This window comes from Lytechinus pictus, chromosome 1, assembly GCF_037042905.1.
Source record: "Lytechinus pictus isolate F3 Inbred chromosome 1, Lp3.0, whole genome shotgun sequence".
NCBI classification, from domain to species: Eukaryota; Metazoa; Echinodermata; class Echinoidea; order Temnopleuroida; family Toxopneustidae; genus Lytechinus; species Lytechinus pictus.
In genome coordinates, this window is record NC_087245.1 from 4,721,585 (window position 1) to 4,865,763 (window position 144,179).

The 144,179-nt window shown below is 34.9% G+C and overlaps 7 protein-coding genes across 10 annotated transcripts in view; 3 read left to right on the top strand and 4 right to left on the bottom strand.

Annotated features, from left to right (window-relative positions):
* LOC129283568 (uncharacterized) overlaps positions 1-3,439 on the bottom strand; it is a 5,670-nt gene extending 2,231 nt beyond the window's left edge. The window contains exons 1-4 of the mRNA XM_064109103.1: positions 3,297-3,439; positions 2,010-2,093; positions 711-794; positions 314-460 (exon numbers count right to left, since the gene is read on the bottom strand). Of these exons, the coding sequence (XP_063965173.1) occupies positions 314-460; positions 711-794; positions 2,010-2,093; positions 3,297-3,398 (417 nt within the window). The 5' untranslated portion in view covers positions 3,399-3,439. The remainder of the gene's footprint in view (positions 1-313; positions 461-710; positions 795-2,009; positions 2,094-3,296) is intronic.
* Positions 3,440-4,473: 1,034 nt separating this feature from the next.
* LOC129256169 (dnaJ homolog subfamily C member 27-like) lies at positions 4,474-15,436 on the bottom strand. Its single transcript, XM_054894437.2, has 7 exons — positions 15,126-15,436; positions 12,086-12,168; positions 10,975-11,044; positions 10,349-10,513; positions 9,620-9,742; positions 8,600-8,760; positions 4,474-8,061 (listed from the first exon to the last, which is right to left on the bottom strand). Exons 1-7 carry the CDS (start codon positions 15,195-15,197, stop codon positions 7,932-7,934), a joined length of 804 nt encoding a protein of 267 aa, XP_054750412.1. The 5' UTR covers positions 15,198-15,436; the 3' UTR covers positions 4,474-7,931.
* Positions 15,437-25,085: 9,649 nt separating this feature from the next.
* Positions 25,086-44,422, top strand: LOC129256182 (uncharacterized). Of its 2 annotated transcripts, none has more exons than XM_054894446.2 (5): positions 25,086-25,284; positions 34,430-35,866; positions 36,347-36,445; positions 38,472-39,059; positions 42,058-44,422. In XM_054894446.2, exons 2-5 carry the CDS (start codon positions 34,475-34,477, stop codon positions 42,436-42,438), a joined length of 2,460 nt encoding a protein of 819 aa, XP_054750421.2. In that variant the 5' UTR covers positions 25,086-25,284; positions 34,430-34,474; the 3' UTR covers positions 42,439-44,422. The 2 variants fall into 2 exon arrangements, with proteins under 2 accessions (XP_054750421.2, XP_063965379.1); XM_064109309.1 differs by lacking the exon at positions 25,086-25,284 and adding an exon at positions 32,424-32,514 and having other exon boundaries at positions 42,058-43,532.
* Positions 44,423-54,856: 10,434 nt separating this feature from the next.
* LOC129256193 (lysosomal proton-coupled steroid conjugate and bile acid symporter SLC46A3-like) lies at positions 54,857-63,532 on the top strand. 2 transcript variants are annotated; one of them, XR_010295691.1, is made up of 7 exons: positions 54,874-55,539; positions 56,743-57,621; positions 58,158-58,412; positions 58,956-59,039; positions 61,231-61,387; positions 61,833-62,028; positions 62,145-63,532. XR_010295691.1 is itself a non-coding variant. In XM_054894454.2 (6 exons), the coding sequence occupies exons 2-6, from the start codon at positions 56,745-56,747 to the stop codon at positions 61,885-61,887; spliced, it is 1,428 nt and encodes a 475-aa protein (XP_054750429.2). In that variant the 5' UTR covers positions 54,857-55,539; positions 56,743-56,744; the 3' UTR covers positions 61,888-63,532. The 2 variants fall into 2 exon arrangements, 1 of the variants encoding a protein (XP_054750429.2); XM_054894454.2 differs by having other exon boundaries at positions 54,857-55,539; positions 61,833-63,532.
* A 10,474-nt stretch (positions 63,533-74,006) lies between these two features.
* On the bottom strand, positions 74,007-80,440 carry LOC129256204 (large ribosomal subunit protein uL5). Its single transcript, XM_054894575.2, has 4 exons — positions 78,904-80,440; positions 77,307-77,413; positions 76,569-76,811; positions 74,007-74,222 (listed from the first exon to the last, which is right to left on the bottom strand). Exons 1-4 carry the CDS (start codon positions 79,025-79,027, stop codon positions 74,193-74,195), a joined length of 504 nt encoding a protein of 167 aa, XP_054750550.2. The 5' UTR covers positions 79,028-80,440; the 3' UTR covers positions 74,007-74,192.
* A 3,368-nt stretch (positions 80,441-83,808) lies between these two features.
* On the top strand, positions 83,809-103,758 carry LOC129256216 (dynein regulatory complex protein 1-like). The gene is made up of 17 exons (XM_064109602.1): positions 83,809-84,037; positions 89,026-89,116; positions 89,648-89,760; positions 90,774-90,957; positions 91,400-91,537; positions 92,011-92,220; positions 92,833-92,972; positions 93,662-93,796; positions 94,503-94,652; positions 95,322-95,580; positions 96,244-96,333; positions 97,072-97,173; positions 98,362-98,424; positions 98,744-98,916; positions 99,468-99,524; positions 101,868-101,963; positions 102,477-103,758. The coding sequence occupies exons 1-17, from the start codon at positions 83,922-83,924 to the stop codon at positions 102,637-102,639; spliced, it is 2,280 nt and encodes a 759-aa protein (XP_063965672.1). The 5' UTR covers positions 83,809-83,921; the 3' UTR covers positions 102,640-103,758.
* A 172-nt stretch (positions 103,759-103,930) lies between these two features.
* Positions 103,931-142,897, bottom strand: LOC129256226 (E3 ubiquitin-protein ligase RNF19A-like). 2 transcript variants are annotated; one of them, XM_054894481.2, is made up of 10 exons: positions 142,389-142,897; positions 132,548-133,653; positions 131,663-131,853; positions 129,956-130,100; positions 120,427-120,589; positions 112,702-112,810; positions 112,153-112,314; positions 111,017-111,233; positions 110,455-110,546; positions 103,931-109,724 (listed from the first exon to the last, which is right to left on the bottom strand). In XM_054894481.2, exons 2-10 carry the CDS (start codon positions 133,102-133,104, stop codon positions 108,994-108,996), a joined length of 2,367 nt encoding a protein of 788 aa, XP_054750456.2. In that variant the 5' UTR covers positions 133,105-133,653; positions 142,389-142,897; the 3' UTR covers positions 103,931-108,993. The 2 variants fall into 2 exon arrangements, with proteins under 2 accessions (XP_054750456.2, XP_054750461.2); XM_054894486.2 differs by having other exon boundaries at positions 142,554-142,857.
* Positions 142,898-144,179: the final 1,282 nt, after the last annotated feature.

A 144,179-nucleotide genomic window follows, 5' to 3' on the forward strand; every position in this document is an offset into this window, starting at 1 on the left:
AGTAAGTTGATATTGAAAGATGTAGACATCAGTAATGAAAACCCCTTTCATAAGAAAACTACAATAAGAAGCTCCCATAAAAGGAGGCAATTTATATGAGAATTATCCAATGTAGTGAGAAAAAAATTCAAAGTGAATATGCTGTTGAATATTAAAAAAAATTGCAATGCATCTTCAACAGCACTAAAATAATTCCATGAACCAATTCTGGATTTAATGCCTGTGTTTTCATTTATACTTTTACTGTTACCAATAATATTTATAAACTTGATAATCTATACATTTGTTATCATTTTTTATCATTGTGTCTTACCGGGACAGGAGACTTTGGTTTTTCCACTGGTTCAAATGGTCTTACAGGAAAAAAGTAGGAGAGTTTGGCTGCACACTCTTCACAGGTTGCCACAGCACTAGGGTGAGGTCTTCTGGCAAAGCGCACTCTAAATTTTCTAGCTTCATTCTGTTACAGTAAAAGATAGATCATTTGAGTAATTATCCTTAACCTTGTTTAAAGTTTTGAAGAAATTAACTTGTGAATAAGAATTTACCCAAAAGGACCATTTATCAAAATTTTACAGAAGTAAATACTTGTGTTTTTTATTCTACTTTCTTTATGATTAAACAGAGTGGATTTATTAACACTTTTTCCAGTAGGATTCAAATTTAAGAACTGAAACTCATCTAAAAACAGGATGGGTAAAACTTCTCACCTTAACTTTGATGACAAACAATAAACTATCTCCTCTCACAAATCCTCGCATTGTACTCCTCATATCACGTAGAAAGTAATTCTCCTGTATGGAAACAAAATAAACTATTGTAATATAATATCTCAAAAACTAAAATCATAATTCCACAGAAACTACTTTTAAAAGTCTAAATATAATACTAAATATCTCAACATTTTATTATCCTCCAGGTTAATGAGTACTCTGAAAAATTTCTCTGAGCAAATTCTAAACTTTCAAACAAGATGAAATTTGTTGTTTTATGTTCAACTTTGAGGCAGATTGAATACCACAGTGATTCATTCATATACTGTAGAAATCATAACGTATGAGTATTTATAATGTAAAAATATGTTGAGATCATATTATTTCTTTAATCATAAAGAAAGTAGAATGAAAATTGTACAATAATAATAACAATAATAATAATGATAATAATAACAATAATGCTGGTATTTATATAGCACTCTTATTCACCTTGCTAGGTGCTCAAGGTAAGTTAAGCATAATCAATAGGTGGGAAAAGTGGAGCATTTAGGTAATACAAGAATTTGAGAGTATTGAAATAATAGTAGAAAGGTGATACAATTATTATAGAGTAGAATTTTCAAGGATATAGATCTAGACCCCTAACAAAAATTACAATATATACATATATCTCCATATTTACAGAATGAGATGTTAATAATAGGTTTATGACACACTAAAAGTATTTGCATTTATGGGAACTATTCTGTGTGTGATGTGCAAGTATATATTTATAGATGTTTAATAGTAAATTGAATAGAATTACAAGGGAGACTGTTGCTCCATTTTGGGGGTAAATTGCCAATTAAGTCTATTGCCAACTTGTCCACTCATCAAATGCTCTACCTTCATTTAGTCTAATGCCATTCTGTCCATCAACATTTCATCTAAAAGCCATTTGGTCCAATAATCACTTTGTCTTATCACCAGTTCAACTTTGACCACTTCGTCTCATAACCAGTTGGTCTAATACACATGCTTTTTTCATTAATTATGCCCAAGTCCAATTACACAAAATGGTATAAAGACTACATGGTTATTTGACCAACTGTTTATTAGACAAGATAGTGAGTGGATGAAATGGCAATTAGACCCTGAAGACAGTGGATGAACTGATGGCAGACCAATTGATAGCAGACGAGTTGGTAATTGGATGGATTGGCATTAATCAATTGAAAAAGAAAATTGGTCTCCCTTTTCTCGTTACCTTTAAAAAGAATATTTGTCAGATAGGGTTACAAAGTTTCTACTTACTAAGATCACATCATCATTTGTGAGAAGTAAATGGTCTATGCTGATACATAGTTTTAAGCCTTCTTTGGGACCTGGAGCTACGTACTGCAAAAGAGACAGATAATTTACATGTAATAGAGGATCATGGCAGGAGACTTCCATCAAAATCTGGATGGCCAAGAACCCTGTAAATACCTACCGGTAATTTATTTGCACTGTAATGTTGATAAGAACATGAAAAAGGCTAAACATTTTGTTAGTTAATGCAAGTTTATATAGTATTAAGAAGAATTAACTCTTGAAAGTAGTCTTCTGCACCAAATACTTCAGTCTGTGTCGTAAATTGGATTTGTGGTACAAAAACAAATTACTGATCTCTTTCTTCTCATTTAAGAATTGAAAAATGTACATTTAGTCGCATGTAGCACAAACAAAATGTACATTTTTGCACACACTGTGAGGGACCAATACCCTATAGGCTTCATATATTTCCTTTAGTAAAATCAAGGTTAATTTTACTTGATCCTCATTTTGTTACAAGATTGCACCAAATCGAAGGTGATGTTAATTACTGTTTTATGATTGTTTTCAAAACTTCAATCATTCATAGACCTTTATATTTTGGAAAAAATGTAATAATGCAGACTTAGTGGAACTGGAAGAATGGCTTCGATCCATGATGATGGATAAAGTAAGATGTACTCATCCAGTGGAACAAAACAGAGACTGAAGCTTTCACTTTCAGTCTTGACTTTGTTAGGGGAGGCTTGTCTTTGTTAAACAAATAAAAATGCAAACATAAGTTTGGACTAGATTGTAACAATTCCAAGGTAACAATTTACGTATCGACAATGCATTGGACTTACATTTGTGAACCTACATGACCTATTCATCCTTATCAATATCATCATAAGATGTGAACTTATCATCAGCATTATAGCTACACAGTGTTCGGCCCACGCCGGGCATGCCACTGCTTCCGTCTATCACTAATTTCGAATGAAAAGTGTTTCAAAACCAACTCCTTGCAAAAAGGAACTGCACTTGGGTTCTTTTCCATCTTTAATATTGTTTTATTTGCATAATTTACAACCTCCACTTGCTCAATCCCCGCGCTTGTCTGTCTGTCTTTCTGCCCAATGCCAGGCCAGGGCCAGCGGGCAGCCAGCATTGCAGCGCTGACGATCGGCTCGAGCCGGTCGTCTTGCTTAGCATCAGACACAGGTGTGGCTGCTGGCTTGAGTTGAGTCGACAGCGGTCTCCAAAATAAAGTATCTCGTCTACCGGTATATTTAATAATGAATTTACCTTCCATTTCTGTTCATTCCTTGAAACTGATGTCACGCTGGCTTTTGAATCTTCTAACGCCAGAAATCTAGCATAACGTAATATTTCCCAAGTCACCGACATTTCGTTTACAATTTGGTCTATGGACCGCTATGGACGTGTGTGTGGTGGTGGTGGTGGGGGGGGGGGGGGGGGGGGGGTCACTTCCCCCAATTCCAATGAAGAGTGGTCATCTGCAAGAATTGTCCTGTAAAAAGCACCCTGAACAAGGATGAAGGACGGGCCACTAGGGCACCACAAATACACATTTTCCATCAATAGTTGGTCCCTCGGTTGGTGCAAATTGCATACATATACTCTGAATACTAGGCCTATGGTTTTTTAAATTTTATTTAGGGAGCTTATTTGACACTATTTTTGTTCAGAGCCTACCCCAGAAAAACTTATTCCATTTTTTTTCTGGCTGATGCTGTCCACTCTTCAATGAAAGCGATTTCCCCATCTCCACTTTGACTGATATCAACTAAAGAATAATTCTTGTTTAGTCTGATGCCCAGATGGTCTTATTTCCACTTGTCTATTTAACCTTTTAACACTTTGTTAAAGGACAATTTGATTAATAATTAATCATATCACATAGACTTAAGTGATACGAGACAAAACGTTATGAAATGGACATAGTCTGGATATTAGACATTGGTAAATATGCTAAATGATAAATTTGTTAAATAGCAATTAGAATCGATAGTAGATTAATTAGGATTAGCCCATGTGGGAAGACCAAACAGATAGGAGACCAAATGGAAATTCACCATGGTAAATAACTTTCAATTAATTACTCCATAGATTTTGCACAACAGCATAGGAAATACATGAGGGCAATTTCGCCCCCATGACAGCCCAAATCGTCCCTAAAATTCCTTACAAAAATGCATGCTTGGGGCAAATATTCTATCTACCTAAGATCAGTCACAAATAATGTTCAAGATTACTTGGAGAATCTATATTCTAACTATGGCAGAATAATTAAATTTGCTTTTACTGCATAATTGCTTATTTCCCCTAAAAAGTTACCCATAAAATGGAAGAACTAGCAAAAAAAATCTGCAATCGCCCAAATGTGGAAAAAAAGGATAGCCCTAAATTATAACTATTATTTCATCCCCTGTTGCACAAGGATATTAAAAGACAACATAAATTATGGTTATTTGTTTAAATACATGTACCTTTATTCTAATTTATCTATAAACATATATCAGTACATGTAAGTAATAATAATACTTGGTTCATTTATAGCGCATCACACATAGCAGATTGCATGTCCATACACGCTAAAAGTATATTAAAAGTATAAATTAAGAAAAAATTGCTAGGAGACATGAAACGGACATGTACATACAATTCATTATTGGACACTGAGTTTACTGGAAAAAATTATTTAAGTGTTGAAATGAATAAGTATATCTTAAAAGAGAAACTTTGAACTTATCTAAGTTACTTTGGTATCTCATGGAATCAGGAAGTGCATTCCACAAAGTAGCAGAGGCGTGTGAAAAAGAATGTTCACCGTATGACTTAGTTGAGATGAAAGGCACAATGAACAATGCTTTTGAGCTTGATCTGAAAGTATGGGAAGGACGGTATTATGAAAATAATTATGTTAAATATGAAGAGACAATATTGTAAATGCATATTCATAATTCATTCAGGAGACAACAAATTCTACAGTAGAAAATTCAATTACAAAAATGCTACTTGATAAAATATTTTACTAAATACTATCAATATGTTACATGGATACCGTTCCAAGAAAAGGAATAAATAAATATGAATACAATTATTGTTAAAAATGGATTTAAACACACAATTTTTTTTAAGGGTAGGGAGCATTGATCCACTATATTGGTCTACACATATATGACCACAGGTTTTCAAGTGTCAACTAAACAAGATTAATTCATTTGTCAATCATATACTATTTCTCCTTTAACAGTTTTAATTTCCATCTGTTATATTCTATCAACTACTTTGTTACAAAACATTGTTGTAATAAAATTAAATAGCATATCATGTAGGTTCCTGATTATGCCGCTTATGATAATATTCCTATTAAAGAGAAAGAACCAAATATCACAGCACAGGACAACAAAAATAAATTTGATATATTAAGATGCATTCCTGAATTTAATGCAGTATGAAATACAACCTCCAGCAAGTCTTGAATGGCTTTGCATGTGGAAATAATTTTTTGGGTAAAATCTCAATATTTTAAAGCCAGCCTCTAACATTGAGATATAAAAAATATCACTTGAAATTGATAAAATTCACTTTACAAATTAAAACATCATGCTTTGATAAAAAAAACCCAAGAGGCGTTTTACTAATCAATGCATACATCACACTATTGCAAAATATACATAAAATTATTATTTACACATTGCATACTAAAATCAAATCAAAGCACCGTGAGCCTTGTCTCACAAAACTTTATATAAATAATATGAATGATTAATGTTAAAAGCTTCTGATCTCGATAGATTTGATTGGTGGAGAGTAGATTGGTCATAGAGAAGAAGTTGTTTCTAGTTTAATGAAGCATAGGCTGTCTCTTTATTTCTTCTCAGCTGCTTCACAGGACGGCATGTTATCACATCAATAGGGCATTGGTAACAAGGACGGAATGCTTTGAAATCTATCACAAGTCAAGTTCAACAGTACAGTCACATACATTTCAATTTTCAAAATTATAATTTAACAAGTATCTTCTATGACAATGGATTTATGGATTATCAGGATTGAATAGTACTTTATGCAAAACAGCATCCAAATAATAAAAAGTGTTCCAGACAGAATTCTTCAGTAAATGCCTACATTCAAGGTATTAAAATAAATAAATTATATCAAAATACAGTAGGAATGAAAAGGGGAGATTGTGTGTTTGTGCAAGAGGGAGAGAGAGAGGGAGGTGGGAAACCTTGAAGCAAACATGTCAAGGTTTCAATAAATCCTGATTGAAAATAATATAGTATGTAATTTCTTAAAGTTATAATTATTTGGTAGTATATGGACACTTCGATTTGGATGAATTGATGGTACCATTTTGATGAGGTGCCAAGCTACATGTACTGCCCAACATCTTGATGATGAAAGTTATTTTCCTCCAAAGCTTTGATCAATGACACATAATCATGTTCTGTGCATTCTCTTTTTATGCTTAGAAAAAAAAAAGATGGAGGGTGCCCTTCTCCCTCTCTCTTGATTTTCTGTGTGTCATCGTCAGACAAAATGAATTCAAAATGTTCTCAAATTCATCAAACCGTTGGCCTTTCTTTGCTCATATAAGAAAAATAGAGTGTACCCCCCCTAAACCCCACTGCTTACTAATACCATGGGTCCATGCTAACACACACAAGGCATTCTATAAGTTTAAAAATTGTGCATCACATTACTTAAAATGAACAAAATATAAAACATCCTTCCTTAGACAAAACTTTCCTGACATGTTTTTTTTCCTAAGCAGATGTACCTTCAATCCTAAAAAATAGTACAGATTTAAAAGCTTGTAGTCATAGCGAGCCTTGTCGGAGCAAATGATAAACCATCCCTTCAGGAAACCCAGGAACACATCATCCACAGAGCAGATTTTCTACTGCTGCTAAGACCATTCATTATAAAAACAATAGAATACTAGTATTCAAATACTTAAAGAACAGGGCCCTACAAAATATCATTGCATGTTGAAAAGACAAAGCCCTACAATCCAAAATGTAAAATTATTATGTCTTACATACAAAATTTGAAAGAAAACAAAAATTACTTGAGACCAGAAAGAATACCGGTAGATTGGACTCCAACTCCCACCCCACACCTTGTCTAAGACACAAGAGCCTGATATCCTAATTGTCAAAATGCCTAGAGTATCATATCTTTTATAATCCTGACCTCCAATGAATAATCTTGTTGAAAACTAGTACATAACATTGAAATTCAAGAATTCATAAGGTCAACCCTCTGCCAACAAAAAGAACATAATTTTTCTTTAATTCACTTTCTACTTTCTTTGTGCATCAATTTCTTTAGATCTATTATTATTCATCTCATTTTTATTCTCATGGCTATTTTCCTCTTAAGATTTCAAAGAGATGTTTTGATCAGGAAAATATTGAATACTGCAAAAGGGAGTGCCCAAAGTCATACAGTATGTTCAAGCTTGTTTTCCAGTTGAAGTCACTTCCAAATAATCCATATTCCACAAGCTTTCTTAATAATTAAGTCCAAAAAAAAGTGTAGATAAATGTGCTGGTGACAAGTTTTCGCTTCGGGAAGATCTTTGATTTGTGAATTGTTCTGGAACCTTCAGTGCCCAAGACACTGACGAAGTTTAAGGATGAAGTTTCTCAAGCTGTTAGCTTCAACTTTAGGTTGAAAATGACTTCAAGGCCATCCAAAGGCCCACACTATTTCATAATACTCATCAATGTTCCATATGAGAGTGTGCACATCACATATTCACAAAACATTGTTGTCACATAAATAGTTTCCTCAAGTCAAAGTGTAAGTTTCCCAGTAAAGCTTGCTCCAATATTATTACCCTGATTACACCATGTTCATGAAAACCGCAATAAGTAATCTGAGTCTTTTTTGGTTAAATGATGACTATCTGTGTTTGAGAAGATCTGTTCTGGCAGCTACTAGGATCTTGAAAGCTTCCTCACTTCCTGGTGCTACATTCTTATCAGGGTGAAGCAGTATAGCCAATCTCCTGTAAGCTCTGTTCACATCATCCCTGAAATAAATAAATATATTTATTAATAGGTGAACCAATTTGTATCAGGGCATTAATGAAGTATTAATAGCTTACCACAAGTATTCAACCATCAATATATAATGTGGAATTTTATATTACGACACACACTGTGTAAAAGGAATAGTTGGTTTGATGTTATTGTCTCTCTCCCTGTCATCTGTGATGAGCATATATTCCATTTTATAAAATCAAGCAAAACTTTGAAATGACACAATTTTCTTGTTTTACTCTTTATTTTCATAAGGGGAAGTCTGCCCCTACATTAAAGTTGATTTGAATAAATCAAGGTCAAATCAAACAAGTTCAATGATGTAAATTTTACCATAAATTGGATGTAGAATAAACAATGACATTTTAAAGTTTTGCTGAATTTGTCAAAACAGTTATGTTTCAATATATTTTCAGCATTATGCTTGTTTTGATTTTTCACTTTTTATTCAAACCTACTTTACGTTGGGGTGGACTTGACCTCGCCAATTTTTTTGATAAATAATCAACAGTCAATTATAGTTCTTACTTTGATGCATTATGGGGCAATCCCAGCCTCTCAAAATTATTTTTGCTTGTCTTCAGCCTCTGTATTGCCTCAACTTGCTCTTTGGTGTAACCTAAAGTGGTCGTGATACGTTCTGCTCGACCTCCATTCTCAAATGCTGTCAGAAGCCCCTGGTATAGAGCCTAGTATAGCAAGCACAAAACATATTCTCAATAATGTCACTAAACAACTGTTATATTATTATACACAGAAGCCTTATTTGACCCATTTTCTTTCATCAAGTTAATTTTTTTTGCATTTTGCTTTTCTTCTGTGTGCTGCATTCCTCCAATAATAGGGGATTTCTGTGCAAACATTGTTACAAATTACAATATTGACTTCAGTACAATTATTCACTTGGGTAAGACTAAAATATTGTGATCAACGCGTGCAATCAATTATCATGCTTTAGCAATATTATGATGTAGCAATGATTCTTTTAAATTTAATTATAGAGTCAACTTAAAAAAAATTCTCTGCCTACTTCTTAATTTTTGTGATTGCAAGGTGAATGCCAAGTACGACATACTACTCAAGAGCAGCAAAAATCAATACTGAGTAAGGGGTAATAGACTAAAACAAACACTTGTGACTATTTCCCTGTAACATGTATTAATTAGACAGAGAATAAACTGTTTCTCTGAATATATTCATCTGAACTCAAAAGCAGTAAATTAATCAATTAATCTTTAAATGTAGAGTAATAAAAAAGCTACAATTAAATCTAACTGATTTTAAATAAACGAAGCTAACTACTTCTGTAAGATCACAACAAATAAAGAGCATCAAATCCGCTTTTGGGATTTAGTAATTTTATATTCCTTTTAAAAAATCTATCTATATATCTAAATACTGTATTGTATGTATGAAGGAAATAAAGCAAACTTGAAAAAATAAATGAACTTAGCTTTTCATAGCTATGAAGATTTTTTTTAAGATAAAAATATCAGAATGCGGAAATATAAAAATCCAACAAATCTAGTAAATATTGAGACAACTTACGGTGAACATCTCTGAGACTCCATCCCCTGTGAGTGCTGATGTCTCAAAGTAACGGAAACCCTTACTGTCTGCCCATAGTCTTCCTTCGGTCTCATCAACAACACGTTGCATACTCTTATCAGTCTGCCAAAAAAGAAAACAAGAATATAATATTCATCCTCCAGCTGACTTAATATAAAGCCAACAATCTAGACATCCCAGCATTTGTCATCATCTTGACCATCCTCTATACGGTCCACTGTCTACAAAATGAACAAATTTCATGACTTTCCATAACTTTTTTTTGCTCTAGAAAACTCCCAGACATGTTTAGTATGAGCATTAATTATCATTAATGTGAATGGGTACCCGATAAGATTAATCTCTTGACTGAACTCAGTGCCAAGGATGTAGTCAAGGCTGGTAATTCCAATTCACGATGCCGCTTAAGAAAACCTTCTCCAATAGACCTTGTACATGTGACTCAGGCCAAGGCCGGCAAAATCTGGCCTTATCCCTATAAGTGAGTGTAGGTAAATGTCTGGGTTATAATAGTTGCACTTTGTATCATCTTGCAAAAAGCAATACATAAATCCAGCTTTTTCTAATACTAATATTAACTCAAATAAAACAAAATTGAAATGAAAAGAATTTCTGTTTCTGATATTTTATTAGGTCGTGTCCATTTATCTTTCAGAGCACAATTGTTGGTTAAATGTTTTGGGGCCAGAAGGGTTAAGAAATAAATACCTTGTTTGCACAGACACAGAAGACAACCCTTTCCATCTCAGTCAAGTCAGCCATCTCTCTCTTCATCTCAGCCAGCCAGGAATCTAAAGCTTCAAAACTTGACCTGGATGCAACATCATAAACCAGTAGAGCACCCTGTGTGTCCTTATAAAACTCATTTCTAACCTAATAAAGATGAAAACATCAAATATCTGAGCTAATGCATTAACACATATTATTTTGTCACTTATAAAAAAATACAAAAGATTTAATTACCCAAGAACGATTGTTGGAGACTTGGGGTCATTCATAAATTACTATATCATTATTTGAAGCACTTATTGGTAATTGATCCATATCCACATAGTGAATTATTCAAGATTTGAATCTTTCCTTTCACTTACCCCCCCCCCCCCAAACTACATTCCCTATTCCAAGCAATGAATTGATCTCTCTCCCTCTCTACCCACCCTCTCTATTCGGTTCAATTTTGTGTGTGCAAGGGTGTGTGTGCATGGGTGTGTGTGTGTGTGCATCTCTCTTTCTCTCTTTTGGATGTCATTGACATCCACAGTATTCCTGTAGAGTGGTATTAAAGAGAAGAGGACATGGAAATTGGAAAGAATGATGTTGACTGACCAACATACCTCGTAAAATATAGGATGTCCAGCCATGTCAAAGATATTCACTTTCAGATCTCTCTCTTTTACAGTCACTCTGAGTGGAAAAATTTAAAGTGAGTTGAAAGATTACACAAATCATATATAGTTAAGTCTAACCTTAAAGCCTCTTTCAGATATGGCAAGTCAAAGCTCAGCAACAAGGCTCAATGGGATATCTACAGTACAGAGGTCTCAGTACTACATTGTAAATATTGACACAATGTACAGACTTGAAGTTAATATTTGTTGATTTTATATTGCAATAATTACATTTAAATTCACTCATGATCTCATCTGAATATCATTATTTATTCAATTCCAATAAAAATACAAATACTATATAATTCTTTCAGAACTTTTGAAAACTTGAGCAAATTAACAATTCAAAATATAAGATTCCAATAAGTATGATACAAAACAGTACAAGATACAAGAAAAATAAAAGGAAAGAGAAATTGGGCAGTCATAAAAACCAAAATAAGATTGTCATGACAACCATCCTTGATAAACAAATTATATTGCATCAGAATCAAATCCATAGTAGTAGGTTGAGTATATACATGTATATAGTTAAGGTAATGGGCAAATAATAGTTATATTACAAGTGTATTTAGCTAAATAACTTTACAAATGAGTGAAGTGATTCATTGAATCATATGAATAGGCTTGAAACCATAGGTGGCGGAAGCAGGGGGGGATGGGGGGGGGGTCCTGTCCCCCTAAATTTGGGGTGGGGGGATGGTTCCCCCCTAAATTTTTTGTTGATAACCTTGTTTTTTTTTTTGCTTGTCAACAAATTTTGTGAATCCTAGCCATGTTATGCAACTCCATGTATTCCATATCAACCATTTTTATTTATTGGGATAAGAATGTACATCACATGATTATAACTTTCCATTTTATCATAAAACAAATTTATGATTATAAAATGGACAATCATCAAATGATATTATCATGATACCAGTGCAATTATGAGTTTCCCAAATCAATACTTTTCTCATATTGATTGAAGTAATATTACATATTGTACCTTTGTTACTTTGAACTGAAAATAAGGGTTAACATTTTTTATTGTTAGAAATCAAGGCCTACTCACTTTGTGACACCGTAATCAATTCCAATAGTGGCCAAGTACTTGCTCACAAACCTTTTCTCACAGTATCTTTTGATGATGCAACTCTGGTCACATAAAGAATGAAACAGGTAGATAATTAATAAGACATACTATTAAATTTGTGGGTACTCAATTAAAACAATTCAGTTCAACATGAGATAGCCCTTTTTTATAGTGTGTGCACTGCGCATTGTAACCAGTAGCAAAAGGCACTATATAAAATGACTACCGTATTGAATTGGATCATCTAAACAAAACTCTGAAGCAAGACAACGTGTATATGGAATGCTTTATACAGATTACAAACATGTATTTTAATTCAATTCAATTCATTTATTCTTTTCCATTAAAAAACATCAAAATATGTACAGTTGAAACACACATGTTATACAAAAAAACAAATCTTAACATAAGCATAGTTAATTAATATTGTAAGTGATAGAAATCAGCTTTTAAAAAGCTTGTAAATGGCAGGAGTCCAAAAGTTAACAAAATACAAATATAATAATGATAATAATAATATTAGATGGCGCATGTATTTGAATTCAACGTCTTGCCCCCCTGTCCCCACCCTGCCCCCTGTCCCACTCCCCCCCCCCTTACCCCATCTCTCTCTCTCAAGTAGAATTCAAAATTAATATAGGCTAAAATTGAAATGAAATCAATATGATAACAAATAAACTAAGATTTTTTTTAAATTATGCATCATACAGATTCTCCACACAGAATGCAAATGGACATCTTTCCTTGAGCTGAAAAAAATTGATTTTTCTTCATGATGTAGTTCATGCAACAAGGCAAGTTACATGTAGTTTACATTTTTAATAAAGGTCTATATTAGGTGATATGCCTTGGGTAGTGTCACCTGCATTATGCAAGTCAATGTAGCAGGAGTGTTCAACTTTGTGATAATGAAATATCACACATTTTTTCTTTCTGATTACCCTTTGAATACCTGCCATAATCAATAGGGGACCCGAGCCATTTACTAGCCTCAGTGCCTGTATACATGTATGCTCAAAAAGTGAACTTTAAACTGTAGATTTAATCTTAAGTTTAGTGAAAACATTAATTCAACTTAACTTTGCTTGATTGGTGTGAGTGACTTTTGTGTGAATTACACACAGATTTCCTATGATTATCATTGCCAGCATTCAGTGTATATCTTGACTGTCTTCAATTGCATAAATTTTCATTTGGCTATGCCTAATACCAAAGGATATAGTAGACAAATTATTTTGGGATTCTTTAAAAAAACTTCTGACAAAATCTAAGGTGAAATTAGTTTACTAGCTTTGCCAGATCGGCTGGTGCGAAACTACATTAACACCAATTAGCACTCTTAACTTGTCATTGACACTAGAACTTCAAATCCTATACAGTACATCAGCGTGGAATCTTGTACTAGCACAATCAGCTACGCTTGGGCACCAATTTTCTCTGTATTTACCTGCATACGTATGTCATCGATGATCGAGTAAAAGGTCATTGTGTTAGACAGCGTGGGAATTGCAAGCAAGTGATCCTAAGTTCTGGTAAGAATTTTTTTTTTTTTTTCCATTTCTGATTCATATACTTTTTTTTTATTTTAAAAATATAATCACGGAGTCCTCAAGATTTAGCCCATGGCCCTGGGAAGCGGGGGTGCTGAAGCACTGGGGGTGCTACGTGTATAGTCAGCACCCCCTGGACTGGTCCTGGAATTCTGGTAGGTGTGGAAAATGACCAACATTTTGTGTTGAAACCCCCCCCCCCCTTTTTTTTTTGCTTGTCAAATTTACTTTGGACAGTCATCAGAACCTACACTTAAAAATTCGTGGCAAGGCCAAGATAGTCCCCAGTCCAGGGCCCAGCTGATCTAGGATTCGAGCCTATTCGATTAACACATCATAATAATAATATACTGATTTAAATAGCACAGAAAAAATGTGCATATATTCTACTGCGCTGCAATTAAGAGCTTGTGAACCAATCTAGAAAAAGGGGAAAAGGAAATTTACATGTATGGGAATTATTTAGATAGGTTTTTAGTCTAAGTTTGAACATTTCTACTGATGGACAGGATCTTATTACATATGACAAACCATTCCATAACTTTGGGGCTGCACAGGCAAAAGCACTATCTCCCAAAGTTATCTTTGTATTTTGAGTGAAGGAGCAAATTATCATGAGAACTGTGCAGGTTATAGTGTGTATGCATGTGAACTTTTCTTTGTAACTAAAAAAGATCAGAAATATAGCTGGGCCTGGGAGCTTGGCCATTTAGTGTCTTGTATACGATTAACAAAATCTTGAAAGATATTCGTTGGCAAACTGGAAGCCAGTGGTGCATATCTTTTAAGACAGGGTCATCCTTGAAAATCCTGGGGCCGATTGCACGAAAGGGTCTTTGCAAGGACAGTCTTTTGTGTCGCCCATTTTTTATGATGCGCCATGTGAAACGCATTTCAAATAAATTATCTGCAAACATATTTTACTCGTCCGTTAAAATAAACAAAATATTTGTTTATAAAATGATGTGATATCTCATGAAATTGTATAAAATTTGATTTAAAAGCAAGCTTACGAATTGTATTTGTTTATCATAAATTTCAGAAACACTCCGCTTATAGCGCATCATAAAAGATGGGCGACACGAAAGACGGTCCTTGGAAAGACCCTTTCGTGCAATCGGCCCTAGGTTGACTACAAAGTACATGTACAAATCACTTAATCAGCCGTGCACACACACACTCCTAGTACCATTCTGTACTCGCTGATTTGAGACGAGGGAAGCCCATAAGATACAGCAAAGTCCTGTTACAATTAATATAAACGAGCTATTAAAAGCTGAAAAATGTGAAAACCTTGATTTACTCGAAATCAACTTTTAGTGCAAGAGTTTTCAAATGCCAATGATGACAGCGACAGATCTGCCTTGGTGGTTTGTTTTTGTGACAGCCTATTCCCCCCACACGGATCGTTATGGGTGGGACACAATGACAATGATTGTTGTTATACCGGTACATACATTGCTACAAACCTTTCCTGTTTCTGCGTTCCCCATGCTGATGATTTTTACTCTAATGGCGCGTTTAGAACCCTTCTTTTCCATGTCAGCGAAAGCAGTTGTCCTCTTTCTTTGTAAAAGAAAAATCAATCAGATCATGGAACACCTATATAGTTGAAGTAGGCCTAGTCTACATTTACTTTCTCCATCAAATCGCACGAACTGACGTTTTGGCGTCTCATATTGCCATTGGCGATAAATTGCGAGCGTTTCAAGATGACGATCGAGACATGTACCAGTACCACTCCACTCCACTCTCGACTCTCGACCACGGTTCTGGCAGTGGCGTAACAGGCGGGGGGGGGGGGGGGGCAGGGGGGGGGGCAAACTGCCCCCTGGCGGATTTCACCGGGAAAATTAAAAAACGGGAAAAGGAAAAAAGGGAGGGAGAAAGAAAGGGAAAGGGGAAGGAAAGGGGAAAAGGAAAGGGAAAAGGGAAAAAGAAAACGAAGCAATTTTTTTTTAGGAAGGAATTAATTAAGCGGGAAAAGGAACGAAAGAAGAACATTTGAGAAAGGACAAATAATTCCGAAATAGGCCTATGTAATGCAATAGCATGATGGGAAATAAATCAAAAGATGACAAAGTGGCAAATAATAGCGCGAAACGAAGGTATAATGGAATTAGTCAAAAGCTCAATTGGAAAACATTAAAGAAATGGGACAAGAAAAAAAAACTTATTAACACGACCGGGCTGCCGAGGATTAAAGGTAAGGAGCGGAAAGAAAGATGGACAGTGTACAACATTGTGCTATAAGCTTGCTAAAATTTATGCAAATAAGCTACCGGGGCTTTCTCCCAGACCCCACGCAGTAGGGGCTCTTCATCTATAACATTCAAACGGCTCTATAACGCCCCCCCCCCTGTAGGGGCTTCCTACATTAAGCCTTATGTTCAATCACTGGCATATAGGCGCGGGGGGGTCTTGGTTCCACACCCAAGAGGAAATAATAATAGGAGACAACGTATAATGTGTTGCTGAATATAATGGAAAAAAATTATCACATAATTAGAATTTAATTTCAATAGGCACTTTTTTTGCAGCTCGCTTTGCTCGCTGGCGACTTGTTACAAATTTTTCCACATTGCTTTGTTTTGCCCCCTCAAAATATTTGGTTCATTACGCAACTGGGTTGAATAAATGTGTTGTGTAAAAGCTATATTCTGTAATACAGAATCCGTGTTGATGGGTGGGGGGATGACTGAAATATTTTGGCATTTTTTTTGCAATCATGTTTTTAGATATGCAAGGAATTGTCATTGATATGTCCACAGTGGCGTACCGTGGGTGACGGCATTGGGGGGGGGGGCACCAGCAAAATTTTTGAATCACTGAGTGAGTGCGCTAGTGAGCGCGCGAAGAGCGCTCAGTTGCCAGTTATACTGACCTAATAGAGACATTTTAAGGACAGTGGGTGATTTCAAGTCCGGTGTTGGCCTTGGTGTTGGTGTTAGTGTTGAAATTTGGATTGCTTCCCCTAGCTCCAAAACTAATTCAGGTTTTGTAAAACTTGTCCAGATCACATGATTGACATCTCAACAACTAGTGAATGACTTTTCGGGACCATCTTGATGTTATTTTTGGTGTTATAATCGTGTAAAAATTGACCTAACACCAACACCAAAAGGTCAACACTGAACTTGAAATCACCCAATGTCATTAAACGGATATGTATCTCTCTGATCAAATAATGCGAGCGCGAAGCACGAGCTGATTTTTTTTATATTCACACCTAAAAAGGGACATTATAGTCAAATTTGTGTAATCATGATAGGTACCTGTCTCGCTAAACAATGCGAGCGCGAAGCGCGAGCTGAGAATTTAGATAATTCAGACCTGGAGTGGGGCATTCTAAGGTTTCTTTGTAGGAATTAACTATAGGACCATACGTATTTCATTAACCAAATGATGCGAGCGCGAAGCGCGAGCTGAAAATTTTTGATATTCAGATCAGAAGAAGGGACATTTTAAGGACTGATTTTAGGAATTCATGAAGAGCAGACATATCTCACCAATCCACTAATGCGAACGTAATCACGGACAGGAAATTTTTCATATATACGAAGACCTTAACATGGGGCAATCACTTTTTGAGTCATGAAAAAGAAGCATATGTCACTACATAAAACAATGATAACTCAAGTGCTAGGAAATATATTTGGTTTATATTGAATTGAAAACGGGATGTTTTAGTACAACATGATTATATATCTCGTTAAGCAGACAATGCGAGCACCAGGAACAATAAAGACGTAGGCTCTGGGCAAATTATGTTTCATAAAGTTATGATAAAAATGTTTCTTATGTAATGTAACATAGCATAATTATAATATAATATAACATTATAATGAATAATATTTTCTTCTTTACCACTACGTTTCTCTTCCTTTCTCCCTCTTTTCTCTTTTTCCCCCTTTCCCCGTTTTTTTTTGGTCAGCCGATGGGGGGGGGGTGATGTGCCCCCCGTAATTACGCCACTGTATGTCCATATGGCAAATACCCCTCCAATATTATTTTTTTTACCCCACGATGGTTTAATGGTTTTTAGAGATTACATTCAAATTTTTTTGACATTCCATCTTATTCCCTTCCCAAAGACCCCAACATTGATAAATTGGAAGAAACGGGGGTTTATCTTTAATGTTATAATAAGGACATAAGTATTTCGTTTGGAAATGGTGAACTGGCTCTTTATTTGCATTTTATGATTCAATCGTTGTTTCATTTGTTAAGCGGTATTTTAGGAAGAATTTTCACTAATAAAACAATTATCTCTTGTGAATTTTTTTTCTTTTCTTTCGTAAAAAGTGGGGGGGGGGGATGTTTGTACAGGCCATCCACCCTCCTCGAAAAGTGGGGGGGGGGGATATATCCCCCCCATCCCCCCGGGATTTATGCCAGTGGCTGAAATCATTGAAAATACATTGAATCGATCTGGCCTATCAAATTTCTGGCTTCATCAATGCAGTGGATTGAGTGTAAGAATTGTCATGAATACGTCAATCGAGGACGACATTTATTGCCAGGACTGGAATACAGCTGTTTTTTGAAAAAATTACAGAATATTTAAAAGTAACCATGAATATGAGAGTATATATAAGAAAGACGCTATTACACTTTCTAAATTCAGATGTAGATCACATGCACTGTTACCAAAGGTTGTTTTGATGCTAACATCCCTCATTCTGAAATGCAGTGTACACTTTGCCTTTCTTCGATCTGACTTAGGAGACGAATATTTTTTTTATAAAGACAGAATGTTATTGCTAACACAGAGTATACGCCGTGCATTGAAGTGTTTTAGTCATGTAAAAGCTTTTTGATATATACTAAAAAACTGGGCGTCCTTTAAAAAGAGTAGCTAAATTTGCTCACCTCATTATGGTGGAATTTAGTCACAAACCAAAGAAAGATGATTGTACTCTTAGTTCATGTGGTAGATCTACTTCTACTTCTACATGTAGTTCAGTTCGTACCCGAAGTGGTATGTTAGTGAAACGACCAGTTCGTTTTCTTGTGCACTTGTAAATAGATTGTAGAGCATGCAAGATAATATTGGGAACCAAGTATGTATAATATGACATGGCTCTAAATACCTTTAATTTGACATCACTTTAAAGTCGAAGAGTAAAACTTACCACATAATTTTATTTCGCTTTAAAATTAGAAATTAATCAATTGTACAAAAACTTGTTACCTCCACTGAAAACAAACACTTTCAATTTACGACATATAATGCAAAACAAAAAATTCAGAACAGTGCACTCTGACAAGGTTATTAAATAAGTACCATGGTAAATAGATTTCCAATTTGTGTAATGAATGTGCAATATTGTGTTATTTATATTTTTGTATCAATTTTAACTCCATTTTTAACAGCACATATGTAATTTTAATTTGTTTATTAATTGTTAATCTTAATAATTTTGATTATTTTTATATATTGGCATTATGTAAACATGTACAATTCAGTTTGTGACTGCTAATCATGTTTTGCAATAAACCTGAATTGAATTGAATAATGTGTTATATTATATTGATATGAAGTTATGACTGTTTGCAAACATTTATATGCATACATTGTTTTGGCAGCTCGAGCTAAAGCCGGGGTAATAATAATGATAATAACATCGCGCCTCGGAATAGAATATTTCTAGATAGATGGCGCTATATAAATGCCTATTATTATTATTATTATTATTATTCTATAGTTTGTTATATGTTGTTTATATGTTTAACTCAAGAGAAGGGTCGATAGAGTGAATAAGATCTAATTTTAACTTTAAACTAAAGCGTGAATCTATCTTTAATATACTGCATGCCAAAGTGTTAAATTTGGCCTAATTTTGCATTCTAAATTGTAAACCGCGCGGTAGCTCCACTCCCGCGTTCTGACAAGAACTATTCAGGCGTTCCCCTCGACAAGCGTTTGCTATAGGGACCTATACCAGTATACGCCTTCTCAAGTTCTCATGACCGATCTTATTTATAAACTCAACTTGTAGGACTGTATATCTAATACTCTAATATCATTGATGACAAAAATTTATTTCGTATGACTATATGTTTACAAGAAATTAAGATATTTTTAAAATAAAAGAAAATGTTTATATGAAATAACAAGTATGCGAAATGAAACACATTTCTACATTGGCTTTATTTCAGAGCCGTTTAAATCCGCTAAATCACCAGAGTGTGGAATAAAATTCATCAATGAATTATTTTAGATATGGTTATAATTTTGATCATAAACCAATTTAAAAAATTATACTGGAGTGGAAAGGGGAGAGGTCATATCCAGGCATCTTTGTGGATTGAGCGGGGGAAATTGGGATCATGTAGGCCTATATACCTGCATATACTTCAAGTTAAATGTATATAGATCAATGTTGGTAATAAAACATTTAGTACAGCAATATTTGCCAAATCTTTTCGATGTTATATCTATTTTTAATAGGAAACTGCACTAAATAAGGCAACAATCCAAATATTATTTAAAATGTGAATGAGATTTTGTAAAAAAAAAAATTAAATGCTGCATCATCTCTGAATATGATCTTAATGATTACTCATAATTTTTATTCTCTGCAATATTTTCCTTTTCATTTGCACCATTGTCCTATTCTGACACGTGTTTTAAATTCATATTGTGGCCTGCATTCACCTTATTTCCGATAATCATAATCCAACATTTTGCCATTCTCATCTCTACTCTAACCAGTGAGTAAATGAGTTTTCGATAAAACAAATATTATTTGTTGAATCCTCATTCACTCGTCCTGATATAAGTACTTTATTTATTTTTCTTCTGAAATTTCACTTTGTTATTGATAAGTGACTCTATATTTTCCTCTAATATGCCCATTATTTTAAAGGTCTGAAGCAACTTTAGCAAGGCTCACTCACTACACTCGCTCGCCGCAAGTTGTCCCTCCCATATACTTACATATACCCCTTGAACGTTTTGGGACACCGTTCAGTCTCTCCAAACTACTGAAAATTTGCTTGCTCGCTTCGCTCGTTCGTATACATTGAAATGCACGGGCAGCCTAAATGTAATCTAATACTTTATGACAACAAAATAATTACAACTGCTCAGTGTAAAAATGGCAGAGGTAAAATTGCAGAGGTAAAAATGGCAAAGGTAAAAATGGCAGAGGTAAAAATGGCAGAGGTAAAAATGGCAAAGGTAAAAATGACAGAGGTATAAATGACAGTGGTAATAATGGCAGAGGTAAAAATGACAGAGGTATAAATGGTCAGTCTTAAACCCCCATGCCAAAAAATAAAAAATCCCCTCCATGCATACAGTACATTAAATAAGAAAGGTTCTGAGAAGAAAATTGGAATTATAATGTTTGACTAATGGAAAAGGTAACATTTTAAAATGATACTGTAGATCTTCTGCACCAAATTGATAACAAGCTTGAGCTCGTATTTCTTATTTTTCTGGACTTACATGCACGACCGTCTCATGTCAAATCGCTCTTCTAATATTCAAATTTGAAGCACACTTTTGGATCCCAAGTATTATACTTCATTCATTACAGGGGAAATTCACACTAACATAAAGTTTATCGTAGAAACAGCAGAAAATAATTAAAATGATATTGGTGGGGGTTTAGGGGATCCATCAAAGATTTAAAAAGCTATTAGAATGTTACATTTTAACGGTGATGTCATTTCCGAGCAGTTTTTCCCACATATGGTGTGATAAAAATATAAATGAAATGTCATTTTCTTAAAAAAAAAAGAAAATGGTTTTTATTGTACCTTAAGTATATCAACATACAAATTATTTCACATCCGCTCCTGAAAGAATTTTTTTGGCAATCATGAACCACTGATTAAAAAATTGAAAAGTATATATTTTGGTGCATAAAATACGGGGCAGCTGCTAGTATATGACATCACAGATCAAAAACTCAAACTTCTAATAACTTTCTTAATCTTTGATGGACTTTCCGCAAACCACCAATATATTTTTCTGCTAATTTTACAGTAAACCATTTGTCAGGGTGAATTTCCACTTAAAAATAGGTCGATAGAATGGTACCTAAGAAACACCTATAAATTTGAACCCCTGATTCGCTACACATTTCAAATTCACGCGGTAACGGCCGTTACCATAGAAACTAGTTTAGGAACCTGACATCCACTTGGACTAGGTGCAATGATGTATTGCTCTGAAAAAGTGAACACTAGTTGCTATTATTATAAATCATTTACATTAAACTACATGCGTATCATATCAATATCTATTCGGATCCATTATGATGTTGAAATATAAAAATTACTTTTATTACAGAGCGTTTTGTTATTTTTCGGTTATCCAAGTTATGCAAGTGGTTCAAAGAAATCCCGAACTTGTCTATTTCAGTGTGTTAATGGTAACGCACATTGGTGTTTACATTAAAATGTGTTGGGTATGTATGGGATGAAGTGCTGTTCTACTATACGATCTGGCCAAGATAAATCCTTTCATCAATCACTAATTGAAATCATTTTGGCATGAAAATGTTTGAGTTTAATCATATCAACGATAAAGTATAGACCTAAAATGATGACAAAAAATCCATATAATATCAAATCAGTTCATAATACTCATTTCGTCGAAAGGAGTCCATTCAAGTTCAATAATTATGACTGATATTAACCGAAAAGGCTCTGTCTTCAATGTTGATGTAGCATGCCATGATCTTTATCTCTGTCATTTATGCCTCTGCCATTTTTACCTCTGCCATTTTTACCTCTGCCATTTTTACCTCTGCCATTCTTACCCGGCACCAATTACAACAGCAAACACACACACAAAATGTGATTCAGTAGATGATACTACTTAGACTACTATGGCCTAGGATACTACTGCTCTTACACTTCTACTACTATACTACTACTACTACTATTACTATAATATTACTACATGTTAATTTGCCAGAATGGGAAAACTCCACTTTTCGGAAAGTGGGGATGGAATGTATAATCACACCACCCCACACACACACATACCCTTACACATACACACATTTCAAGGCAGATACGATATTTTTTAAACCATCAAATTATTAATACTATACGGCTAATGCGTGGATTCATTTTTAAATGCGGTAAAAGTGCTTAAATTTGCCAAATTTCGCATTCTAAAATTGCAAAATTTCTCGCGCGGTCGCTCTGCTCCCGCGCTCTAATCTATACAAGGTTTTTGTCATGACAAATCCCCATGCTGCAAGCAAACCTTGATACACTGGCGTGAATGTGGGGGGGGGGGGGCATATTATTATCCTTGCATCTTTGTGGAAGCGGGGGATAATTTGTAACAAAAATATAGGCATACACTATACTTCAAGTTCAGTGTACTGATGACATTATCCCGTTAATGAAACATCAGAGGCAAGTTATCACGGCAATATTTTCCAGACACTTTACAATTTCATCCGTTTATAAAGCAGAATTCAAATCACATTAATTCCATAAAAAATCTAATAAATATTTCAAATATGAATTTTGTTCGAAATTTTGAACGTTGCATCTCCCAATATAATCTTAAAGATCATTCAAAATCTTTCCTTCTGCAATACTTTCCTTTTAATTTGCATTATGTGCTATTTCCAAGTTTTTTGGAAGTTTATATTTTGTCCTGTGATGGCTTTTAATCATTTCATGTACCCTTATTCCCGATGAAATGATCCCATTTATTTTCATTCTTATCTTTAACCAGTGAGCAAATGAGTTTTCATCGAAAAAAATATGGAATGTTTCATACATATTTGCTCTTTGTTTTCGTTTTCCTTTTCTTCTTCTGTTTGATTTTTGATATTCCGACCCAAAGCTTGACATTCTAAGCACTTTTTCTACCCATGCATGAACAGGATCGTAATCTAATTTAACAATGCGAGTGCGAAGATGAAATTTTGATAATCTGACCTAAAATCCCTAAACTTTAGACATTCTAAGCACTTCTGGTAATCATGAGCATGATGGGCATCTAATTACACGTGAAAACATGAGTTTGGCGCCCCCATGTGAAACATGAATTTGGCGCCCCCGCCCCAAGTGAAACATGAAGTTTGGCGCCCCCAGGTCAAACATCAAATTGGCGCCTCAAAGGTCGAATATGATTTTGGCGCCCCCAGGTCGAACATCAATTTGGCCTCCCCAAGGTCGAACATCAATTTGGCGCCTCCATCAGGTCAAACATCAAATTGGCGCCCCAAATGTCGAATATAAATTTAGTAGTGGTAATAGTAATAGTAGCAGTTTTAGGAAACTGTCTTTTCACTCGATAGTTTATGCGGTCGACATATGGTCATGGAATAGGGTGTTTCCTTCTGAAAAAGATATATAGCCTATTGCGACAGAGATCTGTACATTTCTGTAAACAGGATTTCTTGACAATGGATAAAGGGTGAAGTGGTGGAGTGGAAGTAACAATCAATTCAAACTAATAATATTGCAAAATCAAACATGGTTTCCAATTTTCTGTGAATCTATTTGATACCGATGACGTACATTCCGATCTCATATATCCACCCCATAAGCAATTCCAACTTCTTCCATGTTTAGGCCTGTATATATTATGCAGGGTTTGAATGGTTTGCAAGTGCCAGTCTCTATAGGATTTCGAAAGACTATTGTTATGATATACAGTTAGACTAAACAGTCCTGAATTGTAAAAAAGTAGAGATTGATCTAACGCAAACCATTTCCTGCTTATTGTGTGTAGGCCTAAGGAAATTAATTTTGTTCGACTTCATGCAAATCAAGCCATAGGGTACATCATTTTCATTCAACCCTACTTCAATGAAAATTAAATACTCCAGCTATTATTAACCTGCAAAAACTCCGGTGTTGATTTAACACCAGCCCGGAATCTATTATATGTCCACACCAGAGAAGTATTGAAACAACACCAGTTTGGAATCAAACCGATGCTGTGTTAATACTAACTGGTGTTGTATAAACACTTATCTGGTGTAAGACCAAAGCGAAACTGTGGACATATATAGATTCCGGGCTGGTGTTAAATCAAAACCAGAGTTTTTTTGCAGTGTACCTTCTTGACGATTAAATACATGTTTGCTCATAAAATGGTTATAAAAGCCAGTTAATTTCTGCCCCCCCCCCCGAAACTCATAGGCGTATATATAGAGTTGAATGAATGCTTTGCCTATTCTATTCGATAAATTAATAGCTCTATGGTTAAACGCCTTGGGAGTTGAATCATGCATGGATGTGCAATTATCAACAGCATGTTACAGGTTGGGCAAACGCGGACAGAGTATTATGACCTTGCAATCGGGACTTCCCTCTAGACGAGTATTTGCATTTCTTATAGGGGGCATTTGTTCTAAAAATAGACTTATTGCGTCATCCCGGATTTCCCCCTTTCACTCTTGTTTGGAATCTTGCTGAGTGCACGGCCGGTGTATCGTATACGTATGCAGGACCAGTACCGACCAGTACCTTACGTACCGTACGTTCGTGTGCGTGTACAAGATCATAAGATGTCTGGATGACCCGATCAATGATATTTTGTGTGGTTTTGACCGCTGATATTTACTCCTTTTTCGTGGAAATCGTGAGTGACTTTGCCATAAGAAGCTGCACAATCTTTTCAAGGTCGCATTTGCTGTGAGTATAAGAGTCAACCATTAATTAATGGGATTTATAACCTAGCGTACCGTATTCCATCATCAAGGCAGTGCAGTGTCTGAGTGTGATGTAAGACAGTGATGTTTGTGAGTGCATGGGCATGAGAGTTCCACTTCAACACACTTTGGAGTCCAAGGCTAGCTGACGAGTGACGACACGTCCTGTCTACCATTAATGTGTATTAATGTATTGCTTGCCTTGGTGATATCCCGGGGGGGGGGGGGGGTGGGGTCACTCTCCACATATACTGCTACCCACCGGTGTCCGACAGAAATGCACCCTAAATGGTGTAACTAGTATTAAAGGGATGGTCTAGCCCACTCACACTAATACGAGGTTAGTAATAGTATATTAATTATTAGACAGGAATAACCGTCGTTTCTGGGGATTTATTCAACAATTTCTGACATTTTACTGTAATCCCCATTTACCGACGGTAGGGTGTATGTGTGGGCTCGCATGTGTTCTCATTCCCTCCCTTTTGTCAATTCACAGTCCAAAGTTTGATGTAATTTTACACATCGAATTTACAATCTAAGGATGTATAACCAACAAACTTTTAAAACTTGATATTCCATTATCAAAATACTTTAAACGATATAGATGAAAAGGCATGAAAATTATACTTTACCGATGTTTAATTGGGTTGAACACGATAAAAATGGTCAAAATGGCAGCCAAACTATGAAATATTTACAAACGAACTGAGAGGGCGTCAACAATCACGAATGTGATATCGATATTGCTTTCGATATTATACGATCTGCTCCTTATACGATACGATACACTACACGAAGATAAACGATACTAGTTATAATCGCGATATATCGAGACATTAAAAACTTAATAACGATAATGACGTCATTCAAGATGGCAACTTGCAAGAAAAACCGTCAGGTCAGGTGAAAATGTCTTAGATGACAGATTTCTCAATCATCCAGAGGATTTTTTTCAATAACTCCGGCCCAAGGTATGCAATTACTTAAGTTATTTATATTTCCCTGATAATAGAAACCATGAAATTTTTTAATTTGCTTAAAAAACAGTTTTAAATCGCGATCTATAAAACGCTACTTCACTATACGTTGGCTGTAGGTACGGGCCCCCATCCTCTTCAGTCTATGTATTGGTCAGTGAGCCAACGCAGTTCAGCGGAACAACCAAAATACAGAGACTGAAGCTCTTGGTCTAATTAATTATATACTATTACTAACCTCGTGAGTCGTACAAGGCACTTGTTCACTGCAACCACCCACTTGTTCACTGCAACCACCCTGCCTGTGGCCTGTGGGGAATCTACAGGTTGGACTATGGCATGCCAATGCTGTACAAAGCACACACTTTAAAAAATGATTAAAAATAAAATATCACTTTAATGACCAAAATTACTAATTTCCGTACCGTTGCAATTTATTTTCTTTAGTAACTTGGGAATAATTTTTGTATTCATTAGAGCGCTCAAAAACTTTTTGGGCATATTTTTGTGTACGCCCTCTATTGGTGGAAAATAATATGGCAAGAAAATTTTCATTTTTTTATCCCTATTTTTAATTAAGAAAAAAATAATTTAAAGAATCAAATTTACTTAAGGGCCAAGTTGTATGACATATAGGTCTAATGGAAACTGTCAGCGTAAAAAAATCAAGCATTTGTCCCAAAGAAAAAGAGAAAATTAGCCAAACATTGCCATCCTTATTTTGCCACACATGGAGATATAACTGAGAACAAGGTTATATCATAGGTGACCCGACAATTGCTACGCCGACATCTGCTCCGCCGACAATTGCTACGCAAAATAAGACAGTTGCTCCGCCGACAATTGCTCCGGACAATTGCTCCGCCGACAGTTGCTCCGTCGACACTTGCTCCGCCGATATGTGCTCCGTCGACACTTGCTCCGCCGATATTTGCTCCGCCGATATTTGCTCCGCCGACATGTGCTCCGCCGACATCTGCTCCGCCGAAAATTGCTCCGCCGACATCTGCTCCAATTATACGACAATTGCTCCGCCGATATTTGCTCCGCCGAAAATTGCTCCGATTATACGACAATTGCTTCGCGACAATTGCTCCACCGATATTTGCTCCGCCGACATCTACTCCGATTATACGACAATTACATGAACATCTTATTTCTCCAAGTTGGTCTATGTTAAATGATAAGAAATTCATCCTGATACAAATTGTTTTGTCGTTGTTTTGTTCTTGTTATTCGTTAATGTTTTATTTATTTTATTCTCCCCCTATCATCACAGCTTTCTGCTTAAAAAACAAAACAAATTGTTCTCCCTGCCGCTGCCACTTGACAAATTGTAACGGAGAAGGGGAATGACACACTCCCCATTGAAATTGTGAATCTGGATTTTTGTTCATATATTATTATCATTGGTTTCACTCCGGTCTTGAGCGGGGAGAGAATTTTTTTTTTGGGGGGGGGGTGCTGGACACAATATCTCTTCTGCTTTCCAGCAACTTATACTCCATACATTCGCGCGGGCTCTCTCTCTCTCTCGTTTTGTTCTTTCACGTTGTTTATTTTTATTGGTGACCGCTTGATTTATTGTATATTTATCAGTATTATAATTATTAATATTTGTATCAATAATTTTTATTTACGTCTTCGGCCTTATCTACCCTTGCACTTTTTTCCCTTCAATTTGTTTCAAACGAAAGTATGATCATCACTGGCGTACAGATAGGGGAGGGGCGTGCTAGGGGTCACAGATCCCCCCCCCATTCTCCCTACCAATGAAAAAAAAAGAATAAAGGAAAGGAAACTAAATGTCATCCTTGTCTGGCCCCCTCCATTTTTTTTTGTTGGCTCATTACGCTACTGGTGAGTTGCTATAAGACGAGGCTTCGGTTGTATTTTTTTCTATTCTGTGCAATAGCAACAATATAAATATATTTTAATAAATAAATATATGTATGTATCTCTCTCATAACGTATAAACAAATAATGTTGTTTCTAAAAGACAATAATACATATATATATATACCAGTAATAATATAGTTACATATTCACGAAACCCAATAACGCATCGCACTGAATTTGTAATGCGAGCACGAAATGTTATTAACCTGGAAAGGGGACATTTATACGCATTTTTTTTATTGTAAACATAAAGCATACATATTGAATTTCACCTGGAGCAAATAACTCCACTTCGGAGCATATTTCGCCAGAGCGATTTTGACGCTAAGAATTTTTTTTTGTCCCGTCATAATAATTACATGAACACGCGTATTTTTTTTTTTCATTTTAATCACCAGGCGCGAAATAAAACTTAAACAAATGCCCCCCAAGGAATAAGAATTAAGAATATCTATCCCTCCTTTGTGCTTATCCCTTTTTTCTATTTCTTTCTATGTTATGTATCAGGGGCCGCGGAACCGGGGGCTGGGGGCTTCAGCCCCCCCCCTCCCCCCTTTTTTTCCAAAACCGTGTACAAAAACGTAAAAATGACCATATGATTGTGATTTTTAGCATGGCCAGCCCCCACTTTGAAAACAGTTCCGCGGCCCCTGTGTATGTCATGTAATATATCAAATTTACTTTGCAATATATATATTATAATATACACATTTGTAAATTGACGTCTTCATCCTGTGCTACAATTGTTATGCGCATGAAAGTACTAATTAATTTAAATGTCGCAATATCGGAGCAATTTACGGCGGAGCAGATGTCGGCGGAGCAAGCATTGACGGAGCAGATATCGGCGGAGCAATTGTCGCGATGCAATTTTCGGCGGAGCAGATGTCGGCGAAGCAATTATCGGCGGAGCAGATGTCGGTGGAGCAAATATCGGCGGAGCAATTGTCGTATAATCGGAGCAGATGTCGGCGGAGCAATTATCGGCGGAGCAATTGTCGGCGGAGCAATTTTCGGCGGAGCAGATGTCGGCGGAGCAGATGTCGGCGGAGCAAATATCGGCGGAGCAAATATCGGCGGAGCAAGTGTCGACGGAGCACATATCGGCGGAGCAAGTGTCGACGGAGCAAATGTCGGCGGAGCAATTGTCATGGAACCATATCATAACCTTGTTCATTGAATGAGTGGTACAAGGGACCGTGTTTGAACCTGGATTTCGAAGTAGTCGGCAAACATCGCTTCATTGCTGAAATAATATTTGCCGAAACTCCTTCTCGCTACGCACCGGGGCTCTTTCTGGTAAGTAGCAATACATAAGAAAATTATACATATGATTTGGAAATAATTTCATTACAAAAAGAGCAAATTTCGCTTACCTTGGCCTAGCAAGTGACTTCGTTTGTCTTTTCTACGGAAACACAAGGAAGCCTGTTGGTGGTGCTAATAAATTTCACAACCTTGATTCAGCTCCTCGGTAATTTTATAACTGTGTCTAAATTCTTTGAATGCGCAATTCTTATGATTAATTTACTAATTATGGGCACCAATAAATGAAATACCTTCAAAAACATAATTCAAGATTACTATTGGCGATGATAGCAATTAATTTAAAACGATGACTAATAACAAAATTGAAAAAAATACACATGCCTGGAACGAAACCAGCAGTACAAGCTTTAACGAACGTCAATAATACGGTATACCAAAGTCTATACAATGAAAAGATTGGACACTTCACGGACTTCGCGTAATGCCTTGCGTCGATTTGCGTGTAAAATAGTGTAGGTGCCTAGTCTTTCCCTTGTCGTGTATTTGATATGAATATAAATCGCGCGCCCTCTTTAGGCGAAAATTGATATCCACGCTGACCAATTTTTATCTCCGTGAAATCTTCACTAAACATCAAGAAAATATACATATTTTTAAAAAGAAAATTCAAGGAGAAGTCACGGAAGGATCTAAATGATTCGGTAAGTGTCATAGCAGAATGTGAAATTCCAGATGATGTGTGATATTTTATGTGGACAAAAGCCCAGTATATTTTGGATGTGTCGTGTGTGTCGCGTGCATATGACTGATATTCCTTCGCACGCGAGACGATATGAACCCATGGGTGGGTCTAGCCCACTCACAGGTATTGCGAGGTTAGTAGTATACTAGGTCTACTAGTATACTAGTCTACTACTGTATACTGGGTCTAGCCAGGAGGCTCTTAGAGAGTAGTAACTTATGCTTACTCTCCACAGAGCCAGGGATTCTATTGCATTCATCTACAGTACACGGACCGCCAAAAAACCTCAAACTCTCGCCCCTGAGATTTCTACTTTCCTTAAAAGATCTAGCCGTAAATCATGTACATGGGATAAAGCTTAATTTCCGACATTTCTACGATATTTATTTCATTTTTAAACAAGAATTCATTAAAAAACGAGAAAAATGTTATGAAAAGACGAGGAAAACTTGCCACCGTGTTTACGTCGCCATCTTAGTTTCATTGTTAAATCGCACGGTTTGCGTGCTGTCGCCAAGCGAAAGACAATGAAATCAAGATGGTGACGTAAACATGGTGGCAAGTTTTCCCCGTCTTTTCATATAATTTTTCTCGTTTTTTAATTGAATTCTTGTTTAAATATGAAATCAATATCGTAGAAATGTCGGAAATGAAGTTGTATCCCATGTACATGATGTATAGGGCTAGATCTTTTAGAAGGAAAGTAGAAATCTCGGGGGCGAAAGTTTGAGGTTTTTTGGCAGTACGTGTACATGAATGCAATAGAATCCCTGGCTCTGTGGAAAGTAAGCATATGTTATTATAAAATGATTTTTACTCTAAGAGCCTCCTGGCTAGGATGGTCCGGGCAGAAAATATTAGAGGGCATTATCCTGGTTTAAGTCGCCACTCCATTCACTGCCGTTTATTTCGTCAGCGGTGGTGACTTCTTTCCTCTCCCATTGACTTTGTACACAAGGAGCGCACACACACGAAAAGAGAGGTGACTTATTTCAGGATAAGGCCAAATAGAGTAAAATTCTCAGAGCAAAATGCTGAAAATTTTATCAAAATCGGACAACAAATACAAAGTTATTGAATTTTAAAGTTTATCAATATTTTGTGAAACCAGTTATATGCACATCGTCATCGTCATTAATATTCATTAGGTGGGCTGATGATGTTGATATCACATCCCCACTTTCCTTTTTCGCATGTTGTTATTACATGAAATCATAATTGTTTCATTTTTTCATACATGTGTACAAAAATGACGTGTCTCCATTATGATGAAATAAGTTGGGGCAATAAATAACTAATGCACTTAATCAGTTGTCAATCAAATTTTTTTAGTTCATGGTAGAAAAAGTTTGAGTAAACCTAATTTCATATTATAAAAAACATAAGAACAAGTGGGAATATGACATCATCAGCCCACCTAATGAATATTCATAAAGACATGCCTAGAACTGTTTCACCGGAATAATGCAAATCTTTAAAATTCAATAACTTTGTTATTTGTTATCCGATTTTGATCAAATTTTCAGCATTTTGCTTTTCAAATTTTACCCTATTTATTGAGATATAAATATCTCCAGATTGGACCATCCCTTTAACTAAGTTTGCAACCCTAAAAATGGCGTAACCCATGACTGAGAAAAGCCACCCTAAGTGGCGTGAACAGGGAAATCCCCTAATTTGATACCCTAAGTAAGAAAATATTTGCAATCAATTGCAAATATTTGGTTGGAATTGTAGGCTACAATTGATAGATCGATTTTAGCTGTAGCAAATCAGATTACACTCATTGTTTCAAGAAGCAGATTAGCAATCAAATGCAAACTTGCAATTTATTTGAAGACTCATGATTGATTTGTAGACCCAAAACGGTGATTTGAAGCCGGTTCGCAGTTCCCCACACGTATTAATTCACTGCCGAATCCAAAATGGCTGACACAAATTTTGCATGACCCGCACACAATTTGCGTTCGCCATTTTGGATTCGGCAGTGAATTAATACGTGTGGAGAATTGCAAACCGGCTTCAAATCACTGATTTTGAGACATTTACAAGAACGGGCAAGGAGTGAGTCTGTGTCCGATGGTAAGTTTAGTCACTGTAGAGTACGCTTAATGTCTTTTTTACATGAGGTGTTGCCTTTTTTACCCAAAAGTGGCACAATTTGTCACTGGTTTTTGGGAGCGAGTATTTATTGCCCGATGATTCGGGTAGGTGTAGCGGTAGTGAAGTGTAGTGGAGCCTATGTGAACCATCGCCTGAGGTAGCCCCGGCCCAGCCAGCCATGCCAGGTGGAGTGGGATGCTCATAGTGTGCGGGGTGGTTGGTAAGTGCTGCAATTAAAAGTTCGTGCCCAGCTGCCAAACCTTGTGAATAATCAATTTTCTTGTTTTTATTGTTTTTATTATTTTTATTGTTCACTATTGTCAGGTCTTATTTGAACAGGATAAATGCTTAAAGGGGAATCCAGCCTTTGTCATAAAATGTTGTGTTGGAAAGGAGAAAAATAATTTATTAAAAAGAATGGTGAAAGTTTGAAAGAAATCGGACAAGCAGTAAGAAAGTTACCAATGTATGCCTGGATGCTTTAATATTGAGATCCCTAAGACTATGTACAGTACATTTCTTATTGGCAACTGGGTCAGTAAATTAGGACAAGGGGCAAGGACAACTTTCCCATATGCCATGTACTTGGATTTGTGATTTTCTCCTACTGTACATGTAAGTACCGGTACCTATTCCCCTGGGGCAGTAATCTAAATATAACCCAGGCAGTACCTGGTATATTGTTTTGTCCTCAAGAAAGAAAGATATAATTTGAAGTAAAACTTGCGAAAAAATGACATTTTAGCCATTTTATGTATTGGAGTATACATGGAAGAGTATTTGCCTTACATCACTATATCATCAGATTGGCGTCAAATTTGAAGTCTCCATGGGTTTAGTGATTACCAATATTTCAAACTTTTGAAAATTCATAACTCTCTTGTTGTTTGTCCTATTTTTCAAACTTTCACCTATCAACTTGTCTGATTTGTCTTTTTCCTCTGAAACAGGTTTTTATTTGGGTTGGATTCCCCTTTAATTGAAAATGATATAAGTTATTAAACATAAAATTTAATATTGATACTACATGTAATGATCAAAGGTGGGAATCAAAACTTGCCAATACAACACTGGGACAGCGAAAAGCTCTGTCCTGGCGTCTTAAATCGCTCCATTACAGGCAATTGGTCTAAAGGCTTCATAGTTTATACCTCTGCTGTATTGAAATTCTATAGACCTACCTCAACATCTCTATATATTTTTTCATATCTGTGGTAGGATTCTTGCCAAATTGAGGATTGCTGGGCATATTTGCTAATAAATATAACTTATTTGTCAGTTTATAATTTTATGATTATTTAATTGAAATGTTTGTCAATGTTGATGTCACTGGACGAAATGAATAACAGAATATTTACATAGGTTTATTTTTAAGGAAAAAAAAGAGGAACCCCTTCCCTATATTATCTCAATTCCAAAGCAGTGTATCAATTGGTCTTTTAATGTTCTGTAATTTTCATTCACAATTTTATACGTTTATGTTGTGTTTAATCTAAATTCTTTATATGTAATGCACTTTGTACCTTTCCAACAAAAGCGCTATAGAAATTCTAATATTATTTTATCATTATTTTTCTCTTTTCTTCTCATGACTTGAGCATTATTGTTGAGCAAAATAAAAAAGAATACCGTCCAAAATTATACTAAGCTCCAAATAATTATTTGTTTGTCTCCTTTGCTGCTTAAAGTCATTAAAAAGAGCATCGCTTCTTGAAATTGGTTGTTGCACACACCGAAGCCCATACTACAGTAAGCTGCAAAATCTTTGCTTACAATGTAGAATGTAAAACTCTCTGCTCACAGCATGCTCTCAATGGCAGCAGTACATATATTTGCCTACTCCATAGAGTTACATTACAGAGACCACCATTTTCACCCGTTTTCTCAAACTATTCATAGTTCCAAACCCCTTATATTTTTTTCATTTTGCCTTCACAAGATAACATACCTTCCAGTTTTTAGGTCAAGTGCCCCACCATCCTCCCCTTACATGTAGGCCATTGTATGAGGCTAGCTGTAGAATTGATAGTTAAAAGATGTTAGTTGGTACATGGTATGTAGTAAATATTGAGTCATCACTAATTCATCACACTGCTATAATTGTGTGTAATTTTCTTTCCAATATTGTCTTTTAGAGACACCAGATCCTACAATGCACTGGCTTCACCTGAGGTTAGAAGATGTCTCAAAATAACCCTGCCCTTAGTCAGCACAACACTTTGGCTTCAAAAATTTCAAGATTTGAAGGAAAGAGACCAGCACTAGAGATGGTTTCTCAGGACAAACAGTTTCAGAGTTTGCAATCTAATGAGGGTAAGAACATGGAGTGTCAGTATCAGGGAAAAGCAAAGTTGGTTGCAGAAGAACAAGCGGAGGAGGGAGAAATGAGCATGGGAGAAATGAGCACCAGAGGTTCTTTGCTCTCTCAAGATGTAAGAGCTGATGGATGGTGCCAAGAAAGAGATGTTGGATCTTTAAGGGGTGACCTTGGACTTAAATGTCACGGTGATGCAGATGTCAGCATGAGTGGCAGCTTGCGATCTGATAATTCTGGTAGAAATGTGGGGACTGCTGCCATTTGCAAGCAAAGATGCAAAGAAGAAGAGGTCCAAAAGAAACTCAAAGACATACATATAGTTGGTGAAAAGGTTACTAGGGAAGAAGATCATAATCAAGATGATCTGAATAAAGAAAGACATTGTGAAAGTGTTAAAGGTACAGACACTCAAAATCTATCTGTAACGAGTGGACAGAAACTGGATAAAGCAGTTCTACCTGGTGAAAAAACAAGAATAGGAGATGCTAGAGGAGAAAAGGGAGGAGGAGAAGCAGCGGGAAAGAGGCAAGGAGGACATTCTAAACAGGAACTGGAAGCCTCATTGTTCCCAATAAGATCAAGTGACAATGGTAAACAAACATTCTATCAAGATTCTAACAAACAATCATTGGACAGTTCCCACAACTTGCATTCGTCTCATAGCGAACCCAGCATGACTACATCCCAGTCTTCTCCGACATCCTCCTCCAAATACTCTCGTAGTCAATCCCTCCAGGTCAGCCGCAGAAACGACCATTATGACATACTGCTGATCTACACCAAAGAAGATGAACGCACCTGTGCAATCCCTTTCAGAGAATATGCTGCCAGTAAAGACTGGAAGGTTACCTCCACAGCTGAGCTTCCTATCGGTCCCCTGTCACTTAAAAACTTTCGCAAAGCCATGGAGTGTTGCTCTTACGTTGTGCTGTTAATATCCTCGCATTTCATCTCGGACAGGGCCTGTGAACGACACTACAATATTGCCATCCAGTATGGAGATAAACACCAAGAGTTCACTGATTGTGTTCTTCCAATCCTCTTTGATAGTGCTGAACTTCCTCCTGAATTAGATGCTATTCAGCATGTCACATGGGATCATCCTTACTTTGACAATGTCATGACAAAGTCAATCGATGTTGAGAAGCGCCTTGAGCGAGAGTTACAGGAAGCTGCAGCAGTTACATGCACATCATTAACCCATAGCAGAGCTATCTCAGTAGATGCCAGCTTACCTACCACAAGTTCCGTTCAGGTATGTGTATGTATGGAGGATTGTGTATTAACTTTGAAATGCATGATATGGGCCATGTGGAAGGTAGGGGGCCAATAAAGTCATAAATTCATGGATAAACATCACTGAGAAAAAGTATTGTTTATTTTCAGTGATATTTCTGTTTATCTGTAGGGGAAGAAAGTGAGGTCAACTTATAGAAATAAATTTAGGAATACACGTGTATGGATAAGATACTGATGTACATGCAGTGAAGGAAGTTTGAGGTCTTAATATTACAAGTGACAAGGATTACCAGAAAGGGGGGAATGTTGTAAAAAGTAAAAAAAAACAATCGTAATAACAGTGAAAATATTTGTTAATTGGTTTCTAATCTATAGGTTGAATGTAAGTGATTTAAAGTAACTCTACCTTGCAATTCCTATCTGACCTAAAGTACATGTAGCTCTGATCAATTGAATCTTGAAGAAGTTAATTAATATGTACATGTATGTATTACAGTACCAGATGGCCTCAACCCCACCAACCCTTCACACAGTTCCAGCAAAAATACCAGTTCATAAGACTGAGTCACCTCAAGGAAATACAGCTGCTCAACAGGTAGAATATATTACATAATTCAGATATTATACAATTATGGTACTATGATGATGAAAGTATAAATGATAGGACTACTTGTATTACTTCTTTGATCTGATATCTTTCCAATTTGTTGTTAAAAATGAACATGCGAAGCCTCGTGCATTAGGCTTGAGATTCCTGCATTTATAGGCTCTTGCTCATCCTGCTAATTATTTTTTGTAGTGGTTATTTGTTTGCTTTAGAAGTCATGGTGATAACCATTTCTTCAAACTGCCTTTGCATTTGACCACTGACCTCTTTACTTGTCAAGTTTATTAGAAAATCCATTATATTAATTTTGAATTTATTGATCTTTGGCTCCCCGACTTTGCTTGCTCCCAAATTTTTGAAGATGCTGGACTGTATCCAAAATACAAATATTTAGCTCTTGAGCCATCACACCCTATCATTCAAGTCCACCCTGGGCGGGTGACTGAAGCCTGCGTTGTGTGTTAATTAAGGTGTTAATGTGTCCCTCCCTGTCCATAGATGCAGGCTATGTTAGTGGAAAACACTCGAATATGATGTTAAATGGAGGCCCCGTGTAGAGGAGAGTCACCACCTTTGCATGTTATTGAGCCCACATCACTATTTGTGTAAGAATAGGGGGAAACACTGGTTTAGTGGTCCACCTGCACTCCCCCACTCAGTTGTATCGGGAGGAGAGACCTGCGGGTCATAGTGATTCAGTTTGTTTTTCACCTCCCTGGTACAGGTGACGCCAAACAAATATTAATGATAATAAAAATAATTACCTGGGAACTGTATCATTTCATCAATTTCAAGCATTGCTATTCTTTAAACTTGACTTAGATCTCCGTCAATATTTAAAAGATATTGAGCTCACTATTCTTGATCAAATTCATGCTAGAATATGTTCTGACACAGTTCTAATTAATAACTACTTAATACCCAGTTTGAAAACTTTTAGTTCCCTCTAATAACACAAATACGGTGGATGTGACAAGAGAATATGCACCTACATGTAGTCTGCTTATAATAGTAATGATAATATGAAGATTTCAATTTCATAAGATACTAATTCCAATGCTGATGAAAAGTTTTTTTTGTATAAAACCATAGCTTCTACTCTTTGAATCATACTTTTAACTTAAGAGCTAATTTAAGTTCTAATAAAAATGTTTTCTGTAGATGCCTATGGAATTAATAGAAAATAAAAACATTAAAAAAATGTTTTCACAAAAAATTAGTTTGGTGCAGTACCTTCTAGAACCAAACTTTCCTACATGTATGTACTCACTCAATGAATGTATGAAGTATTTAGAATATGCATGTGACACTTCTTAATCTTTAATATTTGCTCTGCTGTTTTTCTGCCTGTTTTTCTGACCTCCCTCTCTTATCCTTCTTTTTCATGTGCCATTATAAAGGAAAATTAAACCTTTGGAACAAGATAGCTTTGTATTGCAAAAACGGGAAAATCAAAGCAACAGATCAACAAAAGTGCGAGAAAATTTGAATAAATAATAAGAAAGTTATGAGCATTTGAAGTTTAGATCATTATTGTAATGTAGATCCCCCTATTGGCAATGAGACAAAGATGTGTGACGTCACATGTGAACAACTTTCTCATTACTTTTGTATATATTTCACTTAAGCTGCCTCTTTTCTCACATCTATCAGTAGATCATGTATTCTTTCTATAGGAGGGCATGATATAAAGATTTTCAAAGAAAACATTATGGATAAAGAGCTTGTATCACCATAGGAAAGAGCAAAAAGAGACATTTTGGGGGTATTTTATAGTCCATAAAGGGAAAGTTGTTCACATGTGACATCACACATCTTTGCTGCAATGCCAATGGGAGGAGCTCCATAGCATTAGTGATCACAATATTCTCACTATTTGTCCCATTTTTCTCAAACTTTCTTTGATCTTATTCTTTGATTTTTTCCACACAAGCCCACTTGTTCTAAAGGTTTGATTCCCCCTTTAATATCATTTATGTACTGAATATAAAAAGATGATTGTTTATTTAAACAGAGAGTAAAAGAACAAGAAGCATGTTTGATGCCCACTGATGTTGAATCACCGATCTTACCACCCATTCCTGATAACACAACATCCAATGTGGTTGCCAAGCAGAGACTGAAGCCAGGAGATGCAGCAGCCACTGGAGGTCAGGCACAACTAGCTGCAACAGATACCAGCCAGCACACTATAATCCCTTGTCCTGGATACTCCACTCATAGGCTTGATCATAGCAGCATGCCACAACATCAATCTCTTACCACCATACCCTGCCAGCCACAATCAACATTCCAGCAACCAGTGAATGCAGCAGAAAGGCAGTATCAACCATTACAGCATCCTGGACCGGATGCTAGTATATCTCAGGGGGGTTGTGATGCAGTGGCACAAGTCAGCTCTCAGATCCTGCAACCCCAACCACCACATCAACCACTTACCAATCTACTTCCTGCAGCATACCAACCACAATCAACCTATCACCAACACGTTCCTGTTCAACATCCTCATTTTCCTGAGTCAGATGGATCTCCACATTCAGTCACATCACCATCTCCAGTTGTCCAATCTCAACTGCATCGTACAATCTCCCATCCTTCACAGGTAATTAAACTCAGATACCTGAGCTCCCATTCGATATTCATTCTGAATGAAGTGTATAAAGAATTGATATTATGACATTCTATATCAAAGTAGAGTCATGTGCAAGGCCCTATCTCAATGAGTATGTAAAGCGTGGGGCACACTAAACGATCTATTGTGATCAAATTTGGAGAAAAAAAATCACAGTTGGACAGATAACAACATGCTAATACATTCAATATAGAAATGTAACAAATACCTTCATAGAGTGTTCATTGGTTTGCTATTCTACATGTAGTCACCTGGTCTATGCAATTTCTGCATCTTGCTATGTAAGGCATGCTTACACTATATCTTGCTTTGAAATCTGCCTATCATAATGAAAGAAATGAAAGGCCATTTGACAAAATTTGCCCCTGAGGTAACTATGAACTGGTATATTCTTAACAAATTTTCAAGCGTCCCTGTCGGAAGAAAAGCAAACTATTCAATTTCAAATGGTAGCGACTCATGATTGGCTGCAAGTTGAAGCTGATTTATTTGTTAACTGATTTCTTCTTACCAAGACCTAAGATGAAAAGCAAAGTGGGAATCTGATTTTAGTATTTCTAGCATTATGCCAAAGTTCAAATAAAATAAGTTTACTTCAAACTTTCATGAAGATGCAAAATGTGAATTTATGACCGTGTAGTGTGCAACAGGCTCATTTTTTAAAAACGAAATTTTGTCTTTGAGGATTGATCTATGGCATGATACTGTACATTTAGCATGGATGGGATCTTGCACTTTTTCAATTCATTATGTCAGTCTAGTGACACATTTATTCTAAATTGCTATTATGCAGTGATGTAATGAGGAAAAAAAATTGAGGGGGCCAGACATTGTGTATTAAGCAATAGTTCTAAAAAAATACTGCAAGGGAGCAAAACAAGTGAGCAAAAATTTCTACCTTTTTTTACACAAATCTGACTTTGTGATCAATTTGACATGATATTGAGAAAATGAAATCATATTTTGCCCATTTTCCTTTTCTTTCTGTGTTTTCTACTTTTGTTGGTCGTGAAATTATTGGGGGTCCATGGCCCCCAGCTCCCCATCTGTATGCTAGTGCTATTAAAATACTATGTTCAGTTGTGTAAAGACTCATTTTTGTCTCACCTGCATAGCAGAGTGAGACTATAGGCGCCGCTTTTCCGACGGCGGCGGCGACGGCGACGGCGGCGGCGGCGTCAACACCAAATCTTAACCTGAGGTTAAGTTTTTGAAATGACAGCATAGCTTAGAAAGTATATGGACCTAGTTCATGAAACTTGGCCATAAGGTTAATCAAGTATTACTGAACATCCTGCCTGAGTTTCATGTCACATGACCAAGGTCAAAGGTCATTTAGGGTCAATGAACTTAGACCATGTTGGGGGAATCAACATCAAAATCTTAACCTAAGGTTAAGTTTTTGAAATGTCATCATAACTTAGAAAATATATGGACCTAGTTCATGAAACTTATACATAAGGTTAATCAAGTATCACTGAACATCCTGCATGAGTTTCACATCACATGACCAAGGTCAAAGGTCATTTAGGGTCAATGAACTTTGGCCGAATTGGGGGTATCTGTTGAATTACCATCATAACTTTGAAAGTTTATGGATCTGATTCATGAAACTTGGACATAATAGTAATCAAGTATTACTGAACATCCTGTGGAAGTTTCAGGTCACATGATCAAGGTCAAAGGTCATTTAGGGTCAATGAACTTTGGCCAAATTGGGGTATTTGTTGAATTACAGCCATAAATTTGAAAGTGTGTTGGTCTAGTTCATAAAACTTGGACATAATAGTAATCAAGTATCACTGAACATCCTGTGCGAGTTTCAGGTCACATGATTAAGGTCAAAGGTCATGTAAGGTCAAAGAACTTTGGCCACGTTGGGGGTATTTGTTGAATTGCCATCATATCTCTATAAGTGTATTGGTCTAGTTCATAAAACGTGGAAATAAGAGTAACCAAGTATCACTGAACATCTTGTGCGAGTTATAGTAGTTTTCAAAATCAGCACTGCTGCTATATTGAATCGCGTGATGCAGGTGAGACGGCCAGAGGCATTCCACTTGTTGTGATATTGAGTCAGACCTGTATTAATTCAAATTCTGCAAACAACTTTTAAGGAATAATGTTTCTATGCAATCCAAAGATAGTCAGGTATTATTAATTTACAATGTCATACATCTTTTTTTTAATTGATTAGGTCGAGATAGGTATAGATATCCTCACAATGATGTCCATTAATCATTAATGATATGGATCTGTAAACAGTCATATCATTGAGCAATAGATCGTAGACGGTAACTTTTACATTAGTGTATTAATGTATACAGTTCAATTGCACACATTTATATTTCCTCATTTTCCTTTGACATGGCTACTTCAAACCTAGCTTGTATGATCTACCTGTGCATGCTATTTAAATCAGATGGTTATGTATTGGATTTAAACAGGGGCCCCCATCAACTACCACTTGTCTTGATAATAACAAATAACCAATTTGAAATTTACATGGTCTTACTGATATCATTTTTAACTTATTCATTTTCTGATTTCTTTAATACTAACTATTCTGTTTATTTTTCCTCTCTTTTACCTTATGTTATTACCAAGTTTGATTTCCCTTTAATCATCATAGAGAGCTGACAAAGTAATTTGCATCAAAAATATATTTACTAAATGATTATAAAGAAAAACAAAGTTTTATGTTGTGTAGTGAAAAATATTATTTTGGTAATGATTCAAGTTATTTGAACATAAATTGCTTAATAAGTGAATTGAGCATTTTCATATGGTGGGCTGAGTGAGTAATGTACCCATGCAATTTTTATATCGGCTTCTCTCAGCATTTAGAGCGTAGTCATTTTCAAACCCTTAATAAATTTATAAAAATTATGTTTAGCAAAATTTTGTGCTTTACCAAAGGCCAGTCATTTAGATGGTTCTCTACTCATTTTACTTCTTAACTTTGTAGGATTATGCCAACATGACAGGTGAAGAGATATTGCGTTCACTGATCCCGGAGTTAAAACCTGGACAAGCCGCTACCCATATGCTCTCATCGACTCGATTTGGTAAGATATGTGAGCTCCTGGATGACACCGATGTCCGGGGAAATGACTGGAGATTCCTGGCCGAGATCCTGGATGTGAACTCCTCTCAAATGAGTTTATTGGAGAAGAACCAGAGAGGGAAAACAAGGTTTCTTTTGGAGGTTTTCTTCTTGAAAAATGGGATGGAGGGGAAATTAAAGGCACTGGAGGAGCTGTCGAGAATTCTGAAACTGATCGAGAGGCATGATGCTGCTGAACATGTAGATATGGAAATCAAAGTTACCAAGTGTAGAGGAAGGTAATGATTCTTAACCATTTGTAGAACAAATAACCCCCCCCCCCCCCTTCTCGTGAGCAGCTAAAATTCGTACCCGGTAAACCTTGGATAGGTTTTTAACTTGGGACGTCTGTGCCTGAGCACTGCTTTTATGTGATTGTGAAGAGGGAGGTATTTGTAATTTATCTTAAAAATGAAATATGTTCAATATTAACAAGACTGTTAAATTGTCTAGAGTGTGTGTACAGAGTGATTCTGTACCTCCTGGGCATCCTTTCATTTTAGCATATAGTGAGTGTTGTTCACTGACTTATCAGCTTTCAGCCAATTATACAAGGATTTTGGTATAATATATCAGTTTGACAAGTGAAATTCCATGACGAATCCCTTCATAATATACTCCCAAATATAGATTTCCTAAGTGAGATATTGAGACAATAGGAAATGTAGTTGAATATCTCAGACTGTACATAATGTAAGAAGGAATGATTTTAAAGTTCTCATGATACTTTTGTTTTAATAATACAAAAAAGCCAACCTGGTGTTTTGAAATTAATTCATGTCTACTTAATTTTTCTGGAAAGATGAAAAGGCGAAAACCATCTATGATTTATGAATTTCTTTTATATGGAATTGCAAACTGTTTTGAGGAGTCCCACTACTTCCATATGTTCCATGACAGCAAAATACACTGATAATGTGCCACAAAGTATGTCAATGCAATTCAACTATTGTGATTGTTGAGATATTGATAGAGAAAGGGTGATCAGTCTTGCATGACACACGTAATAAAAATGATTGATGGTTGCAGAAAAGATATTTAGTATAACTTAATTAGGTGATCTGTCAATCAACAGATCAACTTTTAATTTCATACAAATTTTCTTTTTTATTTCTTTCTTTCTTTCTTTCTTTCTTTATTATTTAATTTTATTTTTCGGCCCTTTTCTTGTTACCATAAAATCTCAAAATCTGCATCATCAATTTTCTTCAAAATATCATCAATAATGGGGACTTATCATGTCATCTGTATGAAACCAGTTCAAGGTCAATAGGTCATCATGACGTCATCTAGACACCATTTTGTAAATTCACATTATCAATCATATCTTCATTATCAATTATAAAAAATTAACAATATTTACATCACATTAACTTCAGGTCAAGGGTCAACTGTCCATGCCATCATAGGTCATGTAAAGGCCACGACGTGCACGTACACGCGCGTCAAAATTTTAAAATGCTCAAAATCACTCTTTGACCAAAGTAGAGTATGAATCAGGTCATTTTAAGCATTTCAAAACATTTCGCGCGCGCACGGTTACGCGCGCGTTCTCACGCGTAACGGCACCATACAACATGGGATTGCCATTTTTTTTCATATCAATGCATTGATAATATAATTCTGAGTAATTTGATACCTTGATCTACCTTCTACGACAAGTAATAACTGAATAAGCCTCCATCAAAGTTTACAGCACGTGTGCGCGTGCGCACTAAGCATAGACAATATATGTGCAAAAACATGCCTATACAAAATTCATTATATAGCTCTTCAGGAAGTCCGTTGACCAACAATTTTTTTTCATATTCGAATAGAGTATGGATGGGAGATGTGATTTCATGCCTTATTTGACCCTTAATTTCATCATGACGTCATGAAAATTGCGTCGGAACTCAAAATTTCCACTTTGCTACTTATGACGTCATCATAGTTATGCAAATTAGACTCTAACTCCGTAAAACATTGGTCAATTTTCGCTCAGTTTTTTATATGTTGTAGCTGAGGACATACTCTTTCTAATGTAATGGCTAGATTTACATTTAAAGGAATGGATCATCCTAAAAAATGGCAAGTTATAGATGCATGGCTTTTTTTCGACCATTTTGTGTGCAATCTCTATGGGAAATGACTTTTTCTCAAAACTGGATTTTACATTCCTCTATTTCGCGAGCCACATCTCCATTTTCTTTTGTCGGTTTTCTCTGAGCTTGGAGTATGTTGTAGCTGAGATTCTAAGCTATTGCAAGTGTGGTCTCCATTTTCCGATCAGATGCCGGGATCATGCCCGTATTTCTCTTGCAAAATTGGATTTGAGATCCCCTTAATTTGCTTACATGTATGTGTAAAGTCTATGGGGAAACAGTGCAGCTCAATTCTCGCTACCCCAAATAGCGATTTCGCTGAGATCCGGGAAAAATCCCTGTAACGCGCATTGCATTATGGGATAGCTTTTCGGTATTACAACTTCCTGTTCGGAAGTCCAATGCACTGTTTTGCCATTCAGATCACAGTGCCGTCATCCACAACAACACAACGTCGCTTTCGCTCGGAAAGTTCGTGATCACAACCCTCTCTTTCACGATACAGTTTAACGGCCTTTTCTGCTTAAGTCATTAATTCTGCCCGACGCTTTCCATTGCACGGTATTCCTCTGTCAGTTAAGATTTTTTTAAGTTCCGAGACTGATTTTTTATCCATTTTGTGGTCTACAAAAAATTCAACGGAATGAATGCTGTAGTGTATATATTTATCGTCTAGTCGAATACGATCGTGATGTCAGGCCGGTCGCTAAATGCAAAATTTTAAGATATTCATTTTTGTTTTATTTTTTTATAACCAAATAAAAACATGAATAAAAATTATTTTCACGTGAAATATATCTTTATTTATAATTCAAATGGAATCAAAACTGACCAAATTAAATAAAAAGTATTACAATCTGTACATATTACGCTGATTGGCATTGATTTCAGCGTGGTGGAAAACTCAGTATCGCGAACCTCGCGCGAGCATGACTCTGAACCGGAAGTGGTGATGACGACCCGACGGAGTGAAAATTATCTCGTCTCGCGCATTATGAGATTTTTGTTCCTATTTGGGGTAGCGAGAATTGGTAAGGCATCAGACTTGCGTCCTTAGGGTCCACGGTTCAAACCCAAGGCTGAACATGAGATTTTTTTCTTTTTTGTTTCTTTTCAACATTTTCGCAAATGATGCTTTACGACCATTTTAAGGTACAGGGTGTATATAAGTTAAAATAGTGCACAATAAAAGAGATTAAAATCCCTTTTAATAGGTCTGTAACATGTACCATGTGTATCACCTACACCTATTTCATATAACTTCTCAATTTTCCTCTGTTCAAGAGTATTCAACATGTTCTTTTCGTAATAAAAGTTCAGTTAACATCATGATGATCATATTGATCTCAATAAACATGGTGATTGTATTCGTGATCATGAAATCAGAGACAGATCACCTAATTCGTCCTCATGACAAATTAAAATTCTAGTTTTCTTTCATTTTTTATGTCTTCATAATAATATGAACTATCACATCATTATTGTACAGTGCTCAGCAATTTAATGAAATACGTGTATCGGACCTTGACAGGATAGAGTATATTGGCTGGAAATCCCTTTTAAAATCGATAGTATTAGTTATTAGCCTATTTTATTTGAGACAAAGTGACCACATTTTGGGGATTGGTTCAGTTAATAGCAGAGCTATAAAATCAAACATGAGAGCAAGGGAAAATCATTTTTCTTTTCTTTTATTACATCAGAAGTATTGGTGTATTTTGTTCAAAATTTTAAAAGTTTTTTTTATAAGAAAACAAATAACCTGTGATCAGATTGGCTGTTAAAATCTTTTTATTGAAGTGACATTTCTTGATAAACTCAATATTTATTTTCTGTCTATTTCAGGTACTGTACATGTATTTTAGCTTTGAAAATAATATATACATACATGTATGCTGTTTTCAATTTAAAGAATAATAGCTAGTGTATAATAATGCTAGTGTTTTGGTGTGATATGATTCTAAACTTCAAGGTTCAAAGTCCAGATTCCAGAGACTAATCCACTTATGACTCATAGTTCTTCATTGATGAGTAAATAATGCATTGGAGAGTATTGATTTTGTTTGTGTGTATGATCTAATCAGAGAAAGAAAGATCCTGCCCTACCTACAATGTAAAAGGGGTTGATACTGAAATTCATGTGATGCAATCAGGGGCCGCAGAAATGGGGGGGGGGGGGTTGGGTGGGCTTCATCCCCCCACTTTTTTCCAAAACCATGTACAAAATCATAAAAATGACTATTTTCCTGTGATTTTTTGCGTGGTCAGCCAAACTACTGTTGGCTCTGCTCCCCCCCCCCCCACTCTCAAAACTGTTTCGCAGCCCCTGGCAATGACAGTGGTATCATTCAGATGACAATCATACTGTATATGGTGTGTTGGTTCTAACCCTCGCCTTTCAATCAGAGAGTTGTCGGTTCGAATCCTACTTCACGCATTAATTTCCAAAATAGCAAGAAAGTTATTCACATTGGCTTTTTAACATGTCCTACATGCAGGTGAGGTGAATGGGTGTCCCATAGGGGTTGTCGTTCTTAGTTAATCCATAACACCCTAGGGATTTGTAACTTGAATGCTATAGCACCTATATGACAGCTCAACTACAGATATATATATGAAGAGATGGACATTCATCGATTAAATGAATTCACGATACAGGTGTCTGCGATTGTCTGAATATCATTCTCTTCATGTTAATATCTACTTTGATTCTATGATCGTCACCGTGAATAAGGTCTGAAGCAGTTATATTCACAAATTGCATGCGCAGAAGATCATAAATCACTGAAATCATGGAAAATTGATGTTCAATTCTTGTTAACCTTTGGTCATCTTAGTTCTACGTGATTTATTTGTGAAAATTTCTGCATATTTTAATAGAGAGACAATTTTGTGATTGATTGTTTGCCATTCATACATGTACTAGTACATGTATGCATATTCTGAAACAGTACCAGCCAACAAAAATCAAGAACAGGGAAACCATTGCTTTGTATGTCATCAGATATGCCTAGGTAGTCAGGGTAGTTGCTATTGTCACAACACCTGTATGTTCTTATTAAGATGCACATAACCAGGTGACGGTGACCATCATTGCATCAAAGAAATGCTTGCGTTAATCGGCCATCTCTTCATAGGTCCATGATGATACTAAGTACTATATGCAGTAGAATATTTATGCAGCCCTGAGCAATATGAATGGACCTATTCTTATCGTGTACTTATACTTTATACTTCAATCATGATTGCAGTTGTCACATGATTTTCATTGTTGCTGCGTTTTACTTTAATCCACTTACCAGTACAGTAGATGTACATGTATATGACTTGATGATGGTCATGTATATTCTAACCTACTGTATACAATAACCTTTACCTTTTTCTGTAGAAGATTGTAGAACCAACTTTGTGAAAGTTTTAATATGAAAGAGATAAATAGGAGAAAGGTAAAAGAATTTAAATTTTGAATAGCAATCAGCAATATTATTAAGTATTGATTTATATGTTCATGATGTTTTATGATGTTTAACATAGAATCTTCAGTTTTATCTAGTAAACAAAAATTATTATTGTGTTCGATATTGTGCGAGAAATATACACCAAGTAATAGATTTGTGTACATTATCTTCAAGTACTAAATAATAATGATAAATATGTGAGAAAGTTTACTTATACTAGATCCTAGTTAGAAGCGTATTGAAAAGTTAAGTCTATTATTAACTCGATTAATATGTTGCATGAAATAGTTCAAGAAACCTATGAGCACTGTTTTATTTTGCTATAAATGCAAATGTGAATAGTGCAGCTTTTATACTGTGCTTGATACACCACCTTAAATTTTGTTGACTGGTCTCATGTATTAACATTTTCAAGTACAGTAATAAATCCCACCGGGTACCCAATACCATTGGCGGCAGAAGCCAACAAATTTAGGGGGGAGGTCGACCTGAAATTTTGGGATGGACACAGGTAAAAAGGGACCACCAAAACTTTTTGACAAGCAAAAAAAAAAAGGTTATCAACCAAAATTTTAGGGGGGGGGACCACAAAATTTTTAGGGGGGTCTACCTGAATTTAGAGGGGGACGCAGGAAACAAAATTGACAAGCAAAAAAAAAAAAAACTAGGGGGGATCGTCCCCCCACCTCAAATTTAGGGGGGAACAGGTCCCTCCCATCCTCCGCTTCTGCCGCCTATGCCCAATACTACCCATTCACCTCGTCTGGGTTAATGTAGGACAATATAGAGAAATTTCTTGCTAAAGGAAATCAATGCCTGGAGTTTCAAACCCACAACTATCTGCTTGAAAGACAAGAGTAAAAAACACTCCACCATGGTAAGCTCAGCTTTATCCTTTGTAAAAATGTGTTAAACACCTTGATATATACAAAGTGTATTTTTTCTGAAAGATAAAAAGACAAGGAAGGAATACAAATGCCACTAAAATGTTTCATTATTATTTTCATTGTCGTACTACTTAAATGATCTATTTTTATTAATGTGTGCTATGTTTTCCCGACATGTAAAACCACAGGATTTTTTCTGCTATTTATGAAATGGGAACTTTCTTTTCCCCAGTGTTATTTCCTTGTATAATATTTTTTTGTTACTTTATAGTATGCTACATGTATATATTGAATTCTAGAGTGCCTTGAACATACACATGTAAATACAAACAGACTGACAGCTCACTCTGGAAAGAGGAAAAACTACAAATACAAAATGGAGATATATATAAAACATTTTCTCACAAATTGTATTTGCAAGGAAATTTACATGACATTGGTATTTGTCAGACTTATTTTGTGTAGCAGTTAATTGATATTTACATTGTTTGAGTGCATCATTTGCATGCATACAAATTTTTCTCATTCAATTTTTATATAGTTTGGATCAGTTACAGGCCTTGATGTTGGTAAAGAGCATGGTATTTGTATGGCAGGGTTAGCTTGGCCAGCCCTACTTGTTAGGTGAATTTAATGCATTCCTTGTCTAATGAATCATTATCATAGATTGGATGATTTTAAAGATCTTTGTTTAAAACTTGTGTTTCAATTGATGTTTCTTTATCAATAATGTGATTGTTATCCTTTTTGCAACACACACTTTGTACATGTATTTAAATATCTGTCTGCTGATCCTGCACTGAAACTTTCCGTTGTCTTCTTTCATCATGGAGGAATAGGATTCTCTAACGTAGCCAATGCAAGTGTTAATTAATTGAAATCAAACTAGTGCTATCCCATTTAGGGCTCTCAAGCCTTTGTATGTGGATGCCTGTGGGTTGTGTAGGGAATGGATGCCCTGGACTGACTGCACAGAATGTTAGCGCTAACAATGTGCTCTTAAACAGAGGCTCTGTTACAACCAGAAATGTGGCAGCGATGTCTCATGTTACAACATTGCATTACTTATTCATTGAACTTGAAGTGAATGTTTTGACTTCACTATCTGAAAAATGTGACTGGGCTTACTGTTAGCGCTCTGTTAGGCTGACGACGTTTCTGTGCGGCCGGCACTGGTTGTTATTTTATGGGGGCACAGAAGTTTAGTTTGATTAATAAGCAAAGAAGAAAGTATATAAAGAACTTGAAAGGAAGCGGTACATTTTCAGCGCTTGAAATGGGAATGATGGAATTGATTTGAATGGAATATTTAAATATTAAACTTTAGTGTTAAAGATTATACTTTGCAGACTTATGGTCAAATATGAGGTTACTCCTCTTTAACTGTTAATTTGATTAGGTTTGATTTGTTTGTCTGGTTGTACATGTATATTGCCATTGCTGATACATAAATTTTACCCCAAAAAATTCTTTGTGTCTGTAAAGTGATGCTGATTTTTTAAAGAGACATGTCTAATAATGTATTAGGTACTGTGCAGTAGGACTTAGTTATGAATAAAAAACTATGTCCATAAAATACTTTTGTTCACTATGTAATTTACTCTTAACATAGCATTTTTCAACACTGATGAGTTTTCAAAGCAGCTGATATATTTGATTTTTAGGTTCCAAGATTAAAAGGTTGTCCTGGTTTATGAGATGGGTGAATGTTTGATATTACTGTTCAAAGAACACTATGATAAGATGTATCAAATATAACCAAGTGTATTGGCTATCAGATGAAGTAATGAAACTGAATATATTACAGAGTACACTATTTTTGTACATAATATGTAAGTTATTTAGCATTTTCAAAATACATGTAGGCACATATTTGAAAATCTTGAAGAAAGTGCTCTTTTAATGAATTGAGATAAAGGAATATTAATTCTTATGTACGATAGTGTTTTTATGAATGAAATTTTCATCTCTTCAAGAGATAAACATTGATTTGTGTATATCATCTCATTTATGTTTTATGCATACATGGGCATTTTCACGGTAACTTACGTTACACGGCACAATTTTACACACATTTTATTGTGTTTATCTCTAAAACAACAAATGATGGGAGTTTGCTTTTGATAGAGTTCATAAAGTGAACCTTGCTGTATACTCTGATACTAAGTTTTTCACTGTAACCACATTTTTTACGCATCAGCAAGCAAAAATGTGTCGGTAACTGACGTTACGCAAAAAGGTCATGCAATTTCAGGGTGTTCAGTAAAATTAAAATATGTCATGTCCCTGAGTAGATAATTTGAATATATAAATATAGGTCTTCGTTACTAGTTAAGATGTGTCAAAATATTGAATAATTTGTTTTTATCTTTTGGGGGCTATGATAATTTTTCCATGACCATGCTGGTAACTGACATTACGGTAACTGACTTTACACTTAATTTGCCATAGAGATAACACATGGAAGTCAAATATGTGGAATCATTGCATTGTATCTTCTATGCAGGGCTTCACATGAAAGTGAGCTTGATGTGGAAGTATACCTGAGTTTCTAGGAACATTTCAATAAAAAAAAATTCTTTTTCTGAATTCCTTTTCTGTGATTTGAACATTTTATTATTACTTGTTGGTAACTGACATTACATATAAACATTTACCAGTGCTATATGAATTTCAAAGGCATAATTTTCTTGGTAATTATATGCATTAAAGGCTTTTTAAAATCATAACAGTTTCATAATACTTCACATTTTGAATTATCAATAGATAAGAAATGTATGTTTTACTTACTGGGGGGCGGGGGGGGGGGGGTCATAGCAGCTACATGTGTTCCTATAGTAATTTAATATTGTATTGACTGTACACATGGATTCATCTGACTATACACCCATTTTTCCTTCTCCAACCTCCCCCTCCCCTCAAAAAAGGCAAAATGAATAAGGGTCTCCTCCCAAAGTCTACCCCTCCCCCGAATCTCATGCAGCCATGCAGTTTTATTGATTTCTATTCTGGTCAGTGCAAGCAATGCTTGTTCATAATCTGTCGGATTTCTTTTTTTTTCCATAATTTGTTTAATCATTCTCTTTGCTAATTTCTTTTTAAAGCTGTCAACAAAAAATAAACTCCAGCTTCTAAACTGAAACTGAACTATTTGTAAATTAGAAAAAGACACAGTTTTAGTAGATCCATGCAACATTGATCAGAACTGTCATATTTCACTTTTCATCTATACTTGTAAACCCAAAACAAAAATTGTATCACACTACTAACAGACCTGTATAAAAACCTGGAATTTACTTTTAGCCCAGCAATGCTAAAAAGAATCCTATAAACTAAAAAAGGGGCACTGGAAACCCCCATTCATCGCATTGTTAAGCTTATCAAATGTTGCAGATTTAGGCAATAGGATGGGAAAGGCACCCCCTCCCCCCCCCCGAAAACCAAAAAAAAATTGTCTGATACAAACAATTAGGTACTTGGTATTCCATGTACATATGCAAAACAATTTCATACTGTAGTAATTTTTTTTGCTCGATGGGAATGCAACTTCCTTCATAATTTTATATAGTATTAATTCCTTGTGAACTATACCTTTTAATAGTCAATAGCAAGCTCCTTCTGTTGTGATTCAACTAAGTGAGAGACTTAAATAACAAGTATACAATATTTCTTCACCGTAAAATTGACCACATTTGCATTTCATTATTGGTAACCAACGTTTTATCATGGTTACTGACATTACATCTTGGTAACTGACATTACATTTTCCACTTGGTAACTGACGTTACACATATTTGATGGTACCCATGGCTTGATTGTTAATTGATTATCTTTAATTTTGGTGTAGAAGGGAGGGGTGTTACCTTAGGAGGAAATCTACCAAGTTTCATATAATATATCCTCTTTTCTGGGAAATGAGGAAAAAAGTTCATGTTTTTGGTAACTGACGTTACATACCCTATCACATACTTCATCAAAAAAAAATTATCAGAAAAATGAATTAATGGCGTTTCTTTCTATTGGATTTTATAAAGTGTTATAATAGCAAGCTAAATCACATGGGAAAACATGATCAAACCTGTTCTTTAAAAATCTGTCAAAACAAAATATGTATCAGTATACCATTTTTAACACTAATTTGTATCCATACTTTGGAGGCCATTTTGAAAATAAAAAATGGCTGCCAGAGTCGAAAAAAAATTGTCCCAGAAACTTCAGGTCTTGTTTTATCAAAAAACATAAAGCATTTGACATGAATATCAGTTTGATTTTGTTTTGCCTCTGTGTCCATCCGTGGTGAAAATGCCCACATGTAATTTAGTAGATAGGTGGTCAAACCCTTATTGCACAATAAGTCTAAAGGAGGATGTGTATGCTTACAAGAAACTGTTTTGCACCAAGTGCACTTTGTGACATGAAAATAAGACTTTGGGCCGAATGCATTAAAGCATTTCAGTAGCCTTGTGCTTGTATGCGTAATTACTGGTTAAAAAAAAAGAGTTTTTGTAAGCCAAGGTTAAATTATCCATAAACCTTTGATTGTAATTGTTCCAATGTGATTTCCATTGTTGAAACCAAAAGGCAAAGAAAAGTGAAGTTAAGTGAAGCATTAGCAGCAGTGTTGCAATTAAGTCAATGACAGGTTTCAGTTCTGAATGGCACATGCTAGCTCTACCTTTTTCTATTCTCAACCAGTTTCAAACATCCTTTTTGTTCAGGTAAAAACATGTGCTATAAACTTTTCTTGGAAAAAGTGAGTGTCAAAAGCCAAATATCTTCTCAAATTTGTCACTCATGTATATCTGCAGAAATGATTTTGAAATAGCTTGTTGATGGTTTGAAATGCCACAATCAAAACTAAGAAATAATTCAAGCTTGCATGACCTTCCTTGAAGTAAATCATTGGCAAATGCAAGATTTGTTCTCACCATCCCAATGAAATGGTAGGTTTTCTCTAAAAAAAGATTGAAATAGATTGCGTTCAGGGACCAATCCAAAGTTGGAATGAAGTTTTAGAATTCAATCTTATTCGATTAAAACGTTGGAATTAGGTTTTAGAGTTCAATCTTATTCGATTAAAACTAGTGATCCAATTTTGGATTGGTCCCTGATCACAATCTATTTGACTTTCAATCTACGGAATTCAAAGAGTTCAACCAATTATCTATATAGTCTTTGGGCACAATTTTCTGCTAGTCATGTGAATCAATCAATCAATTTAAATTATTTTCATGCTATATCGGCCCAACGAGTCTCTAATATTTTTGTATACTGGTACTTGTATCTGGCCTTATAGAGGTACATGTACATATAATTATTGCACATGGTACTTTTCATGTTTGATTTTACTAATTTCTTTTATAAAATGAAATAATGTCATAATTCTCTTTGTTTCTTCTGGTTTATTAAAAAAAATATGTATATGACATCATATTCTGCAATAAATCAACTTCTTTGTGAACAAAATGAAGTTATCAATAGTTTTCATTTTGTTGTGTAATGATGTATTTTGATTGGAGATAATATTCTGATATTAAGAGAAAATGAGTTACATACAAAGACTTGTATGTATTGTAGTGAGGGGGGTAGAAGAGAAAGAGAAAGGGGAGAGAGAGATAAAGGAGAGAGAGAGAGAAAGAAACAAACAGAAGAGAAAAGGAGATAACGAACAAAGTGAAAGAGTATATTATATACATGTAGAGGAGAAAAAAAGAGTGGGAACCGCACAATAGTTCGGAATGAAAGGTCCATTGCAAAATATCTAGTGTATTTTGGGCTTTATAATCTAATTTCCTACACTCGTGTGGGAATCTATATATTTTATTCATACGGGAATTATTATTTTTTTTGGGGGGATGGGGGGGGGGGGGCAATATTACACTCTTTCATTCCGCTCTATCATATTCAATACCCAAGTACATACATCTTGTTTACACTTCGGTACTATGGATGCGGGGAATGTATCTCATCTATGTATGCAATGGTAAATATTGCCCGGATATATTGTGAGGATGGAGTCGAGTACAATATTTATAAAGAACGAAATAAAAGTGTTTTGTTAAAAAGAAAAACCCACAGTAGTCTTATAAGGTACTTGACAAGAAAAAAAAAGAATAGATCTCTCGTTCATAAACGGATGTTCATTCGGAAGCAAGAAAACAAGGATATATTCTATTCAGGGATGTACTTCCTGGTTTATTGAATAAATAGAAATATACTTGTTTACCCGTACAACCAATACTAGTATCCTTGAGTCCAGTGGATAGTATACGGGAAGGAGGTGGGTGGCGCGTTGGGTGGAATGAAGATTTCAAATGGATTCATTTTGTTGTCAACTCGACATAATTATATCCAGATTAAGTTCATTTCAGTATGACATCAGTCGGATTAGGATGTAAACGAGAGTGTGTATTAATACATGCCAGTGATGTCATGTCACGGAAACTGGTTCGAAATATTACTTGTGAGTGATCTTGTATAAACAAGTGTGGTTTGGTTCAGAGGATCCTCTGAATAAAAATGTAGATATACATTAGCATTATTTTTTCAACATGTAGTGTTCAATTCACTAAGGAAATTAGAATCCAAACCTATATTTTCCTTTTCCATACCGTCTCCCAGAGTGTATAGGTAGGCCTACTTTTTTCTATGCAATATAATCCTTATTCTTTGAGAATAAAGAGCAGTCACATGCTATTGCATAACACTGTAAATATACTTGAAATGTAAAGAAAAGAAAGTCTGCACTATCGATTCTTCACTTGCGTCTGTTTAAGAAGAAACCGTTTGTGTACGGTCTGGTGTACGCCGGAGAGCTCGGATATCAACATCTTACATCCATGTCAACTTAGGACGAACTTATATGAGGAGTTATCACTTATGTTCCTCCCTGGGTTTATAAAGGAAAAGAAATCGGTAAGCATTAGGCCATTTCTGTCTTCATATGTATTTTAGCTTCTTTTTATTTCATTACACAATAATGATTACCATGCAACTTCAGAGAAGAAGTAGGCCTACACGGGAACTTGATGTGCCGCTTGTGTGGGACGATTGTTGATATTTGGGTTCCAGAGGTCAAATTAAAGGTAAAACATGCCCTGGTAAAACCGAACAATCTGAACTTCCTGTAGAGAGCACACAAGTGCAAAGGTGGACAAACTTTGTAATTGTTATCATATGAACTGCTTATGTCGGGGGGGGGGGGTACAGAGATTATGAGTTTGTTTTGTTGCCATATCATCATTAATTGTATTTAACTATCTGAAAAATAAAAATGCATTTTTATACATCATGGGGCAAGGGGAATGTACGTCTGAAAAAGAGGTATCCTAAGGATGATTAATTCTAAAGGGGAATAGTTCGATTCCCCTCAAGATTTTGACAAATCTTTAATGGCTTTCATTGTCCTGCAATATTGAGACTGTTCCATTGTAGAATTTATGATCCAGGGCCGAATTATGTGATTACATGTGATGCGAAATTGCGGCTTTATAATCTGGTGTATAGAAAAAAACACATAAACGGCCTCTCACAGGAATGTATTTTTTGAAGAAAAAAATCTTAATGCCTAACGATTCGAACGGCCTAAAATTTACCTCGACATGCTCTAGATGAAATGTTATGAATTAAAAAAAAATTCTTCCTATCATACTTAATTTCCCCGTAGCTGAGAGTAGAGATAGTGCTAGAATATTGAATGGAAAAGACTTTCTGAAGGATAAATGGAAACTAGTAAAAGTGATTTTTTTCTGCTTTTCTTCAGTTATTTTGTTCATTATATACATATGTATATATATACATGTATATACATATATATATATATGAAATATCAGTGGTGGGTCAGGGGGGAGAGCCATAATCAAAATTTGTAATGTAAATATACCGTTTTTTACTCAAGATTGCCCCCCCCCCCTCCATTTGAAAGTGAGGACATTTTTGTCTGTCAAATTTTCCGCGGACGAAATGACCTTCAATTTTAGGTGAAAACCTTAAATTACATACATATTGCCATTTGGTATATTAGTATCGATGCTTTGAATATTGTTGAGATCGAGACCTATGATGTACGATCCTCCTTCTCCACACTAATTACATTTATATATATTTTCTTCGTTTTAGAAATGACTATCCTGGATATAATCAGCAGTGGCTTCAGGAAATGTGGTCTTCAGTTGGTCCTGTTCTTGTACATTGCTGGGATGACCTTACAGTTTCCTATATGGCAGAATATGATCATCCACCGTCTGTGCCTGGAACGATATGGGGTAGAAGTCTGTGACAACCTCTCTAAGAATCCTCAAGCAGAATCTGAAGTTCAAATGGTATCATCACGTCTTCTTACCATACAATCAATCTTCACTGATATCCCTGGTGCCATCGCTGCTTTGTTGTTGGGATCACTCAGTGACAAGATTGGTAGGAAGCGAGTCCTGCTCTTCCCATGTTGCGGTTCTCTTCTCTTGAGTCTCGTCCTACTTCTTCAGTCAATAATACCAGTTGTGTACTTACCCTTGGTCATCCTCAGCTGCTTGATTTTTGGTGTCAGCGGTGGGATCCAGACCTTCATGACTACCGCTGTGAACATCATCACAGACACCACCCCTGTAGAGAAGCGAGCTGTGCGTATAAGTCGCACCATGCCCTTCTTTGGTCTTGGGATGGTCGTCGGTATGCTTTGCTCGGGGATCCTTCCTCAATTTCTATCAATCACTCAAGTTTACCTTCTTTACACTGCTTCCCAGTTCATTGTCGTTGCTGTCGTTCTTCTTTTCTTTGACGAAACCCTTCCGAAAGTTGAAGATGAGTCGAGCAATGGGGATATCAAGGAAAACAAAGGCAATAAAAACAGCTATCTGGGTATTGTTGGTTTGATCAAACTCATATGGAGTAGTGTAACAGTAGGAATCAATGTTCTTACCTCAAGAGAGAATCGCCCCTACCGAACTGCTCTCATAGTGTTGTTGGTTGCGGGGATGATTGCTAACGCATCAGCAATGAGTGAGTATAATGACTTACCGGATAATCTATAGCTATATTTAGAAAGTCAAAATCATAAAAGAAGGTATATTGCTTGATAAAAATTAAAATTTTCTTTGTAAAAGGGAGGGGGGGGGGGGGAATTGATCCAAGCGTTGTACTCTATGTCTTTCAATTAAAATTCAGTGTGTTTATAATATTTAAAAAAACAGTGAAGAGTTAAGTTAAATCACAAACATTTCAACAATGGATATGCATATACAGAATAAAATAAGTCATGATTTACCATAAACATAGCGCTTATAAGTTATATAGGCCTATAGCATTATACATATTCGTGTATTTTAAGACGGTGGTAACAGACTGTTGCCGGGGACTGTTGTAAGAGACTGGTTTATCATAGTTAGAATTATGTTTTCTTTTTACTGCAAATGAATTCTAACAGATGATGTGCTATCTTGTTAGGTCGATGAACTAAATTTTATACATTTTCATGAGTTTTGCAATACATTTAGGCCTATTAAAACACTGAAATTGTATTCTCTTCATTAATGCAGTTGAATTCAATTTGATTCTCCTCTATACCAAACGAGCGCCTTTCCTGTGGTCACCCAAGGTATACGGTATATTTTCTGCCTTCAAAAGCCTTATGGGCATCATCGGCCAGGCCGTAGGTACCGGGATGGTACTAGGTCTCCTTGGCGAACGTTCTCTCAAGAATGATTTCAAGCTATTGCAGTTGGGCTCTATATCCGCCATCTTGGTAACTCTCTTTACAGCATATGCTTCGTCTACAAAGTTTATGATGTTCGGTAAGTGGCTTTTACTTCCATTGAATTGTTTGCATGTGAGGTAGCATGAATGATTAGGGTCTATGAAACTAAATTCAATACATCTCTGAAATATGAGAGTCCTGGTAATGAAGCAGTTTTGCCAACTGAGATATCTTACCCTATACAAGATAAACCAGCAAGCAGATATTATAATTAAAATGTATAAGAATTAAATCAAGAATGAAATATTAATGAAGAACTTTGTAGGCCCTAAGCTCGTTTTTCATATTTTCAAAGCCCTGTTAACTGTATGATGCTATACCATGTATACTGAGATTTCATATAACAAAGAATCAATTAATTAATCTATCAGTCAATCGATGAACAGATTGATCAATCAATGAATTAATTATTTCTCAATCAATCAATCGATCAGTTAACTAATCAGATGTTTGTGACGTATACCTTTTCTGTGAAGAATCACATAAAATTACATTAATCATATTCTCTTTTTATAATTACTAGCTGTATCAACGTCATAGGAGAGAAACACTTAGTCATGTCACTGTTTTTTTCTTATAGCTGCCCTATTTGTACTAATTGGTGCACCTTCAAGATCAGCCAATGGTTCAATCGTCTCTCGTATTGTTAGCCCTAGTCAGAAAGGTAAGATAATTGAACAGCAAAGATGGTAATGTAAGATGGTTATTTTGTCATTTATCTTATTTTGTTCATTTCCTTTAACTTGTGTTTTCTTCAGCTGATGTTTTACATTTCTGTTCCGTCTAGACTTGAGTTCATTTACATTTCTTTTCAGCATTGCCCTTGCAGTCTGAACTTGGGTTATTTGAGTATGATCACATTCATTTTTCATTCATCCTTCTCCACATTGGATTATTTTCCTCTGACTCTCTTTGGTCATCTTCATTCCCTCTTTATTCAGGTGTTCCACTCATTCCATCCCTCACCTGACTCCTTAGTTTCTAATGCCATTATCACCCAGACATCTTTTATCACCTTCATCTTATTCCTCATTGGTTTATATTATGAATTGGATTTCTACATTTTAGTAGGGCTCTCCTATTTTCTTTAATTTCATTGGTTTGATTTTAGTTAATTTAAAGAGTGTTATGTTTCTATAGCTACAAATTTGATGTGGGCCAGAAAGGCCTATGGTATGAGAAGAGAAGTGATTTTTAATAAACACACAAACACAGACACGACACCAGATTTCTTCGACTTCAGTTTAATTTCTTTGCGTCTCCTAGTTTCACTTCATTCCCCTTTGGATGATTCGATGATTTGAGTTTACTACTTTAGAACTTCATTTATTTTCTACCCTTAAATGAACTTGTGATTTTCAACCGTACAATAAGATAATTGAACATCAAAGAATGTTTATCAATTATTTGGTCCTTTGTTGATCCGTCTTCTCATTCTAACATCGCCAACCATTTTGAAAATTGCACTGCTGTTTCACAAAAGTTACCGTTGCGAGTTCAGTAATCGGTGGAAGATTCCTAAGAGGAATCATTGTAACGACATCTGGTTAAAAATTGTATGCCAAAGAAATTCAGAAAACTTAATCTATAAAAGAAAAGACATAGGCCTATCCACGTTTTAGATTTTGATTCAAGATTGGATCAACATAATTTTATATATATATTTTTTTTAATTGGTTTTGGGGCTCAACTTCCTTTGTTCTTTATTCCAACGCCACTACCATTATCACCTTCACCATCGCTACTATCATTATCACCACCACCAGCAGCACTATATCACCATCATCAACTCACCAACATAACCCCAAAACCTCTGTTATCATCACAACCATATCACTTCACAGGTCATAGCCAATATCATCATTTTCAAAATTATCACCATCATAATTACCATCAACAATTACCACATCTGACACATCATCATTACAATATAATGACCACACCAATATAATCAACAGCTTGAGAAAATAAAAAGAAACTGATTTTAAATAGTGATCAGAATGAAACAATATATTAGGATCAAACCAAAAACTTAGAATACTATACATTTTGTGTCTTACTTTTCTTTTTATACAGAACTTCAAAAACTTGATACTTGGTTTAAAGCAAACAAATTGAAATTAAATGCAGAAAAAAACTTCCTGTATGTTATTTCGTCCTAAAAACAAAAATTTATTATCATTATTTATTATTATATATTTTTTTTTATAAGAATAAGTATCAACCAACAAATAATATCGATTGTAAATTCTACAATTTTTTAAGGAGTTAAAATTGACAACAAACTGACATGGAAAGAGCATGTATCTTATGTATCATGTCAAATATCTAAAGCTATTGGTGCAATGAATATAATAAAGAAAATTGTTCCTTTTTATATTCCTCTAAAACTGTATAATAATAGCATGATCTTGCCATATCTGAACTGCTGTAATATAGTATGGGGAGGATGTGCAAAGGCCTATTTAAATAAAATTTTAATTCTTACAAAACGAGCAATACGAATTATGTTCAATTTACATCCTTTCTCACACACTGCTCCTGTCTTTAAAAAATATAGTATATATCAAATTTTTGATATACATAAGCATCAGATTGCCATCTTTTGTTTTCTTACTCCAAAAATATACTTTCGAAGTTTTCAGAAAAATGTTTTGTATATAATAAAAATGTTTGTAAATATGCGACCCGTCAATCAAATCTTTTTCATTTACCAACGCTAAATTATAATTTCTCAAGAACTACAATTTCTTATGCAGGACCTAAGTTATGGAACAAGTTAATCAGTAGATGAAAATAGTCTTTATTTATCATCACTACCATAACTAAGGTATGTTCTCTTCTACATTTTGAAGGTGCCTTCATGTCCATGGGATCTTTCTTAAACACGCTGACCACTCCCATACTAGGTGGTATCTATAATGGTATCTATGCATCATCAGTCGAGACACGCCCTGGTCTTGTTTTTATATGTATGGCTGTTATTCATGCATTCGCATTCCTTATTGTCAGGTTAGTGTCATTTATACATTCATAATGCAATCTCTCTCTCTCGGTCTTTTTCAATTGCTTTGATACATCAGTCCTAGAATACTCATTTTGTTTGTATTCATTCTACCTTTTTCATTTGTATTGCTTCAAAGACAATGACTGCATATTTCTAATGATTTCAAAATTGTTCGACCACATCTTAGGCTATGATAATCATAACTCATATACACTGAATCGTATGAATAATGATTTTTTTTAATATCATGGTTAGCAACTCATATTTACATATGTACCTTTTCATATTTTTATTTTTTCACTTTCTTTATTTTTCTTCTTCTACTTTTTCTTATTTTATTCTTTTTACGCCTTCTTTTCCTTTCACTTTATCATAATGATAATATTCCTGACTCAGTATCTATAATAAAATGAACAATCATATTTATTGTCCTATTTGTATTTCTTACAGGTATGTCATTGCAAATGTACCAGATTCCGAATCTACCAGCGAGAAAACTGATTAACCGCTATAGTTGCATCACAGTATACCTTTTGACTGATGACAAAATAACAAGGTGAAAATAAATTGTGAAAATAGTATACATAGATCCTGAATCTTGGTTTATCAATCAAATTAATTCAAGAAAATTTTTCGAACAAAGTGTGTAATGGTCAAGTGACCTATAGAATAGTGCTGGAAATTAAACAATCATATTTATTGTCCTATTTGTATTTCTTACAGGTATGTAATTTCAAATATACCAGATTCCGAATCTACCAGCGAATGGTCAAGTGACCTATAGAATAGTGCTCGAGTATAAACTTTTTAATTAGAACACAGCTTGTCCTCATAATCCAGACCCACTAGCTCCAATCCCACAATAATTCGCCAGTCAGGATTCTATGTATAAGTCTTAATTGACAAAAATATTAATTTCGTCTCCATGAATAAAAATTCAGGAAATTATTTTATCTGTCAAATACTGTCAAACTTTGAAAGATGTATCACTGGAAATCTTTTATTTTAACTATAAAAATTTGAAAATTCAACACTCAAATAAAGGTTTGATATTGATAAGTAGTTGTATAATGAATATACTTCATAACTTCATTCGAGTATTTTGTTTCTAAAATTGACATTATTATGGACCTGCAGACTTATTAATGTTCTTTATAGTTTGTGGTTTTATGGATTTATCAAAATATCAACATATCGCAACCCAATAAGGAGGAGTTGCTTTGGATTTACAAAATATAACAATTCAATGATAAAACGATTGCAGAGTTAGAAAGTATATAATGTAATATTTACAAATAAAAAGATGAATGCATTCGCTAACCTGACAGATATAGGAAAAGAGATAAAAGTAGGGAAAAGGGAAATGATAATCTACATGATCTATAAGTGAAACTTTATTGGCAGAAATATTATTATGTTAATCGTATTTCAATGACATTGAGTCAATAAGTAATGCCTTCATGAAACGGTGCACTGTATAACTTGGTACTTATTATTAGACTGGATTTGCATTCCTTTTAACGGTAAAGATAGATATTATAGATGGAATTTTTTTTAAATTATAGATTAGCTTTGGTTAGACCTGGCTAGATTTTCATTCGCATTATCAGACTCGTAAATGTGTATATAATAATAGAGCAATAAACCATCTACACTCCTTTGAATTTATTTGAGTTTGGGAGTCGTTTTATATTGTAGATATTTGTAGTGTTGTAAACAGGTAAAGAATCTTGAATGATACATTCTTCATATTTATGTAGGCTTATTTTGAAGAGAAAGATCCGTCAAACTGAGTCATTAAATCATAATAATAAAACCCACAGAACATTGTTTGGTGAAAAGCATTTTTATTTAAATTTCACCTCATTCAAACTTGTTCTCAAACTCTATATTAGAGACGAAAATCGATATCAGTCGACGTGGTCGTGACTGGGTCATTGCTGATTGCCACAAGTGTTTGTTAAACAATAACACTATCCACTGATTGACTAGTATTATACATTTCTTTCTACCTCCATGGTTTTATTGACATCGTGTGCAAAAAAAAACATATAAATACTAAGATTATCTTTGTATGATCGCGAGCCAGTATATTAATTCGTTTTTTCTGCAAATTACGTAGAAATAAAAAATGAAACGGGCATATTAAATGGACCTTCACCAGGGCCTGTTTAATCGGCCTATGTCTCATTTTATTGATATCTTCACATTCATATTGAAGATTCGAATTTATACACCTATGTTTTCTACTCACACGCTCATGTCTATATGTATTTTATAAACAGACTCCGAATCTTGTAAATCACATCATTATTGTGCAAAATACAAAATTTCGTATGATGATAATTGAAGCGAACACGGCGTACAGTGCCCTTTAAATGAAGCACCTTACTGAAAAGTTAACGATTGATCACAATACTGGCTTTTACGATTTGATTGCAAAACTATCAGTACAATCAATCGGAATATCTAGTTGTCCGATCAATTTTATATGAAACGGGATCACAGAAAATACTTTTTAAACTATATAAAGATATTTCAGATGTAACTCTGCATGATTGGAAATGATTTTAATCGTTTGGAACGTTTTTTTTTAATTAAAACTAATTTGAAAATCAAACCAATCGAAAAAAATAATCATTTTAATTTTGTGACGGACATTACTGATCACGTCAATATGAAAGACGTGCTTCACAATTTCCCTTCTATTCTCGGATAGTGCACGATTGCTCATAATTAAATATATATGATCATGAGACACAAAGAGGGTTTGCTTTCATAATATTTTATCACAAAATCTACATCTTTCAGATAGAAGAAAGTAAAATTGCCTATGATTATGTGTGCTAAATACACTTATCGATAATTATATATACCCAGTTGTGTGTCCGGACAATCAATTTTAGTCATTTGGAAAAATTTACAAGCGAAATTTCATCAATTTTAAACTGTTAGGAAATATTATCGAGAAAAAAATAGAAGATGATTACAACTATTGAATTCATATTTTTAGTGTAATCCAAAGACAAAAAAGAAGGCTTCAAAAATATAAAGTGTCCGGACACCCGACCCCCCATCCTACATCATAAGATGACACAGAAACATAATACCATCGGTGCATAGTTATCATGAACATATTTAAGTGCGTTGGAGACGTTTGTTGATTTTCATAAGTTACATGAGCAAAAATTTGTCAAACGGAATGCTCTCCTCATACCAATAAAAAACTATAGGTGGGCAAACTTCAAATTGGTTAGGCCAAAGTCATCTTCGTTACGAAAATGAAATTTATTTTAAAGCCATATTAATGATGGCGTATATAGATAGGGATTGAGTGATACGTTGATTGGTAAAACAATCACCTCCAACCAGGCGTAGATCGACCTCAACCGTCTGGACGAGGATACCAAGAATGATAATGGGCATCCAGCAGCAGTAGTCGGTGCATCTTCACTGCCATCCTGACCTCATTGATGGTTGGTAACGGCCAACTTCAGCGTGGACGAATCGAACCTTGATAAAGATAACAACGTAGGCGACCAGGATGGCGAAGAAACTGAAAAGGTTGATGCCAAGGCATAGCGCAATGGAGAATTTCGAGGTGGATTCTGTCCAGGCTGCAGATGTGATGAAGAATGATTATGCCGTATTATTGGCTTGTGGTTCGGGAATCCTCCTCTTGACGGAAATTGGTAGATTTTCTGATGAAAGGGAGACCGACGCAGACATCACTGAGACCATAAGAGTCTGGGTTGAGGTTGTTCCGCATCACAACTACTGCGCTTAGCCATGTTAGCAGTGCGGATACTATCCAGATGACTGCAATTTATTGCAACTAGGGTTGACACGACGCCAAAACGCTTCGTCGAGAATGGGAACACAATACTGATGAAACGGTCTACGCTAATGAGAGTCAGCAGAAACTGCAGAAGTCTCGCTGCTGAGGACAGATGAACCCTGCGATGTGACATGTGGCATTGGACATCTCCTCAGCACGACCCTCCCAGCAGAAGTAAGATTCACCACTGTAGATGTCCCTCGAGATGTCCATCACTGCGAGAATATCACCATGTAGGCACCCCAGGCACCCATTAACAGATCAGCAATGGCCAGAACGGTGATGATCATGGACTGTTCCTTGCATGAATACATCAAATACTTTTAGTCTAAGTACAATTATTTGACCACTAATCAGAAATAGAACCATGAATAATTTGATCCTCTATACACCAATGCACTTGAAATAGGTTTTGCCCTGACGTCGCATAAAAATTGGTGGCATGCGCCTGTAATCCAAGCTACGTGGGGAAGTTATACAAATTGATATAGAAGTTCGAGGTCCGAACCCTGGTCACGACATTCGGATGTCCGTGACGTTAAAGGTCGATCTAAACGTAAATAATCATAATGTGATTGATAGTGAATGATACACCTCTGAGAAACTCAACTACACACATATACTGAAAAGACCCAGGTCGTATATCTGTGATTGTGTTTTTGTCCAGGTCTCTATGGAAAATACGGTTAAATTATCAATTCAAATTCACCTTTTATACCGTGTGCTTGATTGTTTGTATAAGTTTCTAAATGTTCCATTCAGATATTCTCATGTATTTACATGAGATGCGGCTAGATCTGTACAGATCCCAGAATATAAACAAATTCACTTTCGAGAAATTGTTGTAATACATTTTCCAAAATCATAATTTACATCAAATGTTCTTGTCTGGATATAATCGAGTCTCAATTACTCTTAAATTTTGTCGCAATATCTTCTTTTCTCTTTAGGAGAAACAAATTAAGATTAGATGAGCAATGGAGTAAGTGAGATATTTAATTATGCATGTAAAATCGTTACGTTCTTCAGAAATAATTCGTCGAACAAAATACTTGAGATATTATGATAGAGATATTAGAATATTAACGAAAATTGTACTTTTGTGAACTTGTATTACGTTTGAACCATCATAATAAACATCAAAATTATCAGGCCGATCACTTCTCAGTATTCGTGAATTAATTTGGCCGTATTCAAAAAAACAAATTTAACTCGAATTTGCAATCATATCTATGATAGATATACTTATACAAATAAAAACGTAAATTTCTTTAAAATTTGTGCGTCGAATAAACTATTTCAGCTTTCTAGAGGCCCCAGAATATAAAGAAAAAGTGTATTGATTTAATACATTTTTTAACATCATTATTTGCATGAAAATTATCTAAAATATTTATCCAATCAAATGTTACTCATTCTTTAAATTTGCCGTAATACCTTGTTTAAAAAGAAAACAAATGAAAATCGAATTATCAATGATGTATGTGAAACGTTTAATTACAAAAGTAAAACAAATAAAATAAAGAAATCATTCGTCGAATAAAACAATTTAGCTCCATCATATAGACCCCAATTGCACTAAAATTATCTGGCCGTTCGATTAATATTTTGAACGTTCGAGGCTTGTGCCAATTTTGATGAAAATGTATACCCCGATGACTCTATTGTAGTTATGAATCGATATCTAAATTACATACACTACTTTCTAACACAAACAAAAATTATGAAACAATAAAAGATTTAAAAAGATGAAACTACATGAAAAATAGACTGGTTAGACTAGACCCTAGAAACAACCCTCCTCGAAATGATTTATTCCATTGATTTCCAAGAATCAGTGAAGTGAATGAATAGATGATAAATACAAATTATTTCACTCTTTTTATCGCTGCTTCTTTCTGGCAAATGGCGCGCTTGTACAAGATTAAATATTCATAAATGCTTTTCTATAAAATTAATGATAAAAATCAACAAAAGATTGGCATTATCTGAACTGGCTTAAGCAATAAGCGTTGGACAAGGGTATACATTTAGAACATATTTAAAAACACTCTAAAAAGTGAAATATTAAATCAACTTTTGAAATGTTGTAGGAATACAACCTTTTCTAAATGATGTGAACTCAAACACTTAATTGTTGGTTTTAGCTTTATGCAAGATTGGATGAAATATTTGGAAAATGTTGACACTCCTCCAACAATAACATTTATTTATTGAGAGTGAATGTAGCAATTCGTTATGATTGGGTCATAGCATTTAATGCCCATTAATGATTTAAGTTCTACATCTATATTAACATTACTGAATACGATATAAAAATGCAGCGAACTAAACTAAAGAGTGTTTTTTTTTCTCGGTTTGCTAACAAAAGTATATACAACGTGGAATAGATTTCGAAACGTGCCCATTTCTCGAACGGTCAGTTTATTTTTGGAGAGAGCTCTGTAGATAGAGAAAGAGAATCAAGAAAATTTGTCGGTCATGCAGTTATACTAGCAACGTATATATAGTTTCAATTTGGTTTTGGAGATGATAGCTTTATTTATCTAATTCAATATCAGATCAATTTCCATAATCATTAAGTAAGAAAGTTGCATTGTTCACAGCATTGGATGATGAAGTAATGTATATCAACAGTGCATATCGTGGCTTGTCTGATAAAACCTCTCAAAATTTAAATATTTTGATGACAGCTCAGAATAAGATTTTAGAGTTATAACATTGGTATAGTAACCTTCCTTTGCCTCGACATGTGTTCTTCACTGGTATCATGAGACTGTTTTCAGACAAAATGAGACTGCCGCCATAGCTATATTTTTTTAATACAGCCTTTCCTCAGCTGCCTTTAAAATCTTTTTGAATTTTTTACATTTTGAGATACAGATAGATAGATAGATAGGTATTATCAGCTACGAAAGTCAACTTCAATTTCATCTGGACTTTAAAAAAAGGTCTTTACTTTTGTCAACTCAAACGGCCTTTATACAAACTGAAAATATTTCACTAGCGTTTGACGGGTAACAAAAGCTAATTAATATATCAATTGAAAGAAAGAAATTAATGAATCGTTTAAGGTTTGAATAAATCAATAACGTCGACAATTCTAAAGAATCGTAAATCCATAGAAATTAACTTGAATTAATGAATGCATGCAATGTTATAGAAAATGAATAACAAATTGCAAAAATATGTCTAATTTTATTAATTTTCTGATAGTATAATGATATAGTCTAATCTATAATCGCCTTTGTTTGGGTATGGCTTAACAATCTGAGCGAGATAAGTACGTGAAATATAATCACCGCAATATTTTGAAATAAAGGCATACTATACAATAAATTCAAAATGATTTGCTTTGTATTAACCCGCCTTCGTTTATTATGTTTCTTAAAATTATAAGCAATACATTTGTGGAAAAAAAAACCTGACAGTCTATATGAAAAGCCTTTGTAAGCCGTTGAAAACACCTGGTTGTATATAGGTCATTCCACATGAATCAAGATATCTGAGAACGAGGAGTTTATTAATTTGAATGAATGTGTTAATGAATAAAATGGGTAAATGTATGAATTAATTAGCGAACGAATTTATCTAATGAGTCAACAAATAAACAAACATACACAGTAAAAACGCTGTTTAAGATTTTATACAACGCTGTTTACTATATGAACCTTACAGTATTTGTTTAACCGTTTAAAAAATCATGTTTAATTTTTTGAAAATTAGATGTTGAAAATTAAACTTTGTTGCTTAAGATTTAAACAGTTGTTTAAACTGTTTAAACAATTGCTGTAAGGTTCATATAGTAAACAGCGTTGTATAATTTTTTTTTACTGTGTACAGACGAGAAAGAATGAATGATTGAATGAATTATAGAACAACTTAAGCTGGATTGTCGTATATACATAAATATATTAAAAACATAAGAATATGCATGTAGAAAAGATAAATAGAAAAGTGAATTCATTCAGTAAAATGGGTGTTCACTTCGGAAAATCAAAACAAGTGACGAAAAAAAGAGAAAGAGTTTTTTAGTGTCAATATTGGGTAAAAGTGCTCCATGAGGGTAATTTGTGTCCAACCAACATTGGGCATTTTTATCTATCCAGTGTGATAAAAATTTTGTCCATTCTAAAGTAATTGCTGCTTATTTGTTAACCTTACTGGACAATATATGCTTCCCGCATTGGGTATATACTGCCCCAAATTGGTTGGATACATAATTACCTTCGTGGTGGTAAAATTTTTACCCAACATTTTTATTTACAGTGTATACAGTATATCGGAGGGGGGGGGGGGTAAACTCATGCACATTATACACATACAGAAAACATTAATTATACTCACAATTGCTTTTATACACTCTAAAAACAAATCAGTCAAAATAACTCGTTAATAGGGTCAGCTGGGTGCAAATGTTATTTTAGTCATATTTGACTATTTTCTAGTCGTACTTTACTAGAATGTAGAATAATATGACTAGAATATATGTCAGAAATGTGACATAGTCGGTGGAAAGATCCCACTTCGAGTCTATTTAGAGGAATTCCTTGCATCTTACTCGAATCAGAAATAGAATGTAATTAAATAAAGAATGAAACTATGAAAGAGTCAGGGCCGCCGCACACATTACGACTTGTCTAGATCCAATTTTGTAACAAACTGCATTTTGTTTATTTCCTGAAAATATGAATGATTATAATATTTTTATTTGGGGATCAATATAACTGTAAAAATACTAATTCGATTGTTGTTTATAGTATTGCAAGCATTTATTTTGGAGTAAAGGCCAAATTTGTTTTCAATCATAGCCGATCGTATGATTGCTATGACGTCATGGAAGGTAGCATAGTATGGATTTGAATATTGTTATTTGTACGATGGTATATAACTTTTCACAGTAAGAGGCATGTCTAAATATTCGGGTCGCAGAAGATGTGTGGCGGCCATAAGCCTTTTCAGGTTTTAAAAAACTTGTGCATAAATCACGAATTATGAGCAACGATAGATGAGTCTTTTGGGTCTTTTTCATATATATATTTTTTTAATTGCCCAACAAAGTAAAACACCTCTATTGAGAGAGCACCTGTCTCCATTATTTATTTGAACGCAGACATGGCAAAAAGTACTCTAAAAAATAAACCTGAATATGTTACCATAACAACGAATAAGAAAATACAAAGCGGACGGATTTATTCATATATAGGCCTGAAATTGCGTGTTAATTAGATCTTATGATTTAGAAATAAATATATCGAGATTGAATGAAAAAAGCAGTTGAAATATGAAAAGAAAGGAGAAGAAGACGGAACAGAAAATGGAAAAATAAAAAATAAAGGAAACGTGAAGAGGAAAATATCGGAATGTTGTTGTTGATGATGATAATGATGATGATGATGGTGATGATGAAGATGATGATCATGATGATGATGATGGTGATGATGATGATGGTGATAATGATGATGATAATGATGATGATGGTGATAATGATGATGATAGTGGTGATAATGATGATAATGATGGTGATGATGATGGTGGTGATAATGATGATGGTGATGATGATGGTGATAATGATGATGATCATGATAATGATGATGGTGATAATGATGATGATAATGATGAATGATGGTAATGATGATGATAATGATGATGGTGATGATGATAATACTGATGATATCATACAGTATTATACGTCGCAATTATATCACTACCAAATAAGAACATTGCTTTGTCCATAATACAGCGAAGGAAACATTATTCCTTTTAAATTCTCCATTAAACTGGAGAGAAAATAGCAAAACGGAACAAAAATTTGTTAATTTCCTCTGACATTTACTCTTCCACCTAAAATGGCCTAGGTCTAAATCAAAGTTCCTAATGTTACTATTTACTAAGAGAGGGGGCAATAAATCACTGTAAATTAAATACTGGGAGTAACATTCTATTTGAAGGATTGTACATATGTTTACTAACTTATGTGTGAAGAAAAGATATGAAACAAATAGTAAAAATAAAAATCAAACATAAAATAGCTCTAATTTTTGAACCCCGGGGGAGGGGGGGGGGGGCAGTCAAATGTATTGCTGTACACATGCGTGACCAAATTATTTCCAAACACCCCCTAAACGATTTTTTTTTCTCTGTTTGCAAAATAACCCTCTAAACAAGTTTTTCGCGGGCTTTTTTTAAATTATTTTTTTACACAAGTTGGTCCCTAATTAAGTTGTCGCCAGAATATGACCTAGGGGAAAAAGCTTTGGGAAAAACATACCCTAAACACGTTTGGCTGGTCTTTAAAAACAATGCTTTGGAAAAAATACATACCCTAAATACGTTTGACCCCGCGATTGACCATTGACCAGTCTTTCAAAACCACCCTTTTTCTTGAAAATCGGTGTTTTTTTTTTTTTTTTTTTTTTTTTTTTTTTTTGGGGGGGGGGGGGGGTCACGTATGTGTACGGCAATATATTTGACTGCCCCCCCCCCCCGGGATTAAAACCCGTCTGTAAATATAAAAAATTGCTTCGTATTATCATGCTTATATCTTACCTATATGTAGAAGAAAAAGAAAGAAGAAAATAAAGCATGATGAAAGTCCCATGATGGACAAACTTCATTTATTCACCCTTTTCCAAATCTGGTCAATGGTCAGTCGCGGTGTCAAACATATTTAGGGTATGTTTTTTTTTCAAAGCTTTTTAAGACTAGTCAAACGTGTTTAGGGTATGTTTTTCCCCAATGCTTTTTCTCCGGGGTCATATTCTGGCGATTTGTTTAGGGGCCAAAATGTGTAAATAAAGCCAGAGAAAAACTTGTTTAGGGGGTTATTTTGCACACAGCAAAAGATTTGACTGCCCCCCCCCCCCGGGTCGCTAGCGTAAAGGGCAAGCAGACTTTTTATCAAGATATAGCATGGACCTATAGGTCCATGGATATAGTGACCCGACAAGGCCGTTTGTTAATTGCCACCCTCCTCTCATGTTCTTCACTTTTATTCCTCGTTATATATTCCCTTCCCATTCGCTTTCATCCCTTATTTATATTATCCTTTTCCCTTCACCCCGCCCCCCTTTCTCTCAATTTGTTTCGCTGCCATTTTGAAGCAGCGGCCATTTGGCTCCGGACTCCCTCCTATTGTAAAATTAATTCCCCTGTCACTGTTTTATTTTCCTGGAGTGTGAATGGCAGTCTTTCTTCCTCGTCCTTTCTCTTTTTACTTGGGGGGGGGGGGGGGTCCCCTCGCCATCTGGATTCGCGCCTATATTGAAGGCAAGGTCCTTTCCCACCAGACTTCGTTTTTTCTTTCTTCCATTCTTTTGTGGGAGAAAATTTAGGATGGAAAGACGTTTTTTTTAAAGAACCCGCCCTTCAAGGCTAGAGGCCGTCTTTTTTCACCCCCTCATATTTCTCTCTTCGCCGATATATTTCCCTTCATTCCCCCTGCTTTTACTCTTTTAGCTTCTCCTTTTCTCTCTTTCCTACCTTTCTAATCTTCTCTTATTTTTCCTCATCTCTTCCTTACAATCTCCTTTTTAAAAACATTTTGTTTGTTTACTTTCCCACTCTCCATTTCTTTCATTTTCTTTTCTCTTTCCACTCTCACTTTCCTTTCTAACCTTCCCTTTTTGGGGGGGGGGGGGGTGTGAGGGAGCCCCCCTCACATCCATGCCTGCCTCCTGATTATCCAAGCATAAAATTAACAGATACCAGATTGTATTTCTTTTTAACACTCAATAGAATAGGCCTTTTGTGCATACACAAACTGTTTCTAATGGCATTAAATGTTGTGATGGCCTGAAATTGGAACTTGGTCAAAATAATTGCATCCTTGCTCTAGATTTCATATAATTTGGGTTAATGGACAATAAAACCCTGGAAAATTATTACCAGCACTCCATATATTTGTACAATAACTTATCCCCTATATATCTCTCCAGGTGCAGCTTGTCTGTTTTTCCTCTGCTCAAGGTAATATTGAGTTCACAAAAAGGCAGGTGGCATCTTAGAGACAATAGAGAAAACATTTTTTTGTCCAAAATAAATCAAGGTGTACTACTAACCTTTAATTTTGAAGCCACATTACCAAATTGATACTTCAAAACTTTTTCATTTTGTGACAGATTTTGAACTAAAAAAAATGTTCCTACTTACAAAAATAAAAAAATTTATTCTCCTTATAATTCATTCAATGCAATGACTTCATGAAACGATCATTACAAAAGCGCATTCAGCTCCCGATACAAACGATACCTGCCCAGGATGTAGCTCTACTGAATAGGAAGGGGTGCGACTGCACATCAGTATGGAATTTTAGATCTCACATCAAGATAATGAGTGAAGCACCATGACACACTGATAATGTTCATGTAAGGCTTACCATTCATATCTCTAAACACAATGTTGACCAATAAATGGTCAATGTAAGAGATGTTCATGTATTATGTGCGTGCACAGTGGTCAAACTTAATGATCATTTTACCCTGCGCAATAAAAAGTTGAAATTTGGGAAAGCATTAACTTTTTTAATGTTAACACAATAAAAATTCTGTAACAAATTTTGAGGGCATTTTGGTGGCAAAGCACTTATCTCAATAAACACCCTCGACTTTCTACACCCCTCAATAATTGAGTAGAGTACCCTGGTATAAGTTGATCTTCCCTGATCTGCTCAGGGTACAGGTGGAATGTTACTCAGGAGACTAAATGCGCTCATTAATTCGGTTTGAAGTACAGAGGTGACTCTATGTATAGGCATACATCATACACTCTGAGCTAACAATGGTTGATTGGTTGTTCACTAGTCTTTATTGAACATAGAGTACATATATGGCATGGCGGCATTGTGTTGAGAGACAAGATACTGATGAATTGAGAGCTCCTGGTCTGATGGCTCCTAGTCAGGTGTTAAAATCATTGTTGAGTTTGAGAAGAGTGTCGCATGTGTGTGTTGACGATAGGCTGGAAGTGGGTGCTTATTTACCAGGGAGGAGGATTCCATCGTACTGTGAGGTGGTAAAAAAGAAGAAACAAGGTAAAAGATATTGTGGAAATTGTATCCTAAGAAATAACTGTTACAAAACTTTTTTTTAATTGCCAATATCTTGCTGTAATTAAAGACAAATTTTAGTACAGTAGGTGCACTGAGCAATAATTTCATAAGTGAATTGTCATATTATACAGAGCATCCCAGAATACAAAATCACTGTATAGCTCAGAGCCCCTCTTTCATCTGGTATACCTTGGATGATTATTAGGCCTGGGAGTAAACATCGATTGATCGAATGGTTCGAATGGCTTGCCGCCGATCGCCAATCGATTAGCGAAATTTACACTAATCGAATGTTCGGCAGATCCCGATTATGACTTTGGGATAACTCGAATACCCAAGTAATAATAACAAAATGACAAGAAAACAATGATGAAAACGGTTTTCGAATACTTGATACAGGTTTAAAAATGATGTTACTGAGGTAAATTGTCAAAAATGATCAATGATTGTATCACATTCACAGTTAAACACCGACTGAAAGAGCTCCGAAAATGTTAATCCCACCTTGCCCTCGATACACAATATTTTGTCTGCGTGCTCAAAACAGAAAGTACATGTAAACACACAACCAGCTCACTTGAGCTGATTGGACCTTCGATAGCCAATGAAACTTTTTGGGGAACAAAGAAGAAGCCATGTGCTTCCCTTATCAGGAAAGGTCATGACTTCAGAAATAAACTGACCCCTCCCCATCTCTGTGTGTGTGTGTGTGTGTGTGAGAGAGAGAGAGAGAGAAAGATCGGGGTGGGAGTCGGAGAATTCCTTTCATGTTTCAAAACAATGCAAACTTTTTTTTACATCCCCCTCGCACAATCAAAACAGCATTCCAACACGTGCCCACGCCGCCATCACCTACTTTCTCGACTAGTCTGCAAAAGCAGACCTAGTTATACATGTAGGTTTAATTGATAAAAATTTGTAACTTTGAAAGGAATTTCAAATGAAAAATATTTTTTTGAAATACATGTGTAGCATCATGGGGAATGCCACAAGTGGGGGTGGGGACATGGTGTAGGCAAGGAATGAAATTTTTCAAGAAGTGAAATGCACCACCGGCGTCTCAAAGAATACTTCATGAATGAGATGTTTACCGTCTTTTGACTCGGCTGATCTGGGCTGATTCATTCATATGCAGGAATGTGGCACTTGGAGGGATGCATGCATGATACCAGGGTACCAGCATTGATTTAGCAAAGATTTTCATTTGAACAATAAACTGAAAGATTTAATCTCATTTCATGTAGTTTCTTTTGATATAAAAATCATGGAGAAGGAGGAAAAACGGCCTACTTTCATTTATGATAAACATGTGACTTTGATGGAGATTTCTTCATTCGGGAGGTCACCAAAAAGTAGGTCAACTATTGTGACTTAAAAACGTGATTCCCGACGAACAATCGAATCATTCGATTGTTTTTTCAGGAAATAATCGAATGGTAAAAATGACATTCGTCCCAGTCCTAATGATTATCAATTCATGCACAAGTGAGTAAAAACAATTTGAAGGAAACTAAAGAGTCACTTGGCAGGTGGTAGCTGAAAAAAAGTTCATTATCTGCTCTTTAATACGATACCTCAAAGAAAGAAACGACCAAGGAATTATGAAGTTCTGTTTCTTCAAAATAATGCTTTCACTTTCATAATTTGATTCAACAAATGCACTTTCAAAGTTTGCCTACCATGGCTTTTACATTGTAAAAAAGAAAATTTATGCATGGCTGAATATCCCCCCCCCAAAAAAAAAAAAGTTTTAAGTCTACCAATTAACTTGTAAAACACCATTGACAAATATTGCTGAAATTCAACTATTATTTAAAGAAACAAGCCAGTGATATTTCATGTTAATTTTCTTTGATTCAGGTATCCCATGAAAGAGTAGATATTGACCTTAATAGACATGAGGTTTTCTTTTTGTAATTAAGATAATAATTACTATCTGTACAAGTGACTTGTTCAGGTATCCTCTTATAAAATTGTTTTTGCTCACTCTTGCTAGCTTGAATGAATAATTCAAAGTATAGCTGGTGAAAGGGGAGACTCTGAGCCTTACGATGACTGGTTATTTGTCAATAGATTATATAAATAAAGCATCAATAATTCTGATTGATTGTACATGTAAAATATGACTAAGTTTAAAACCAACCGAACAGTGAAATAATGAAAATTTGCTGGTAACAGATTAAGGCCAACATGCTGTGGAAAATCAAATGAGCAGAAATGGAATGTTAAATTGGAGAAAATCCATTTCTAATTTGATGTTATCATTCACCCAGCAAACAAACTACATGGTACCACTTACTTTCTGCTGGAACCATTTCATGGCTTCCTCCTTGTTGACACGGTGAGTGCAGCCAACGCGTCCTTTCCTGCGCCTCTTGTGGCCTACGCTGAACCCAGGTCGCCCTAGGACAACGTAGAAGTCCATGCCATAGATTCCAATACTGGGGTCATACTTGATTCCAAGATCAATATGTTCCTGGATACCAAAGCCAAAGTTGCCGGTGTCTGAGAAGTTGCCCTTGCGCAATTCATACTCCCTGACCTAGAATAGAACAAAATTGTATAAGGACATGAAAGAATTATGCTTGATGAGATCTCATCAGAAAGTTTTACTTGAATATCAAAGGACTGAACAAATATCACTGCTTTGCATATAACAATATCAACTCAAGTTGATTCTAATAAAAACATTTTTAAAAGAGCTGTAATAAATCAAAATACAAGAGAAACTGTGACATCATTGGCTCTCTCATGTGCATTCCATTGACATTTTGTTAAAATTTTCATATCAGATTATGATGAAATTTTCTGATTTATGCTAATTCTATTTTTCTTACTGTATGCAACTTATGGACTTCCTTCTTTAACATACCATACAGAAAAATATGCATGTTGAAATGTTCAAATCTGCTACCATTCAAATAATATGAAATTGTTAATTCATGACAGAACTTTTTGTGAATTTCTAGGACAAATAGAATGTACAATTACATTAGTTAAGTTCATGATATTAGTACATGTGATCTCTTTTCTGTACCTTCAATCCCTTCTCCAGGATTTCTTCAGCCTTTGGACCACGAACGGTGCAATGGACAGCGATCTTTTCATTCCTACGAATACCAAATGATCGCACAGTGTAGCGAGCTGTATAGATAGATAAAACCCAAGAATAAATGATAGTAGAGGTGCACAGGGAAGTAATATATAGCGTGCATGTACAGCATTTATAAAAATTCTACTGCATCCATTCACAACTCAAACTTTTATTTCATACCGATGGCATTCTGTGATATCCATGATTCATGAAGTGACAGATAGTACAAATGAACATCGACATATTTTGTTTTATCTTTATGAATCAAATTGACAAAACTGCATGTTTATCCTTATGTAGTCACTTCATGAAACGAGGTTCAATAAACAGGATTTTATGAGATGAATTATTACTACAATTTAATTTGTACCTCAAATCAATATGGATCTAAAGTTACAAAACCTGCAAAAATCAGTGCAATGTTTTTGTTATGAGTTAATTCTAGTATTAATATCCGTATGCATTGAAATGTTTTTTTGTTTTTTTTTAGGGGGGGGGGGGACCTGACCCTCTACATGGCAACAAGGTTTTCTATTACATTTTCTTTCATAGCCACCTCACCCCCCCAAAAAAAAAAACCTGCTTCCATGGCCCTTATCATTCCCAGCAAGTACAAAGACTTATTGATTAAATCTTAGAATGTATCTCTGAACTAGTACCATAGCAATCATGAGGGGGAAGGAAAGCCATGGGTTGCAAAGCAGAGATGATATTATTTGCACACTGTTAACATTCTGGTTTTTGGCAGTGGAATAGAAAAATCCTCCTACCATATCTAAGAAGTGCAAGTGAAAAAAAAAGGGGAAAAAATGTGTAAAATATACATTCCAACAATCTACTTAAATAGATGTAGATAAATGACAAGCCAAAATCATACATTTACATGTACTGTATAATGGGTCATACACTGTAATGTACAGTGTGCTTAGCAGTGTTAATTGATGAGACCTTCCAGATAAAGTATGTCTGACTCATGTGAACATAATCATTTTGATAAATTGCCACTAATACCATTCATTTGTTGGTTATAATTAACAGACCCATGAACCAAAAACTTATCAAATCTGCCATGAAAATCTGGTACATCTGAAGATTTATTACAAAAACTTGAATTCCATTGTCAGATAAAATAAAACATAAAATACATGTTATGTGAAAGATTTTTGATCCCTAGATGACCTTTGACCTTATCATTCTCCAGAACACGCGTGGTATAACCCAAAGAATAATTGTTTTACCAGGTGTAAACTCAATTGATGCAGAAATAAAGAAATGAGACCAAGCTGAACAAAAATTTGACCTTTTGACCACACCATCCTCAGCAACACACAAATATTGATATTTGAAATACAGCATATTGGGGGTCCTAAATGGCCCTAGATGAAAAGAACCCTGGGCTAAATTACCATATTCATACAATATACATGTAGATCATTTACTTTTTTATTGAGGATACATACTATCTTATGAAATATAAAATGCCTAAAATTATTTGAAATAACTTGCTTCCTTTTGCAAACCATGGGAGAGTTGCATTTACCTTTGGAGAAGACTGGCGACTGTCCAGTCAGGGCTTCCAATACCTTTGCAGCACGGGTGAGTCTATCACCACTCTCTCCAACGCAGATGTTGAGGCAGAGCTTGCGGATTCGCAGCTCACGCATCACATTCTTCTTCTCCTTGTCTTTTTCGCCTTTGTCCTGTGGATAATGGGTTGAAACAAGAATTGTCAAAATCACAATGTGATTGAATTAAAAATCTTTAGCAACAGCAAGTGTAATTTATTGCCAAGATGCATGCCCAGATCTATTAGGCCAAACAAAAAATGTTATGTTGCTCTCATCTGACTCACCATAAACAGGGTAGCTATCTTAAAAATTATTTTTTAGAAGAACAATTTAAGGCAATGGTTTATCAGAGGTGTGAGTGGTCACAATTAAAAAGATCTGAAAAAAGCTGAAGAGTGTTGAAAAAGTCTGAAATAGAAAGAGCTCCTATATTTTTGTACAGAGGAAGGCCAAAAACAAGCTGAAAATCAAAACAAAAAAAATCTGAACTCTCACACCCCTGACGGTTTTGTAAGAAACAAAATAAAGTCAGTCTCTAATATCAAGACATTATTTGTCTTGTGGAGTGTTGCAAGAAACTTGCCATCAATTGCAAGTCAATTTTGGGTATCAAAATCCATCATATAATATTAGAGACCTGCTCCAAATTGAAAATTTGCCATTAATTGCTGGTCTGCTTCTTGTGTATCAATAGCTTTAACTTGATATGCTCTAGACCTAGTTAAAATTGTTCTATCAACTTCTAAATTTGCAACTGATTGCAAATATTTTCTTGCAACACCCCTTTACATGTAGTTATGGATATCCTTGTTTACTGGGATGATTTTTGGGACCGACGCCTCTAGGCCTACTGAAAATAAACAAGTCTACACCCCACTGATGTCAGGCCTAACTAAAGATTGGCAACTATGGTGTTGTCATAATTTTCCTGATCTAATGTTAGGCCCTGACATTTTAATGATTAACAGCTTGTTATGACATGAAAAGCGATGTTTCTTCCCTTCAAGAAATTATTGACTCAAATTTTATTTTTAATGAGATCTTAGGCACCCACTTGTGTGTGACCAACTTCTGCTCTCCTTCTCAAGGATGAGCTGATGAAGCCAAAAGTTGCCAAAGCGGCACACCGCACTTTCACACAGTTCCTCAGTAGGCCTAGGCCCTTGAGTTACCTGTCCAGAATTCCACAATGTTAAGCTTTTCTGCAATATTTAGAATGGATTTCATATCTCAAAGGTTAGTGTTTTTTTTAACTTAATGTTCTATAACTCTAATGATCTCTGTTTCATTACTTCACTATCTATGACTATGCAAATCAAATCTGAATTATATTTCTGAACTTTCTGAGAAAAAAAAATTAAGATTAAAACAGTTTTTTTTCCAATTCAAAATTATCAAAATCCGAGGCTGGTATTATCTAATAAAATCTCACTTATGCATGTCTCAATCAACCAATTGTTCTCTCATGTAAATGTGAATAATTTTGTGTAATACAATCTTTGAATGTACATAAAATTCAATGTAAACATTGCACAATTCGAATTTGGACGAGAGCACTGTATTGTGACTTTGTTTTATATCTAATAACCGAAATTGAATTGAATATTTTTTTATCTAAAATGTCCTTGAAAACACAAAATGAAGTTAGCATCAATGTTTGTTGAATATATAAGTCTAGATCTTGACCCTATTTTTAATTGCAATTTTTTCTCAATATTTCATGAAATCTTGAAATAGACTTTGGTCTACTAGTATATTGCTATTTTGAGGCCTGCCACTCGACAGCCCCCGCTCCACATAGATCTAGAGCTTCGCTAGAAAGTCAATGCGTGCGAGTGCCGCACCATATGCCATATGCAACCCAATAGTTGCGGTGGCCGTTCGCTCCCGCATTACACTCGGACATGTCAAATAACCTGCCGCTAGCGTGCAGTCAACATTTCGATGCAAATTCAATGCGGTAGACCTCCAACGTTACACTTTCTCATTTTTTTTTTCTTTTCGATTGGTCTTTTTGAAAATATGACCTAACCTCGCAAGAACGTACGCACTTGGAACAAAAAACAAACAAAACCCCCCCCCAGATTTATCATTTAAAATATTAGCGCATTTAGATAGATCTAGATCTAATGTTAGGCTTTTAAAGACTTAATTTGACTTGTTAAAGGGATTTTGGAGTTGAAATCTGGACTTTCTGGGGTGAATAATAGTGCCTGTGTATGTGTTGTAGTGATTGACAGACTGCTAACATTAGTGCTGGCTTGTGAATAGTCCAAAAGCTTCGGTCTCTGTTATATTGGTTGTTCTGCTGAACTCCATCAGCTCCACTCACCAATTTATTTTACAGAGACTGAAGTTCTAACTCGATCTGTACAGGGACTCAATGGCCATATGTTTATGTAGATTTAGATATTTATCATTCGGATAATCCAGGGAAGTGGGAGTTGCGCGACAGCCAGTCACTATTTTTTTTCCTTAAATTTATTTTTCCAGTTTTTGTGCATTTCAGGCCGAAACAGAATTTTTGGTCCAATTCTTTTTACATTTTGATGAAATAAAGACAAAAATCGATGAGCCCCAGGCCCCATCAAGGGGATTTTGCATTGTTAATCCCCTGCAGTAGAGGCGCACGGCCAATATGGGAGGCTGTCTCCCATGAGAGAGATTATCTCTAAAAGACTCTAATATCAGAGACTTTTGTAAGGAATTTGGGTATCCAGTTTCAGAGACAGTCTCCCGTTTGGGAGACCAATTTCCTTTGTTTACATTTGTTGCAAAGCAAAAGGATAACCTTGGCGGCAAATACAAATGTGATAACCAGATTCCTCATGAAAAGTTAAAGTGATTGTATTACCGAACGCGCGCATCGTACGCGTCAGAAAATAATTTCATACGCTCAAAACTTTGCAACATCCTTCCAAAGGGAACTTGAAAAGAAAGATGACAAATGGTCAAAAAAATATTTTCAAAGTCTTAATATTCTAAAAATAATAAAATATGGTCAAAATAGCTCATCAGTGATTTTGTTGTTTTCTCAACTTTTCCCATAGAAAACACACGTTGGGTAATACGATACCCTTTTCAGGTGACCAAAATATTTCACATACGAAGAGGGGGCCGTTTGGAAGCTAATATATCGTAAAAAGGATAAACAATTTCGGCAAAATTTTTACATATTTATATTTTGTAGGTACCGTAATTGTGTATTAATGTTGATACTGATAGTTTGGTGAGATTTATGAGAATCATGTGTTTGATATGATGGAATTCATGAAAAGTGTTCTGTAATACGATCCACTACCATACCATTTTTCACCATGATCTACTTTGTTCTACATTTGTTTTGACAAGGATTTTTGTTGTCATCCACACACAAAACGAATGGGCTTCTGACCTCAGCAAGAAATTAATTTTGGGTGGAAAAAATTACGCTTTTGTTGGCGTTGTTTTTGTTCTTTTGCAAAGCAAGTCTCCAATAATAAATGTGGGAGATTGTCTCCCATATCTGCATTGGCTGTGTGCCTCTACTGCACTGCCCTGGCGGCTGCACGATAGCGAGCCGTCTGTGTATGAGCAGAAATACAAAATTTAAATTTTAAAAAAATGTTCATTAAAAACTCCTCGAAACGAAGGGTGCCAGCTGTCTAACAAAGTTAGCTTGTGAGTTGTGACAATGACTTGCCATGCCAACAGTAGAGGCGCACGGCCAATATCGGAGACTGTCTCCATGAGAGAGATTATCTCCAAATAATTAATATTATCAGAGACTTTTGTAAAGAATTTAGGTACCTAGGGCCTATCCAATTTCAGAGACAGTCTCCAGTTTGGAAGACCAATTTCCTAATCCTATGTTTACATTTGCTGCAAAAGGATTAGCTTGGCGGCAAATAAAAATGTGACAAGCAGATTCCTCATGAAAAATTACCCCTTTTCACCATCTACTTTAAAAATTCATCGTCTACTTCTGTTTTGATAAGGGTTTTTGTTGTCATCCACACACAAAACAAATGGGCTTCTGAGTTCTGACCTTAGCGAGACAAAATTTTGGGTGGAAAAAATTGCGCTTTCTTTGGTGTTGTTACTTTTGACTCTTCTTGTATCCTTCCTCCGTTAAGGTCGGAGATCGCTGGTAACAGTTGAAAATGTAGACACTTCCTAATTAGGCTAAGAGTGCAAAGCAAGTCTCCAATATGGGAGATTGTCTCCCATATTGGCCGTGCACCTCTAGTACCGTACTGGCCATGGACTTCGTCTTCAGTTCATGTTGAATTATGAATGGCGGCACGATGCTAGTTTCAACTTGAAATGAATAGACCCTTGTTCAGTTACTCAGTCTCAACTCAAACAAGGCAGTGTTCCACATCTATTCCAGCCCTTTTGCCAAACACGGGGGACCTCCTATTTGTGAAAGAACTCTTCAATCGACGACCGGCCCACCACCCACTTCTCACTCTCGTCACATTCCCGCATACAATACACACGTCTTCCGTACGCTCAATAAACCGACTCGATCTCGATCAACTAGGAATGTTTGAAAACTGTAGCTGATAGGTTTCAAGAGTGATAAATATTAGGTGAAATTGATAATACTATTACACTATCTTTCAAATATAATGCATTCATTGTCAAATTTTATGTTTGAAAAGAGGGATGAAGTGGATTTTAACTCCCATTTATCCATAAGCTACTTGCTCACCGCCATGTTTGATAGAAAGAGACTGGTTCAACGTAATTTGATTTTTGTTTATTTTTAGACTCGAAATAATCGAATAATTATTATATTTTAAAAACAAATAAATTAATTTATACATTTTTATAATACAATTAGGTGATTTACCATTCAAAATATTTTAGAAATTGAATACTATTAATCGTAGCTTTAGTTGACATGATAGAGCCTGAAATCTGGACCATAGCAACATTTGTTAGTTCATGACTTTTCAGTCTCCGTGCCGCCGCTGTTGATCTAGGCCCCTAAAATAAATGTAAAATGAGTTCTCACGATGAAGAGGAGGATACTGGTCCATCTGTAGATTCTACTGATCCTGAGGAACGTATAGCTGCGAGAAGACTAAGGATATCAAAAAGAATTGAAGCAGCCAGAAGGTAGATAAGACAGACCCGACTTAGCCTTGTTGTTCATGTTTTTCTGACTTTGTGTGCGCTGGGCGGTACTGGTAAGTTGCGCTCCCCCGAGCTCCTCCGGCTGGATTATACTTACTTATGGATACTTATGGATGCTTCTGAACGCAGTCTAAGACTCTATATTCAGTTCCAAATTCTGTCTCCTCTTTAGGTTGGCCGGATCATGTCCTGGTGGGTCAGCGTCAAACTTGTACTTCACAGGTTCACATTTCCAATACTTATCCAGTCCATTCTCGAAGCTGTGGACACTGGGTGCATTTACTAATTCATTACTTAGGCTATTCCAAGGTTTCCTCATTCTTATGTAAAAAGAATTCTTACGTTTCTCAGTTACTGACCTCGGAATGTACAATTTCTTATCATGACCTCTGGTAGGCCCATGCACCTGGCCCAAATCTGGCACTACCTCTTGGTCATACCTGTGAAATAACTTGTATGTTTCGATCATATCTCCTCGCGCACGGCGATATGCTAATGTAGGAAGTTTTAGTTGAATCAATCTTTGTTCGTATGGAAGGTTCTTTACTTCAGGTACCAACTTAGTGGCCCTTCTTTGTACATTTTCTATTGCTTGAATATGTTTCTTTAAGTATGGACTCCATACTGCATGAGCATACTCCAAGTGAGGTCTAATCAATGCTTTCAGAAGTTCTCCTTGTGAAGATAAACAAATGTTCTCCTAATTAGATTCATTAGCCTATTGGCTTTATTTATCTTTGACTGAAAGTGCTGGTCAAAACTAAGCTTTGTGTCCACAATCACTCCTAAATCTTTACTAGTTTCAACTTGTGATAGATTATGTGAAGCATTATCATGTGTCATAGTATATTCATTGAATTCATCATTCTTTGTACCAATAGTAAGTACACAACATTTATCCGGGTGGAACTTTAATAGCCACTTGTCTGACCATGACACAAGACGATCTAAGTCCGCTTGTAATAACTCAGCATCTCTGTCATTATTAACATGCTTGTATAACTTGGTGTCATCTGCAAATAAATGAACAGTACTTGACGAAATCTGATCCGGTAAGTCATTAATGTACATTACAAAAAGCAGGGGTCCGAGACTACGGCAGTAGACTACGGAAGTAGACTACGGCAGTTCAGGGACCCCAGCCCGGCCCAGGGTGCTACATAACTTTTTTGAAGCAAGTGAATTCCTAAATAGTTGGAAAATACTTGCCTGAATATTTCACTTGCCCGAAAACATCTTTCAAAGTGTTTAGAAATCGATTTCCTACTCACTGGCTGCTTCAAAATAAAGACAACTGACAATCAGTAGAGGCGCACGGCCAATATTGGAGACTGTCTCCAATGTGGGAGATTATCTCCAATATCAGAGACTTTTGTAAAGAATTTGGGTATCCAATTTCAGAGACAGTCTCCAGTTTTGGAGACCAATTTCCTTTGTTTACATTTGCTGCAAAAGGATTACCTTGGCGGCAAATGAAAATGTGATAAGCAGATTCCTCATGAAAAATTACCCCTTTTCACCGTCTACACTAAAAATTCACCGTCTACTTTTGTTTTGATAAGGATTTTTGTTGTCAATCACACACAAAACAAATGGGCTTCTGACCTCAGTGAGATAAAATTTTGGGTGGAAAATATCATGCTTTTGTTGGTGTTGTTTCTTTTGTCCTTTTGCAAAGCAAGTCTCCAATGTGGGAGATGTCTCCCCTATTGGAGAGAGTCTCCCATATTGGCCGTGCGCCTCTACTGAAGTGACAAGTCATGAAAGTAGTACTAGTGAAACTGAAACTAAAGAAAGAAGAATTTCAAGAAAGTGACAAAGAAAGATAGAAAGAAAAAAAGGAAAGGAAGGGAGGGAGGGTGAACAAATTGGTGAAAAAAGAATGAAGGAGAGAGAAAAAAGGAAAAGAAAAGACTAAAATAAAAGAGAAAGCAGAAGAGAGAATGAAAAATGAAGGGGATCCGAAAAAAAAGTAAAAGAGCAAATAAAATAAAGATGAAAGAAAGAACAAAGGGAAGAAAAAAATGTTTCCTTCATTCTTTGAAATAATTAAAGAAAAAAAAGGAAAGAAAGAAAGAAAGGAATGGAAGATGAATTAATGTGTGAAAGAAAGAATGAAGGAGAGAAGAAGGCAGGGCTCCCTGGAAAACAGTGCAAGACTTCTGATGGGACTAACCTGTGTAAATAAAATGCAATATATAAACAAGGATAATAAATAAAGAAAAGAACAAAAAAAAGTAAGGAAAAAGGAGGATGAAAGAATGAAGGAAGGAAATATGTTTCCTTCATTCTTTGAAAGAAAGAATTAAGAAAAACAGGAAGGGAGGGAGGAAGGAAATAGTATTGAAGGAAAGAAAAAAATATTAAGGGAAAGGAAAGAAAATAAAGGATGAGAGGAAGGGAAGAGAGAGTGAAAAAGAAAATAATGGAAGAAGGAAAGAGAGAACAAAAAGAAAAAGGAGAGGAAGGGAGAGGGAAGCAAATTTAAGGGGACTGAAAGAATGAAGGAAATAAAAAGGAAAGTACCGGTAAGAAAAAGAAGGAAAGAAAGAAAACGAACAGAGGGAGAACGGATCAGGAAAGATAACTAGGAAAGATAACTAGGAAAGATTTGAAATAAAAATAGATGGAACAAAAAAGGCCAGCAGGAACCTTGGATAAAAGAGAGGATGAAGAAAGGATTGAAAAGAAAGGAAAAAAGAAAAGAAGGAAGGAAGGAAGAAAGAGAGAGAGAGAGGAAGAAAGTTCAAACAAAACAAAAAATCTAATCTAACAAAACTTTTAGATATTTTTTTTTAATATCTTAAAAAATGTAAAAAAAAAAAATGTTTTTTAATAAAGAATAACATTTTAAAGTGAAACATTGTCAAACTTAAATTAGATGAATCATCACGGCATCACACACACGCAGTTCGCACCAATCACAAGACTCGAAACGAAAGCTGAAGCAACTACATATGTAGTTATGAAAACTCGACGACTTGCTCCTCCGATCACATCACCAAATCAGTAATCTGAGAATCCATATAATTATTTTAAAAAATCGCAGATTTTGTGATTATTTTTGTGGAAATTGTTCACTCTGATTAATCCGGGATGTGCCAGTCCAGAGTGCAGATATAGTTTATAAAATGTGGATATAGGGGTAATCAAGTATCACTGACAAGTCTTAGGTCGCATGATCAAGGTCAAATGTCATTTATTGTCAATGAACATAGTATTGTATCATTATATGAATTGTGTTTTTTGTGAATAGTTATGGTATAATAGTTTTTAAAGTCAACACTGCTGCTATATTGAATTGCGTGATGCAGGTGAGACTGCCAGAGGCACTCCACTTGTTTGTTGTCCTATTTAGACCCTAACTTGTTACAACTGTTGTAACTTTGCCTTTATGGCAACTCCCATGGTATTAAACAGGGCTCAGCAGCCAATCACAATCAAAGTTTCCATGGTAGTTGCCATAAATGGCAAAGTTACCAAAATATAGATCTAGTAGAGTAGCCTATTAATGGCTAACGAACCCCCCAAAAAAATTTGACATATGCAGAGATTCGACAAGACGACATGGCAAACCAATTTCACAAGCCAGCACAGACAAATGCCAAATGAAAGCATTTTTACCTACAAAGGCACTATCACTCGCCTCCAGGGATGTTAAATCTTCGGCCATGAAACATGGCAATACATTTCAAGATTTTATGAATTATTGAGGTGGAATTTGAAAATGAACATTGTAATTGAAAATAGACAAATATATTTAACAAACATTGGTGCAAATATAATTTTGTGAAAAGAAATTTTAGAACAAAAAATATTGCAGAAAAGCTCAACATCTTTGGCATGTTACTCTATTAAGTCTTTATGAAATGGGGCCTGGTTCCACTGGCGGGTATCGTACCGCCGGCAGGTATCGTTCTTAGCGGCAGATATAATTTACTCAGAACCATACATGTATCTGCTGGATTGCCGCGATTTCTTATTATTTATTTTTCTAAAGATGGTAGCTAGGGTAGGCCGGAGCCCTAGCCTAGGTCCTGTTAATTTTGAAGGAAATGGTGTGTGCATGCAGATCGAGAAACGATAGCAAGAACAATATCTACCGAAGAGAAATTAGTTCTGATTTTAATCTGCCGGAGTTGGAACATGATCTACCAGCAGATGGTATTCCTAGAACCGTATCTGCCTAGCAATGGATACGCCACTACACCGGCTCCGCCTTGTCAAGAGGACTCGGCTATGTGAATTATAAATATAATGTCTTGTCATCACAGCAATACCAACACTCCATACCATCTCAGAGAGATATCTCAGTGGTCACTCTTCTTGGTTTCAACCCTGCAATGACCAATCGGGATCTTTGCCAAAATTAAACAAAGAAAAAACCCAGGAAACTGCCAACTAATTCAGTTTCCAAAGATGAGTGTACATGTACAAAGTATTAAAGTATGGTAGTGGATCATATTACTGAACACTTTTCATGAATTCAATCATATCAAACACAATATTCTCATAAAACTTTCACCATAAACACACAAATAGCTACAAAATATATATGTAAAAATTTTGCTGAAATTATTTTTTCTTTTTTACAATATCAGCTTCCAATCGGACCCCTCTTGGCATGTGAAATATTTTGGTCACTTGGTATCGTATTACCAAATTTGTGTTTTCTGTGGATAAGTTGAAAAAAATAACAAAAACACTGATAGCTATTTTTACAATATTTTATTATTTTGTGAATATAAAGACATTGAAAATGTGTTTTGACGATTTTTCATCATCTTTCTATTCAAGTTCCCTTTGAGCGTATGAAATTGTTTTCTGACCCGTATATTGCGCGTGTTCGGTGATACAAGGCCATTCGGTAATACTATCACTGACTATAGCCCCTGTACAAGAAAAGAGGGGTGGAATGATAATTCTATATCCACCACTAAAATATTAGCCTATCTGAATTTATTTTTCAGGGAGAAACTTGGTGAGGACCCTGGTGCAAAGAAAAAGGAGGACAAAGAAGAAGCTAGCAAGAGTAGAAAGCAAATTGAGGAAAGCAGACAGGTACAGTCACTTCACATAATTTCTTCAATCAGTTCTAGAGTGCATGCTTGTCCTATACTAGTATAGTAAAATTTAACCCTCTCACAGGTTTGAACCAAGAAGACATTGGTATACTTATTTTATTATTTGAACAGACACCTTTGCAACGATAGCACTCACAGTGCATGTACATGTGATGTGATCACATCAATATAAAAAAGGGATAACAGCAATATGAAAAGCAATAAAACAACATAAAAAGGCACTATAAAACTATAAAAGGGCAAGTAAGAAATAATATATTAAGGTAAAAACGAAGAATTTGAAATCTTTTGTGAGACAAGAAATGTTATTGATATTGTGGGTTGTGGTTTATTTTCATTGTGAAAAGATTTTTTTGACTATGCTCATGATTAAAAACATAGTTTGATAAGATGAGTATGTCTTTTGAATTCTTGGGAATATTTATTTTCCAAGACTGGATATAACAAGAGAAAACCCATTTAAAAAAGCAGAATAATTCAATACAAATCTTTTTTAAAAACTTAACAGAGGTTAACTAAACTTCAAAGCCATGGAAGTGAGTTGGTTACCAATGTTCGGGTTGCTGCTGATTCCCGGGAAGCACAAAGAAGAGCAGAAGAAGAGGAGACGCAGAGGCAAAGGTATTTTGATTTATTCTTTATTCATATTTGCCTTGTGTTTCTTTCTTATATTGTAATTGTAATTAGAATAATTCAAAAGAGAAGTTAAAGGGGTAAATTGAGCTTTTTGATGTACCATTACAATATTGTGAATCTAGTAAACATATAAATCTTGTTTCATAATGTCAGTTAATTAATGTATTGTTACAGTAACAATTCCTCTTTTCTTACATTATGCCTCATCTGATACCGTCTCCAATTCTTATTTTCTGATGTCTTGTAAGTTTTAGTAGTTGATCATTACCTTTAGGTTTATTAATTTCCATTTTCAGGACTTTACACTGATGATTTGCTTCAATTCATGAATATTAGGTAGCATGCATCCATGTTGCTGCAGTGTTTCATTAATAAGAAATTAAGGAATGTTTTGATGACGATAACTTTCTGGTAGTAATTTATTTATTTTATTCATTATTGTTTATTCAAACATATTTAAACATGTTCACAAGATCAGAGATATAATTACTGTTTTCCATCTTGGCCCTGGTGCATAAAAACATAGTAATATAGTAAATTACAATAATAAGTTACAATTTATATCTATAACAGGGTAAGACATGAAGTATCCAAGCAATACAAAAACATGGTTATATTATTGAAGTAAAACAAACAGTATATAAGAAATAAATTGGCCTATATTAAAACGATAACCTTAGCAAATATATAAACAACAGATAAACAAGAAGGGGTTGACATAAACAATTACATGTGTAAAATATAATGTAAATTACATATATAATCTAAGTTCAGGGATTGGATGATAATGACATATTACATTTAGATCTTTTGTATAGAAGCTTGAAAACATCTAAGGATTGAGGATTTTGTAAAATTGTGAGTAATTTGTCATGTCCTTTCAATCACCTTATTTAAGAGCAATACTGGTACTTCCCCAGTGAGTGGAAAAAATGCACACATTATTAATAGATGAATTGATTAATTGGGTAGCAAATACATCAATTGTGATTTTTCAGGGATGAAAAGCTTGAAGCGGAGGCAAAGGCTGGAATGGAACGGTTTGAGGAGATCACAAAGCGCTGGGAGCAAGCCAATGGAAGAGACATACCACAAGAGCTTCATGATATCTTGATGCAACAGAAGGCTCTTTGTGATGCAATGATAGATGAGAAGAACAAACTCATCAATGATTTTCAAATGGTAATCATTCTTTGCATGATTGTAACTGCTATAGAAACAGGACTCGGCAGCCAATGAAGATCAAGAATTCCTAATAGCATAGTTAGCTTCAAAATACAGATATATTTCATTTCACTTCATTTATTTAAACAGCAAAGTAAACACAGTTCGTTCAACTTCTTAAAAATCATTATGAAAAATACAATTTAAATTATATTGAAATGTAACATTACACTGCAAGTAGTTGAATAATTATAACTCTAAATGATCATGTAGCTTAAATGCTGTATCAGTTGACTCTTCGTATATGATAAGACCTGAAATAGTAATTTCGTGAGGCAAAAACAATCATTTTCAACAACCATATATTCAAGATGAAAATTAGCCTCAGGTTGTAAACTTGAATGTTACTCAGAATCTTAAATGTTAAAGTCTATTTTGATGATTTTTTAACATCTTGTAGGAACTCAAGTCTCAAGATGACCAGTATGTGAAAGATTTGAAGAAAGAAGCTGAGGATATTGATTTAATGATAGAGAGAATGGAAGAACAGGTCAAGAATCTCATGAAAGCCTACAGAGATGAACTCAAACAGATTGAAGTAAGTATACATGTTGGAATTAAAGAGTTTTAGCAAGCAGTGTGATTATCATTGTCTATGAATTAATGTATTCTTCTGAAATGATTATTTGTCTATTTTGAATAATATATGAAATCATCTGAAAGATATACACATGTAATGACAATGTTCTTTGAATTCTTTAGGGATGCCTGCTCTTAGCTATCTTTTGTTCAACATTTTCATTTGCTTTATGGAAATTACCTTTTTACTGTAAAATGTAAGAACAATTAAGATACAATGACTTGCTCAATGGCACAAATTTAAGTGCTGCATTGAGAAAAGATATAAGAAAATGTAAGATCCTCAATTTCCAGTTCAGTGATTTAAAAACCAATTGGCTTTGACACATCTTCTTTGATAACTACTTCAATTGATATTCAAACTCAAATATAGTTACACTTGTCAGGTGAGATGAAATCATACATTTTCTTGTATTTTGTGTGAAAAACTAGAAAGCTTTTGACACAGAGAGAGAAGAACTGTTAGAGAATAACAAGCGCAAGTGGGATCAAGCGATGGGAGGGAGAAAGGACCAGGAGCTGGAGTACATGCATCAGAGGGAGAAGAGAGTAGAAGAATATGAGCAACAAATACAGCATCTTAGGATCCAAGATGCCGAAGAGTACAACATGGTCAAGATCAAACTGGAGACTGATGTGCAGGTCAGTTATCTTCTTCATGTATTTTATTAACTATGTTTTGCCTTGATGATGTTATAACAGTTATTGTATTGGAGGTGGTGATGATTATGGTAAAGATGATATCGATGGTTGTGTTGGTGGTGGTTTTTGTGGTTGTGGTGATGAGCATTATGATCATGATGATCTTGATAAATGGTTGTGGTGATGATGATGAGGAGGAGGAGGATGGTGGTGATTGATGGTGGTTCACTAGCGTACCTACGGGGGTGGGGGGGGGGCAGGGGGGGCACTCTGCCCCCCCTGACGAGCCACAACCCATACAAAAGTCATAAACCTGCCCCCCCCCTGATGAGCTGGTGATGATGATGATAACAATGTTGTTGATAGTGATGGTATCTAATGTGAAGATTAATGCCAATGGTGTTGCAGATGAGACTACAATGTTCTCATGGCAGTCCATTTGTAGATCCAATCTGTGCATAGGCAGATAAATTTGATTTGAAGGGAATTATTAATTTAAATTTCATAGATGCATGGTGGATATTCCTGGTGGATGTTATAAGATGATTTATCATATATGCCCATCTATCAGTAATTATTTATCTGGTAATCTTTTTCTGTTTTCGTTCATAGGTACTTGAACAGCAACTGCAGCAAATGAAAGCCACTTACCAGCTCAACCAAGAGAAGCTAGAATACAACTTTCAGGTCCTCAAAAAGAGAGATGAAGAAAACACTATTACCAAGTCACAGCAGAAAAGGAAAATTACAAGGTAAGGTGAAAACCTGATTTATATCAAATTAAAATTATCTTTAAAGATTATGAACCACAAAAAAAGCAAAAGCTGACGAGCTGAGGGGGGGGGGGTATTTATTCTGTCATTGAAAAAAATATAAGAAATATGTTACCTGAAAATGTAAATGTTTATCTGTCAAATTTAGCAAATAAGATTTAAGTCAATGAGAATCCCATTTGAACTTCTCTATTCAGGTTATGAGTAATTGTAAAAAAAACTTTACTGCCCCTCCAATCTCGTGTATATTTTGTTAACATTAATGTTACTGATTTTGATGAAAAAATTGAGATGTTTGCTAACTTTGCTTGGTAAATCCCCATCCCGATATTTAGAATAAAATTTATCTCTAGCCACACATGTGTTAATTTTTTAATGTAAATGATATATAATATACATGTAGCTTGATGGTTTTAAAAGTTTTCCAACGTATTGCTCAAATGGAATTCTCAAAATTTTGTTACATTGGTAATTCATGGGTTTTCATTTATTCTTCTGTGAATCTCATTTGTTATGATGTAGTCTTGTTAATGAGGTGGGATTTTTTTTGTGTCAATGAATGTATGGCCCTAATATAATGTGCTTCTTTGAATTTGGCCTTGATGACTTCATGAGCCATCAATATTTTAATATTGTTCTTATTATCTATGCTATTTTATCCGGTGAAGGTTACAAGACGTATTGAATAACTTGAAGATAAAGCTAGCTAAACAGGAGAAACAATATAAAGAAGAGAATCAAGGATTGGCCGATGATTACAAGAGGATCACGGAACAATTTAAGGAACTACAGAAGAAATCAAAGTAAGTACATAGTGCTTGGATTATCTTAGAGAAAAAATGTGTGATACTGGATCTGGATGATTTGATGTACAAACGCCTGGTGTGGCTATCCCGTACATATTTGGTAGCAAATGCATGAAATCAAAAGTATACTTTGATTTATTTGAATCTTTTCCAGGAGTTTTTTTAATTTTGGGGTCGTTGTAGCCTCCCTTGGTATCAGGGAGTTTTTCTCCACTAGGAGATTGTTCTTGTATGTAAGCCCTTATGGTAGCACCTCTTAATTTGCCCTTATAAGATATAGAAGTAATGAATGAAGGGTAAAGTAGAAAGGAAAAAGAGAGTTTTTTTTTTGGGGGGGAAAGATGCTGGAGTAAACCAACTAAAGACTAAAAAATACAAATTTTCAACCAGATCAAAAAGTTTCTGTGTTAGATAATCTAGTTTGATGTGGGACTTTATTCTGTCTTGGTAGTTTATTGACTGTCCAACTAATTCAAGAGATATATATTGTTTTGGTCCATGCTTAGAATAGTTAATAGTCTTCCTGATTTACCTTGACAAAGTGATTAAAAATGCAATGAATATTGAAAATAAGCTCTTAAATTTGTGTCTTTACAAGAGATAAAAGATATATTTTGTACTGGATACACTACAGTATATTCATAATGCATATCAAGGCAAGTTTGCTAATGAATGATATGATATACACTGTATGCTTATTCAGACATTTCCAGTCAACTGACACAAAGAAGTTCCATGATATCTGGCTGATGAATGAGGCTGAAGTCAAGGAATTAAGTGCTAAACTGATGGAGCAGGATCGCATCATTTCAGAACAGCAACTTGGATTACCATGGCAGCCACCTACTGATGCGTGAGTATGAACCTTTAATGTCAGTTTATACGGGTAAAATTTTTTACAAAAGTTAGATTATTTTTCTTCCAGTGGCAGAAACTCATGATAGTCAAAGTTGTCTCAGAAATTTAATGTGAAATTATAAACAGTGGCGTACAGGGGAGGGGGGGGGGGGGGGGGGCTTGGGGCGCTTGCCTCCTCCCCCAATTTTTCATGACCATAAGAAAAAGAAAAGAGAAGGGTGAAATGTAAAATTATTTTCCATATTTGTCAAAATCTTTCCCAAATTTGATTTTTGTACTAAAAATATCAACATTTTTGTTCTCTTGCAACTTTTTATAAATTTTGCCCAATGCACCATATCTATTCCCCACAAAATTTGTGGCTCATTACGCCACTGATGATAAAGTTAGGTATTATGAAGTTTGAAGTTGTTCTTTGAAAAGTAAAGTGATATGCATATCAAACTTGAACTTATGAAAGTAACTTAATTTGTCACTCTTTCAAATATATCTCAATTGTTTACAAAGTTTTTTAGAGATTCTATGTGTAGTGTAGATCTATAGTGTTTTGTTTATCACTACCAGTGAGCTGAAAATTGGTATGTCATGGTGTGCTTTTGACTATATTACCAAGATTATAACTAACAACACACAACTGTATTTCATTGCTTTCTTGATTATGTAGTTCCTTCATGGAGAATGTTGGACCCTTAACAACTGAGAACAGCAAGAAAAAACCAATCTCTGCTCATGAGGTGCTGATGGAAGTCATGTCAGATGGAAGCCATGTTGAAGGAGGTAGTTTACAAGGATCAGAGAGAGGTGGTGATGGAGGGGAGGAAGGATCCCCTAGGGAGAAACTTGAGGGTGGTGAAGAGGAAGAGGCTAGGAGACTTTCAGTCCAGACAGTCAAACAGATCCTGGAGCTAATATGCGATGAGTCGGTAAGATCTCCTCTCTCATGGAGATTCTTGGATGTTGTTGATATCAGTGCTACTAATTTGTACAGTTACAGATTAATTACAAAGGAAAACGTGGGCTTGTTTCATTATCATGCACTCATTTCAATACATTGTAGTCAAATGTTTTAGGATGAAACAAAACAATTTTGAAATGATGTTCCAGTAAATTTGCAATTATACATGTGATATCAATGAGTTTTCTGCTTTCCTGGCTTTTACTATTATTTGAAAGTCAACTTGATCTTGAGGTGGAGTGCACTAATCCGGTTTCATGCTGTGCACACAGAAATTAATGTATGGAACTACACACACCCATGCATAGCAAAAATGTTTTCCTGTTACATCACAAATTTTAGGGCCTTTGTATAGAGGACATATTTTCCAAAGTGTTCTTCCTGAATAACATCAAAAGAAAGCTTATTATAGTTGTTTTTTCTTATTTCCCTGATCTAACCCAGAAACCAACCCCAAAGTATTTTTTTCCATTGCATTGCATTATGTGAAGGGGTCTACATTTTTTCAATGATTAATTTTGTATAAGTTACATTATTCTGCATTGGTTCTAAAGGCATGTTTAGTACGTTTAACGAAAAGGTGAAGTAGGTATCATATGCATTTATGCTTTGCAATGTTTATTTTATGCAGGGTTTCTTGGTAGAGGCTAAACTGAACAAGCTACTTGCCCCTCTGGAAAAAGATGAACGCTGCCTTATGAAGTTAGATGCCATCTTTGCTGTAAGTACTTTCTTTTCAAATAATAAGTATTACACATTTTTATGTTGTTTCAAATGTTTATTCAGTTAGGTAATCACAAACTATTGATTTTTTTTTCTTGTATTTACAAATCAGAGTATGATTACTTTATTAATTGTCAAATTAGTTGGCTGGTGTGTCAATCAGTCACATATTTTGTAGTTGGCTGAATTACATCACATTATTAGAACCATTTGACATGCAGTGACTTCACGTTCCAGTATGCATTTATTTGGAGTGACCAAAAGGGTTCCCAAAGAATCGTCTGCAGTATTATCCTATTACTAGTATACAAGTGAACTGCCTACTATTTACAATCACTGACATGCAATGAAAAAATTAGTACACAGTATGGAAACTATCCTCTAGTCACATTTCTAGTAATGTGTATTATTATTTAATGCAGGTGAATTTCACAATGAAACCACACTCATAAGGGCACATAGAGGTAGTTGGCTATCAATATATAGATTTATGGCTGAAAAACATTTCTATGAAAATATACATGGTACAAGGCTTAATTTGTTTTGGTATATTATTTCCTTGGTTTTGTGGATGATTGTAAATTATCATTTCTTTCTTGTTTGCATTGGTTAATTTACTGAATAAAAGGGCAGATGTTGGGTCGTAGGCAAAGTTGATAAGGAATTAAAGAGATAATCTGTCCAGGTCAAGTAGCAATATCTTGATGTTATATATTGTTGAATGTTTTCTGAATAGGCCTTGGGTATAGAAACTGAAGATGACATCCATAAGTTAGCTGGGTACTTTTTACAAGCCATGCATAACAAGGATCAGGACCAATTGCCAGAGAATACAGAGGTAAGATCTCATTAATGTAGAGCACTCAGCAAGTAAAGATTCTTAGTTTCTTATTCATTTCTTTCAATTTCTGTTTTCAACAAAATTAATATATTATAAAGATGTGTTGAGTGTAATAATATTACCAAACTTATTCTTGTATTTATCAAAGTTATTAAAAACAATGAAAATAAGATAAATATAGATGGTGGAAGGGAATGGTGAATTACTAAACTTTTATGCATATAAACATTGAACTTTTAACTTAAGTATAGTTCCTTTACCCTGAATAGATTGAATCAGCCCCCTCCTTTTAAATTTTTCACGATAAATACGCAGCACAAATTTTTTTGACTACACCACTCACTGACTTTTTCTTTCAATTCTTGTGCAACTTTTAGACCAAATTTGCGACTCCCAGGTACATGGTTTTAAAATTACGCAACACTTTGTAAGTGCATGTCAGACCCTAAATTACCCAAAACCTTGAGTTAATCAAATGGAAATTGTATTTTTCACCATAATTCATAAATGTATCATTATTTTTACTGCTTCTGGTTAAACTCAATTAATTTCATCTAGCTTATGGTCAGAATACAGTCGCCAATGATTTCCATCGAAAAAAAAAAACACAAAAAAGTAAAAAAAAACCAAAGAAATACATAAGAAAATATTTTTTAAAAACAAAATACATAAGAAAATATGTGATATCAATTCAAGTACATTTAATCAGAATCCTGCAGAGAGTCTATGAAGAAAAAAATAGCAGCTTAGAGGCCGTATCTATATATTTAATTTGAGCAAATTTGTTGTTGTATGCATAAATTAGCGTAATTAATTAGTAATGAGATTTTTAAAACAATTTGATGGTACAGTTTTGTAAATTATGCCATGGGTAATACGTGTGCCAAGTTTTTTAGTGATCAGCATTTAACGGCTGAGATTGTGAGGGAGCTGAATCAGCCCTCTCAGTCTTTGATGTCAAAATAGCCCAGTCTTTTAGGGTTAAGTCTGTAATTACAAATATATTTAGTTTAATGCATCATTGTTGTAGTTAATGCTGCTGAAAGTAACACACTGGGAGAGGTCTAATGTCTGCATTACAATCTCCGGCATAGGTGATAAGGAAACTTTTATAGGGTGATGTGAGTTTAGTGATGTGGATTATTTTCTTGAGTGTCATGTTATTCACTCTTGATTCTTTGATAGGACATTGCTCAGGGAGACAATCTAACAGATGATCAGCAAGATGGCAAAGAAGGTCCGCTTCAGGTGAATATATTGTTTGACCCATTGTTTGATTATTTTGTAAGTAATTTTGTTAAAAAATTTTCATTATAGATTCATACTGCCAACAACCTATTTTATAAAACAAATAATGCACAGGTCTAAGTTGGTGATGTTATTGCCAATGCAAGCATAATGGATATTCATGGGTATTTATGGTTTGCAAAATCACCTGGCAACAGTGCCTCATACTTAATGCACTCATTAGTACTGCAACACCATGAACACACTTGTGTTTTATTACATCATTTTATGTGGAGACTAAATCATGCCAGTCTTGTTCTATATTTCTATGATATGACAGGATCCTGTCGATGCTGAGGTAGCCGGCATTACAGGTAGCTCCGAGCGAGGCCAGGACCAGAGTGAGACGGGGTCAGTCCGGTCTACCAAGTCCAATTCTTTAGATCTCATCCATCCCAATGATGCTCTTAGTGCACTCAGGATGTTTGTAGAGGAGAATAGGAAACCAACCAAGTAAGTTTAGAAGAAGGGTGGAGGGATACTCAAGTTGTTTGATGATATACTAAGGATTTATAGTGAAACAGCTTTTTTCATACAATGTTTTTCTTTTGTAGGCATTTTAGAGGAAAATGTCAATGTACTATGCATTTTTAGTAATTATATTGTTTGGCTTTAGTATTTATCTTATTGAATCTGGGTACATACTGCATAATCAACACACACACTATTCTATAATCATTATCAGCAACTGTTCTTTAATGCATTTACATCTTTCTGAAGTATTTCAATCTAGTTCTTGTAGTATCAAGAAAATAGTCTACACCTGTATGTAAAATATACAATGACTTGTTTTCATAGAGCCGCTCTCTGTTTATACCCAGTTATTTGAACAGCCATAGCGTTCAAAAAAGGAGAAAAAAAATGAAGTGTTCAAGATTAATTTGTTGATTCTCATGAGTCATATTATTTTGATATGAGCTTTCATTATTACTTGTTTGTGTGTTTTTATGTCTTTTGTAATTCAATTATGTGTTTTCACTTGTTTTTATTTGTTTGTTTTACAGGGAGAAAGTAAAGTATCAGACATTCCGTATCATCTCAGGAGAAGATAGAGATTCAAGGTGAGTTAACATCTGGTTGACAAACTTATTTTTAGCTCATCCGACCAGAAGGGCCAGATGAGCTTATGCCGTGGCGTGGCATCCGTCTGTCGTCTGTCGTCCGTCCACAATTTCAAAATGCTTCTTCTTCGCCCTTTCAAGTCCGATTTCAATTCTGTTTGCTTTATATGATAGCACTAGGTGGGGGGTTCAAAACTTTACACAGAATTTTGAAACTCATTAAATATGCTAATTTATGCGCATTTGTCAAAATTCACAAAAAATGCTTCTTTATTTGTTGACCGATTTTGAATTTTTTGCTTCCATCTGGTAGAGCTTTATGAGGTTCACCAAAATTCTACACAGAATTTTGAAATATTGACTAGAACAATTTTTATGCTAATTTATGCAAAATTAATTTATGCATATTTTTAAAAATTCACATAAAATGCTTCTTCATCTTTATTTGTTGACCGATTTTTATTTCTTTTCTTCCATCTGGTAGAGCTTCATGAGGTTCACCAAAATTGTACACAGAAGTTTTATGCGAAATTCATAAATAACGAGAAAATGCCTCTTCTTTATTTGTTGACTGAATTTCAAAATGCTTCTTCTTCGTCATTTCAAGTCTGATTTCAATTATGTTTGCTTTATATGATAGCATTAGGTGGGGGATTCAAAACTTCTACACAGAATTTTGAAATTCATTAAATATGCTAATTTATGCGTATTTATAAAAATTCACATAAAATGCTTCTTCTTTAATTGTTGACCGATTTTGATTTTTTTATTCCATCTGGTAGAGCTGCATGAGGTTCACCAAACTTGTACACAACATTTTGAAATTTTGTCTAGAAAATTATTCATGCTAATTTATGCGAAATGTATTCATAAATCACTGAAAATGCCTCTTCTTTATTTGTTGACCGATTTTGAGTTTTTTTTTCTTCCATCTGGTAGAGCTGCATGAGGTTCACCAAACTTGTACACAACATTTTGAAATTTTGTCTAGAAAATTATTCATGCTAATTTATGCAAAGTTTATTCATAAATCACAAAAAATGTTTTTTCCTTCTTCATTTATTGATCAATTTCAATTTTGTTTGCTTTATATGATAGCTCGAGGTGGAGATACAAAATTTCAACACAGAATTTTTAAACTCATTAAATATGCTAATTTATTCATATATTTTCAAAACTCACAAAAATACTTATTTATTTGTTGATTGATTTTGATTATTTTTGTTCCACTTATCTGAGAGCTACATGAGGTTCACCAAGGTTCTACACAGAGTTTAGAAATTTTGACTAGAAAATTATTTATGCCTAATTTATATGAAATTTATTCATAGATCACAAAAAATGCTTTTTATGTCATTTCTTCATCAATTTCAGTTCTATGTCCTCAATTTATGTCACCAATGTAATTCACTAGTGTCAACTGGGCTGAAATTAAAATTGTGTTAAATTTCGTTGCGAGATGCCGGATGAGCTCCACATCATTGATGTGCTAGTTTCTAATGGAATGTTGAAGACCAAGCCCAACCTCAAATCCAAATGTCATTTGATTAAGCGCCTTTTCCTTTCGGTTACAAAGCGCTGGACACACTACTCCATGTTTGGGTCAATAAAACAATAATTAAACACCTCAGAATGATCAGTTTAGTCCATGCAATCCGTTCTCTCAACATCAAGATGAATTGAACAAATAGTTAAAAATAAGATCAGCACAGCGCTGAAAATTTTAGCAAAAATCAAAGAAGGAGGTTATCACAATTTTATGTTTCAATGTACTTGCTACATCAAACTTAGTTGATCCAATTACTGTGTATAAACCAATGTGACATCTCAAATCATATGATAAGAATATATTTATTATTCCTCCAATCATAACTATGACGCATTTGGTGAAATTTCTTTTGCTCATGCTACTCCAGTTCAATGGAAAAACCTTCTAAACTCACTTAAACTATTAATACATTAGATGAATTTAAAACTTCTCCTAAAACTCACTTATTCGAAAATGTTCCTCAATCCAACTAAGTGAACTCAGCAACACATCTTTTCCTTTCTTTTTGCTCTGAAGCACATAGAGATATTCTGGCATTATGTGATATGCACGTTATCAAAACTCTTTATGATTATTACTGGCCTCTTTGCCTGTCTCGTTGGAAAGTTTCAAAATTTTAGAAATATTTGCCCTTTCTGTATGTTTTTTTTATGTGTGCTGTACTTTAGAAATGTGCCTCATAAAAAGTGAACTTGCTCTTTGATATATATTGAAGGCTTGATAAACTATGTTGATGTTCTAGATATGACTGATTTGATTTTAACACTCATCTTGTGTGTATCTCTATCTGATAGTGAGGATGCAGACCACTGGAAGATGTTTCCATCAGTGATATCAGAGAAACAAGAGAAAGTTTGGACAGCTCTTATTGATGGATTTGAGAAATACAGGTTGGTATTTGCGGAGTACAACTTTGTTGAGTCCGACATTGGGTCTGGGTTGCATTCCCACAAAAAGCTGCATAATATCGAGCTACAGGAAGTATTTGGTCATTTGAGATAAAGCAAGTTTATGACTTCTTTGGATGTCAAAAATGCCAAATCACAACAGAATAATTTTTAAAGATTTTTTCCATGTTTTTATCAATATTCCTTGCCCTTCTTTTTGTTATGATGATGTTTTCTCAAAAGCACCTGACAACATGCACTGAAAAGGCTGTAAGTTTAACTAGTTGGACACAATACAGTTAGGCATGCATCAGAAAATCTGTAGTTCAGACTGTACCGTTAACCATTTTGTCATTCAGCGCTAAATTATCATTATTGGTAATTGCATAGTCAGTTATTTGGGTATTTTTTTCTTAAAACCTGAAGTATGTTACAAAGTGTATGAGCACATCTTTTAATGTTATTTTATTTTGTGACCGTTTCTTAACGACTTTCTAATCCCTGTTTTTCAAACAGTGATACTCTTCATGAGAGAGCTAAGTTGATCACAGAGACTGATGGTTTACGGCAACAAAACGCAGAGCTTCGTATGCTTCTACATCAGTACATCAACTCACGCGTTAATCAAGAGTTAGAGATCCCTCCCACTCGCATACTCAACCTTGAAGTACCCCAGTAATGACCATGGAATGGCCCTTAGCCACATGAATGCCTATGGATGGGACAGTCTATTTTATGAGCACAGGGAAAGCTGGGGGGGGGGGATGAAACAGAGATGCATTACATATTTACTATCAATCATAACTTTTAGTACATGATTTGTCAGAGAGTTTCAGCTATGCTTGTGTAATCTGTGATTTACCTAGACTTGACAGGTCATTACCAGATGAATATGTATGAGATCAAGTATTTCATTTCATACTTCAAGAGCAATAATGTTCTTGAATAGAATTAGCACATTTCTGCCTCCTCAAAGAACCCTTGTTTTGACATTCCATGACCAATCGTTTCTTTTTAGCAATTTTATATTTTGAGTTGAGGGAGAAGATTGGTAGTGATTACACTGTTCAGGGATTAAGTTTTGATTGCTTGTACCTGTTTGACTAGCATTAATAACACCAATAGTATATTTACCAAAGGTCGCCACTTCAGTTCCAATAACTGTTTTCCAAGCGAGCCCTGCCATTATTATTATTGGAATATTTCAGCACAGGTCCTCAAGACATCTGAACATCTCTCTCAATTTGGGGGGGAGGGGAATCAAATAACTTTGTTTTTTAATTTACACAAGCACTAATGCAACATTTCACACTATGATGGACTATGTGTAAAGTTTCCTACAAAACCTGAAAATTTCATGATGGAATTGTATAGCGATTTTATATCAGACTGATAAGAAAGCATGGATGCTGATTTATAGACTAAGTCAGGTTTAACTTAAGCCATGGTCTAACTCTGTGTTAAAATTATGGGAATCTACCACTATTTTCAAAATTGCATTTAGATTGTTTCCTATATTTACTTGGCTCTTCCTCATGTTTTATTTAATAAGAATTATTTTAGTTCTAACTCCCAGGCAGTTATGAATCATTTGAGTGTCGAATGAGCTGACAAATTGAATTTGTACCGTCACAATTGGCTATCCATAAGTTAATCCACAACTTTGGACCAGACTTAAATTAAACTCGGGTTCATAATATAGATGACTGTATATATTTGTACAAAACATAAATTGATATAATACTGTATTATGTTATTATTTGGTGTAAGTATGACACTAAGAAATCTGATACATCCACTTTGGTTCTTATATTGTTTTATATCTGCTTGAGACATGTATGAAATGTGAAAAATTGAGATGAAATTTTGGTGCAAAAGATGAGGAATAATAGTGAAAAATAAATTGCATGAGAGAGAAAGAGATGTACATAAAACAGTACACATACACAAAAACACTCAATAAGCTGTAGTTGATTTCACAAGATGTGTATTTTTTCAAAACTCGATACATACATAACTTGTTTCAATTGAACATTTTGTTTTTTTTCTTCAGAGAAATAACCTTTTTTTTTGCACAAAGAATACTTGCCACTGATTCCACTCTATAAGACACTACAAAGAACAAAACCCGTGATTAATCACTCCCTTTAATATCTGTGCATCCATGTTAACAAATAAGTCAATAACGAAGCACTGAATTTCCTAAATAATGAGATATTTCACCAAAAGCAGTAATTCATTGAGAATAGATTACATTTCCCCTTCACAATCAATATGCATAAACCGCCATTTTATGCCACAGAATACAGCATTTCTTTCATCTGGTTTAGCATGTAGAAAAAGAAAATAGCGAATCAGTTTTACATAATAAAAGACCATTAAGCATTTAATATAAAGCATTTCAATGAATAGCAAGGTATCACATGTACAAGTACTACTATGAGAGTTTACATTAGATGAAATTGCTATAAATAAAAAGTGAATTCTGTGTACATGAATCCTTTAATATCATGTTTACATACATTATTCAACAGCATTAAAAAATCCAAACAAAGGGGTCAGTTAAATGCTATACTGTATCATGGGAAACTTTAATAAGAAATAAATCATTTTGTAAGTAGAAAGATTGATTGATAACTACTTGTTTTTATTTCATAATATATCCCAGAATCATAAGTTCCCTGATAATTTCAACACATCATAAAACATTAACTTTACTAAGGTAGAACTAAGTTAAAACAGATACGCACTGATGTACATAAATACACAGACCCCAAGACTTTCCAACTGGAAAATAGGCATGAACTTGAACAAAAACATGTCTGAAACAACATTTCCCTATTGAGTGAAAATTCAAATTAATAAATTATATGATCCAGAGCTTTGAATTGTAAACATTCATATCCTTTCCTCCAAAAAGAGAATTGGGGGTCCTAAAATACATAATGCCATTGGGAAACAAAACAAATTAATAAAATCTACTACCATAAAAAGATATTCCTAGATTTTACAGATACATGTACCGTGTAACATTTAAAATGAGCATTGATCAAATCTTAATTATTTTGTACAGATTTTAACTTAAATTCAAACAATATTTAATTTCAATGATTAAGAAAAATCATGACAGACCTGCATTGAATTTCATTGTTTTTATATTTCTTTTTTTAAGATCATGGGTACATTTTAATTTTAGGAAAATTAGGCAAATGGTGACCCTCATGAACTATGAAGCTAGTGATTTAAAAAGGATTAAGTAATACCCTACAGTAAATGATACATAATCTGGGAGTAATAAATACCACATCCATGAAACACTATATCTGTACTCTATCTGTGAGTATGAAGGCTACATGAATATAGTTCAATGAATAAAGCTCTATAATGCTCTTTCAAATGAAACATTTGTAAGCAAAACATATATACATAGACATCATATCAACAGTGCATATCACTTTCATGTTAAAACTATACTTGTTATTTGCAAAATAAAATAAAAGAATAATCTGAAAATAATCTATATATCCTTCTGTTGCAAAGTAATCTATGTAGAAATAATACATTGATTGTTGCAATCAGCATAAACTGAATTCTTTAAAAGTAGAAGTATTTTGGTCAGGCATGTGATGGCTTTCAAAACTGTTCCATTTTCTCCTTATATATATTTTTAATTTTGAGTGAAAATCCAAGCATCAGGCCATCATTCATATGTTGCTAATCTCATACTGTATCGCTAACAATACATTGACAGTGTCATTCAACAAGCTTCAAAACCTACTGTAGCTCAACATATCTGCAAATCAGCACACATATTCCCCTCAAATACCATACTGGAAAGCTATCATGGCAAAAACCAACGTCACAACATCATGTAAGAACTTGGCTCACAGAGAAAATTATTATAGAATTATTGTTTCCTGCCATTGCATTGTAAGTTTTTTTTTTTTTAAAGATGTATACAATCAAAGAATTGTGAACAAAAATAAAGATAAACAAAGATTAAAAAAAGAAGATAATTACCCATTCTACTTTTAATACGTGTAACGAGTATTGATACCCAGTATCATGAATTATCTTAATGTAACACATCTAGACTTGGTATGTTAAATACTTTCAACCCGTACCATAGAATTGTAAGGAGTTTTAAAATCTTATCACCACTAAATGTAGCATTTGTATAATCTCAAAATGTACATCATGACACTAATATATCTCAGCCAACAAAGCATGTCAATTTTCAGAAATAATAAAAGCACAAATATACACAACATACTTAACATTTACTTCTAAACGTGTCATCCATTTTCACAATCAATTAAAACACATAATCATCAGTACTATATCTTATCCTATTTCGGCATTAACCAAAAATGGGAAGAAAACAAACTCTATTATACAGGTAATCACTTAATGGTAATTTGTGACAGTTTTTAATCAACATAAAATAGTATGCATTATTTTTCATTATATGATAGATAATTTCAAAGATTAGTTAAACAAAAAAAATTGTCAAATATGACACTAAGACTCTCAGAGCCCATAAACTTCTGTTGCATTAGAACATCTGGAAAAAAAAGAAAAACAAAGCTATAACATCCAATTTTCATGACACATATATACAAATACTATACTTTATACAATCCAGTACTAATACCTCTACAAGACATTTTACATGAAATAAAAATACTGGAGACTTATGCTACACATTACAGCTCAATTTAAATCAAGGTTTCAGTCACAACAGACCCTAGTTTAAAACTCACAATCAATTTCTATTTTTCTTTGTGTATATAGAAAGGCATCAAATTCATTCACTATATTTGAACTTATTCTCTTGTCTAAAATAGGTGTAAATTAAGGATCAGCAAAGAATAAGACTCAATGCCCGGTAAAGGTCAACCTCACAAATCAATGCTTAATTGCTTATTCTGGACTCTCTTGTGCACTACAGAATAGTTATTATGTCTGGGCTGTGCCATGTTATATTTCAAAGGGGGAATTTATCCTTGCGCAAAGTTGATTTTAGTGAAAACAGATAAAACAAACATTACGATGGTTTGGCAAAAAATCTCTAAAAAAGAATAATGTATTATTGATTTTAACAGTTTTAACAATTTTTTTTTGGACGTCACATGCGAGCAGCTCCCCATATGCCATGTGATATAAAATTTCATGAACTGTCTTTTTCTTTTAAGACAAGGGTTTTACTTGTTCATTTTATATATTAGTAGACATATCAAGCATGCTTCTATTTATATTCATATTCACTAACTATGTGTGGCAGTTGCTCGCATATGACATCGAACTATTAGTCAGGCTGAACTACCCCTTTAAGTATACTATTCTATTCCCCCACAAGCATTTAGAGGAGAAAGAGGGAGAGAGGGAGCGAGTATTAAATGCAACTCTTTAAAACAAAATAATGAGTTCCTCTTTTAATAATATTACGGTACACTGATTGCGTCTTTAAACAAAAGCTACATACACATGTAACTGCAAAGTTGGAAACAACAATATGAACTACATCAATTTCAGACAAAAGTGTAAAGGCTTACATGAATATATTGATACAATCAACAATCAACTTTGATTTAAAAAATGATGTTTGATCTCAATTTACCATAGAATACCTACTGTGTATGCAGTATATGATACTAAACATTGAGCTTGATACACATATACTGTACTTTAGGTTTTAATCTTATGACAATATATGATACAGGGGATGAATGTACAATGAGCAAGACATTTATGAGAGCTAACAATGTCAAAAGGAGCAAAGCTTGAAAAGTCCACTGTTTCCAACTCATAATTTGTCTTTAGTTTTATAACATATTTTTGCTGAAATGGTCATTTACATTGCACTAAAACATCCAGATGTAACTACAAGTATACTAGAGTTAAACCCTAACTCCTGAAATTATTTTATTACACATAAGGCTGTATGTAAAATGTTTCAAAACTGAACCGAATTATTTATGAGTTGTCAATCAATACTTGCTGGTTCGTAAATAGTAAACATGTGTAGGAATTCAAAGAAACATACAACAGGCATGTTAAAAATGCTTTACAATCTAGGCAAAGCAATATTTAGATATTACTATGAATTATATTTTATATTTAAAAGAGAATCCAGTGCAATTTATCCATGCCAATCTGATTATGAATTATGTTTAATCCAATGGAGACAAGTTGAAACTGGCATACTACACATTTTCTGTATACCCAAGTCAAACAAATCTCAGGCATAGATCAAACGAGTCAAAGTCAATTTTGTACAAGTTATCCTGAGCAATTGGATCTGACTTTTAAATATTTTTAACTCGTAATGTGCCAGAGATATTACAACTGGATATGTTTTTGCCAACTAATGACCTTTGCATGTTCAAACAAGCCTGACCAATTTTATCATACATTTCTGATGTGGTTTATGTTCTTTTCATTTACTTCATTTAAAAAAAAGTGAAGATGGTGGTGCTTCCTTGAGATGATTTTACAAGAACTGATTTCATCAATAGGGATAATCATCACATGTCAGATATAAAACCACTTTTCTGAATTTGTAGTGATCATGAAAGCTGAATTTATGTGTTTTTAAAAATTATCCTTTTGAAGCATGAGGGAACTTTTTCAGCAACAGGCTCAAAGGTCCTCAGTGGTATTTTGCAAAGGGCCCCTTCCATTTAAAAGTAACTAAAAGGCAACTTAATTTTCAACCAATTAAAAATGCACATTTGGGCCTTGCACTTTATTTTTATAGTTGCTTTTAAACGCAAGCGATCTTACAAATGGACCATCAACATCACCATTGATAAATTATAATTCAAATCAGAGTGACATTTGAACAATATAGAGACTTCATATGACTTGACTAGATAATACTCTTTACTTCTTAAGTACAGGATAGATGATAAACCAAAGCCTAAATAAGAGTACAACACTGGTTTACACCATAACATGTGATAATCAGCATTGATAAAACTTGTATAGCAGTGTGAATGGCCCCATAACCAAGTCACATACACACTACTTATCACAAGTCTGTAGTGATGACTCTATTTAAAGACACATTAACAGAGCTAGATGAAGAGTGACACACATCACGTATTAACATCCCACTTCCAGGCCGATCATTCTCCACCTCTGTGAGCGAAGATTGACTATCCTTAGCATTCAAAGGGAACCCATGAGAGGAGCTAGTGCTGCTTGATAAATCACCCTTCAGCTTTGATTCAGCCAATGGCAATGATGCATCCACATTGGATGATGAGCTTGTCTCAGAGTGACACTCACTGTCTGCAATTACGGCACTCAACTCTGAATTCAAGGAATCATTGATGCTTACTGAATCAGGACAGGGGGAGGGTGCTTCAGAGATGCGATCGCTGATCTTGACGCTGCTGCGCTTCCCGCTACGTGAACGACTCTTGCTCTTGCGCATGGCACTTGTTGTTGTGGTGTTGGAGGAGCAGGCGGAAGCTGTTGCGCCCCTTGCAACCATAACAGGTGAATTGGCACTGGTCTTTAGCTCCCATACGTCCCCTTCATTCCCACGGCCACTAAAGTCCTCTTCAATGTTAGCAGTATGGCGAAGGGAGGATGTGGATGTCCTAGAAGATCCGCTGGTCCCTGGAACACCATGGTCAGTACTGTTACTACTTCCACTGCTGTTGTGGCGAGATATAGGAAAGGAGGGTCCCTCAATGTCAACATGAACTTCTAGTGGTGTGTTGGTGGTTGCTCCTTTCTTTGAACTTTGGTAATCTGAATAAAAAATAGACAAGATATCAATAGGTTTATTTCACTACAAATTTGAGCTCAAACAAAATGCAGAAACAAATTAATGTTAAAAATATGCATTTGCAGACAACTAGAATTGCGACAAAAATTTTATGATTGAATTAATGCCTTTCAGTGCCAGTGCCTTGGATAAGTTGGTAGAGCGTCCGTCTCACAACGGGGAGGTCAGGAGTTCAAGCCCCGGGCGCGTCAGACCAAAAGACGTTAAAAGATGGAAGTTGCTGCTACCCTGATTGGCGTTCAACAATTTAAAGGATAGACCATCATCAATATGGAGCTGCACAGTGGCTGTGGCGGGCCCATGATTAATTGGGCAAAATGAATTTTCCGAGTACTTCTATTCAGACTCCTATTTAGAACAGTAAAATATGGATTTTTCAAAAGAGTTTCTTAGTCAAACATATGATGGAAAAAGCATGAAAGATCCTCTATTAAACCAAAACAACATAGATCCTGTATCAAGCAATGTAAAATTAAAAAACAAGTCAATAATTTTTTGCGATGAAACAAAATAGACAATAGCCCATTATAGCTAGTGTAGCATTATCTATTTATCCAAATTAATGCACTCTAAAGATAGTAATTACATCTTCAAAAATTCTATAAGATTTGTATCATATAGTGTTTATTTCATCATTAGAATGACTCATTCTCTAATTTTTGGTAAGGATTTATTACTCTTGACCATTCTTACCTCTATCATTAGAAGATGCAGAATAGGCATCAAAGGCTGTCTCACTACTTAGACTTAGTCTCTTACCAACTACTTCATTATGGATATCCATCCTAATGGAAGAAAAAATATGACAACATTGGCAATGGCTTACTATGTAGAACTACAATATAATAATATCAGTTTCCTCCACTTCAGATTAGTTTGATTATCTGAACACTACAAACGCAGTCAACAATCCACAGGAAGGATAATTACTAGGTAACTTCAGATTTAATATTTTCAGAAAAAAGTACCATAATAATAAAAACAGCTAAATCTCACTCATTCCTCAGGTAGGATTGCAACAATAGACAATGTCTAATGTAAATGTCAGTCTCGGTACTATTTGCAGTTTCCTTAATTGAGAGCATTCAAATGTAACATTTCTTGATATAAAGAAGGGTAAGTACATAATTCATTTCCCATTTACAGTCACTATCCTAATACAAATGGTATAGTGCTATAGTTTTATATGATATAGTCATGACTGTTTTCTAAGATCATTTAAAAATTATTATAGGAATATCTTTGATGAACTAACCTGTGTTGGCTAAGAACAAGCGGCCCCACTCCTCCACTGCCTGACAGACTTCCTGTAAGACTAGCCCCAGCAATAGCCCTTGTACTAGCATTGTCACTCACTGTATCATCAGTGATAACCCCTGCAACCTCTAGATGACTTGTGCTCTCCCGATTCAGGACACTTGCCTCTCCTATACTTGCATTTGCCGCAACGCTGTTCACCTCTGGGTTGTTTTCTATTCATGGTTAACAGAAAATAAATTTGTATGCGTAAACTACAAGTACGTCATATTTTTAAAATTTTACTTATTACACCTGTATGTAAATTCTTTACAAAAAATAAACAGTTGGCATCTAAGGAGATGGAAGAACAGTATTATCAGTGGACAGATATAAAGACTAGAATTAATCCTGGAGGTTTAAAAGTAAGAGTAAATTGAAATAGAATTGCTGTGGCATATCTAAAAGTCCATGACATTCGCTTCACAAGTTATTGTCCCAACTGAACATCTATCTTCAAAGGAAGCTTAATATAACACATAACCTTGACAATGAAAGTTACATAAATGTTTATCCCAAAACTGAATGAAAATGGCTATAAAACCCAAACCGTAATTTTCTTAAAATACACTTCATAAATTGCTCAAGTCAAGATAATTTTAAGACCAACATAACTTTTCATATGAACTAGAAAACAGATACAAATTATTCCATGAAGTCCCATATGTAATGACTCAGACATGTATATCTTATGAAATTGCCTAATAGTAACCTTGAGATCTGGCGTATATCACATGAGCTTTACAATTAAAGCAATACATCAATCATACATCAATATGTAGAAAGTTTGTGACATACCATGATACTATTATGCATTCTTATGCTAGGTATAATTCTCTGTGTGTCAAGTGCCTGTGTGGTGCTTCCATGCCTGTTATATGGTACATCACAACTACTTGTGATTTTTTATGATTGTTAATTCCAATTCATCTAAAACGTTGAGGTATTATCAATTACACAATAGGAAAGGATATAGTATGCCTATCATCCTGTCAGAAGCTAAATTGTCTACTTTGACATTGTTGAATATCCTTTTAATAAGCCCTATCAAACATACACATGAATATTCTAGTGGTGTGTGTTTCTCCTTTATACCTGATCTGTTGTCTGCTCCAATGATACCAATATCGTTCTCTTCATCTAGGGCAATGCGTACACCTCCACTTTCACTAGTAGTAACCCCACATCCACCGCTACGACAGAGTGAGACAGGCACTACTCCGTATACATACGCCAGCATGATAGGCACACCAATTCCTACAAAAAAGACATCACATGAAAGAAACATTTAAAATTGGTCTAACTGCTTGAGTGACTATCCATATTCAAAGGCCGAATGACCATTACCATTGAATTATAATTTTTAATAATGCATGTACTTGATTCCCCCCAAAAAAAACCTGTAGTAAAAGACCATTTAATTTCCTCTCTTTATCAATGTCCTTGCACAAAGACATCTACATAATACTTGCCTCAGGCCAGGATATGAGCAATAACATTTAATGGATTTTCTAAAGAGCAGTAGCAATTTTGGAATTGATGCTTCTGAAGTGGCACATACTAGTCACAATTATTTTCACTTATACATTTTAGTGGAAATTAAGAACAATTCATGTATTTGAGTCTAAAAAACTGCTAACTTACCAACTGTGAGGGCAGCAATCACCGGTGATACAATGATAGACAGTGATACACTCCCAGCAATAGCTAGATTGCGACGATGTCTCGGCATACTCACATACTTTGCATGCACCTTCAAATAAAGGGTAAGAAAAAAAATTATAATTTCCAATATAACTGCTTAAAACACTCTGGATATAATTCCAGTTTTTCATCTTTTAATTTTTGAAATATATACACATATGTACATGAGGCGGTTTGAAATGAAGCTATACAATAAAAAATACAGTATGTCTTAAATTCTTGGAAGTGAAAACAAACTGTATAGCGGATATCAAATAATTGAGCCATTACAAATTTTACAAGCACACGTACAAAATCACAATCAACCAAACTTTATGGTAGATATTCCAACACATTACCATGATAGTAGTGATCCACATGAATAAATGATCTAAAGCAGGAGGTGGGGGGGGGGGGGGTGATGGTTAACAACTCAGATACACATTTAAAAGGACAACAACAATGGTGATGACAAAAAAAAAGAAAATATGAGGGATTAAAGGTCAAGTCCACCCCAGAATATTGTTGATTTGAATAAATAGAGAAAAATCAAACGAGCAGAATGCTGAAAATTTCATCAAAATCGGATGTAGAATAAGAAAGTTATGGCATTTTAAAGTTTCCCTTATTTTTCACAAAACAGTGATATGCACAACTCAGTGACATGCAGATGAGTCGGTCGATGATGTCCATCACTCACTATTTCTTTTGTTTTTTATTGTTTGAATTATACAATATTTCATTTTTTACAGATTTGACAATAAGCACCAACTTGACTGAACCATATATCATTAAACAATGCTAATTCCACATGTTCAGGAAGGGATTAATTGTTATTTCACTTGACAATGAGGGCAAAATTAGAATATTTCATATTTTATATTATTAAAAAAAAAGAAATAGTGAGTGGGTGACATCATCAGTCTCCTCATTTGCATACCGACCAGGATGTGCATATAACTATTTTGTGAAATTAAGCGAAACTTTAAAATGTCTTAATTTCTTATTTTACATTCGATTTTGATGAAATTTTCAGTGTTATGTTTGTTGGATTTTCATATTTTAATTGAAATTAACTTTTTGTTGGGGTGGACTTGTCCTTTAATTAAAGAACAGTGAGAAACATTGATTACATTGGGCATCCACATACCAGTAATGTAAAAACTTTGACTGAACCCTTCTTTAAGTTTTTATACTTGAATCCACATGACTTTTTATCCAAACTACATCAATTTCATAAACCTATATTATGCAATAATGCATACAGTAAATATTGCTGCAACAATCTGGTATTGATACTATTGACCTATATCAAGGTTGACAGCTGCAAAGGACTTTACTGAATAGTATACTAAACAGCTGCTGTTTAGAGGAAACATACTGAATTATGTTGCACTTCACAGGGTCACAAAATGTTATGCTACATGTACTTGCAGCAGTAGCAATTACTATAACATTGCAAATATGAGAATGGGTCTATTGAATGATTTCTGAAAATTATTTGGTTAGAAATATAAATAAATAATATGTATATTATAACCTATGTGGCATTAAAACTGATCTTGTGGACCCAAATCTAATAGATCATTCCCACTCACTCTCGGCATGATAACAAGAAGCAAAGTGAGCAAAGCATCACCATGTTGGGTTAAGGGGCCTCCTGGATGGCCCCCTGACAAGGGTCAAGGGGACAGAGCCTGCCCCCAAAGCTTTTGAATAAAAAGTATCAAAGGCATTTCAAATGGCAAAAAAAATGCTTTGATTCATCACAATTTTTTTTTTTAAGTTGAAATATTTCCATATCTATAAAAATACAAATAAATGAAAATTGTTCAATAATTTAGTGAAAAGCAGCCTTATGAATTATTTTGCTTCTCCAATTCCTCCTTGACCGAGACATGATCTCATTGGGCTTTCGTATATTTCCTATAGTGCTGGATTTCCCTAATTTCCTCCCTATTTCCTTATCAATGGAATGGATAATATGCAGCTTAATTTGAAAATTATCATTACAAGAATGAAACCAAATACCTGATTCTGATCTACAGTCAGGACTATTAAAGACCCAACAGGTTGATGTGAAATATCATTAAAAAATTCATCTTTTAATAAAAACAATGTACATGTAATAAAAAAGTCATGACATTTAGAAAATTTATTTTTCACAAAACAGGTATGAAAAAATAAAAAGATTTGATTATGTCACTAACTCACTATTTCTTTTTTTAAATCTTATTTACAATAGGCCTACATGATGATTAAAATATTTGGAGACTCTGCATGTAATAATCAAGTCACAATAATTTAACACAATAGCAATGGCAAATGTTCAGAGTTGTTTTTTTATATAACAAGGAGAAAATTAAAATATTTCATATTTCAACAAACTACAAAAGAAGTATTGGGTGATGAATTTTTTAGTGTTGAGCTTGTTTTGAATTCTTCTACATTTATTTAAATCACCGTTTTGTTAGGGACTTGGGTGGGCTGCCCCTTTCAAAATATGTGATTGATGAACTTGAAAAGAAAAACTGCAAAACGAAGAGTCACATTGTTTTATGACAAAAAACAAAAATCTACATATCTGATTTCTGGTGGAATTAAAGAAGAAAAATCAAAGCACAATCACTATGGAATTCATTATTAAATGTATTTTTGCATGTATCATGATCAGCAAGTTGCTACAACACCCCTTTATAATCTCCCTTCCATCATACAAAAAGCTATTCAATAATAATAAAATAAAAAGTGCAAATACACCTACCTATCTTTAATATGAGATAATAAATCATTAATTCACTAGCAAACTGTTCACAATCTGTGCACTTCCATGATTGCATAGATCTGTTACTTTAACATTTATCAATAGATCTTCCCAACCAGATCTTGCTTGTGTACACGAGGTACTCATTATTAATGCATGGCTTTTCTGTGACGTGAAAAATGTGCTCTAATATATAAAAATTATCAGATCTTTAGTGTCAATGCCCACTTCATTTCCTTCCTGAAAAATAACCAATTTATATCAGATTTAGAGCAACTTGACACTGCACAGTAGATAATGAAAAGCTCTCTATTTCATGATAAAGGCATGAAAAGTTCACTCGTTGAATTCTATTTCATAAGAATTTAATAATAATATATGAACTTGATCTCCTTCAAGGACATATTACATTTAAATCAAATTAATATCATTTTTATTTTCCTGGCAATCAGAATTGGCAATGCGACGAAAATCTAACACCCGAAACAGAACTTAAAACATGTAATCCCCTAAAATATTAGTCAGTATACTGTACACAAACATACTCCTACAACAGTCATATTATAGCACTCATAAGCAGATTGAATTTTTCTGAAAATTTCAAATATTATCCAAGAACAAAAAGATTCACATCCCCTACAACAAAAAACCCCCCACAAAAGTTGATCTCAGCACCTGTCATCTCTGGACATCAACAAATTTGTCATGTTTGCTTCTCAAGTGATTAGATATATGTAATTAACCTTATATTTTCATATGAAAAAAAAATGCTATAAATTAATCCCAATCATTTATTTATAAACACAGATTATCGTAAGAAAATAAAAAGTGGAGTTAGAAAAAACGTCGCCCACAACACTGGCTATCACGTCAGATGAGATTTCACTGACGTAAACCAATGTGTCAAGAATAGAAAATTGACAGTACTATTCATCTGAACGACCAGCAATGACAAGAGAGGACAAGAGAGAATGCTGATACATTTTGAAAAGAGACAGATGAGAGGGGTGATGGAGAATGAATAGAGAGAGGGAGAAAGAAAGAGAGACAGTTACGGGAAGCGAGAGAGAGAGAGAGAGAGAGGGTAGGGGTGGGGTGGAGAGGGGCTTGATAGAGAATAGAGGTCAGTTTAGATACAAATGGGCCAGTGAGAGAAGGGGAACAGAATAGAGATTCATAAAAGAAAAAGAATGAGAGATGAAGGAGTAGGAGGGGCGCAAAAGTAAAGTGAGGTAATGAAAGGTCAACATCAAATGGAGAAAAGTGAGAGAATAAGAGCAAAGATATGAGCACAAAAGGAAAACAGAGACAGGAGAATTATACAACAACAATATTAGAGAATATCGAGAGAATTCAATAGGTAGTAACCACACAGGCACTATTACAGAAGACTTAGAAGAAAATAAAATGAAAGTTGGGAAGACCAAGGAAAAACTGATGAAATAGTGGAGAGAAACAAAGTATGTCTAAATAAAAAGGAGATTTTCTGAGACAAATATTGGATATCATTGACAGGTGAAATATATAAAGCCAAGATAACCTAATAGTAAGTGGAATATGAATTGGTATGAGTACTATGACCCAGACATGTAAATGCACCAGTTCAAAATAATAAAACCTTATTTCAACCTCCTGCTGCCTGCTTTTGTTATTAGCAGCACCCAGGTTTGAGTTCATTTCCTGGTAAAACCTGTACTTATTTAAATCAATATTGAGATATGAAAGTAATTTGCATAGTTTGGTGCTTTCAACTAAAAACTTTGAGAATGCAAGATGGTTTATTATAACCTGAACATGTCCGGCCAGAGTTTGAGTTTATAAACAAGTGTTGCACAGAAAATTTTGTGGGCATTACAGTACATGTATATGTATGTTGTGCAGGGAACTTATATTTTGAAATGGGTTAAAGGTTACAGTCAGACCGCAGCTCGCGCGATAATGAGCATATTCACGGAAATTTATTCAGCGGCCCTCTAGCGGTCTCCGAAGGAAAACGTGCGATCAATTTGGCTTTATTTTCCCACTGAATTGGAGGGGCTGAAGTTATAGCTCTGTACTGGTCGCTAACTTCAGTTTACGTCGAAACGAATTGTGGTAAGTTATTCTCAAGACCTTCATCTACACTTTGGTATATAATTTTCCATATTTCGACATTTTCAACCTACCATTTTTACCACTTTAATTGATGCTTATTTTAGTAATATTTTAACTGCGATTTTGTAGTCGGAATTTCACTTTTGGTTCCTGACTTTGCTACATAACCAAATTGTTTCGATCGGAGTTTTTTAGAAAGAAGAAAAGTCACTGTTCAAAATATGTCAGAACCAACTTGACGCAAACTCACCTTATATTTTAATTTTAGAGAAAATGATACCCTAAAAATCAAGAAATTTACGTTTTACCCGGAAGTAACCTTCTCGTTCACTCCACGATGGCGCGAAATAATGCCAAAATTACGTTCGTCGCGGGTTGGTAGAATTTCGCCTTTTTTGTCTCTTCTACACACAGATCTGCATACTTGCTGACTCTGGCCTCTGCTTGCTACTTCATTCTGGGAGATTCCATCATGTACTATAATGGTCAGACCATGATTTGGACAAAGCCCTTTTTTCGTTTGCAAATTTTGGACTGATAATGATACAACAGAAAATTGATCAATATTGGAAACAAAAAAATTAGAGCACAGTTTTGGGGAGGACTAAGAATACTGACTTGGACAGGAATGCAGCTTGACAAAAATAAAAATTCACAATTCAAAACCAAAAAACATTTTTAATGTTACTAATAGTACATTGCAAGAAACTTTCTACTCAATCACACATTCCAAAATTAAGGGTAAGTCCTTTGATTAAACACAAACATGTAGTTGATTTGCAATTGAACATAAGTTTCTTGCAATGCCCCATAATTATATTTTGTTCTCAAGCAACTCTATTATATGTTATCTAATGTGCTGAAGGTTAAGTGCCATGTATGTTCACAAATTTTTTTTTTCGAAAGGTATAATATATTTGTCCTTTTAAACGGTATTTGAATGTGGTTACGCCTTGTTTTTGTTTTCCACAGTAATTATTGCATATATGAACAGAAGTGAAATATTTGTTGTGAAGCACTGTATGAATGTTGTGTGATCATGGAGCTATGGTGTGATGGTATTATAATTAATTCATCATTTTTGTTATAAGACTGTAAACCTGGTGGATGTGAGGGAGTGGCCTGGATGAAAGGAAAGTGAGCATGTGTCCAATTACTGATTTGCATATGTTTAGACAATTTTGTTCGTGGATAAATATTAATGTGCATTCCCTATTCCAAGCAAAGAGTAAAGGAGAAGTCCACCCCACCAAAAAATTAATTTGAATTTAAAGAAAAATAAAGTATTGCAGAAAATTTCATTAAAACTATGATTCAAAATTCAAAAGATTACTATTTTGACATTGAGAAATTTGCCTAATTTTATAAAACAATTATATGCTCATCTTGGTCAATGTGCAAATTACAGAACCGATTATGTCACACGCACTCTAATTTATTGTGTATTTTTTTATTTGATACATGTACATGACATGTATATTTCATTTTAATTTTCATTAACAAATTTTTGAGAGGGATTTTAATTCCTCCATTAACATTCGTAGTTTCCATAAATGTAACCTTTTGTGATTCGAGGAAGATTTTTAAGATCAAATTTGCTAAAATTTATATAATAAAAATGCAACAAAAATTTAAAAAGTAATGTGATGTGAGTGACATAATCAACTCTATTTGCATACCATTGTTTTGTGTATATAACTGTTTTGTTTTAAAGAAGGGAAATTTCTGTATTTATTCAAATAATTTTTTGTTGATGTGCACTCGACCTTTAACTTACTTCCCTTCCCACCCCTGCCCAAATAAGTGTAATCAAGAACTTGAAAATCAAAAGCAGTGATTTAGAAGAAGTAAGAATTAATCATAGAGCTATTAATAGCTCCATGATTTAATAAATACAGGCCTAAATAGAACTTCTCATGAAAGCAAAAAGAGAATAAGGCTGGGTAGGAACGATGAAGGAATATGATTTAAAGAAAAAGCATAAACATATCCCCATCACCCCCCCCCCAAAAAAAAAAAAAAAAAAACAACAACAGTCCGGCGGGTTCGAACCAGGGTCCTTTCACTCGTCAAAACATTGCGCTTACGCAATTTGCCATCGATCTCTTCCATACTACTTCCGGGTTTTTTAAGCTATATGAAATGTTGTAAGTCTGTGCGCCGCTGTTGACCAATCAGAACGCGTCGGTAATTCTACTGCAATTCCAATCATTTTGCGATGGACATTGCCGTGGTTTTTTGTGGTTCCTGACTTTGCTACATCATGAAATTTCATAATTCTTTTTCAGTCGTAAAGAAGAATGTCTACGCTTTATATTGATTATAATATCAATTTGACGCAAGTGTGATTTCGATGCAAAAATGCGCTCTGTTTATTCACATATATTTCTTGAAAAAAATCATTTTTTCTAAGCTAAATATCGGTCTTCAAAATACATTAAATGTGCATTTTATTTAGCTGATGAGAAATTTCAAAGTTTTATCTATAGAATAAGACCAATTTTGTGAGGAATAAACGATTCTAAGAGCAAAAAACACCGATCGGAAAGTTCGTCTTCACAGCTCATTACGTATGCATAACCACGGACGGCTATGCATACCGCTGAATAAAATAGAGCACTTTCGGACGGGCTGCGGACTGACTGGTTACATTTAATGTTAGATTAACCAAATGACATCAGCTGACTATTGCAAAAGCCAAGAAGACACAAAGTTTGTATTAACAGCAGTGTGAATGAGGTCAAGGAAAATATCTATGGATTTGGTTCAGTGTGTTAAGTAAAACATGGTTGGTATTACCATAGAAAATCTTATAAACCACAACTTACCTTTCTCCCAACATATACTGGAATCCCAATAATAATAGCTGGAACAGCTATTCCAGCAATCAGTGCTATACCAACTGGAGCTCCTACTAGAGTCCCAAGCTGCCATAGGATCTTCTTCTTACGACTCCATGGCTTCTTACCCCAGAAAGTACATCCAGAGGGGCTGTAATCATAACAGATAATAACCAAGATGTTGTCATGGTTATTTCAAATTTACAATGAAATCTAAGAAATAGAGTTATTCTATTAAATGCACTTTAGTAGGTCTATTCCTACAACACCAACCATTGTATATTGTATTAAAATACTTTTCTTTTAATACATGTACATTAATTCTTTCTAAAATATAGAGCATTTGGATGTTTATAATGTTTAGCACTTAAAGGTCAAGTCCACCTCAGAAAAATTTTGATTTGAATCAATAGAGAAAAATCAGACAAGCACAATGCTAAAAATTTCATCAAAATCGGATGTAAAATAAGAAAGTTATGACATTTCAAAGTTTCGCTTATTTTTAACAAAATAGTTATATGAACGAGCCAGTTACATCCAAATTAGAGAGTCGATGATGTCACTCACTCACTATTTCTTTTGTTTTTTATTGTTTGAATTATACAATATTTCAATTTTTACAAATTTGACGATTAGGACCTCATTGCCTGAACCACAAAATGTTAAAATAATGGAATTCTACGTGTTCAGGGAGGAATACTTCATTTCATATGACAATGACGAGAAAATCAAAATATTTCATATTTCATAAAATAAAATACAAAAGAAATAGTGAGTGAGTGATGTCATCGGTTCCCTCATTTGCATACTGACCGGGATGCGCATATAACTGTTTTGTGAAATGAAGCGAAACTTTAAAATGTCATAACTTTCTTATTTTACATCCGATTTTGATGAAATTTTCAGTGTTATGCTCGTTGAATTTTTCTCTTTTTATTCAAATCAAGTTTTTGTTGGGGTGGACTTGTCCTTTAATAACAAGCCACTAAAATAATAAATCAAACATTCACATAAATGCACCCCAAATTGCTTTTAAAAATAAAAAAATAATACATGTATACAGGGAAATAACATATTACTTCAATTACATTGTGAGGATGTGAGCCCTTTTTTCTACAATGTCTGTGTAATAGGATTAACTTTCAGGTTTTTAAAGACAGAATGTTAAAATTACCGGTATTGCTTGGTCATGATTGTACAGGTTTTAGAAACATAATATTCTTAATATCTTATTTCATTCATTTCTTTATTCATTGACTACTCGGAACTTGGAAGGTACTACAAAACAAGATAGAAACATATTTATTCTGTCTGTAATGCACACTTTATATTTTGTAAGCACTTGGAGAGTACAATTATTGTTATATTGTAAAGCGCTTTGTGCATGTTTACATGAAGAAGTGCTTTTTAATGTAAAAATGTATGTATGTACAGCATTGTGTCATTCTTCTATTATGCCTTTAGAATTCTATCATGATTGACCATATTGCTGAGTCTCTGTGTAGACTGCAATGCTGCACAAAAAATACAAAACGCACCACAAAATATAAGTTTCATCTCATCAGCTGCAGTCCGACTTTGTGGTTAATCATGGTATGGACTGAATAATGTACATGTACAACTAAACATTTTTGTTGTTGTTGTAATATTACAGAGGCTCAATCATGCATTATGTACTTTCATATATATGCGTCATGCAATTCAAATGTTTACTTGCCCACATACATGTACACTAACAAGCAATAACAAGGATGTTTACATGAGACTGTGTCTCCTGATGTGTACAGTAATATCAAGGAAGATGACTCAAATTGTGTGCCATAAATCCCCTAGGAAAGATTATTTTCACAGGACACATTCTTTTTTATGTGTTTTTCAGGTTATCATTTGAGTGTGTAATGTTTTGTCATTCAAGTTTTTAAACGGGATGTTTAAGACTCTAAAAAGTCAAACTATGAAAATCAGGAAGGTTTACAACAACAAACAGCAGCTTTTAAACACATCAGCACACTTACATGTACATGTAAGTGTGCATACACACAGGCCTCCTTCATAATTTTCCTTCAAAACAGGAAAATTTGTAAGAGATCATTTTCATTTATGAATTGTGTTGTTGACATTCACTGACTTTACAAAAGGAAAATAAACTTCCCTGGTTATTAATAGTCATGGCTAAAAACAAATTATATATACAGTAGACAAGCAATGATTTATAAATTATTTTCATTCTACATATCACAGCAGAATCAAACAACTTTCTCCTTTATTCTTGTAGAAAGGTTCACTCACTACACATGTACATGTACACATGCAGTTTTAGTACCCCTAAAACCTTGCATGTTCAAAATTTCAACACAGAAAAACAATGATTAAAGTTTGAAATCCTGCTAGTCATTATACACAAACAAAGCACCCTGCAGAATTCAAATCTAAAATAAAAATGATTCATGCAAGATCTATAATAGGAAGGAAGTACAAGTGTACTTTAAGTTCAGTGTCAAATGATGATTGCTATGAGCCTGCTATAAAGGGCATTGGCAAGTACATTGGAAATAGCTTTGAACCATATGCTGCTGACTGCATAAAAACAAATATTACATGTAGGGCTACATGTTTATTTACAGAAGGCCTAGATGTATTTTCCATCGGTGTTCATGGTATTCCTAAATACAACGGCAGTAGATTTTAGGCCTACTTTACGTCATTCCGCTTTTACAACCTTCTACCATGCACATCATATCATACATACATGTACATATGTAGTAGAGACCTTGCCTGGACATTTTGTTTCAAAATGGAAAAACAAGAAGTGCAGTGTACATGTGCCTCTTTTTTTTGAAAATCCTGTCAGTGAGCACTTTTAGAAATGTACGTCCACATAGTGGACTGGTACGAGATGACGTCATTTTTTAGCCTGCCATATGCCTCAGGTCCTCACACACGTCCACTATCAGAATCGAGAACCTCGCCACATCCATTTTGCGGTTCTCCTAAATCATAGTGGACGTGTACGTGGGTGACGTCATTTTGACCGTTCAAGCCCAGCGTGAAGATCAACCTTTCCCTTTTAAAACACAGTTTTCAGTGACTTTTCACAAAATTAATGTAAGTTGTACGATGCACTATGTTTATCATATTTGGAATTGGTCAATTCCAGCGTAACGGACATGACGTTCAGACAAATTTTTGTAATTCAAAGCTTTTTACAGTAGAATTAGCAGTCTTTTGATAATTGTTACTGAGCTTATCAGACACATTTAAGTATCAGTTACATACACATGAAATTTCAAATCGTTTCGTTGAACAGTTGCGGAGAAATCGCACTCTTTGTGAGCGTAACGGACATGACACGAAATGGACGAAGCATTCTTACCTCCTATGGCTCATCGATATTCCTGTGAATTCTTAGAACGTATGCACCTGATGTTGGTGTTAATTTAACCTTAAGATCATGCTCTGTTCATAAAATGGTGTTTAACAACAGTTTTGCAGCGCATTCTGCATTCATAGCTCAAAATGTAGCGTAACGGACATGACACATGAAGCGTAACGGACATGACAGTTTCGTCCACTTTTTGTAAGCGGATATCATTATGTTATTACAAGATATGGTACAAGTCTAATTGTTTACATGTTAAGGCTAGAGGTTAGAGACACACATCATAACTGGTAATCTGTAATATCTCCTATTATTTTGCAATTTGAGAGAGGGGCTTTTCGTACAATATTTATAAAACCAAAATTTTTTAGAAAAATGTCTTTAACACCAGTTAACAACAGCTAATGAGTATTTTCCAGTTACTACAATCAGCCACACCTAATTAAAAGAGAAAAAGTTGATAGTAAAGATTATTTTTTATTCATGGTTTACTATTTGACAATATACACTAGCGTAACGGACATGACACCCTTACAAAGTGAACTTCATCAGCACTTCTTAATATCAAAATGTAAGAAATATGAATAATGAATGTAATTATGTAACAGCAAAGTACCTTTACTAACATTCTTATGAAAAACATGTACATATTATTGGCAGGTATTATTAATTTAATAGCTATAGACTACATGATAATTTTATATAGAATACAACATAGTACCACTACGGCACACTGAGAAGACCAAATCTCATTTTTTGTGAGAAGAAAACAAAATGTACCAGACCTGTATAAATCCAAGATGAACATATATTATGAAATGTATTTTGTGATAAAGAATGTACTAGTATTAATGCCAGTTTTAAGATTTTAAAAAATGATATAAAAAAGTATTTTAAAATTTAATAGCAGTACCTGGAAACCAGTCTTTCATTATCGATTATGTATGAGTTGAAAGGTAATCGGAATGTTTGTAAATTGCTTCTGAGATTTTTTTTCATTCAAAATAAATATCATCCTGAGTATAATCATCCTTTAATCAAATCTTGGATGTTCTAAATCTTACGATCTTGCTTGCTAACAAATGTGGCGACTGGCTGTATCTAATTTTGTTGCCTTGTCTGCGCTGCTTGTGTACAAATGAAGATACATCATTCAAATCGTGATTATGGTTGACCAAAATACTATGACGACATAATTTATTGATTGCACCACATTCCTTCCACGGCCCCTTTGCTTTGTGATATTGCAAAGAAGTGCCACTGTAGATTCATGGATTCATAGAGCTGCATCATGTAACACAGATATCTGAATACAAACTTGTTTTTAAATGTGAGCCTGTGCCATCACTGAAGAAGTTGAGGTTGGTGAAAGTCAGATACTTTGAAGCAATATCATCAATGATCTCATGAATTCACAAGTAGGAATTTCATCATGCTCCAAACTGTCAGCAAACACCTAGATAATCAATTGTATTGTTCAAACACAAATGATGCAGATTGTGATCTGAGTATGTTGCCAGATCTAGCAGCATCTTATCCTAATATTATGTGGCATACCGTTAATTCTCAGAAAAATATACCAGAACAAGAGCTGAACTTTCATCATTTACCAACTACTAAAAATAGCTTGAATAACATGCAGATTCTAGGAGTTATTACATCCAGCTATCCTCAAGCAATTGAGACTGACCTCAGTCTGTGACACTGAGCCTAATATTTTGTTTTTGTGAATGCTGCCTTTTGTCATATATAAGGCGTCATGTCCGTTACGCAAAGTGTCATGTCCGTTACGCCATTTTAAAGAAAATGAGAAGTGGTAAGGGAAAATGATTGCTACACATGGTAGGGGGTTTAATTCTAACATAGAATCTGAATCTGCAGTACCTTCAGACAAATTTCCTGTAAGCTGTGAAAACTTTAAGTGAAAAACGTAACGGACATGACACTGATAATGATAAAGAAATCACACAAATCTGAAGATCGATTTCTCTAAAATTGATGAATGGCATAAAATTTAACGATGATTTTCTGTTGATGTAAACATTAATCAACTATTCAAAAGTTAAAAGACACCTCTGGGACCTTATTTGCTTTAAGTAGAGACAGGAAAGATGAATTGTTTAAAAATAGCCACAATTTTTAGATTTTGCAATTTACCATTCTATTTTTTTGATGATGGAAAAAACTACAAAATTTTGTCAATATTGCGATTTTTCTATTGGAAATTGAAACTTTATAGATTACTTTTTAAGAAAATATGACTGCTTAAGTGAGATCTGAAACTTCATTTTTTCTCTAAAGTGAACATTTTCCATGGAATTGCCCAATTGCTTTCTGACCTCCAAAATCTATAACGATATATATCCTAACTCGAGTAAAAAGGAATCAAAGCAAGTGAAAGGGCACATGTGCGCAAGTCGCACCTTCGCATCACCCGACCGGGTCGCCAGGCGATGGTACGCCAGATCTTCCGGGTCGGGCAGCGAGTCATGACCCGCTTGTACACGTACAAGTCGAGTGAAATCTAAAGTATTTGCAATTGTAGTGAACAAGGGCAGACGACAACGTTGACTCAAACAATCAGACGACTGCTACGTCGTTCTCGTTCACTGCTCAAAACAAGTTTCAAACTTTTTTGATCACATAAGCCTTATAGGGCTAAATGCTAATGGTTTTAGTTGCTTTCTTTTGTGAAACTATTCCACTTTAATGTTCATGACATATCAAGTATAGCACAAAAAATCAAATGGATTGTCTTATCAAGGACTGGTCACACAAACACCTGACCTGACCTGGTTACTCCACAGTTCGAAGTTTACTTAAGGGGTCAAGGTCACTTTATTGCAGGGTACTTCCAAAACAAATGGGAAAAAGTCTGAAGTTTGTAAACAGGCACTAAAAATTTCCAAGGCCTGTGGATTGTGCATTGTGGCAAGTCAATAGGACATCCACAGCCATCAAATTTGATAAATTGAAGTCCTCTAAAGTTACAGTATAAGAATTTGTATGTACTGTATATGATTTTCATTTTAAAGTTTTTGGTAACTTAAACTTGGATTCGCAATCAGATGATATGGATGTATTCCTGAATAGTTATCAAACCAAGAGAATAAAAGGGATATTTCATTAAAAGATGTGTAACTTGATGAATTGGTAGTTTCCTCTGAATGAATAGGAAAATACAGGTAAACAGAAAATAAGCCTACAGTACATGTATCTGAAAAGATTCATTTTGTGATTAATTCATACTGGTCACTGTAGCTATCAACATCTGGAAAGAAAAATTTGACTCAGCTCTACTATCCTTATCTTGAATGAAAATTAACATCTATGTGCAGAAGATCATACCGTCTATTTACTGGGCTGAATTACATAGTATGACAATTGATTTAAAGAATTCCTAAACTCTTTGTATAATTCCATGCTTGCTTTAAGTTGCCTCAGTATGAGGACATGTTTACTCATTAGACTAATAATACAAAGTACAGTTCTATTGACCTTATGAGGGAAAAGCAAATATGGTGCAATGTTTGCATGTCAGAGTCCGGTCCAATACTGCACAGTCACTCTATACAGGCTTTAAAGAACAAGATACAAGTGGGTCCACTGATCACACCCAAATTTGCCTCATAATCCTTATACTTTGGAATTATCATTTAATACCAAAAGTGTGAATTAGACTAGCTTATTCCCTACATAACCTGATAAAGATTTATGGGCTTGCAATTAGAATGCTAAAATATTAAGCCAACACAGTATATGAATATAAATTGATGACTTTAATCCTTGTTTGCACAAATAGACAGAACAGCTCACCAGAAATAGATAAACTGAAAATGAGAGGAAGAGAAGGGAACACAAGCAAAAGCAAAATGAGACAGAGACAAAACAACATAAAAAAACCAAACTTAAGTTACAGAAAAGAAAAACATCCATATGCAAAGTGAAAGAAAAATTAATTTGAGAAAAGGGTAACAAAAGAAAGGGGGAACAAATTACATACTTATACATGTACACTGTCGGGAAGACATGAATTGTGAGAAACACACATGGAGAGAAAAGTAATCGATCTTTAAAGAACGCAAGAGATAGAGGCAGGAAAAATGAGGCTAGGCGAGACTAGAATGAGACAAAGCCAAGGAAAGAAAACGATGAAAGTGCATTTCTACAATGCAGCTCCAGAGATGTATCCATAGGGCTAAAGCATGCCATGGAATGGATAAAGAGCTTTGAGGTCACAAATCTTCCTAAAGCTTTGCATCTAACCTCACCATCTTATAAGATCATATTTCATCTTTACAACTACCATAGGAAGCAGATGGTGACAAAGTTGATTAGGATCAGAGGACGAGGACGTATAATCCTTGATATCCTCTCTTGCATTTAGTTTCTCTAATTCTCAGATTTCACATCTTTTATTCTCTCAGGACCAGCTTAATAAAAAAATAAAATATGGATTTGTGACCTCTTTTGTGGGTAAAATAACTAGCTATGAATCATATTTGCTACATGTATCCCCTAAGGATCACTGTTCGTGATAGAATGAAAATGAGAGGGGTATGTGTATTGAGACTACCCACACTAAACTAATAACTGATTGGTAACTGATACCAAGTCAAACGCAACTCAAGACAAAATAAGCCTATGTTAGTATGAAAATGTGTTTTGTATCTTTTCTAAGAAGTTGAACATTTTTTAAAAGTAGATCCTTTTATAGCAATTTCATGATAATCAATGTCATTATTCAGGGATGTCTGTCAGTTTTGGTCACTAGGCCTGAGGGCTGAAAAGGAACCAGAACATATTAAAGCCCTATATGTTGTGTCAATTATAAAGTCTGAAATCAGTCAAAAGCCTGAAGACTGGCATCGTTGATTATTACCATCATTATTTTCAGCAGGGCTCCACACAAACCCTTTTATTCAACTGGTCCAACCTGTTCATGTCAAACCAGAACAAACCCAGTTTTCAATTTTTACTGGTCCAAACCTATAATTTACTGGTCCCCCAAAATAAAGAAAAACATTTTAAAAAGACTTGATTTTATTTTGCTGTCTATTATTGGTTTTATTGCCCCCCCCCAAAAAAAAAAAAAAAAAAACCCATAAAAACAAACAGTACACACACACACAACATAATTCATGAGAGCCATTCTTTAAGAGGCAAATATCATTATTACAGTTTTATATATTTTTTTACTGGTCATGCCAGATAGTAAATTTTGCTCTTCTGAAAATTTACTGGCTCGACAGCAACTTTAACTGGTCTGGGACCGTCAGACCAGTGCCAGTGTCGCCCAATGTTTTAAGCATCTTGAATCTATTCATCATGTTTATGTCTTTGTAATATCTCCATCCTTATTCTCCATTCCCAGTATTGTAAATCATTAAACTGATTTAATTGATTAACTAATTGTATTTCTCCTGATTCACTCAGAATGAATCATACATATGATACTGATAAACAACACTAGTATAAAAAAATTCATTAAGCATTAATTTGATTCTGACTAAGCTAATAATAATATGTCCTGATCCATGGTTGTGGATGTGGGTGTTTGAATAAGGAAGAAATTCAGAAGCTACAAATGTTCTCTCATTTATCAATGACACAATAAAAGATAATTCTGAAGAGGTAAACAATTGCATGTACACTCATTGTATACACAGAGCATCTTGCTTGTGATGGTGTTTTTGCCATTTCTGTTTTGGAATAAGCAACTGTAAATATTGTACTCATACTCATACTAATATTCCAGTTGATGCCTGACTTCTCCTGTCTCATGTGTATGTTCATTATCTAATATTTTTTTGAACTTTTTGTTGTTTCATATATACAGATTCGATTTGGGTGCAGTTGTTAAGGTAATTTCTAAAAGGTCAACACTATTCTATTAAAAGTAACCAAGTTGAAAAGTAAAAGACTGGGGATTGATATGGACATTAGATCATATCAGCCAATGTTAAATTAATTATGTTGGTATGTCATGTAGTATTCTGTGGGTGTGTCCTCTAGTATACAACAAGTTTTATTTCATGACAGACAAATTTAATCAAGGAGCATACAACAATAAAGTCAATAAAGAGATCTCAATTCTTGGAATGAATTTGATTGTTTGTATCATTCTAGCTGTCTCACCTGAGATAATGTAGATCTGATATCTCCTTCATACACAGCCAACAGAACTCAGCTCCACATACAGCACATGTCATGTGGTTACATGAACCATCATCCAACTTGATGATCAATGCTGTACAACGAGGGCACTGTTTGATTTGATCCTCTGCAAAGGGCAAAAAATATGATTATTCATTAGATATAAACATATGGGATCACAATCTTACTTGCAGCAGCATGATTTCAAAAGTCATACTGCAACACAGATGTTTTGATCTATAATATGAATTCATAAATATTTATTTGGTCCACTACTGAACACCACATAAAGAAAAAAATACAAGAAAACATTCAAGTAGAGAAAAATTGATGGTGAATCAGACAAAAAAGTGCTTTGTTCAGATGGAGCACAATGACACCCTGATATAATAGAAACAGGCACTAAAGGATAATTCATTATTAGTGCTGGACTTACACTCCTTTCATGGTTATTCAATATTTACTGATAATTTTCTTCATTCACTTTAAAATTGAAAATGAATTTTAAACAAGTGGAACGCCTCTGGCAGTCTCGCCTGCATTACACGATTCGATATAGCAGCAATGCTGACTTTGAAAACAGCTAAATAATAATTATTCACAAAAGAAAATACTAATAAGATAACAAAATACTAAGTCCATTGACTCAACATGACCTTTGACCATGATCATGTGACCTAAGACATGTGCAAAACATACTTGATTACCCTTATGTCTATGTTTCATGAACTACATGTGTAGATCCATAAACTTTAAAAGTTATGCCAATTCAACAAATACCCCCAACATGGCCAAAGTTCATTGACCTTAAATTACCTTTGATCTTGGTCACGTGACCTGAAGGGCGCACAGGATATTCAGGGATACATGGTTACTCTTATGTCAAAGTTTCATGAACTAGATCCATAAAATTTTAAAGTTATGATGACAATTCCAAAAATACCCCAACATTATCAAAGTTCGTTGACCCTAAATGACCTTTGACCTTGATTGTGTGACCTGAAACTTGCACAGGATGTTCAGGGATACTTAATTGCTCTCATGTCTAAGTTTCATGAACTAGATCCATAAACTTTTAAAATTAAGATGACAATTCCACAAATACCCCCAAAATGGTCAAAGTTCATTGACCCTAAGTGACCTTTGACCTTGGTCATGTGACCTGAAACTCAGGCAAGATGTTCAGTGAGACACTATTACCCTTATGTATAAATTTCATGAACTAGGTCCATATACTTTCCAAGTTATGACAACATTTCAAAAACTTAACCTTGGTTAAGATTTCGATATTGATTCCCCCAACATGGTCAAAGTTCCTATACCCTAAATGACCTTTGACCTTGGTCATGTGACCTCAAACTAAGGCAGGATGTTCAGTAATACTTGATTACCCTTCTGTCTAAGTTTCATGATCTAGGTCCATATACTTTCTAAGTTATGATGACATTTCAAAAACTTAACCTTGGTTAAGATTTCAATGTTGACAACGCCACCGTTGCCGCCGTCGTCGGAAAAGCGGCGCCTATAGTCTCGCTCTGCTATGCAGGCGAGACAAAAACTAGAGTGAGAAAATTATAATAACCATGACAGTAAATGACATAGATAGTAAATAAAACCCTCAAAAAAATTCTTGAGGATGTCTGCACAAAGATATTTGAAATTTTGATAAATTGCTGTAGATATACTCACGTGATGATGAACCTTGGCTGTAACTAAGTGATGTTTTACGAATGATTCCCATGCGTTGTTGTCTGGCTGCATCGCAGGTTTGGTTAGGGTGCCATATCTGCTTGCAGTGATAGCAGAAACTTGTTCCGCATCCCTGGCGCTGGCAGGACAACTGAGGGCAATTGGCACAACCAGTGGCTATTACAGCAAATCTATAATCAATCATTAAAAAATAAATAAACAAAAGTAAGTGTACATGTATATACAATGTACCACAGATAGTACAATGTACTTCTACAACAAAGACATACTGTATGATAAAGTAGAGACTGAAAAGTGATTCTATAAAAATACAACAGACTACTGAACATGGAGTTTTTATTCCATCTGTATCTTATTTAGTGATTGAAAATGATATTCAAAGCATACATGAAGGCCTACTTGGTATCATTCAGAAGAGAGAAAATAGAAAAAGGAGAGAAGCAACATCTATTTAGAGGAATAGAGACAACAAAAGATATAGAGTGTAGAAAGAAATATCACTGAGACAGGGAGAGTGTCCTTCACCAGGATGAATGCGTATAGAAAAATAGGAATAGACCTTTGAAGCAGGAGATAAAAAAAAGGAAAAAGACAGGGACAGCGAGAGAGAAAGAACTGAGTACATGTTGTATGTATAAAGAAAGTGTTGGTGGAGGGTGGATAATATGTAGGAGACTAGGTCTTGGCTGGTCGTTATTGTGCCCAATAAAGCAATGTAAAACATTCCTGCATGGGAAATGAACTTTTTAAATCCCTCTGAAATGCCATTCCAATTGCTCACATGCTCTGAAATAAATTGCATGTAATGTTGCTCTCATTTATTTGTATCATACTTTAGAGTCTGTTATTGAGAAAATCACTCACCCACAGTCTGGCGCCGGGCACCATCGACAATCTGGGTCCATCATGAGTAGTCTCCGTAATGTGAACTCCTCATATTTATTCATAAGAGCACTGTCTTGCAACACGAGTTTAATGTCATTCGGATGAAGAGGCTCTGCGCATTCAGGACATGCAATGTTCACTCGACTCTCTGTGATTTCAATCTTCAGGTACTGACGTAAGCACTCCCGACATGAGCGGTGGTCGCAAGTGATGATCTCTGGAAACTGTTCCTTTGGTCGTTCCATTAGGCACAGAGGGCACTCCATTGTGCCGGGCCCCTTCTTATTGGTGCTGTTGATGTAGGCTGCAGCACTTCGTGACCGTCCGACCTGTCGTGTGCTTCGTGGAGTGCCAAGCCCGCTATGATCCGAGTCGGTACTGCTCTTGCGCGGTTTGGATCGCCCTGACCAGAAGCGAAAGAACCCACCTCCTTGCTTTCTGTGCTTGGAGACAGTGGAATCTATGCTGTTGGCCTGTGAGCCTCCAGACTGTACTGATCGGGTGTCCATGTCCGTAGATTTCATTGTGAGTTGCATGAGTCAAACTCAATTAAGAGTGAAACTTTAAAATAATCAGAAACTTTTAATCTAGCTTACATACACAAGAACGCCCAAATATCATTCCTTTCCAAAATGAAAACTGAATTTTTCCAAAAGAACTCCTTCCTCACCACCTTCACTCTGTCACCTGATCAATGTGATGTCACATGATCATCTCCTATGATGCTTCTACCATCCCCATTCAAACTCAAATACATGGTCATCTCCAAAATAAAAGAATTTTGTAATGGTAGCCGAGATCACATCCCAATAGCTTTCTCCTCCCGTTTTCCTCTCTTTTTTTACCTTGAAGGAATAGAAATGATGGGGGATACTCTAAGTCTTGGTGATCACTGATAGATGACTATGATAAGAGCAGAAAGGTACTCCAACCTCTAGTGGGAGATGAAACAATGCAAGACAAAATTCAGGTGTTTCCAATGGCTTTAGAGCAAGATGACTATCTATTGAGATGAATCGGTCTCTTCTTGTTTATCCACAGGATAGGGTACGAATGTCCAGCTCCTGCCCTTCTTCTTAAGTGCCCTGCACAAATGAAAAAGATGAAGAAAAGATAGTAGTCAAATGTTAAGTATAGTAGGCAAAGTCATGTAAAGTTCATTTAAAAAACATGATACATTTGTTTTTTATTTATGAAAAATATAGGGTGCCAGAAGAAAAGAACTCTAAAAGATAAGGGATAGGCATTCACAGGGAACACATACATGCTCACATGCATGGTCTGAATCAGAATGATACCATTAATGGGATAGCAGGTGCAAAGATTAATTGCATTTATAGTTGGCCATAAGCTGTTTTGGATGCGATCGCAATGCAGGTGTTTTGCCATATTTCAAATTATTGCTTGTAATGATTTTGTCCCTTATGCTTCCATAACTTAGATTTGAGAAATAACAGGTCCTTCCAGACTGCTCGAGCCCTAACATCTCCTTCAATGTACATACATGTACATCTAGAGGTCTTAAAAAAAACACAAACAAATCAGGATAGGCCTAAAGCATATCTTGTCATAAAGTCAGAGCAATATCTTTCCCGCAGAAATCATGCAAGCACCTTTTAATTACCAATCATTACATATCATCATAGAAAAAATATAAGGGATACATCTACATGTACATGTACAAGGAAAAGATGCCATGCAGACTTTTAACAAGTCGTCTAAATACATACAGATGCACAGTATATTGTTGTAGATTCTCATAAACCTTCATTCTAGGCACAATTCTAGTTAATTTTTCATTGTGGCTAGAGCAATGATGATAATATTGGGAAAATGACAATGATGTCATAATCATTATATCACTTACGATTGAATCAAGTATGTTTTGAAAAGTTTTGAGATGCTTTCACTGTACTTTGTTGAAAAAGAATGTACCTGTACATTGTATTTATTGATGCCATTCAATCATTAAGTCAAAATTATATTCACTGTACTTGTTGTTGTTGTTTTATTTGTGTTGATATCAAATTATAAATTGACCCATTCAGCCCTGCTGCAGGTCAATATATGTGCATATACCAATGGGCATTTTCACCACAGATGGACACAGAGGCAAAAAAATAAAGTTGATATTCATGTCAAATGCTTTATGTTTTTTAATAAAACAAGACCTGAAGTTTCTGAGACAAAATTTTTTTCCGACTCTGGCAGCCATTTTTTATTTCAAAATGGCTGCCAAAGTATGGATACAAATTAGTGTTGAAAATAGTATATTGATACATATTTTGTTTTGACAGATTTTTAAAGAACAGGTTTGATCATGATGTTTTCGCCTTTGATTTAGCTTGCTATTATAACACTTTTTAAAATCCCACAGAAAGAAACACCAGTAATTCATTCATCTGATAAAAAAACATTGATGAAGTATGTGATATGGTATGTAATGTCAGTTACCGAAAACATGAACTTTTTTTTCTAATTTCCTGGAAAAGAGGATATATTATATGAAACTTGGTAGATTTCCTCTCTAGGTAACACCCCTCCCTTCTACACCAAAATTAAAGATTACCAATTAACAATGAAGCAATAGGGTACCATTAAATATATGTAATGTCAGTTACCAAGTGGAAAATGTAATGTCAGTTACCGAGATGTAATGTCAGTTACCATGATAAAACGTTGGTTACCAATATTGAAATGCAAATATGTGGTCAATTTTATGGTGAAGAAATATTGTATACTTGTTATTTAACCCTAAGAAGACTGGAGGGGGGGGCTGATTCGGCCCCCCCCTCGACATTTTTCGCGATAAATCCAATGCTTGAATGTTTTTGACCGCGTCGCTAGCTGACTTTTTACCTTCAAGTCTCGAGCAACTTTTGAGACCAAAATTGTGACCCCCGGGTACACGGTTCCGAAATTACGCAACATTTTGTAAGTGCATGCAGACCCAAAATTACTCAAAAACGTGAATTTGTGTACAAATCCAATGCAAATAGTGTTTTCAGCCAAAATTCATAAAATGTATCATTATTTTTCCTTTTACCGCTAAAATTAATTAATTTTATCTTGTATAGGGCCAAAATAAAGTCCCTGACAATTTCCATTGAAAAAACAATAAAAAAAAAAAAGTCCAAAAAACAAAGAAATACATAAGAAATTTAGAAAACAATAGAATACATAAGAAAATAAATAAATAAATTTGATCAGATGCCTATCTAGAGTATGTGGAACAAAAATTAGCATTTTAGGGTCATTATTTTATTAATTAGATCAAACATGATTTTACGCATAAATTAGCATAATTAATCAGCAATGAGATTTTCTGCAGAATTTGATTTAATAGTTTTGTAGATAATGCCATGGGTAATGCGCGTGCCAATTTTCGTTGCGATCGCGCGATCGACGGCCGAGATCATAAAGGGGGGCTGAATCAGTTGAATTCCCATCGTGCAAAAAAAAATTACTATGAAATTGTTTTGTACATGCACTTTACCAAGTACCTAATTGTTTGTATCAGACAATTTTTTGTTTGGTTTTCGGGGGGGGGGGGTAGGGGGTACTTTTCCCAACCTATTGCCTAAATCTGCAACATTTTTTAAGCTTAACATTGTGATGAAGGGGATTTCCAGGGTCCCTTTTTTAGTTTCTAGGATTCTTTTGAGCATTGCCTCGCTAAAAGTAAATTCCTGGATTTTATACCTGTTAGTAGTGTGGATGTGTGATACAATTTTGTTTTTGGTTTACAAGTATAGATGAAAAGTGAAATTTGACAGTTCTGATCAATGTTGCATGGATCTACTAAAACTGTGGTGTTTTTTTCTAATTTACAAATAGTTCAGTTTCAGTTTAGAAGCTGGAGTTTATTCTTTGTTGACAGCTTATAAAAGAAATTAGCAAAGAAAATGATTAAACAAATTATGAAGAGAATTGAAATCCAACAGATATAAACAAGCATTGCTTGCACTGACCAGAATAGAAATCACTAAAACTACATGGCTGCATGAGATTTGGGGGAGGGGTACATGTAGCCTAGGGGAGGAGACCCTTATTCATTTTGCCTTTTTTGAGGGGAGGGGGAGGTTGGAGAAGGAAAAGGTTTAAAAAGTCAATATAAAACTGATGAATATATTATGGGTGTATAGTCAGAAAAATCCATGTGTACAGTCAATGCAATATTAAATTACTATAGGAAAACATGTAGCTGCTATGACCCACCCCCCCCCCCCCCGCGGGTAAGTAAAACATACATTTCTTATCTTTTGATAATTAAAAATGTGAAGTATTATGAAACTCTTATGATTTTAAAAAGCCTTACATATAAGTACCAAGAAAATTATGCCTTTGAAAATCATATAGCACTGGATACTGTTAATGTGTATTGTCAGTTACCGACAAGTAATGATAAAAATTTTCAAATAAAAAAAAGGAATTAAGAAAAAGAAAAAGTTTTTTCATTGAAATGTTTCTAAAAACTCAGGCATACTTCCACATCAAGCTCACTTTCATGTGAAGCCCTGCACAGAAGATACAATGCAATGATTCCACACATTTGACTTCCATGTGTTATCTCTATGGCAAATTAAGTGTAATGTCAGTTACCGTAATGTCAGTTACCAGCATGGTTGTGGAAAAATTATCATAGTCCCCAAAAGACAAAAACGAATTGTTTAATATTTTGACACATCTTAACCTAGTAACGGAGGTATATTTACATATTCAAATTATTTCTCTATCTACTCAGGGACATGAGGTATTTCAATTTTAATGAACACCCTGAAATTGCATGTCCTTTTGCGTAATGTCAGTTACCGACACATTTTTGCTTGCTGATGCGTGAAAAAATGTGGTTACATAGGAAAACTTAGTATCAGAGTATACAGCAAGGTTCACTTTATTAACTCTATCAAAAGCAAGCTCCCATCATTTGTTGTTTTAGAGATACACACAATGGAAGGTGTGAAAACATTGTGCCGTGTAATGTCAGTTACCGTGAAAATGCCCCAATGAATAAAAAATAAATAATATCATGGTAAATTGTATGTTTACCCTTTATCACATATTTGTTGAAATCATTTTTTGAACAAAAATCCAAGCCTACATTGTACTATGTAGGCCTGCCTGTCCATTGTGTACATACATGTTCATGTATTGTGTACGGGACTACGGGTATGTCTGTACTTTTTTCACTATGCACTGTACATAGAGGTTGTCTAAGGCAAAATGTGAGGCAATTACCCGGGGGGGCCAGTTCCATTCACGAGTGGATACCATGCGCGACCATGGGGTCTCGAAAAGCACCCTAAACACGTAATTTCCATATTCTGAAAATGCACCCCTTAACAAGTTTTGGCGTGTGAAACCCTACCCTTAACAAGTATTGGAAACAAAACGATACTCTTGGCAAATATTCCCTGAAATGAACCCCTAAACAAGTACAGGAATGTTTTATTGTTACGGGTCCTTCGGTCGTCGGCTTTACCTAATTTGGTTTAGTACGACCCCATCTTCTACACCTCGCACAAATTGGACTCTAAACACGAAGTGTTGGGGCAAAAAGGACATCCTTTATAAAACATTTTAATTTTAATTTATCATCCCCGCAAATTCGACCCTAAACACGTAATTGTCCTAGCGAAATAGATACCCTTTTTTCATTATTTTTGTGTTTTTGACACCCTTATCACGTTACGTACGTAACGTGCCCTATCGTGAAAAAGACATCCTTTTTACGTGTTTTTTTGGTCGCGCATGGTATCCACTCGTCAATGTAAGTGGCCCCCCCGGGGGCAATTATTAAAAATAAATCTACATGTTCATGAACATGGGCTCAGGTGTTAATCACTAAACCTGTTAAATATTCTTTGAAGGTAATGCAAGCTATTGAAGGAAATTAAGTAATTTCACACCCCCAAATTACGAAACAAGGTCATGTCACATTAGCTGTACATATATAATGTACATGTGCACCTTCTACTACGCGTGGCCATGGGAGGGGGGGGGGCATGGTTACTCAAATTTTATTTTGATGAAATGGGGGTCTAAGGAACTGACTACAAGGTGTAAGATATATGGGGCTTGGGAACTAGGGTTATAAAACACAGGAAACTGCACAATAATTTTATGTGCCATGTAAAGAGAGCATGCTTAATTCAAAAATAAATTTAAAGAAAATAAAGAGAAGGAATGTTTAAAAAGTGATATCGGTTACAAAATGAAAATGTTGATTTGAAGTTCTGTATACAGATTTAGTAGCAAAACTCTCCATATTTTTTTTTTTAAAGTGCATATTTCCACCATTGTCTCAAGCACACTATACGATCAGACTACGCTTTTTTCCTTTTTTAAAAGTTAAATATGAAAGTTGAAAGAAGTATAATTGTTTTATTTGAAATTTGGCATGATGTGATCAGAACTCTGGCATTACTGCAACAATTGTAGTTCAAGTAAAGTCCATATCGCCTTCAAGTCGCAGCTGATGATGATGTCATTGTGATTTGGAATTGTTATTGCTTTTATTCCTACAGGGAGGTTCAAAATTGCCTAGGATTTCAATTTTAGAATTCATACCATAATTCAGAACTTTGCACTTAGAGAATTTTTAGGTAGAAATGTAATATCAAATGCTAATGCACTTTCTTTGAAAATCGGCTCGCAATTAATTGAGGGCTTTAAAGCGCCAGGCTTTAAAGCCCACGCACACTGTGCCATCCATAATTACGATGCATTTTCAAAATAAATCACATTTTGCATTAAATATGAAAGTTCCAAGAAGTAAAACTTTTTCATTTGAAGTTTGGCCTAATGTTAGAATTAATAACATCATAATTTTACTTTGCAGCAAGCCCTGTGGTACTGGTAGGAGTAATGTCCAGATCATTTTCAATCACAGCCAATGATGACGTCATTACAATTTGGAACTGAATTTGCTTTTATTTCTACAAGGAGGCTCGAACTTGACTGAATTTCAGTTTATAGTCCTATCACTATTCTGAACTCTGATCGCTAAGATTTTATTGGTTGGAACGTTATATCAAAAGTTATTACAATTTCAATGAAATTTGAATCGCAATGAATCAGTGTGTGCTGGGCTTTAGGTGCAACGTGTCTCCTTCGAGCTCAAGATCTAACTAGACAGCATTTTGAGAGATTTTGTGTACAGGTTGAATAGGTAGCGCAATAGAGATTGCAATAGATCATGCCATCTCGGTAATAAGAACAAGGTGATACTGATAGATGCACAATAATCCTGGAGAGGCCACTTCCATTGACGAGTGGATACCATGGGGTCTCGAAAAGCACCCTAAACACGTATTTTCCATATTCTGAAAATGCACCCCTTAACAAGTACTGGCGTGTGAAACCCTTCCCTTAACAAGTATTTGAAACAAAACGATACTATTGGCAATTAGTATTCCCTGAATTGAACCCCTAAACAAGTACAGCGACATTTCAATTGTTATATGTCACGGACGTCGGTCGTCGGTTTTACCTTTACCTACATGCATGTACATCATTGGGTTTAGTACATGTACAGCCCCAATGTGCACCTCCCACACCTCGCGCAAATCGTATTCTAAACACGTAGTGTTGACTCTTAGGGCAAACAAAATAGTCTTAATTTGTTATACCCTCCGAAATTTGACCCTAAACATGTCCATGTAGCCTTCCTAGCAAAAAAAAGATACACTTTTATCATTATTTTAGTGTTTTTGACACCCTTATTACGTTGAGTACGTATCGTGCCCTATCTTGAAAAAGACATCCTTTTTACGTGTTTTTTTTGTCGCGCATGGTATCCATTCGTCAATGTAAGTGCCCCCCCCCCCCGGGACAATAATGCTGAGCCTGATACTGAGAGCAAGATGAGCAGGGAATAATTTTGCTTTACAAATTTGAATAGCATTTTTGGTCAAAAGAGAAAAGCTCTCAACTATTAAGTAATGTAGTAAATGTACAGTAAAAATGTGTAAAAATATGCTATACAAAAAACTTTATGCATAGCAGTCTTTCAAAAATGTGGAGCAAATTGCAATGCGATACCAGGAAAATTATTCCCTGATGAGGGCAAATGTCCTCAAGGTCAAGGTGCTTTTAATATGACAGACCTCTACATGTATGATGACATGTATGTAGGCCTATATACATGTTTACAATACAATATAAACAGGGAAACTTATCAACCAACCTATTATAGGCTACACAAATGAAAACTTTAATCAGTAATACTCCCACTCATGAAAAACACATTTACTTTCTACATTTACATATTGTAGGCCCAATTCATTAAAAAGATTTTAGGCCTAGTTCAAATGTTTGATACAGTGCATGAAGGCTACACTGTATGCCAATGTTAAGATTGTTTTTCATTGTAAATGTATGCAATGTTCATGTACATGTATGACCTTGAGAGGTTATGCTGGTAATTTTTATATGGTCTGTTTGCCAATTTACATGTAAATCCAGCCAACCAGAAATCAAAGATAATTTAAGCATACATTGTTTTAAACTGAGTAAAAGCAAACAAACAGAAATTTGAATTAAATAATATATCCTGAATGTATACAGAGTTTTCTTTTTTATGTGTTTGTTTAATGACATGACATGCACATTTAGGTGGTTATGCCAAGTTTTTCCCAAGGCTTTGGTCACATTTAAACGGGGACGAGCCAACAATATAATAACACAGGTATGTGTTTTCATGCGAAGATATATATTGGAAAAGATGTTGTGTTCTCTCCCCATTTTATGAAGAAATTAAAGAACAAAGTAAAATATCATGAGGTTTTGTGTAGTATTTCTAAACATGTATCCCCTCTGCTATCCCATTATCTAAAATTGAAAAAAAAAATACTGCTGTTTATTTTTTTCTATCCTCACAAGAGGGACTTTATTTATTCATAAAATAGTAATTATTGAAATCCTATAAGAAACAATCACACAAAAAATAAATAATCATGGATTAAGTCTTCAGTACACCGAGAAAAATTGGATACACACAAAATATGGCTTTATTCGATAAAAAATAATGAGCTCATTCTCAATGCATGCCATTTTATAATGGCATTGGTTTTAATAATTTTAAGTTAAAAAAAAAAGCATGATTGTCTTTATCTTACTGACTTTTTAAGGCAAAACTACAGTGTATAAAAAACTATTCTACCAATTGCGGATTTCCTGAATGCATGGTGCGTCTGAACAGAGTCTCAAGTGAAAAGACCAGGGTTAATTTGGCATTTGAGAGAATTTTTTTAGTTTATGGGAGAGTGGGTCAGTGGCATAATGAGCCAAGGATTTTTAGGGGGCCAAACATGGCATATGGAGTAATAAAAAAAATCAGAGCTGCAAGCAAGTGAGGCAACTGAGCAAAAATTGAACATAGAATTTCCTTTCCTTTATTTTTCTCAGCTTTGGTTTTATGAGACTACTGTACATGTAGGTACTTCGTATTTGTAAGGACTAGATAAATAATGCAAGTGAAAATGAAAACGAAATATAATAAATCAAAATAAATTGTTTTGTAATGACACTAAGCCAATACCTAACCTCGGTAACATTTCCACTATGGTGGCCGTACAGCGAGCAGTTTTAACATTTCTTATACCAGCTACATACTGGTGGTTTAAATAAAGATTAATAAAATGGCTGTTTTTGACTTGCTGTATGGCTGCCACAGGGGAAATGTGACTGAGGTATAAGCCATTCCTACTTTTTGTTATCACTGGTCTGCTATTTATCAAAAGGATTCTGGATAACGGTGTACTGCTGTAATATTCCCTACGATGATGGGTTGAACACACTAAAGACAAGTATCACTTACCTGGGGTGTGACATAATCCAAATGTTATGAAATCCTAAAGTTAAAGTAGATCCATGGTATGATTCTGAAATTACAGTCTACACAAACTATTCACAATGATTACACCACTTCATCCAATACAATCAATGACAACGCTCCAAAAAGCAAAGAGAAATCAACAATAACCTGCATAGAATTTCTGAAGAACAAGCGCCAGGAGACAGACAATATGTTTACCAGAGCATAGACTCCATGTACATGGAATCAATCAGTCTAAGAAGAGGATCTTGTAGAGAAGTATGTTCGACAAAATACTGAGAATCAAGTCTTTTTTTGTTCCTTTTTCTCTTTCCCCCAAACCGCAGACATGTAGATGACCGCCCTACTACCCCCGCACACTGTGGGATGAATAGAACGAATGGAAACGTAGTTCTAGTTGCACTGTCACACTGTACTGCTTTTCCATGGAATATCTGAATGCAGCAATGACGCACACTCTACATTTATGCAGTATCAGATTAACTACATGTCAATAGTCTGTTTTAAAGACCCTATTACTGGAACTAACCGGATTGTCTCACTTTACGCTGCATGATATCATAGTCTCCTTCAAGCAACTGAAAAGATTATCAATTTATTTTTTTCATTACTGATCATACTAGGGCCAGAGCAGATGAGCAGAAAATAAATAGAGAAAATGAAAACCTGTTCAAAAGAAATATGGACTTCAGATTTATCATGAATTTACACCCTAGACTACATGTCATCGTGAAAGGGTTGTCATGAAGAGAAAATGCAATAGGTTATGTACATGATTCATTCATATTGCACATATAAACACACACGCATACACACCCATAGTGATATAAACAGATAGAACATAATGAGGACTAACTCGATATTGGAGATTTCCAGAAATCATCATGTCTAAAATGAAATTACACACAGCCCGATACAAAACTTTGTGAAAATGTTTAATGATTCATGTATCTATGGACCAGGAAGTATTACTGAAAAACATATACATGTACTCTGTAAACAGTAGAGGCTAATCCACCAGTTTACATGATTTTATGTATGCCATTTAATCTACAGTAAACCAAAATCCATGATGTACAGTACACCTATATACAGCAGATCCAGATGGATTTGTACACAAAGATCAAACCAAGAACAGTGAATGTATTTGATAATCACAATATGAGAAAGGATGCTTCCATGTTTTTAACAAAATCTGTATCAAAGCAAGATTGTGCCTAATAATAGGGAACATAAATTAACCTATGGTCATACTTTGCTGAACCAACATCCATGATCCCTTACATCATAATTAATTAAGTGATAAATCTGATAACAAGATTATCACCAAATATCTTCTTGATTTCAAAACTGACAGCCAACACACACTGCTCCAAGTTTTTAATTGAACATATTACAACTGAATATACTTAATGGTAAAATTTGATGAAATAGGGAACAAGAGCTGACTGGTTTAACAAATAATCATCTACAATTAAAGGGGACTTTCACCCTGACCAAAAAATAATTGTAAAAATAGCAAGAAATATAATAAAACAAATAAGTGGTGCAAGTTGAAGGAAAATCCATTTAAGATTTTAAAAAAAGTTGTAATTTTTTATTTGTGTCATCATACATGTATGTGAGCAGCTTACCCATATATCGTGTACAGTAATAATAAGAAATAAATAAAATGTCATTTTCTCAAAAATTAAAAATGCTTTTCATTGTTATCTACAGACAAATGATTTCTTACCCACTCCTGAAAGAAAAAAACAATCAATCATCATGAAC

Bases quoted from the DNA above. Each gene is read 5' to 3' on its own strand.
- LOC129256169 (XM_054894437.2), bottom strand. From the start codon at position 15,197: ATGGAAAAGAAGGGTTCTAAACGCGCCATTAGAGTAAAAATCATCAGC. The intron at 9,743-10,348 runs GTATTTATTTCT...CTTTTTTGGCAG, and splicing joins TCTGTGTCTGTGCAAACAAG to ACTGATAAGAGTATGCAACG. The intron at 8,062-8,599 runs GTAAGAACTATA...TATTTATTTCAG, and splicing joins TTGCCCCATAATGCATCAAA to GGATGATGTGAACAGAGCTT.
- LOC129256182 (XM_054894446.2), top strand. From the start codon at position 34,475: ATGTCTCAAAATAACCCTGCCCTTAGTCAGCACAACACTTTGGCTTCA. The intron at 35,867-36,346 runs GTATGTGTATGT...TATGTATTACAG, and splicing joins CTACCACAAGTTCCGTTCAG to TACCAGATGGCCTCAACCCC. The intron at 36,446-38,471 runs GTAGAATATATT...TTATTTAAACAG, and splicing joins GAAATACAGCTGCTCAACAG to AGAGTAAAAGAACAAGAAGC.
- LOC129256193 (XM_054894454.2), top strand. From the start codon at position 56,745: ATGACTATCCTGGATATAATCAGCAGTGGCTTCAGGAAATGTGGTCTT. The intron at 57,622-58,157 runs GTGAGTATAATG...TCATTAATGCAG, and splicing joins TGCTAACGCATCAGCAATGA to TTGAATTCAATTTGATTCTC. The intron at 58,413-58,955 runs GTAAGTGGCTTT...TTTTTCTTATAG, and splicing joins TACAAAGTTTATGATGTTCG to CTGCCCTATTTGTACTAATT.
- LOC129256204 (XM_054894575.2), bottom strand. From the start codon at position 79,027: ATGCGTGAGCTGCGAATCCGCAAGCTCTGCCTCAACATCTGCGTTGGA. The intron at 76,812-77,306 runs GTACAGAAAAGA...GTTCTATTCTAG, and splicing joins TCCTGGAGAAGGGATTGAAG to GTCAGGGAGTATGAATTGCG. The intron at 74,223-76,568 runs GTAAGTGGTACC...ACCACCTCACAG, and splicing joins TGAAATGGTTCCAGCAGAAA to TACGATGGAATCCTCCTCCC.
- LOC129256216 (XM_064109602.1), top strand. From the start codon at position 83,922: ATGAGTTCTCACGATGAAGAGGAGGATACTGGTCCATCTGTAGATTCT. The intron at 90,958-91,399 runs GTAATCATTCTT...AACATCTTGTAG, and splicing joins TCATCAATGATTTTCAAATG to GAACTCAAGTCTCAAGATGA. The intron at 95,581-96,243 runs GTAAGATCTCCT...TATTTTATGCAG, and splicing joins AGCTAATATGCGATGAGTCG to GGTTTCTTGGTAGAGGCTAA.
- LOC129256226 (XM_054894481.2), bottom strand. From the start codon at position 133,104: ATGCAACTCACAATGAAATCTACGGACATGGACACCCGATCAGTACAG. The intron at 130,101-131,662 runs GTGAGTATATCT...TGCCCTTTGCAG, and splicing joins CAGCCAAGGTTCATCATCAC to AGGATCAAATCAAACAGTGC. The intron at 120,590-129,955 runs GTGAGACAGCTA...TTATGATTACAG, and splicing joins TCAGATCTACATTATCTCAG to CCCCTCTGGATGTACTTTCT.